The sequence below is a fragment of the Panthera onca genome, chromosome A1, assembly GCF_046562875.1.
Source record: "Panthera onca isolate mPanOnc1 chromosome A1, mPanOnc1 haplotype 2, whole genome shotgun sequence".
Classification (NCBI taxonomy): Eukaryota; Metazoa; Chordata; class Mammalia; order Carnivora; family Felidae; genus Panthera; species Panthera onca.
The window spans coordinates 188,271,300-188,415,478 of record NC_138339.1 but is presented as its reverse complement, the minus strand read 5'-3'; the positions used below and the strand labels follow the sequence as shown (position 1 = coordinate 188,415,478).

The 144,179-nt window shown below is 40.1% G+C and overlaps 1 protein-coding gene and 2 long non-coding RNA genes across 7 annotated transcripts; 2 read left to right on the top strand and 1 right to left on the bottom strand.

Moving 5' to 3' along the window:
• The first annotated feature begins 51,867 nt into the window (after positions 1 to 51,867).
• LOC132680277 (uncharacterized) lies at positions 51,868 to 57,343 on the top strand. The gene is made up of 3 exons (XR_009610604.1): positions 51,868 to 52,017; positions 54,991 to 55,056; positions 57,231 to 57,343. It is a non-coding gene; the product is annotated as an uncharacterized LOC132680277 (long non-coding RNA).
• A 21,214-nt stretch (positions 57,344 to 78,557) lies between these two features.
• LOC144615744 (uncharacterized) lies at positions 78,558 to 128,826 on the bottom strand. 5 transcript variants are annotated; one of them, XR_013554319.2, is made up of 9 exons: positions 128,435 to 128,826; positions 121,457 to 121,542; positions 116,102 to 116,353; positions 100,423 to 100,580; positions 99,630 to 99,751; positions 98,486 to 98,628; positions 97,840 to 97,935; positions 79,823 to 79,871; positions 78,558 to 79,420 (listed from the first exon to the last, which is right to left on the bottom strand). XR_013554319.2 is itself a non-coding variant. In XM_078443419.2 (9 exons), the coding sequence occupies exons 5-9, from the start codon at positions 99,670 to 99,672 to the stop codon at positions 79,123 to 79,125; spliced, it is 534 nt and encodes a 177-aa protein (XP_078299545.1). In that variant the 5' UTR covers positions 99,673 to 99,751; positions 100,423 to 100,580; positions 116,102 to 116,353; positions 121,457 to 121,542; positions 128,435 to 128,821; the 3' UTR covers positions 78,558 to 79,122. The 5 variants fall into 5 exon arrangements, 4 of the variants coding, with proteins under 4 accessions (XP_078299545.1, XP_078299550.1, XP_078299551.1 ...); XM_078443419.2 differs by having other exon boundaries at positions 98,581 to 98,628; positions 128,435 to 128,821; XM_078443424.2 differs by having other exon boundaries at positions 98,581 to 98,628; positions 99,630 to 99,748; positions 128,435 to 128,821.
• On the top strand, positions 120,211 to 122,588 carry LOC132681955 (uncharacterized). Its single transcript, XR_009611352.2, has 2 exons — positions 120,211 to 120,325; positions 122,402 to 122,588. It is a non-coding gene; the product is annotated as an uncharacterized LOC132681955 (long non-coding RNA).
• Positions 128,827 to 144,179: the final 15,353 nt, after the last annotated feature.

The following is a 144,179-nucleotide window of genomic DNA, read 5'->3' as shown; positions in this document are numbered from 1 at the left end:
TTGAATTTTCTCACTTCATCCTTTCTCTTTTCTCTCCTAATTCCCCTTTCTCTCCACATGTTTGTAGAAAATCTAGGAAAGAGACCTACTATGTCATGATTGATTAGCAAATACTGCTGCTATTCAGTGATAAAGTCTACACAATGTTTCGGCACAACGCTGATATCACATCTTCCACAAAAGAGATTGATCACCAGGTACTAATTGTTGGTGAACTTACTTCCGCTCATCCTTCAAACCCCAGTTGAACACCACCTGCTGAAGCAGCTCTCCCAGGGAGAATTATTCAGTCCTCTCTCTATGCTCATAACAGCTTGACATCTCTACTCGTGCACTTAACATAATGATTAAAGGGGCGCCTGGGTGGCTCAGTCGGTTGAGCATCCAACTCTTGATTTCAGCTCAGGTCATGATCGCAGGGTTGTGGGATCGAGCTCTGCTTGGGATTCTCTCTCCTCCTCTCTCTCTCTGTCTTTCTCCCCCTGGCACACGAGTGCTCACCCACTCTCTCAAAATAAATAAGTAAACTTAAAAAAAAACATAATGATTAAGAATCATTGGTGTGTGTACACCATGGATGCCTTTTTTAGGATAAAGACTTTGACATTTTCACATTTGTATCCCTGGAAACCCCGGGGTGCCTGACACCCCAGACGATGTCAAACAGATGTAGAAGATTCTCTAGTTCACTCAAGAGAATTAAAAAACTGCAAAGATTCAAGAGCTACTTTATATTTATCATGAACATTAGCAGTATCATTCTCTATATTTCACTCTGATAATACAAGTCAGTGCTTGTACATACCGGGTGCTATCCTAAGCACTTCACCTACATCAGCTCTTTTAATCCTCATCGCAACTAAGTACTTTTACGACCCATATTTTAAAGGCAAGGAATTGAAATGCAGAGAGACTAAGTGCCTTGCCCAAAGTCACACAGCTGATACCTGATGGGCTTAGCAGTCCGGGTCCACCGTTCCTGCTCTGAACTCTTAACACTACACAAGAGTTCCCCACTTCTCTGCAGCTTTGCTTTCTGTGGTTTCAATTACCCAGAGTCAACCCCTGTCTGAAAGTAGATGAGTCTCCTTCTGACATATGTCGGAAGGTCAACAGTAGCCCAACGCTTCATCACAGGGCCTACATCATTCCCCTCGCTTCATCTCATCACGTAGGCACTTCATCATCTCGCGTCATCAGGAGAAGAAGAAAGGTGAATACATACAGTGAGATATTTTGAAAGAGAGACAGTGACCACATTCACATAACTTGTCTGACAGTATGCTGTTAAATTTTTCTATTTTCTAATTACTCATAGTTGTTAACCTCTTGCTGTGCTTACTTTAGAAATTAAACTTGATCATAAGTATGCATGCATGTATAGGATAAAACAGCGTATAGAGGGTTCAGCACTACTACCTGTGGTATCCACTGGGGGTCTTGAAACGTATCCCCCACAAATAAGGGAAGACTGTTGTACTGCCTCATCAGTAGCTGTCCTCTTTCTGAATTCATGTGATTTTCACCTCACTTGATCAGTTACTCTTTCTTGAGCAATTCTACAAGTTCATGAAAGACAGAGGCCTATTTCCCAATCTGTCCATGTGGGGTATAGAATTTATATGGGGTCCTCTTCATTCACATATCGTTTTGCCAAGTGAATGCACCACTATCTTTTGATAATTACAATTAGAAGGACCAATTCCCATGTCTGCAGAGAGAACTCAAGCTTTCTTCCATATTTCCAGTACAGACTTGAGGAAATCATTTCCAACAGAACTATCAGCTCTTATTAACATACTTTAATCCTTCTAAGAAGTCAGAGATGTTACTGTGTTCTGTAGATGTATTCCTGGAATTCACCAAAATATAAATTTATTGTCCTATAAAGCATTAGCTAGCCAGAGAATAACAGTGGCCATAATTATCCTGGATTAGATTTAGTGCTAATGACCCAGAGATGAAAGGCACTGTATCATATTACAGATCCCCTCGGATAACAATTCCCTGAGTCTCCAAGGGTCAAAGCTAAAAAGAAATCAACGGTTTGTCTCTATGTTCTCTCCACATAATGTATAGCTTATGGCTGCTTATATCAAAATTAAAAAAAAACAAAACAAAACATGCGGTTAACAGGCTAGGTCTATATTTTAGCATATTTCAGTATAGCATATAGCCATGTGAACTACAACCTGGCTTATGCCAAAATGTCATAAATCCTAAAAGGACCAGATTTGGGTAGGGCAGCAGAAATGAATGAAAGCTTGCTGTCACAATGCCTTGCAGGTTCCAGACCCATAACAAATGACACTATCCTAGATTTAGCATTCATTTTTGTGCATGAAGGGGCTCAACTTATTTTTGCAAGAGAAATATATGTAAGAATTTAGCTAGTGACTGACAAAAGACTGTAAAGATCAATGATTAAGAGTTGCTGCTATCTGACCTCAGATAGACCTGGCTTCAAAACTCGGTTCTTCCTCTTAATAAGTGGGTGAGTGACCTTTGGCATGTTGCCTCCCTAAACCCCAATTTCTTCATCTGTCTAAAGTGCATGACAGCAGTACCCATCCCAAAGAACTAATGGGAAGAAAACACACGTAGAGCATTTGGCATAGTAGTACCAGCTATAGATGAAGGTTATCCAGAGCCATACTGGATACAATCAGAAGGGCTTCAGGGTCAAGCTGAGCTTTCAAGAAGAGGTCCTTCCCTGGACTATTGCTGAAGGCTTGGGCAACTAAGTTTTCCTGTCTGGGCCACAGGATACCTAAGGATTGAGAATTACCGGCTTCAGTAGATCTCCTGTATACATTACTCTCCCAAGCCTCCATGCAAATCCACCCTGGATTTGTACATGAATCATTGTACTCTTCATCCTTATGTCAGAAAGAAAAGGCAAATGAGGGTCAAAGTGTTCAAAGTCAATACTATAATTTCTCTCATTTATTCACTTTGAAAAGTAAGATCAAGTCTTCAGATACTTTTAATATTTTACTGGGATCTTTAAAAGTGTGTTTAATCAAAAAGCTCCACTCTTTAAAATACTACCTGAAGTAGAAAAATGTCTCTGTGAGATAGCCACCACATTACAGAATTTATTTAACTGGTTACATGTTCACTGATTTCCAACTGTAAGTTCCTCAGAGCAGAGGACACAAAATAATGAGTCACAGATGTTGCTTTAAAGAAATAGTTCAGTTAAGGACAAGGAATTTCCCCTCATGAAGCATCTAGAAAGCAACACAGTGTGGCCAAGTAATGAGGTGTAACTGGGATTATTAAGAGTATTAATGAGTGAATCACTAAAATGGTACACCTGAAGCTAATATTACACTGTATGTTAACTAACCGGAATTTAAATGAAAACTTAAGAAAAAGAGAATTAATGAGGGTGGCAGGAGTGAGCAGTGCAGACTCAGAAAAGGGAGGGGCTGCCATGAAAACCACCACCAAGAGAGGACCCTTGGAACAAGTGAGAGGGAGGTGAATTTGAAGGATGGGCAAGACATAAAGAGCTGTGTAAAGGGAAGTCTTTCTGATCCAAGAGAAAAACTTCTGACTCTTAATGGTCTCCAATCAGTGTAGTTGGCTAATTCAAAGCAGAAAGTGCCAGAACACATGTAGCTGTCCATTTTTGCCTATTAATTCTTTTCAATGATTCATGTACAAATCCAGGGCGTATTTGCATGGAGGCATGGGAAAGAGTAACGTATACAGGAGATCTACTGAAGCCGGTAATTCTCAATCCTTAGCTATCCTATGGCCCAGACAGGAAAATTTAGTTGCTCAAGCCTTCAGCAATAGTCTAGGAAAGGACCTCTTCTTGACAGCTCAGCTTGACCCTGAAGCCCTTATGATTGCGTAGAATTTGGGGCAAATGCTTCTTTCCTTTCAAATGGTCCTTGACTCGTAGGCATTTAGTGAACTGACAGAATAATACAGTTCTCTTATTTTTGCAAAATAAACTTTTTTTGGAAGTACATAATAATTTAGCATCCAGAATCTTATATTCTCTTGGGTATCTTCAAACACGTTTTTTTTTAAGTTTATTTATTTATTTATTTTGAGAGACAGAGAAGTGAGCAACAGGGGTAGGGGCAGAGAGAGAGGAGAGAGAAAATCCTAAGCAGGGTCCATGGACACAGGGCTCAACCTCATGAACATTGAGATCATGTCTTGAGCTAATATCAAGAGTCAAACACTTAACTGACTGAACAACCCCGGTGCCCCTCTGCAAAGATATTTGTATTAATTGATATGGCTCATCCCACTCTCAAACAGCCCCATGCCCAGACCTTAGTAGAGTATGGTTTTCTAGGTGAAGACACGGAAATTGACTAGCTGATTAGTGAGTGAAAAGAATTAGAAATTAAGGGACTCTGATTTTTCTAAGTAGCTAACTGGCCTGCTCACATGTCTGCCTCTAAAGAAACATTCTTTTGTTGGCTCAGTTTGTAGGAAAGCTATTGAAAGAAGTACTATGGTCCTTCAATGTGACATTGAAAAATTTTCACATTTGGGCTCTTGGCTACTCATAAGAAGGCTTCCTTTCCATCCTATGCCTCAACTCTAAAACCACAAACATGCCACTGCCCTTGATTCCTCTTCCATGACTGATTTCTCTTTTGCTGTCTCTATCATTGTCTCCTTACAGCTGTAGCTCATTTCTGACAGGCAGCCTCAGGTCACTAGTCTACTTTGTCCAGGACTGGAGACCAAACACTGGAAAGTGCCATTCCTGGTGACCATCTTCCTCAATATAGTGGTAGAAGGTAGAATAAAATCCCAGGGAAGGTTTGTGGCTGGAAGGATCCTGGGATCTTAACTTGCAGTTGAGGATATAAATCCAGTTTAGACAGATATCTGATTCAGATAGACTTAGACCAAAAGACGTTAAGAAACCCCGGTCCTGAAAGAATAACATGCATAAAAGTGACCAAGTTATGACTTAAAAAAAAGAAGAATATACATTCAAGAGTTTAAGAAAGGAGAGAATGATTGGTACAGTGAGGAGGAAGAGGGATGGAACTGACCAGGAGGGAAAAAATATGGATCTAAATTACTTGGATCATTTTCAACGTTTCTTCTTTACAGCCTCACCATGGAAGGAAGAGGAGGGAGTATCCCAGGCCCTTCCCAACCGCTCTTGGTATCCTGCCGACCTCACAATCCCCTTTTGCCTAGACTAAGCCTCAATTCTGCTGTGCTCTCCACACCGTTCTTCACATCACTCCTGTTTTAGTCACTTCTTGGGCATCAACTGACTAACTGACTATTTCTTCCCATGTTATCATTTGGAGATACGTGGAGACTTTAGGGAAGAGCTGGTGATATAGAAGTCTCCTCAAAAAATAAATAAATGAATAAGTAAATAAATAACTTCTCCACAATGTTGGCAGAAGCCAAGTAGACAACAGCTCTCCTTGGAGAGACACAATCTTTCTTCACATATGTATATTTCATTTGTTCCCATTCCAAGGGCCAAAGGGGCACCGAGTTTCTATCTATGTCTCAGTCTTTCCCGTGTCTCCAAAATAGTCACTGTTATTGTTCATAGTACTTGTGAGAGGACAAGGTGCAGAGAAATTGCAATGCAAGAAGACAGAGGAGGATCTGAGCCAAGGCTTACATGGGTTAAAAGCTTTACTGAGGAGGTGGGAGAGAAATGTGGAACCTGAGCAAAATAGGATAGCAAGGTGTGAATCCAGGAAAATGAAGATTTGGGGTGAAAAGTTGGGGGAACACAGAAGGCAAATGCATAAAGGGGGAATTCTAGCTAAATAAAATTCACTTAGACCATATAATCCTCAAAGTATTATGCATGATGCAGAGTTCAGTAAAATACCACTCCTGTCTCCCAAGATTTACCTTCTATAGGGCAGAAATAGACATGTACAGAAGAAACTGTAATCTAGGGCCGAATGAAGAAGTACCATAAAAGCAATATCCATAAAGAGGATTCAGAAAACAGGAGTGAGACAAATTCTAACATCTAGGAAAGTCTCAGTGGGAACAGTAGTTTGACCTGGATCATGAACAGATAAGCTATAATAGATGAAAATGAAACCGGAAATGATAGGGACAGACTTTCCAGGTGGAGAGGGCAGTATAAGCAATGCAAGGCAGATATTCAGGATATACATGGTCAGGTAACTGGCCTCTTATTTACCCATTCATTCCGTGAACGTGCATAGAATACCTCCCTTGTGTCAGAGCCTCCACTAGGCACAGGAGGAATCAAGTGAATCCAGCTTGGTTTCTGCACCAAGTCTTTTCAACATTGCTAAAATTGAGGTGTATGGAAGGGATGAGATCCAGATTCCAAAGGGCCATAAATGTCAAGCAAGAAACTTGAGTTCTCTTCTATGTTTTCTGTAACTATGTCCCATTCCCTGACGTGAGAAATGGCATTATCAGATGTGTGTTTTGAGAAGGTAATTCTGGCAAGAACACCAAGGGAAAGTGTTTTCCAAAACTTTGGTATGGTAATTTAGGGGCCAGGAGAAAACTTAGCCCTATTAAATGTATAAAATCCAAATAGCCAGTAACTAGCATGGACAACTTAACCTTTACTGAATGCCGGGCTATTTCAGCCTGAGTCTTTCTCCTATCAGGTGACTTGTCCCTTCCCACCTCATGTGCACATACTTTGTGACTTCAGTGCCCAGTGGTAACCACCTAGGGAGACAAGAAGCAATTTCTGAGTTCGTACCCTATCAAATCTGTGATAAGTCTGGGCTTCATGGTGGCTTAAGCTTGATCAGTGAGCTAGAGAAACTAATGAGGCAATGATTCTGCTGGGTCTGGGCCATAAGAAGGATGAATTGAGGGGCTTTCAGGGGATCCCAAGGCAGTGAGACCGCAACACCATGTCAGCTCCCATGTAATCTTGTAATCTTCCTTGGGATACATTCTCCTCCTCCTAGAGCTCTAGCCAGAATTACTGATTTAAATATCTACAGCCTTTGACTCGAGCTGTTTCTTTCTAATTCTGTACCTAGCAAAGATGAGACCATCTTACTTTTTCCTTATGATCTATCATACTGTTATAATAATCACAGATCGTCCTTTTATACCATCATCAAGTATTCGCCTCAGTCTTCACTTCTCCAAAGACAATAATTCCAGAATTTATTGCCCTTCTTCATCAACACTATTTAAAAATCTTAGCACCAGGGGCTCCTGGGTGGCTCGGTCGGTTAAGAGTCCGACTCTTAGTTTCGGCTCAGGTCATGATCTCACGGTGTGTGAGTTCAAGCCCCGCATTGGGCTCCGTGCTGACGCTGCAGAGCCTGCTTGGGATTCTCTCTCTCCCTTTCTCTCTGCCCCTCCCGCACTCACTCTCTCTGTCTCTCTCACAAAAACAAATAAAAATTTTTTAAAAATCTTAACACCAGCTTCTTTATTTTCTTCCAAAACTCTTGACTTTTGCACCATATTTATCCTCTCTTTGAAATGTATATGCTACCCTTGGGTGGTCCACTTGATTAGAGTCAGGAAATCATGACTTTAATCTTGAGTCTGCCACAAATTGGTGGAGGGAGAAGGAAAGTTATTTAAATACACTGTGTTGTCATTTTTCTAGCAGTAAGAAAGAGAAAAACTCCGGACTCACACGAAGATTACATATAATGTATATAAAAGTATTTCTAAAAGTAGAATATGCTTAGGAAATGCAGAGTATTTAAAGAAACAATAATAGCAGCAATAATAATAATAGCACCCTAATGGTGAAGGAATAGATTTCAAGCATTCTTCCGCTCTTCCTTCCAGGGACAATCACTCCAACTTTCTCTCCACCAGCCAGATTCTGTTGAGTATAAAAAGGAAGCTCTTTATCCTTTTATGCCTTCAACAAAATATTTGATTAGCACCTATTATGTGCCAAGCCTTGTTCTAGATCCAGAGATACTGCAACTCTTACAGTTATTGTAAATGTTGGATAATGATAGGCTGTACATTAGAATCATGATAGCTGTTTTGTTATAAAATCAATTATTTTATGTCACAGAGTAAAAATATAAACTTTGATTGTGTTCAAATATATTCTATTTGAAAACTATTGCAAAGAAAATTTTCATTTTGCCCATACCAATTTCAGAAGAAATCATTTTTATTTTATCTATAAATTATAACACATACATCCTGATGAAAGACATCTTTTCTGTACTCCATGCGGGAATTGAAAGGAAATGGATGGAGGAGGGTAGGGGAGAACAGAAGGCAAATGTGCATTGAGTGCCAAAATTGTTCTAACTGCTTTCAAACCCAGAATCTCATACATGCACTCCACATTTTATCTTAGAATGTGCTGAGTCCCCCAACTATTTCCTCTGCCATGAAGGTCTACAGTGGATCAATGGCAGCATGTGGTCCTTTCTTGTTCTGGAACATAAAAAACACCTTGACATGATTTTCTCATTGAATCCAGTGGAGGAATGATTCTGTCACATAAAACTGACACCAGACATGTATTCCCCGGGAGACTCAGGTTACCCAGAGAGGCCAGGTCATAAGTAATGTACAAGAATTGACATTTTACCTCTTTTGCCACTGAGATGTTTTCCTAGGCTATGTCTCTTGTTCTCTCTAACTTCTTTTCACCACTGGGTCCAGCACAGGTCTTCCACTCCATGCTACCAGATCTTCATTCTTTTGCTGTTAATTCTAGAATAGAATGGATTCCAAATTTTGACTACCTTGAATGATACCCAAGAGGATTTTATTTCTGAAATGCCCAAAGGCATTAATGAGAAGCTATATTCGCTTCTAATGCAATCTCAAGACATGGTAGGCCCCAAATTACATTTTTTTCTTGACTATAATTGTCATTTGTTGAACAGTCTGCAAGTTATCATTTCAACATTCAGTGGCTTCTAACTTGGGGGAAATTTAGAAAGTGGATTTCAGATATTGTTTTTCCCTTTGTTCTAGAAGTGAACACCACCACTACATTCTTTCTGCTGTCTGCACAAAATCATGAGGATGTTCTCCATTCTTTCATACCTTCAGAAATTATTTGCCCTGTATGGACTATGTTTTAGACACTGTTTTAGCAACTGGGGATAATGCAATTCATAAGTTAGACTGTGAGTTTCCTGCCTTAGTTGTGGATCATGCTTACTAATAGAGGAAGACAAAAAAGAAACAAGAAAATCAATAAATAGTTTCAGATACTGATAAATGTTGTGATATCTATATCAAGGAGAAATGGAGGGGGGTGACTAGAAAAGACTGATTTCAGTAAAACCTGTCTGTGGAAGTAATATCTGAGGAGGAACCAGCGGAGCAAAGAACCTGGGAAAGATATTTCCAGGCAGAAAGAACCAGAAATCCTAAAGCCTTGAGGCAAGAACAAGCTTGTTCCAGGCACAAAGACAAAAAATGAACAACATACAAATAAGATCCGAGAGTTGAGCAAGAAACAGATCAAAAGATCCTTTGCAGGTTTTAATAAAGTGTGTGAATTTTATTTAAGTGTGACGGTAAACAAGTGGAGAGTTTTTAAGTAAAAAAGCTACCATGTGAGAAATGGTCTGCAGGGTAACAAGATAGGGTGCATATACAAAAGTTAGTGATGGTCCAGGCAACTTGGCCTACATTGGCGGCTGTAGAGATGGAATGTAATAGGCTAATTTGGGATGTTTTAGGGGTAGAAATGATAAAACTGATAGGTTGGATGCTTGAAGTGAGAGAAAGAAAGAAATTGAGGATGGATGGCTGTAGCCCCAATAAGGATACAACAGGAAGTTACTATGGAGCTAAAAATATAACTTAGACAAGACATCCCTAAAGCCTCTCTCCTCTGGGCTTAAACAGCAGACAGTAGTTCATTTTTCCAAGATGGCTCCTAGCCCATGGTACAGTGGTAACACCTGTCTCTCCCACTTGACTGAGAGTTCCCAGGGAATAGAACCACATCCAATTCATCATATAATAATTGAGTTAATGAATCAGTGAGTATGTGAGTTAATGAGGAAGATTTACTCCTGTCTCCCAGAGATGTGTATCTTTCTTCTCTTTAGGCAATTGTGCAGCAAATGATACATAAGCCAAGATTTTCTCCCCTATGGGATACAGCATGGTGTATACATCTTGCTCACCTGGGAAGTCTCAAATACAGAAAGAGAAAGAAAACTATTCTTTCTCACCACCCATTTCCTCACAATTCTCCACACAAGAACTCTCAGCTCAGCTTGCGTTTTCAATAGTGTCTGTGCTTTTGTTTGGAAATGAAGGCAACAGAGAACCAATGGCAGTCATTATTACACAGAAATAGTGTGTGGAAAGCATTTACCACAGACTTGGCACGTAGTAGGTGTGTAACAATTGGGAGTGGTTATTATTCAAAAAAATTGGTAGTGATCATTACTACCTCCAACTGATGCTCAAGACTGCTTCCTGATTTTCATATTTTAAGATGTTGGCCCTATTTCCTAGAATATTCTATTGAGAAGAACTTGTTATTGTTTGAGTTTAATAGGATTGAAGAGGTAGGCCAGGTAATGTGGTCAGGGAATATGGCATCAAAGGATCGGTCACAATACTAGGACACGGTACATTGTTCTGCCCTTCACTAAGCGCTCACCATGTGTCAGACACACTGCTCTGTGCCAGAGATAGAAAATGAGTGTGACACACTTCTTGCCCTTGAGAGTCTCCTAGTCTAGGAAGAGACATACAAACGTAAGCAAATAAGTACAATCCAAAATGACACTAATTGCAGGTGGCAGAATACAACCCCAATAAAGACTGTGATCAGTTACATCTTATGGTGGGTGGTGGAAGGTGAAAGGATCAGGAAAGCCTGCACAAAGAAGGTGAAACTTGAGAAGGGTTTTGAAATATGACCAAGAGAACAAGTGTGGTAGGGCAGTCTGGCCCGAGAAAAACAACATATGTCATCAATTTATTCAAGAGACACTTAGGCCAGTGTTCTCATGGACTAATAGTAACATCGGTACTTTATAACCAAAATTGAACTTTAAAAAAATCTGTCACTTATTATTATTACTTTCTTTTTTTAGTTGAGAGATATTTGACATATAACATGGTATTCATTTTAGGTGAACACCATAATGGTTTGATATTATGTATATACTGCGGACCGTTACAACAATAAGTCTAGTTCACATCCACCACCTCGCATAGTTACAATTTTTTTCTTACAATGTGAACTTCCCAAGTCTACACTCTTAGCAACTTTCATATATATAATACAGTGTTGTTAACTATAGTCACCATGCTGTTCGTTACATCCTCAGGACTTATTTTATCTCTCTAAGTTTGTGCCTTCTGACGGTCTTAGAATATGATTTCCATTTAACGATGCAGATTGGAGTACCAATGCTAATAGATGAGTTTTTCCTGAAATATTTTTAACAGAATACTTATTGTACTGGATTTTCAGAGATTTCACAGGCAGATAAATTCTCTGGTCAAGACCATTTGGTAAACAGTAGATTTAACAAAATTAAACAGTTCTCTTAGTTTAATTTAATATGAATAGCTAATAGGAAGAAACAACATGCAGTGTTTCCAGACATATTTGATCATGGAGTTCTTTTTTCCACTGATCTTCCATGAAGAATATTCTAGAGATAGACTTTTAAAAGACAATAGAACTAAACAAGTTGCTCACTTATGATTGAAAGTAATTTAAGTGTCTAACAATTTGTGCTTCAATGTTGTTATCTGAAAAATGCTAGTACTCCCTTCCTTCAACTTTCCTCTCATGGTTGCCATGACTATCATTTGCTCTGTGACTGACAAATACATCAAGGAATGAAGCCGTGTGGCATTTCCTCCCAGATGGGCAGCCCAACCCCGGGTATTAGTTTTCTAGGACAGTCATAACAAAGTACTATGCATTGGGTGACTTAAACAAAAGAACTTCCCTTTTTTCACACTTGGAGAGTCTAAATGTCAAAGATCAACATGTTGGCATGGTGGTTTCTTCTTGGCCTGAAGATGGCTGCCTTCTTCCTGTGTCTCCACATGGCCTTCCTGCTGTGCATGTCTGTGTCCTAATCTCCTCTTCTTAAAGGATGCCAGTTATATTGGATTAGAGCCCATCCCAATAATCTCATTTTAACTCAATTACCTTTTTAATGACCTTATCTCCAAATACAGTCACATTCTGAGGTCCTGGGGGTTAGGATTTCAACATACGAATTTGGGAAAGGATACAATTTAGCCCTTAACAGCCTCAACCACAGTAGTCCAAACTCAAGATCTCCAATTACTCAAAGCTGATCAATGTTAACCAAACATGAAAGAGAAGAGTCATAAGGTAAAAGGAAAACTACATAAAGCTTATTGTCTAGGGTGACAGCTGTCAATTTCTCATGGAAAATGTTCATCAAAAGTCGAATAGTTAAGTGAAATTAGAGCAAAGTTGTTAGTAGTTGGTGAATTCTGAAGGGCTATTACATCATGTCCACTTAGGAATGTCAATTAACTAAACCTCACACCCTCTCCACTGAGGATTCCAAAGACAGAAATACATGTTAGCATTTATCTTTCTGGGTTCATACCCATACCTGACTCTTAGTTAAGAATTCTTGGTTCTTGGGATGCCTGGGTGGCTTAGTTGGTTAGGCGTCTGACTTCGGCTCAGGTCATGATCTTGCGGTCCATGACTTGGAGCCCCATGTCGTGCTCTGTGCTGACAGCTCAGAGCCTGGAGCCTGCTTCAGAGTCTGTGTCTCCCTCTCTGTCTGCCCCTTCCCCATTCGCACTCTGTCTCTCGCTCTCAAAAACAAATAAACATTAAAAAAAAAAAAAAAAAAAAAAAAAGAATTCTTGGTTCTTCAGCAAGCCTATGTTTCAGACCTGAATATACTTTCTAATCATCTCAATAGAGTTTGTATATTTCCCAAATCTCACATGTTAATATGAATTTTTTAGGGCAAGATACTTATACAAATATTCATCAACACTTTTTGCTGGTTTTTTATTACTTTAATTCTTAGAAGGTGTTCATTTTCTATAATCCCAAGTTATAGATGTGTTTTATTACAACAACCTACATACTATCTGTAATATTTAATTTCTAATAATATTTTTATAATTATAATTTAAATATACTAACATAATTCATGTGTTAGATTGGGTATTAGGAACTAAGTGATAAGGGTCAAATTTGGCTAGTGCTATTAAACTAACCATCCTAAGATCAATGGGAGTTTTGTTTTTCTTTTTTTGCTTGTTGGGACCAGAAATCACCTAGCATTTAGCTCTTAGGACAACAAAGAAAGAACTAACCCAAATGGTTCTTTAAGCAATGACAAACATACTTTGGTCGCACCCTAGCCCTCATACTAACAAAGCTCACGTCTGTTTGGAATCCTCCATATGCTTTGTAACTCTACTGTGTCTCCAGTACTCACCCCATAAAGTAGGATGATCAATCACCTGGTTTTCCTGAGATTGAGGAGTTCCATGGGAATCAGGACTTTTCATTGCTATAACCCTAAAAGTCCTGGGCAAACTAGAAGGTGTTGGTCACCCTACAAAGTCGTAGGTAAACACACTGAATACAAGTCTCAAGAACTTTCAAGGAATTCTGCCCCAAATGCCTTCCAGCCCCCACACCCTCTTCTTTTCCTCTTCCTCTTTTAGACATAACTCAACTGTAATTTCCCCTGTAAGCATTTCCTATCTGCCTTCCCTCCCAATCACAGACTTAATTGCCCTTTTAAGGCCTCACAGCACTCCTTCATGCCTCCAGTGATTAATTCTAATTGCCTTCTTCTTTGGTTCCCCTTCGCTGGGCAGGATACTTAATGGCACTGACCATACCTTACTCATAACGCCAGCCTCAGTACCTGCCCAGGTTTTGACACTTAACGTTTTCCTGAATGGGCGAATAAGAGCATTTTCCTAAGCCTCTAAGTATATTAAAGTCTCCAAAACTGAGGATTTAAAAGAATCCTATAGATAAGCTGGCTTCCTGTTGTGATTTGGAGTCAGTAGGCCTGGCGTTCTGAAACTTCCCCTTATTATCTGTAGCCCTGTGAGCAGGTAACTTAGCTAATTTGAGTCCATTTGCTCATCTGTGAAACACAGGTCATAATAATTTCCTCTCAAGCTGTTGGGTGGACCAAACAAGATGACATTCGTAAGGAGAAGTTTGTAATTATTATCACTGTTACATTATTCGGTGAAGAAGGAAAATATGCCACTGGAAAGCCTGTACAGAATCACCGAGTGACCACGCATCTTCGGCTAGAACTTGATCTCTCCGAATGAGGCAGGTCACCCATTCCCTCACCTGCTTCGCATTAAACATAATTTCATATCTTATTACCTTCCCTTTCACTCTTCTCTAAATAGTAGCTAGTTTGCTCGGGTCTCTCAGGCTCAGAATTGGGCATAACAGTCCAGATGTGGTCTGAGCAGTAATAAATATCCTCTCCTAGATTCTAGACTCTTACACATCTATTAACTGATCCGAGGCACCCTTTAGCTGTTTTGGGTGCAGTCTAATCATACTGCTGGCCTACACTGAGCCACAATTGAAAAAATAACATCATTCTTTCTATTTTTCTTCTTTTTTTTTTTTTTCTTTTTGTTTCTTTGACACTCTCTAGCTTCCAAAGGAAGATGCCCTTGAGCTGCCTTTTCCCTTCTTGAGCGATTATGGAACTAATGAATGGAAAAGTGTGCAGAAAATAAAACAACAGTTTCTGCCTTCTCCCAGGCCAAGAGTAGAGACTGAATAAATATGTGTTCTTTGCATTTTCCACTTGTGATTGGCAACACTAAGATTCACTTTCTTGCGTGCTTGTTTTGAATGTACAAGTTTATCTGGCTTTAGGTTTGGAACACTCACTAATGCTTTGATGCACTAAGACACAGTTTTCACTGGAAGGGCTTTTATTAAGTGGACAGCTAGGGTGTCACAGGCAAGATATTTGCACAGTACATTAATTTAGAGAGGAAAAGGTTTCTGTGTAACTTAACCAGGCTGAACAGCTATTTCCACTTTACCTGAATAGAGTATTTTCATGTTTTATCACACTAGTTTGCAACTGCAAAAGCTTCACCCAGTTTTTAAGAGTAGCTATGAACTGTCAGGATACATTATGTGGAATGAAGGCTGACAGCTCAAGGCTTGAAAGTAAAATACATTTTATTGTTTAAAAGCATCTCTCACCACCTCACCTACATCCCGCTCCCAAACCCCACCTATCCCATAGCCCCTCACAGACACCCCTCTCCTGGTCTGCAATGAGATACACTACAAACATTCTGAAATGGTTTAATCCTCATTAAACAACACTACATGAGGGAGAATCCTGAAGGCAGGAGGTTCTTTTCTTATTTGAAGATAAATAATGAGAATGAGGACAGAGTAGTCTTGTGTGTGTACGAGGAAAAGATTTCACGGCAGTGTAGACACTGAAAGGAAAAAAAGAATGTTTGCTCAGTTATTATCCTGAGAAGGGTTATTATCCACACAATTGCATGCACCCTTGGTATCTAGAAGTTTCCTGAAGTTGCTAACCTATGGTCCATCAGAAGAAAGGCAGCAATGTAAAATCACTCTTTACAACATCTGCTCATGGAACCCTCCAGTCCTTGAAACAAGGTCCTCCAGGCCCCAGTTCTGGTGTTTCTGGTCCTTGGTAGAATTTGTCTGCCAGAGAGGAGTTTTTCCAGGCTCTCTCAAATCACCCTAAAGGTCATACACACCAATCAGTTATCCCTCCTATATTCTGAAGACCGATATTCTAGAAAACACCAGAAGAGGAGTCTTGTCTTGGCCAATGGGCGCTCTCCTCCACTGCTACCTACCTCTTACCACAGCGTCACCATGATTGAAGAGGCAGGCTTCTATTCAGAGCATACACTGCCGGAAAGAATGGACCGGGAAAAAATTAACGCACAAACGAAAACCTTTTGTTGTTAATGATATTCTACAATAGAAGCCTAATCTCCTACGTATATTATCATCTGGCAAACTAGTTACACATTTAATAAGATTTTGCTGTATAAATTATAAATGAAATAAACAATTCTGTCACCATGGTGTGCAATGAATACACCACATGTTATATGTAAATATATTAGTCATTTGCCTTTTGTTTATGTGTCACCGAAATCCATTTTCTTTATGGTGTATTTTCTATTCCCTATGGGCTCCAACCAAAGTCGTTTCAACCATACACATACCGGCCTTTAAAGTGGAATTATGTTGTTATTGTCCTTTTCCTGCCCAGTTTTAATAACACCTGCTTTTGTGCCAGTTTCATTTACTGCTGCAAATTGTAATTCAACAGAGAACAACAACAAAAACAGCAAAAATCCCAACCACCCTAACAGCAAATGTGACTCCAGAAAGGAGCTGTGTGATATATTGACACAATACAGAAAACATATTGAAACAATTTTTATTCTCATTATTTTTCCCCCAAATTAAATACACCCCATAAAGCAAGTTTACATATTCTGCATGCCTCCTCCCCCACTCCCAACGAAACCCAAACCTTTGGCTTTTAATGAGATAATTTTTTAAAAAACAGAATCAACTGTTCAGCCTTTCTTTCAAGTGGTGGCATTTTTATTTTAAGCCGAGAAGCATAAATGCATGAAGGATGCAAATGTGGGCTCTTTCAATGGCTCACCACAGCGTGACAGCTGTGGACGGGATCAAGACAAAAGCCGTGACTGCTCCAAGAAAATGATGGCTTAGGCATCTCCGGCCCAATCAATAATCTGGCATGTTGAGGTCAATCACTGCACGGCCATATTCAGTTCAAGCCAGTCAAAGATTATTAGTTTGATGCCCAGCGGCTATTTCTTTCTGCTGGGGATGGCAGACAGAGAGCCTGTATGTGTGTCTTCAGAACCAAATGGAGAAAGCCTAACTATTTATAACAACAGAAGCACTGGCACAGGATTTTCAGAGAAATTCCACCTTTGTGAGGAATGATACCCTATGATATTCTCCGAGCTGAGAAATCCTTCTTCCTAAACTGTCACTCAGCTAATTTTGTGTTTCATCCGTTCGAAAGAAGAGAATGCTGTTAAACCCTTGCTATGTTCTGGGCCCTGATCCAGGACTCGGGGAAGCAAGTAGAATAAAATTCTCTTCTTATCCCCATAAAGGGGTGAATCTGGAAGATTCTCCCAAGGTGCTAATGGCTCTAAATATGCCCCCAACCTTTGCATTCCCGTCCTTCTAATTTCCCCCCTCCCCCAATGACCCCCATGCCTTGGCAGATAGGTCCTGGGACAGAGAAGAGTGGTAGCAGGATCGGCATTGTTCGAGATCATTTATCGCTAAGAGGATGCAGCTCCGGCCAAAAAGAATGGTTACAAGTGGGTTGCGGAGAGCATCTTAACCATCATGAACTACTAAGAAAGAGGGCTGCAGAATTAACCACAGAGAAGCAGTTTTGAACTGACCTCAGTTCAGTGGTTCCTCCCCTGCAGTCCACCGCCTGTCTATGGGGCTCACATGTGTTTGCTAACGGGAACCAGACTGTGGTGAGGAGGCCTCCATGGGAGGATCTCGAATAGGGCTCTTGCTGTCTGATATTTCACTGGCCATGTTTTACTGTTTCTCCTGGATGGCATGCTATAGAGTGTAATAAATCTCAGTTTGTTTATATTCTGTGTCTGTATTTGCACTTTGGTGATTATATTTGAATTCATGCAAGATTCCTTTTTTTTTTTTTTAAGAACTCAAGCATAATCTTCTCATTAATCCTGTCCTGTTTGTCTGTTATTAATAGGCCACTGTACAATGTATTCTGCTGCAAAACTCCACCAGGCATGACTAATTCAGATAATTAATTTGCTAGAACATTAACACCATCAAATGAGCCTGCTAAACCGGTAAATTTAAAGTAAATTAAACTTAATTTGCAGGTTATTGCAATTAAGTCTGCCTTGTCTTTCTGAGGGATTTCAACATCCTCAGTATTTAAGAGGCAATCATAATGCATGCAAGTGGGCGGGCTTTTTGGCTAATTAACACAAGAGTCTAATCTGCTTTTCAATTAGGGTGGATGTTTATAATGTGCTGGTGACAGTGTTGCGATTCAGTGCAGCATAACAGGAGTGCATGGCATAATTATAGCTGAAAAGAAAAGCTCATGCCGGGCCTTTTTAGGGGTTAATGAGACATTGGCAGCTTCCAGCTGAGGAGATCGAGCCAGTTTAGTGTGGCTTCAAGAGGAAACCACCCATAGGGGTTTCCTTTGAAGTGTCAAAAGGTCCCCTTGTTCTGGGTGGCTTATGTTTCATTTGTCTGAGTGGCATATCAAAAATTGATGAGCTGCCAGCAGCAGTCCCTATGACATTAATTCACCAATTGTGTTTCTAATAGTTTCATCCTTAAATAAATTTGGATGATGAGAACGGTAAGGAGAGCCAAGGTTCTGAAAACAATGAGGGCCAGGCCGTCGCGAGGAGTTTTTACAGCACAGACAAATGTAGCAGCAGCAAATGTTAAAGACACGCCTGACCTACTCCACCCTGGGTTATTAGCTGGAGGAAGACAATAACCGGGCCGTCTGCTCAACCACAGTCCCTAGAAACGGTGATAAAGATGTGACATTCTCCGGCGCTTGCTTGAAACTCTAACTGTACTGGAGAGGAATCTTAGACTGGACCTTCCGAAGAAAAAACTCCTCGAAAGCTGAGACCGTCGGTACCTCAGAAACGCCCTCAGTCAAGCCACCTGTATAGCGAGGCAGAGTGGGCCAGGAAAGAGCCCACCAGTGACATCACCAGATAGTGCCTACATTTGGGGGAAGAAAATAAATATCATCTCCCCATGTCTACCAGTGAACAGGAGACCAAGGTAGTTTGAGACTCAGCTCGAAACTGAGCCTTTTGTAGACTTACTTGTGGAGAAGCTCTCTTCCGGTACCTTCATGGGTCCCGAAAGCCACATGAGCAAACCATACTTTGTGGTGTTAGGTGTTCTGTGGTTATACAGTGAGGAAAAGAGAATTTGGAAATAGGTGGCTGTTTCTGGGATGAAGACCATACATGATGTACCCAAAAGTTATGTGGGTGGGAATGACCAGGGTCGCCAAGGTAGTTTGGTTACAGCTGGGTAAGTTACAGCTGGGTGAAACAGCACCACCTCATAGATGAAAATTATTCTAGTTATTCGAGGAAAAATTAATCTGATTATCCGAGTGAGTTGGGAAATCTCCTAAACCAGTTGTTATGTAAACAGAGCCAAAGGAAGCCATGATATGTTACAATAGATGTTGCTGAATAAATTCATTCATTCACTCATTCATTCAGTTACTCTTTGAGCCCATATTATATGTCAGGAACTATGCTCTGAGGCTAAGGTAAAGAACAAAGCAGGCAATGTCCTTATATTCATGGAGACTTCACATAAATAATAGGTAGTCATCAGTTATTGGTAAATGTAATGACAATAAAACAGAAAAATGTGACAGAGAGACTCAAGTGCTACTTTTAACTGTGTATTAGGGAAAGACTTTGCAAGGAGGTGACATTTAAGCTGAGACCAAAATATACGGAAAATTTTTAAGTACAAGATGACTTAATTTGCATTTTCAAAAGATCACTTTGGCTGCTGTCTGGAAAATAGAAGTGGAAGGATGTGACACTCGAAGAATGGAAGCAGCGAGACCATTTAGAAGATTGTTAATGTCCCCTAGAAGCAACCGCCCAGTCCAAACTTCTAGATTGGCAATATGATTTAGAGGTAGATTCAACAAGTCTTGCTGTATGGGGCATTGAGATTTTGAATGAATTATTAGACATATAAGTGGCAATGTCAAGTTGGAAGTTGGACATATGAGTCTGGAAATTAAAGGAGACACCGGAGCTAAAGATATAATACAGAGAGGCATGAGCCTGCAATTGGTATTCAAAAACATGGGCTGGCTGATTACCCCTGGGAGAGGGTATGCTTGGTGCAGAGAAGGAGTCCCAGCATCAAGTTACTCTGGGAGGGAGAAGCAGCAAAGGAGACAGAAGCTGAATGGCCACTAAGACAGGAAATAAACAAACAAACATAATTATGAAGAAGGGTAACACTGGAAACAAGAGAAAATGTCTCAATACAGTCAGCTGTATTGAATTCTGATGAGAAGTTGAATAAGATGAAAAGAGACAAATGTCCATTGGATTTAGCATCATCATGGAGGTCAATTGTGACCTCGACTGGAGCCATTTCAGCGATATGTAGGGACTGCAGGAAACCTGGGTAGGATGAGTGGAAGACAGAATGGGAGATGAAGAGGTATAGATGGTGTCTGCAGATAATTACCAGAAGGTATGGCCATGAAGGTAAAAAAAAAAAAAAAAAAATGGAATTGTGCACAAGAGGGAAGGTGAGATCCAAAAAGATAGTTTTAAATATGGGAGAGGGTGTGTGCACATGTTGATAGCAATGATCCGGGAAACAGAGAAATATCAATTAGAGAAGAGAAGTATAAAGGGGATGAGATTCCACGCACATAAGGATGGCTTGGCCTTCAGTGAAAACAGCTTATCAGCCTTATAACCAAACGAGAACCTGCAACTGGTATATTTCACTTAGCACGACATCTTCAAGATTCATCCATGTTTTCACATATTACAGAATCCCCTTCTTTTTTAAGGATGAATAATATTCCATTGTATGTGCATACCACATTTCTTTTATCCATTCATCTGCTGATGGACAGGTTGTTTCAACATCTTTGCTATTGTGAATAGTGTTGCAATGAACCTAAAAGTCCTAATACATCTTTGGGATCCTGATTTCAATTATTTTGGGTAAATACCTAGAAGTAGGATTGCCACAACATTTGACGATTCTATTTTTCATTTCTTGAGGAACCTCCATGCTGTTTTCCATACACTTAAAAGTTAGTTAAGAGGGTAGATCTGATGTATTTAAATGACAAAAGCAAAGCAAAGCAAAACAAAGGAAAAGAAAAGAAAAGAGAAAAGAAAAAGAAAAAAAGAAAAGGAAAGGAACAGAAAAGGATAGAAAAGAAAAGAGAAAAGAAAAAGAAAAGAAAAAAGAAAAGGAAAGGAACAGAAAAGGATAGAAAAGGAAAGGAAAGAAAAGAGAAGAGAAGAGAAAAGAAAGGGAAAGAAAAGAAAAAAGAAAAGGAAAAAGAAAAGAAAGGAGATAAAAGAGAAAAGGAAAGGAGAGAAAAGAGAAAAGAAAAGAAAAGAAAAGAAAACTGAAGGAGAACCTGTATGGCAAGAGAACTCGTGTGAAATAGTCATTTGAGGGTCAGAAACAATTCAATAATAGATTAGGTCCAATTCACTCTTTAATTCAAAATGTGTTTACTATGCGTAATATACATTTATTAAAGAAAAAATTGGGAAATACAGAAAAGCTGGTGAAAACAATTGCCCATCAACTACAGAATAATACAGTGGTCTAATAGTGAAGGGAACATAAAACAGAAGTGTGGGTAATATTTCTCCAAGGAAATCCCATGATGAGACTTTAAAAGAAGCGTGTATCTGGCCTGTTAGGGACCTATATCCAGAAAGCATCTGGAGAAAGTTCATCTGTACTGGATCTTTGATCAAACCTTACCTCTGGGCTTGTGAGTTGTGCTAGTCTCTGTCATTCTCAGCATTTCTTAGCGAGCCCTACTTGGTGGTCTGTCATAGAATGTGCCACGTTCTTAATTTCCTTAAGTTCCAAACCCTCTCACAATCGTACTGAATATTGTGTGAAACATAGAGACGTTTTCATCCTTTTTCAAGAAAGAAATTGTCCTATATATAATAGGATGTCTTAGGGGATTTTTCGTGGTTTTCATGGTTTTGGCTGCAGTGAGGGCTAACATGGCAGGAACAAGGGTAGGCATGATGGGTGCCCAGGGAGCAACACTCAAGGTGGTGCTCACTCTAAGGGTGTGAGGGTGACAGTGAGTGCTTCCTTCAATGTTGCTCCCCGGGCATGCGGCCATCTTGCCTTAGCCTGGCCCTGCCCTGGCCAACAGCCTTGTTCATCCGTAAGTTATCTCTTGGAGCTATTCTCGAGATATGATGGGCTGGAAACACCAGGAAGGGTGCTAGCACATTCCTTTTTAATGCCGTTTTAAAGATGTAGTAACTGTGGATATGTAGATTTATGGGGAAAGTCAAAAATAAAACACACGCACAATTAGCATCAGCTCTTCTTTACTTTCCTAAGTTAAAGGTCTATTCTACTCTCATATAAAGGTAGTGACTGTGTGTCATTAGAGGTCATTGAAAGCCAGCAAAGTGTGTAGCACAGGCTTGGCCCATAGCTGGTGCTCAATAAACGGGAGCCATGATTTAAAAACAACAAAAACTCTCAACCATAAGAGATTTTAACAACTGAGAACAAACTGAGGGTTGATGGGGGGGTGGGAGGGAGGGGAAAGTGGGTGATGGGCATTGAGGAGGGCACCTGTTGGGATGGGCACTGGGTGTTGTATGGAAACCAATCTGACAATAAATTTCATATTAAAAATAAATAAATAAATAAACAATAACAACAAAAAACGATTATCACTAGCTCTGATCTTTGCTCAATACTGCATTGTTCTGACTTTAATACTTTTTAAAACATACGCCTTAATTTTGAAAATACACAATATGCTTTTCAGTAGATAATTGCTTAGATATTTGCTACTCTTTTGCCCTCTGTTCTGTTCTTACACTAGTGATAACGACATCTCATATAGCAAATTAAAATGTGTAAACTGCTTTCATCCATAGTAACTCATTGGTTCTTGACAACCGTATAAGCTACGTAGTATCATTCACCCAAACGGTAGCTTAATAAATTGAGTTCAGACAAGTTTAGTGACTTTTCCTAGTTCACAGCCTTAGAAACGCAGAGTTAAAGGTTGTAACTTTAACTGGAGATCCCAGATCTTCCTACTCTCTGCCATCAGCAATTAAATGAAAAGTCTTTTAGACTGGATGTGTGAGAAACCAGTAATATTTCAAGCCACTATTTGTATAAATCTGACTCACTAGGTGCTCATTCCCAGCAATGGAGAGGAGAGAGAAGGAAATAAGAAAGAGTGTAAACTTAAGAGCCCGAATTGCTTTCTCATTCAACCAACCACCTAGAGAGAGTTGTCCTTATGTGTCTGAGTCAGGGTAGCCTAGAATAGAGACTGCACTGTAGTTACTAACAACACCAAAGTCTCAGTGGCTTAAAACAACCAAATTTAATTCTTATGTGACAGGGCATATAATCAGTGTAACCACACCACAGAAGCTGGAGAAAGTGGCCCTGGTGAACCATGACCTCTCTCCTCACCCCATTGGTCATGTCTCCGAGGACATGTGTCTGTCAATGCAATGGCACCATCTCATTTCCAGGCATCACAGCTCCAAATCTAGGCTTCCTTTTTTTTTAATGTTTATTTATTTGAGAGAGAGAGAGAGAGAGAGAGAGAGAGAGCGTGCACTTGCATGTGTGTGTGCACACAGGGGAGGGGCAAAGAGAGGGAGAGAGAGAGAATCCCAAGCAGGCTCCACACTGTCAGCACAGAGTACCACATGGGGCTCGAGATCACAAACCATGAGATCATGACCTGAACCAAAATCAAGAGGGAGACGCTTAATCGACCGAGCCCCCCAAGCACCCCTGGGGCTCCTTTTCAACTCCATCATTCCTTCATCCTCTCTAGCACCTTGCTAACCAGTTGCCAAATCCTGTAGATTTTTCTTGTCTTATATCTCTGATTTCAATGCCTTCATTTGAAGAATGATCTCTGAAGGTCAATGTATATAACACATGAGCGCTTCTACAAACACCATTTGAGAAAACAGTTCTTGACTTCATATATGTTTTTCTTCAGAAGGAGCACAAACTTTGGCATTAGAAGGCTTTATGTTTTTGTACCATGGTGTTTCCTGTAATATTTGTCAGGTTACTTAATTTCCATAAGCATGACTTTCTATATCTGTAAAATGGGGATAAGAGAATTCTTATGCCAGCACACTGTAGTGAGGATTAAATGTTGTCATAGGTATTTAAGTACTTTGTAAGTTATAAAATCCTATACACATGGTAGGAATTACCATTATTAATATTAATGTGAGCCAGGCAGTAATAACCTTAAAGCAATTAGCAGCTGTTAATACACTGAACTGGATTTACTTGTCCTAATGAACTATAGAATGGCTTTATTTAAAGGGCAAAGGCAATCGTTAATTTATTCAAGCACCCATTAACCACATATTATATGGTGGTTGCTATACTAGGTGCAAGAGACTATGCAAGCCAAAAAAGATAGTCTCTATCCTCATAGATATTAGCAGTAATAATCTAAGACAAGACCGTGTCAATATGGCAGAACCAGAGAAAATCAAAGTACTATGAGATATTGTAACAAGAAAAGGCTACAAGCAACAGGGGCCAGCAGGAAAGATTTGATTGAGGTGTGAAATTGGAGTTGGACAAAGAAGGGCTAAGGTTTCAGCAAGTAAAAGGTGTAACCGTATGTGGAAACACGACCAAATCTGAGAAAAGAAGACTTCACCTCTTATTAGTTTTGTGACCCTGCACATGGACTTAACTTCCCTGAACTTACAGGGCTGTGGTGAGGAATTAGGAACAAAATGTGAAAGCAGCTTCTCAGACTGTAATGCATGTAATACGTGCATGTACATAAAAGAGCTTGTCACATGCAGATTCTGATGCTGAGGGTCTGGGGTGGGGCCCCAGAGATTCAGCCTTTCTAATGATGCTGATGCACTCGGTCCATGGACCACACTTGAGAAGCAGGGTGCAAATTCCTTTGTACGGTGCCTATTCCTATCCTACTGCCTATTCCATCCATGTTCCTATTCATGTAAGCATTTCCAAATCACTGAATGGCAAAGGTAAAATTCGAGATATAAAAGTTTGGGGTCCGTTCACCAAAATTTGCCTGAAATTCCTACATATTTCTCATGTCAAATATATCTCCTAAACATGAACAAACCATATTTTTTTTTCTCCTTGGCTATTTTTATTTCATTTATTTTTTTCATTTTCATTCAAGTTAGTTATCATATAGTGCAACAAAGTTTTAATAACTGACAAAGGTAAAGGAAATCAGTCTTTCATAAGGAGTGCATATTTTTTTTATATAGCAATCAACATTCTTGCTTAAAATATCTACTTAAACAAATGCTTTGATCTTTAATTAATAGCCATAATAATCATTTGAAACTCTGGTTCATCAGGGTTTTTAAACAATTTGAGAACAAAAGTGTCAACAACAGCAAAACACATTACTTTGTCAGCCTCTAATTAATACCAGTTTTAATTAGGCCATAAAAATATTTTCATTCTCATATATAACATCTCTCATTATGACAACTCTCATGTAACAAATATACTCAAACATTGAGATGATCTCTCTGAGCTATTTCTGAGCTTTCTAAGTATGCCCATTGCTGTTGTTGTATGACATTGATCTACACATAGCACTTTAGGTAGCTGGCACATAGGAAGAGTCACCTAACTGATGAGATGTCACCATCCTATCCAGGTGGCATCCCAGATAAACTTGAACAATTAGGCTGTCTTTATTTGCACACTCCGAGCTGAGATGTAATCACTTGCTTAAAAAGATCGAGGTATGTTTGGTATGTTTCATATTTTAAGAAAGAGAAAGCGATTTAGAAGAATAGAAGTTGTGTAAGAAATGAAATTCTATGTGGACAGTTTGAACAGCAGAACGACTCCCCAAATCCTTGACACAGTACCATTTGGTCAGATCAGTCAGCATGGCAGAGCCATCTACCACGATCCAGAAATAGCAGCCATGGCCATGGCAATGCTTGCACACAGACTTTGCTGGTCCGCTTGATCCAATGCAACAGCCAGAGTAGAGCCATGTTGTGCAAACTCAGGCCGACATCACACACAATTCACTAGGCTGAACAACTCATTACCTTTCTCAAGTCTTACCTTCCAAACACACACAGCACCTTTCCTGAGGCAGGCCCTAAATTAATTTTTTAAACACTGAAAATTACTTACAGAGGACCTACTGTGTGCAAATGATAATGATGATATAGATGATGATGATGATGATGATGATAAGAATAATTTGCCATGTGCCCGGAAGATAGAAAGGTCTATCAGTTTTCCCTTCCAGGAGTTTACAAACTTGATGACCAAGAAAGTCCACCCATATATATACCCTGCACGAATGCTTATGACATTCATGATAGCACTAATGACAAAGAATCTGTTTGGGGTTTGAGAATATTTATATTGCAGTGTCTATATCTTTCCTTGTTTTAGGAAGTAAGCCTTCTAGAAATAAGGGCAATTCTAAAAGATAAAGATCCCTGCTCTTTGGTGCATGCTTTAGTAGTTTTCTTTATTTTCTTTCTGAAAAGCACAGTACAAGGATTCTTCTGGAATACAAATCACCATAAATTCTGGCCTACAAGTGCATGACTAATCTAATTGCAGGCAGAGAGGATCATTTGCTAATGCTCTCACTAGAGCTCTGTACTAAATGATTTGCTCAGAGAGCAATTGATGCCCCTAGAAAACTTTGAAAAATGTTCTAGTTAGAAACAACTTTGTCCGTGTCATATATTTTCTGTTTTTATCTCCATCATTTTTATTCTTTAGGACATTTGGATGAAAATTTCATCTCTTTTGCTTGAGGGTTCATGTGCTCCTGCTTTTCCTCACCTGAAATCATGAGCTCACTGTGACAGTATAAGATGCCAAATTGGGTGTCACAGAAATCACTGTGCAGAACCCCAACCCCCAGCCACTACTTATACAAGAAAAAAGAAAGAAAGAAAAGAAAGGCCAGTAATTTGTCTTCAGAACATGAAACCCATTACTTATAAATTACTGTTAATTATATATTGAGATAAATATAGAATCATCATTTCTACATGCCTTGGAAATAGACAAGCTCTTAAAAATTTATTGGTGTCCTTAAGATTCTGATGATATAAAACAATAAATCATTGTGCATGTATGCAGCCTTTTGAGGTCCTCAAAAAAAATTACTGTAGATACTGAACTGCTAGCCATGGATATAGCAGCAGCTCTATTCTACTCTCTCTTATATAGTCCGATGGCGGGGGCGGAAGGGGAACATTACTGCTAATGATATGGAAGAGCCAATCATTTGTCACAGTGCATTCCCCAAAGTGTATTGCTTTGCTTCACCCACCACTCACCAGAGAACTCAGCCTGCCCAGAAACTCCAAAGTTCAGTCCCTAACACTAGTAGATCTCAGAACATTATTACCCAACTCCAGTCTAGAAGGGCCAAAAATAACAAGTAGGGTTGAGATGGAGGAGAAATTTCTATAAAGGGTGAACCAGAGGGAATCTACAGATCAGAAAGGCAACACAATGTGAGTTGATTTAATGAGTATATTTGGAATGCCTTATCATGAATGCCATGAAGATTATCATTGCCTGCTATATAAACATCTTAAAATACTTCCCAAAGGACTAAATAATAGTGGTTTAATACATTTTGCCTCTTCATTACATAGTTTTATTTCACGTTGACTGGATTTTCTTGGGATCTCAATATATTATGAGATTTAAGCTACTTCAATTGTCAGTCAACATCAGTTTCTAGGCCTTTTATTTTAAATGGGAAATAGCAAAATACCTATAGCCTGGGTAAATATAATTGAGGCAAAACAGGATATTCGAAGGCTAAAGAGAATCTTTGTTGCAATTTAGCTTTAAAGACTTCCATCAAACATTCTATAAGTGCATGTCAAAGGCTCTCTATCTGAAGAGCAATACACATGTATACACACACAAAGCACAGGGCAGTCCTGCCCACAGAAGTTGACAATCTGCTTGGATAGATGGCAGCAGGGCACTTTAAACAGTTGGAAAATAATTCACGATGATGTGAAACACCATAAGAATTATACTTAGGGCTGATGGATGGATGAGAATTGCTCTTACAAATAAATATCTAATATATGCAAAGTATATTGGAAAAACCAGGAGCCTTGGAGACTGACAGGACTAAACTGGAATACCAACTCAATTACTTACTGGCTGTGTGATGTTGGATACTTTACCAAAACTCTCTGAGCCTTGGTTTCCTCATCTCGAAAATGGAGTTAATACATAATTCATAGGGTTGTGAGAATTAAACCAGCCAACATATATGAAGAATCTGTCATAGAGCCTGGCACAGAGCATTTACACCATAAATACTATCTTCCTTCCCCTTTACAGTGGGGGATTCCAGAATATCAAAACTATAGGTTCTAAAGTCAATCTTACAGTCTAATTAGGAAGATGAGGCATTGCTTCTAGAGATGAAAATTATATAAGATGATAATGAAAAGTGGCAACTAAGTATGCAGTGGGGTTCAAGGGGCTAAGAAGGAGAAAGGATGTTTAACAGATATGATCAAAGGGGATTTTCCAAGAAGGAGATAGAATTGAGTGGTTATGGATGAGTAGGACAGAGAGTAAGCAAGAGGGCAGGGAAGCCCACAGTGAGTTTGGCATTTGGTGACTAGATGGGTTGACAGGAGCAGTCATGAGTGACAGAGTCGAGGACAATGAGGTGGGGGGCAACAAAACTAGATCCAGGGGTTCAGAGCTACAGGCAGTGGGAGACATTGGAATTTCATGAACAGGAGAGTGACATATCAAAGAAGCGATTTAGAAAATAATCCAACAATACAGAGTTCATGCAGGTTTGCTTCCTTCCAAGTCAACTGTAAGTTCAAATCAAAGGAACTATGCCTTTCTCCATCTGGGCTAGCACAAGTGATAACCTATTAAGCTGCAGCAATAGTTTATTATTATTATTATTATTATTATTATTATTATTATTATTCCTGTTTCACTGAATGGCAGAACGTGTTGCACTTATTTGTCTTTGGTTATTACAAAGTGTTTTTCATTAATCACATAAACATTGATGTAGTTCAGTCAATATTTGGATATGAAAGACCTGGCCTGCCAATGAATGTTGTCAGAAGCTGTATCCTATGCATGAGTTTCAGTGATCTTCAACTCTTGCTGGATATCCTACTATTTCTTATCTTTGAAATTCTACTCTGAATTGTGGGAGCAAGAAGTTTTCTAGTATATTCAAAACACCCCAGAACAATGCACTTGACTTTTCTGAATGCTCTTAAAATGCATGATCACTGTTCAAAGGTTTACTATGCACCTAGTACTCTCCACAGATATCAGAGGAACTTTATAAATATCTAGGGAAAACAAAAACTTTGTCTTAAAATAATTTTGCATGGAAGTTTCCAGGTTTCATATTATCCTATATATATTCATAAGACATGTAGCTTGGGAGTCAAGAAAGACCTTAGGAAATTCTCAAATAGTCTGTTACCTATGGAGCAAAATCAATCGTACCTTCCTCAGTAGCTCCTGCAGGAAGCTACTTTTCTCACAGCTATTCTTTGTTCATAACCATGCACCAACTTAAGCTAATAAAGTATTAATGCAATACTCTAAAATGGAACAATGTTATCAACTTTGAAAAGTCACTGCACGAATCAAACAAGATGAAGCACATAAAATTTAGCACAGTGCCTAGCACATAACAATCACTCATTAAATGTAAATAATCGTCATTAGTATCAAAACAGGTCAGTGTTTATGATCATAGCTCTTGCAAGATGGGAAAGAGCTACCCACTCTTGTTGAGTCAGTGCCACAGCGGAAAATAAGGCCGGATTTTTTGTTGATAGTGAATTATATGATAGTTAAAAATGTATTCAACAAAGCTTTTTTGAGAACTTTCTTTGTTGCCATGCACCAAAATAGGCACAGCGTGCCCAGAGATAAAGTAGACTGGTTTCATCCTTTGGAGTCTCAGATCAGTTGGGAGGCACATACATACAGAGATGTAATTGAAATCCAAAGGAATAAACACTATAAGCGAATTATCTTCAAAGTGCCATGAGAGTACAAAGGAGAAAGTAATTCACTCAGTATGGGAGATTGGAAAAAAGTGAAAAGAATTATTTAACTGGGCCTTGTTAAGGGAATGAAATTGTGTTGAATAGGAAATGGAAGAAAAGAGTATTATAGGCTGGGTAAATATATGCTGAGAACCAAAAGTGTGAAACATGTATTCTGTTATGGGGAAAGTATACATCTGGGGTGTTTTGCTTGTTGTTTGCTGCTTTTGGTCTTGTTCTATTTGTTGTATTTATTTTTGCTTTGTCTGTTTCTAGTTTTTACAGCCTCGGTTGACATTAGAAATGTAGGTGAAAGACGGTTGGGGAATGGATGGCTGATGACATGCTTTAAATGCTAAAGAAAGTGGTATTAATCTTGAATTTTAAAATCTTGGGTGCAAGAGCTATAGGACCAAATCTATGTTTTTGAATGAAAAGCGGTGGCCAGCATGGAGGATAGATTAAAGGTAGGCAGGGGCCATTCGGGATGCTATTCTAATAGACCCAACGAGAAAGGCTAACAATGTGAATTAAAACAGTGAGAATAGGAACAAAAAGCAGGGCATGTTGACTGATAAGAAACAAGAAATGAGGGACAATATTTGGAGGGAACTCACACCATTCTAACTAACATAGATCAGGGATGCCACAGGAGACAGGATTTAAGGGAAAGCGTGTATCAGGTTTAGCCAACAGCTGTAACAAACAACCTTGAAATTTCAATAGCTTAACAAATAGAACTATGTCTTACTCATATAAGCCCCATTAGAAGAGATAGTACGTCTCTGCTACACACAGTCACTGAGGGATTTAGGCTCCTTCCATCCATGATCTAGTCATGCCCTAGGGCCACACAGATCTCTTCTGGATCCTCAACATCCAGCAGGCAGACAGGGAGGTGGAGAATAGCAAACGTCATGATTCAGGCCCAGAAACGTGCCCATAACTTTCATCCACACTCTATGAACCAACTTTATCACGTGGCTACACCTAATTGCAAAAGAGTCTGAGAAATGTGATCTGGAGATATAACCATGAGAAAGAAGAAAATGAAATGATTTGGCGAAAAAGTAACCAGTCTGTACCCCAGGACATCCAAATGAAAATGTCCAGAAAGCAGGTAGATCTCTGGAATTCAAGAGAAGTCCCAATGGGAGATACAGATTCAGAAATCATAGCTTTGCAGAGGAAGAGATAGTGTGGTCAGGGGACAATATGTAATAGAAAAGAAGGGGAAATTAGGTACACTTATTATATGGCATTTCTCTATCCTTGCTCTTTTGGAGAGGAGAGCAGTATGACCACATAAGAACATAGGTGTGTGAATGTGTGTGTCACTGATTCATCATCCCTCTCTCTCTCTCTCTCTCTCTCTTTCATCTATCATCTATCTCTACACTTGCTTATCGAACACTTGCTGAGGACAGGACACTGTACTAGAGACTTGGGATCTGGCTGTGAAGCAGAAGCCCTTGTGGAACTCACATTCTTTCAAGGAAGCCGGCATTAAAAACAAATTATCCTATTATTTATATAATTTTAATTGTGTTAAAAGGACCAAATCAGAAGCACAGGACAGGATGAGAATACAGAGGAACCCTGGTCTAGAAAGTGTAAGACCCTCCTACAGACAAGGGTACAACAAACCAGAAAGCTAACAGCGCCCCTAAGAAAGATACACATGAAGTGCTTCTGAGTGTCTAGGAGGCAGAGATGCCTCTTCAGGGGAAGAAAGATGCTCAAGTGGAAAACACTGGTCTTTGCAATGTGCCTCCAACAACACAATGTGGAGATGTGGTGGGGCCAACCTTCCAGCGGGCGATAGGGCTGGGGTGATTACAACTGTGGGAGGTGTGATGACATGGAAAATATTCGGGAAATAATTTCACTGGAACCTACAGAGAGCGAGCGAGATAGGCACCCTTCTGAAAAGATCATTTGGGAACAGATACTGGATTGGACTGGGGAGACTAAAGACTGAGAAAAGGCAATCAGGAGCCTATTTTAATCACCCTCAAAGAGGTAATGCATGAATTGGGTTATTGGCAGTGGCCATGAAGGAAAGGAGTGGGATGGATTTGAGTACACAAAGTTGGAAGCTTTTCAACAAATATTTATTGAGCACCTACTATGAACCAAATATCATTAGAACCTGGGGCCAGAGCTTTTTTTCATTTCCTCATTGATACTTCAGGCCACAAAAAGATGTCCAGTTAGACAGACACCATGCAGTTCTTTCCTCCCCCCATAGCCTTCTGGAGAGTCATTATTATTGTCACTTTATCCCTTTGACCCCACATGTCTTATAGCTCTTGTCCTTTTACCAATCTGTCTGCAAATAGCAGGCTGCTCTAGTGAGAAGTGAAATAATGTCAAGCACTAGATACACTGTGGTCCACATGTACACAGCCAGGCACTGCCATGTCACCCTATATACATGTTATTTTGGCCTAACAGACTTTATATTTGCACAAACTGTGAACTGGCAGTTGGTATTTATAGACAGCCTGTCCCCCAGGGATGACCCATGGGCATGCAAGTCTTCCCGAGCTGGCAGCCCTCTATGAATGCTGATTGTGTAATGTGTTTTTATAGTAACATATCCTAATGTGTGTTTCAAACTTGGAGCTATCTGTCTATGTGCGCCTTCATTTACAATAAAACACAACAATGTTTAGCTGTGCAAATAGGAAAGGTGCTTCCAAATAGGTTTCAATTTGGGCTACTCTCCATAAATCTCTTCTGATATCTTTTCTTTCTGTGTTCAAAAGGGAAAAAAAGCCATTGGCGTGCTAGCATATTAGAGTTTTTGTTGGTTATTCACAGTGTGAAATGAGCATCACTAAATAAAGCAACTGCCAAATAAATACATTCTGGTTACAAAGAGAAACCACCGTATGACTAAAATCTTAAATCTAATTAAGGAATTTCCAAATGCCATATCTTTGAAACCTTCCAACAACAACAAAAAATACATTTCAGCTGGGACCTGTGAATTGCTAGCTTTGTACATAAAAGAAACAGCTTGTTCTAAAGCTGAACTTCAGTAAATTACCGAGGCGGTGCCTTTCATATCCCCATTATGAAGGAGCATTTCTCTGCTAAAACCTTTGGGTAGTAGTGTCTGGGAGCACTTCTCACTGCCAATGGGTTCTTCGGTAAGGGGTTAAATAAATATCACGCACGTTCTGAAGTCATTGTGTTGCTTTCGGTAATCAACATCAGGAATTAAAATGGTTGCTGAAAGTGGTTTGTACGTGCATAACAGGAGAATATAGGTTCAAAGAGTGTATTTTAACAATAGGTACTCTCCTATGGCCATGCAAATAGCTTCTTGCTGGGTGTACACAGTCTCCAAATTTAAGATGGAAATCGAGCTGAAGCCAGAACAACAAAGAGAGCTTCTCTGTGCTATTGTAGAAAAGAAGAATCTTATGTTTCTGCGTACCCAAAGAACAGTTGTATCTTTTCTGATTCTTCTCTTTATTTATTTAAAAAGATATTTTTAAAAATATTTAAACATTTAAAATGAGAAAAGTGTGGAACATTTCCGAATAGTACAAAACATTCACGACTTTTCAAAAAATGAAGAAAATAAATCCATTTCCTGCCACACTCCTGAGGCTAATGTATCTCTAAATGCCTGGATGACAAACACTGAAATAACTACGTGCAAAAAAACATTCATCCAATTACTCGATATTTGATCTACAAAATGATATGACTATTTGACGTTCAAGAAGCAAACTATGCAAATACCACTATTTCTCTTTTCAAGTGTATATGTTACCACAAAAGTGTAATGTTTTTTAAATATAATAACCTAGGACTCGCTGCCCTAAGATCAAGTTTTGCAACAACACTTTCCATGTTTTGTGGGGAAAATAGGTTTAGGTGGGCTTCTGTGAGGCAGATGGTAACTGAGGTCTGCATTTTATTTTGTGTAGCTGTGCATAAAATAAGGCTCAATGCTATTCAAGTTCATGACGAACTGTGCTCTGGAGGCTTAACATATTTTAGAATGATGTTTCTTGTCATATACATAACTTACAACTTATTTAAAGAAACATCACAACAAATTAGTTTATATTCACACATATTGTTACTAATACAGTGATTGTTATATTTTGCATATAGAGAAACATTTGTATGTGTACATTTTATACGTGTTTAGGTGCATGTGCTCATACACACATGTATGGGCGTAATCTATATGCCCATACACACCCCTACAAATACACATAGGCTTACAGATAAACTCACATTCATATGGGTGCTTGGTTGAGTTCCTGTGATCAGCAACCAATATGTTGCTTGGCCTTTTTTCTCTTTTTAAACAAAGAGCCAGATTTGCCTCCGGCCACACTGTGCATTCTGTAGAACATACACCCAACTTCAAAAGGACCGTGTAAGCGATGAGCTTTTGAAGCCAGGCAGAAGGCATATGTCTCCATGCCTTCAGGCACAAGAAGGTCAACCAATGCCCTTATGGTCACACAGAAGGTGTATCTCTACGATCAAACTAGCCTGGAAGAGTCTCAAACTACTCAGTCCTGTGTTACTTCTAGCCATACTCACGAAGGCTAATTTTTCTAAAAAGCATCATGATAGCCCTATAAGTCATTACCTCCTTCAGGATCAGTTCATGGACCAAACAAATGGCTAATGGGGTTCATCCCTAATAATAGTTCATAGTCTTTATCCCTTAGCGGGTATTTACAATATGCCAGGCCACTCATATATTGTATATCTATTTAACCCTTACAATCCTATCGTTATGGGATGTCGTTATGGGCATTCTTATGCCCACTTATCGATTTTATATCTACTTAACCCTTGTCATATCTCTGCGAGACATGGACTAATATTATTCTCATGTTATAGATTCTGAAACCAATGCTTAGAGAAGTAACTTGCCCCACTCTCACAACCGGTGAGTGGCAGGGCTGCGGTTGGAGCAGAGGTTTCTCTCTCCAGAACATATGCCTTCAATTTTAAAAATATTAAGTAGCTATCATTTATTGAACACTGAAAACACACCAGGCATAATCTCTCTGATACTCCTAACACATTTTGAAGTGGAGATTTTTATTGTCCTCATCTCACAGATGAAGAAACCGACCCATGGAGAGCTTTTAAATCCCACGGAGTCTGCCTCTCCCGTGGAATTTGCATACGTCTCTGTCACCCTAGACAAGCAGAAAGCACATTACAGGGCAGAACCGGAACCCAATCCATAAATTCCTGTTGAATCGCTTTTCCTCCTGGTCACTTTATTTTCCATGAGAGCCATTGGCAATCCACACCTAAATGATCTTAAACGAGAGACAAGCCCCTCAACAAGAATTGATGGTGGGATCCCAGCTGCAGGCCGTCTTTCATAATCAGCACAGGAGTGCACTCTGCAGTATAAATCTGTGTGGGTCACAGCACTGCTCACGTCAAGCCCACGCTTCGTGCCGGGTGTGAAAACCGAGGCTAGCCTTAGCTACGGCTGCTGCAACTAGAGCCTGGTAGACTGGTAGGCCCTCCCCCCCATGCTGGCCCTTAGAGCCTCTACTCTGGTGGGAAGGTGTACTTAGCCCAGCGCATTGGACAACGCTTTGCGTCTTTCTATTGTCTTCAAACACAGAGCTTCCGCCCTGATTATAAGCCCTCCTGTAAGAGAAAATACTGAGTGCTGTGGTGCTAACGAAGGAGGCAGTTTCCATGTCTGTGTGATTATGCTGTCAGCCCTCCAAACCCCACTCACCAGAGGTCCCCCCCATGCCAAGGCTGCTCAGCCCATCCTTCATGCAGCGTGTGGTGCCCACGGCTCACGTGACAACGGCTGCTCAGTGGTGTTCCAGTCACCTGCCGGCTTTGCAGCAGACAGAGGAGAGGCACGGCCAGGTTGTTGGAAGCTGGCGCCCATATGGCAGCAGGCTGAGTTCACACCCTTGGCCGTGGCTGAGGCCGGAGGCTGTCCCAGAGCTGAGTCCCACAGTCAAGTGCCACCGGCACGTCTCCCCGGGGCTCTGTAGCTGCAGCTGGAGCCTAGCGCGGCACATCGCATGGCTCCAGAACGAGGAAGCCTTACTCTTAGCAAGAGGGGTGTCCCTGCCAGTACAGTCTGGCTCGGCTTCACCCATTCATCCACGAAATCAGGGTATATCAATTAGCCACATGATGTATCAAAGATAAAGTCCAGAAAAATGGCCACGTTCAGTGACTTCATTTATGCAGACGAATCAACTTGTTCTGATGCTTAAATTATGCATTGTCTTGTTGACTAGCATCCCAGATCTGGTCAGTTACTGCCTCCGAAGTACATGCCCCCCACCCCTACCTCTTGTTTCACACAGACATTCCCACCACACGAAATACAACTGATAATATGTGACTTTTCCCTCGATACGATGGTGACATGTTGACTATTCCTGAGATCGTTTGTCTCACCTCAAAAAAGTGAGAAGGGAGCTGTCCGTGCACATGCATACACGTGTGCAGGCATGCATGTGCGCGTGTATATCTTGCTTTCCCTGCGTATCCATATATACACAGCCTCAGTGTCTAGAGTGACGTGCTACAGTAGACGCCTGTATCCCCCAGCCCAGCTTCACCTCTCTGAGATTGCCAGAAGATGATACAGAAGGGGAGGATTTTCTCCCGTTGCATCTACTTCCAAAAAATCCTAAAAGATGAAGTCTCCACACAGCCCATTCTTTTCCTTGTTATGTATTTATATGTTTAACACAAAACAAGGCAAGCCCTAAAGCCCCATTCTGACACACACATCAGGTTGTTTTAGGAGCTCGCAGTCTGTGAAAACTAACATGCATCCTTCTCATTCTGTGATTCAACAGAGAGCAACAATAGTCCAAAATACACATTATGAGTATCTGCTTCCTCTTTCTCTAAAAACTCCCAAACAAACAAACAGAAAAAAGCCACCATAGAATAAGCATCAAAAGCTCGGCATCTCGTGTATTCTTACCAATGACCTCTTGGTTGCCACTCTTCTGAGTAACTAACTCCATCTCTTGAATAAACACGTATTGGGAACCAGTTCTGTCCCTGACTTGCTAGACTCATGGGGACCAAGAACAAAGGCATACCATACATGGTCCCTGTGTTTAAGGAACTCAAAATCTATGAAGGAGATAGGCAACATAGAAAAATAATGGCCCCCATTTACTGACTGCTCACAGTGTAACAGATATTGAAACTAACATAGATTATCTGGTTTAACTTTCACAAATATCTACAAAACAGATATTTTTGAAATACCCTCATTGAGACATAAATAAGGAAACCGAGGTTCAGAAAACTTATAGAACTCTTGCCCAAAAGTTGCAGTACTTAGGTTCATCCCCAGGTCTGTCCATCTTCAAGCTTGCACCTGTTCTGCTGTACCGGAAGGGCAATGATGGAGGTGAATGCGTATTTTGTGGGGGATAGAGCCTGGTGGTTAAGATGGTCTCTTCTTAGAACTGTTCTGCTCACCTCACGTCTTATGACTCCAGAGACCCTGAGTGGACCAAGTCTTCCCTCCAGCCCTTCCGGAGGGAAAATTCAAGTGAAAGTCCTTTGATGAATAGACTCAAGTGAATGATCGACAGCTCCACCAGCTTCTTATCTCAGCAAAAGAAAAACAGATTAAGCAAGCTGACCACAAAGAAGTTAAGAGAGTGTCCATTTAGCACCGTCTACCTGGCACGTAGGAAGTAAATAAACATTTGTTGTTACTGAAAAACAACATGATGGGGTGGGGTGGGGCATGGTGGGGAGGGCATGGTGAAGGCATATGGAGAATTAGAAGTGCCCTTTCATTTCTGTGATCAAATAGCTCTGGACCCCAGAGCATCACCCCAGTAGTTGCATTTCAAAGATAAAGAATGGAAAAAGATCAACAGGTGACGACACAGATGTCCTAACATCCTAGCTCATGCACACATACAAGGCCAACCTGGCTATTCCAGAGAGTCAGCTCTCTTATCTGGGCTCTGCCAACTGTCAGGAAACTGTGGTTCCTTCTTCTGTTCTGTATATTCATAGAAAATATCTAGATTCTTTCAGCCTGACTGGCTACCCTTACTTTCTATGTAAATCTTTCCTATTTTTAGGACCCACAAATTAAGTTAATAAAGCGCAGAAGTCAACAATTTTGTTTTGTCCTTAAAAAGGCAAGTTTGTGATCCTAATCATCATCAGGACAACCAGAATATTTCCTTTGTATAGGGCCAAACCATGTTTATTTACTTATGAACTAGCATCCAAGGATTGATAGTTTTAGCCCCTCTTTTTAACACCTGAATGACAAGGGGGTACAGGATCTCTGTCAACTTGGTCTGTTTTTCTATCTGTGAAAAGCAAAAAAGTGATTTCAGAAAAATACTAATATGGTCATATTCTTTTAAATGTACCTAGATAGCTACTTAAAAAGCAAAGGTAACAGATGGACCATGGCATCCCACAATTGCGTTTAATTTAAATAAAATGAAGAATAATACGAAAGGAGGCTGGGTTTAATTTGTGGCCTGGAAGAAAAAAATGGACCGTGATCAAATTATCAATAGGCACCATTCTGTCTTCCTGTTCAGGTCATTTGAAATGGTCTTAAGTCATGAAATAAACTACTGTTGTTTTTTTTTTTAAAGATGGAGCTTTTTTCTGGCTTAGAAAAGTATTGAGGAATCCAATGCAATTTCTATTTCATATGCCGTCTTTTCAGGAATGATCATTTGGGAAGCAGAGTAACTCCAGTGAAAAAGCTTTTGTATCATCATTTAATCTAATTAAATAATTACCAATAGATGATAGTAAAACACATTGTAGACCCCAACAACTGCACAAAATCTTAATAAAATGAAATTCCAGTGCTCCACAAAATGCCTTCCTGAAAACTAGCATGTTCTGTCCCCTACAGAAATGAAGCACGTGGAAAAAGCAGACAATGAAAGGGAATGTTCTACTTAGTTTTATTCAAGTCTGAATGCCACTTTCCCTAAAATATAAAGTCCAAATATGAGTCTCACCCAGTATTGGGCAAACTAAGCCAAGACATTTCTCTGTCTCTTAGTCACAGATGATATTTATAATGCACGCCAGTGAAACATCATGATTTTGTGTGCAGATGAACTAAAAACATTGAAGGTTTGAACTCAGGTTCCTTTGGGGGGGAGGAGGGAAAAGTGTTATCTAGGGGCTACGCCTACTGAGGTTAATATGGACCTACAGGAACCGGAGGTCATTACTTGTAAAGAGACAACATTCTATTTTTATCAAGAATTCGTACCTAAGTTACTTCCATCTACTGTTAAAAAGAAGAGGCAGGGTGTTGTCTTTTCTTGGTTTGTATTTTGGCCAGCCAGGGCTAAAATCAAATGCAAGAGCAATGCAGTTAAGACTGTTCAGCTTCACTCTGGTGAGTACCAACTCGAGGGCATGTGGTTTTTACCATGAATAGGTGTGATTTGTACGGATTTATTTTTCAACAGCGCAGAAGAATAATGAAGGCTTCCTAGTGTCACACGGACTTCTCTGTTTCTATTTGTTTTACGTAGGCCTCAAATGTTCCACTATGTCTGGCAACATGTGTCGATGAGTTGATTTATCCACCTTGTTTTCCAATTTGTAATGACAGCTTGAAATTAAGAGACAGTTTTAAAAGGTGTAAATAAATGGGTCAGGAGGCCCCAGCCGACAGAAATGATGTGACTCAAGTTCCTCACGTGAAGAAGCCCTCCCTGAGCTCTGCAAAACCAATACGGATAAACTTTAAAGTACCCCCACATCCTATTTCACCTGGGCTGAATCTTACTTTACCCCATAAATGGGATGATCTGAATATCCCCATCTGGCATCCATGAAAAGTGGAAATCTCCATAGAGGTTCAACTAAAATGTCATTAGGTAATTAGATTGAATACTCAGTGGCTGCAACTCTACTCACTTACTAGAAGAAATTTAGTTCTGCCTAATTTTTTCCCCTATATTTTATTTTATAATGAAATCTTAGGAATTCATTTTTAGGGAAATACAAAAAAAAAATAGTAAAAAATCTTAATTAGTGGATAAAGCAAAAAGTACTTCTACAGAATCTAGGCAGAAACCCCTAGCTACATTTTTGCGTCGTTTGGCGGGGCCCTGGTTTAGGCGTTCAACGGGGATAAAGGCACTGCGATGCTTCGCTTATCCTTGCTTCTTTGCATCCCCCACTCACCTCCGTATTTCTAAAGCCTCTTTTGTGGCTGACGCAGATGGGTTTTTAACATTTGAACATTTTGGTTTAACAAATCTTTTTAACATTTTGGTTCAGCAGTCCAGCACCTTTCCCCTTTCTCTGTATATACTGTCTTTGTAATACAGACCTGCTCAGTTGTTCATGTTTTGCATTAGGGGTTACCCCAATTTAGCAATATCTGCGGGATGCTCCCTGCCCCCACCCTTTTTCTGTTTTTGTTTTTGCCGTGTCTATTTCTTGGAGAGCTTTCTTTCCTACCCCAGAGCATAATCTACCACTTGTACTTCTTCTGACATATGAGGATTTTAAATCTTTCCTTATTATTTGTCTTCTTTTTACTTGTAGTTGGTCCCCATAGCCCTAGACCCATCTCTTGTGTTTTCAGTTATGCAGATGTCTGTAATGAAAGGGAACACTTGGGAGCATCACAGAGAAAACACAGCTATTCTACCATAACCAGAGGTACAGTGTTAAATGATTTTGAGGAAAAAAATAATAATAAAAATGCTAGAAAGCAAATTGAAAGAAGTCAAAGCCTGGTGTAGTAATTCAAAAGAATTAAGCCGATGAGACATTCACAAAGCCATATGTACACAAGCATAAATACCGCAGGTCGTACCCAGAGCACTGTCTGGAGAGATTTGTACGTTGTTGCTCTTCGTGAATATACGTCAGCATATAATCTCTTAATACAAAGGGAATGAGGGCTCTAACAACCTTTTTATCTTGACATATTGGTGAGTGGGGCATTAACCAAGAAAAGTGTCCGTTTTTAGAGGAATGGATGAGGATACTACTATGGTGAAAAGTTATACAGAATCTCTGCAGTATTCCAGAGCCCAGCTGAGAGGGACTGATTCAGGGAATTGTTTTCACAAATGCTTTCAAACTCATTGACTTCTCTTCTTTTGTAGATCAGACAAAAATGGCATTGATGTACAGACTCATTTTTAAGACAGCGATCTGGTGCTTTCACTGTGCAATGGCTCCAGTAAACTGGCCACCATCATCCTATATCTAAAAATTTCTCATCTTGGGCACCTGGGTGTCTCAGGTGGTTAAGCGTCTGGCTCTTGGTTTTGGCTCAGGTCACGATCTAATGGTTTCATGAGTTCGAGCCCTGAGTCAGGCTCTGCACTGACAATGCAGGGCCTGTTTGGGATTCTCTCTCTCCCTCTCTCTCTCTCTGCCCCTCTGCTGCTCTTCTCATGCTGTCTCTGTCTCTCTCAAAATAAATAAATAAACTTAAAAAAATAAAAAAAACTTCTCATCTAATATATTATTTCCTTTTTCATAGAGATCTTCAAATGTTGTGAAATATATACAATTCTGTTATTTCAAGTCTAGACATTTGGACAATTTAGGTAAAGTTACTCTTGTATATACATACCTCTGAAAGTATTCATTAAGGGGATCTTTGCTCACAAGAATTAGTTTTCTTAAAATTTCAGAGTTACAAACATTTTCACTGTTTCCTTTTGAGCTCCCTTTGTTCATTATCATGATAGCAATGCAAATTCTTTGAGAATCAAACAAGCAGTTAGCTAGAATGAATGTGGGCAGGTTAAACCAGTCACCGCCACTCAGTAGATGTACTGATCTTTCAAGTAACAATCATCACATCACATTAAGTGATGACAATGCTTAGAACTTTAATAAGGAGTGAACTGTTTACAGATATTTTGAAACCCACAAATAACCATGTAAAACGAAAGCTGGGGCAAATTGGAATTTAAAAGCCACGCTTAAAGATCTAAAAGTACAAAATGAAAAACAGCACTTGAAAATATACACTCTGCAATGACAATTGGAGTTATTTTAACTAATTAGTATCAATCATTTTATGCTCAGAAAAATTTGGGGAGGCGGTATTATTCTAAGTGGTGATTTTGCTAATAATACTTTAACATTATTGTTATGCATGTTTATCAAAAATCAAAAAAACCAACACCCATGTTGAATTTGAGGGATAAGAATATACTTCTAGGCATACTAATATAGCCTCAGGAAAAACTTTCCTATTCAATTAAAAATTAGTTAAGGTCCTAAACCATGAAGCAAGTGTATAAATCTTGCCTACAGAAGGAAGAGCCTTTGCCAGGCTGACAAGCAAAGAAATCAGTTTCCTGTTTGAGCTACATGGATGTGAGCCATTGACAATGATGCAATGAAATAAATGACTTTCTCCATTAGTAGTGGTTTATTTTGTGAGGAGGCAAAAATAACTGGTTAGTTAAAAGGATACCTAAGTGAAATGTGTGGACCTGATATCATGCTCAAGGAGCCTGGTTTAAGTTTAAGGAACTTTGTGAGTAAATGCACGTTTCCATTCGCCAGTGGTGATTCTTCCAAGATTAAGAAAAAGTGATTTTCTCTTACCGACAGATTAGAAACAAGCGAAACATACAGAAAATATTTGTCTCCACTGGAAAAACAACTTTCTATCTAGGTTGTTTTTTTTTTTATCTCATCCAAATGAATAGAACTTCACTTTGGTAAAGAGAATTATTCTTTCCTCCCTGCCCCCATCTTTATGAGGTATTATTGACCAAGTTGTATATATTTAAGGTATATAACTTGATGTTTTGATGTGCTTATACATTATGAGATAATTGCCATGCAAGTTACTCAACACATCCATCACTTCACATGGTTACCTTGTGTGTGTGTGTGTGTGTGTGTGTGTGTGTGTGTGTTTGTGTGTATGTATGATGAGCAAACCCTAGCAAATTTCAAGTATACAATCCAGTATTGTTAACTAGAGTCACCATGCTGTACGTTAGGTCCCTAGAACTTACGCATCTTGCATAACTGAAACTTTGTATTCTCTGAATCGCATCTCCCCACTTCTCTGTCCACCAGTCCCTGGCAATTACCATTCTATGCTCTGCTTCCATGAATTTGACTATCGGAAAGAACTCCCAACTCTACACATCCCAATTTTGTAAGAGATATATAAGGTATTTTTATGTGTTTGATACATAGTAGCTGCTGAATTAATGCTGCTAAATTGGATAAAGGAATTACATGGTCAACCTGGTCATATGGAGTAGAATTTGGTTCATGTTCTTGAATGATAAATGAAAGAAAGTAAAAAATGGATAATATAGCAAGCTTTCTAGGTTAAGGAAATTCATTTGATCTTGAGCAATGAATAGAAACTTGTAAAATATGGATAAAAATGTGTGCAGCAGGTACACATTTAAGAAATTACAAAATGTGAACGCTTAGATTTGCAAAGCCATTTATTTATATTATGAAACAAGTCATGTGATTGAATCTGTTCCACTTCAAGTTATGCATATTTTTCCAGAAGCCAGCAGGATCTATGAGAAAGAGCACATTACCTGAGGTTTGTAATTGTGGCAATAATTATGGCAGCAGTTCTGCCAACCTCTCAGGCTAGTGTCTGGCATCCAGCCGACTTGTAAATCAGACCCTTTGTTTGCTGGCTGTTGGATGCAGGACAAGTCAATTAACAAAGCTCCCTACTCTGTAGGTGCAGCGGTAGAGACTTGACCTACATTAGCTCCGTTTTCATAACTCTGAGAATTTCACAAATTAAAAACCTGAGCCTCAGAGAGGTCCGACAGCCATATATAAAGTGCATAGCTCAATCCTTGGCATACGGAAAGCTCTTTTTAAAACACTGTCACCCCGTGATCAAATGCTAACAGGGAGGCACTGCAGACTAATGGTCAAGGGGGCCTGCTCTGGTCTGAAACTCATTGGGCTGGGGTCATATCCCAGCTCTGCCACTTATTTGTGAACTTGAGCAAGATACAGCGTCTCCATGCCTTGGTTTCCTCATTCATAAGGGCTTATAACTTGATCTCTTTCATTAAGCCGTGTGAAGAGTCAATGAAATGACACATGGAAAGCACTTCTCATATTACCAAAATAAGATTTTGTGAAAGCAATCATTTTGTAATGACGTATAATTCAATATAATAATAGCTCTTTTTCAAAAAGAATAACGCCACAGCACAAAATAAGGAAACTACAGAAGTGAGATGACACTATTTTGTAGTGAGTACAGGAAGGGCTTGCATTTTAATTCAAAAGTGTCTTAGCATTTTTCTTTTTTTCCATATTAAAAAAAATGTTTCGGAGACCATGTAGGAAAGTTAATTTTTATATGTGTGTTCCAGTAAATAACCAGACAAGCTAAAAATTTTATGATTGATTGAAATAATTGATTGCAGCCTGCCAACTTTTCCTTTCTTAATTATAAAATACAATTTCCGTTTTGTGCTTTCCAACCCAAGGTTTACAAAAGCCGAGAGAACTCTTCTGCTCAGCCTCTGATTATATCAGCAGTGCCACTTTTTCAGGTCCTATCAGATTGGGCTTGGATGATAATTACTTGGGAAGTGTTTGATCTCAATGATGAATACATGATTAGTTTTTCATGAAATCAGTCAACCACACCACACAGCACTACTCATGTGAAACCTTGTTGATTTAGCTGTTAGAAAGCACACATCTCCCTCAGTTCAGATATGGGACATCAGTCTTTGGGGAAAAGAGGGTGGAAAAAGGGCAAGTTTATGGGTAATGATATTGCAGAGGCAGATATTTAAGGTTTGCTAATTTTCTTCTCAATTATACTCCTCTCTTGCCTACCGCATGACCACAGATTCCATCTCAGCTGTGGAATATATTTTTCTTTAAAAAAAAAAACAAGGTTTCATGACACCTTTGCTATCTCTCAACCCCTTAGAGGGTTTTACCCTGATGAATAATATTTTATATGTGAAATGTTTATGTGATTTTTCACGGAGTGATAACCTCGCTACCGCTTAACTTTGATGCATTGCGAGCACTGGTGTTCTTCACTAAAGTGCTTTTACACACCCCTCCCATAAATATATGGCTACTTTTCCTAAAAGGCCTGGGTTGAGGGTATTTTGTTTCTTTGTTGATTTGTATCTCTGTGTGTGTGCGCTTTTCTATGATATAGGCTGTTTTTCTAAGAGTCAACGTTACTTGCATTTTCTTAAATTTCAAGTGATCTACTACTCAGAGATCAGATAAAAGGATTCAATTGTCAGTCTTTACACAGCATGCATTTGTTTAAAGAAGTAGAAGCATTACACTTTGAAAGAAAAAGGAAATAGATTTTGTTTATTTTCTGTCTTTGCCTGACCTATTGACTTCAAAAAAAAAAGCCCTAAAATAAAGAATTCTCTAGATTATTTTTAAGGAAACGATGCTTTATAAAAATAAGGTTTCAAATCTTTAGCTTCATTCTCATAATTAAAAACTCAGTTACAGGAAGAACATACAACATTTCTATTTCATTTGTGTCATCCTCTTTAAAACAAAATCTTCAACATGTCAATAATATTTCAGCAAGGTACCTGATTGGAAAAAGTATGTCTAGTTCTTTTTAGGTAAATGAATGTGGAGATTTAGTAAGGTTGGCTAAATATTTCAAAATCCAAACCCTAGCTTTAAAACAATAACTGAGACACTGGAGTATTTTAGACCAGGGTTTCTCAGCTTCAGCACTGTTGACATTTTGGACCAGATCACAATAATTCTTTGTTGTGGAGGCCATCCTGTGCATTGTGGGATTCTTGACCACTTTCCTGGGGTCTACCCACTAGATGCCAGTAATCACCCCCCGCCCCCGACCCCAGACTTGACAGTCACTAATGTCTCCAGACATTGCCAAATGACCTATGGGAACAAAATTGCCCCCAACTGAGAACTACTACTTTAGACAAGAAAATTTGAGGATGGGCATACGTTATCCGAATAATTGTCTTTACTTCCTCTTACAGATAAGTTTATTTTTCTTATGGAAGATGAAAAATGCTACAGACCTGTATCATTTCTTTAACAGAAAAGAAATCAAACATTAATGCATGCTAATGAGACATATTTTTCCAGTAGATAAAGAATAGACTGAATAATATGCAAATGCCAATGACTAGTTACTAGCCTCTCTTCATATTTATAATAAGGTAGTTCTACAGCTGAAACTTAGTGTTTGGGATTTGAAAAAAAAAGTAGAAAGAATCCATTCAAAAAGTATAAAAGAGCAGACAGTTCATTGTGGTGATAGGTTTTGAATAAATTTGGTAAATTCTAACATCACGGTTAGGTCATTTTATTGATATAAAGTGTCTAAACGTATCCCTATTATGCTAGGAAAAGGTATGCTGTCTTCACAACATTGTGAATATGACCAAATTGCAAATGAGCGAAAACCGTGGTGTGGTTACCGAAAGACCACCCCAGTGCTGTAAAATCTTCATGGACTCCTCACATAGCTATGATCTCATTATTCTGTTCCAAAGGAAGAACAGGCAGGCTGACAATAAAAAATTTTTTTTAAAAATTTAAAGATTAAACTGTAGTATAATGCAATTTCTGTCATTTGGAGCTAATGAATGCATTTCAGTGTTGAGTAGCAACCACGGTAGTAATGACCCAAACACCACTGATTTGGAGTAATAAATTTTAGGACATGGCAGACTCATATTAGTATAATAAGCTCAAACATTCATTTCACATTAAGAAAACATATAGCCACCACTAGACCATCAAGATACCTATTTTTTTCTTCCAGCAGAGCCACTTGGCTTTAAAAAGGAATCCATAGCACTCATTGTATTTAAGTCTAAACTAACCCTGAAACGCAACTATGGCAAACTAGTTGTCGTCACCATGGCCAAAGGTGCGGCTTGATTATCAAAGCAATTATTTATTACTATTGAATATGACGTCATTATCATCGGTTTAATTTTTTTCCCTGTAATTTACTCAAACAATTGATCAAGATCTCCAAATCCGTGTGTTGGCTGCTTCAAAGAATGCTCGCTTTGGCAGCACATGGGCTAAAATTGGAACAATCTGTAGAGGATTAGCATGGCCCCGAGCAAAGTCATGAAGCATCTCATATTTTTTTAAATGCCTTCATAACAGCTAAAATAGCTAACATTCACTGAAGTTTTAAAATGAGAGTTTACAACGTGCCAAGAGGTATGATAAACTCTTTACATATGTCGGTTCATGTACTTTAAAAAAAAAAAACCCTATGAGGCGGGTGCCATCATTACCCTTACCTGCAGATGAGGAACCTCTGAGGGAATGCAGCTGGGATTTGAACAAAACAGACTGTCTCTGGAATTTGCTATCTTAACCATTAACCTATATATCTCTTAATGTGTTTTATTTTAATTTTTTGAATGTTTATTCATTTTGAGAGAGAGAGAGAGAGAGAGAGAGACTGAACACGAGTGGGGGAGGGTTAGAGAGAGAGGGAGACACAATCAGAAGCAGGCTCCAGGCTCTGAGCTGTCAGCACAGAGCCTGACGTGGGACTTGAACTCACGAACTGCCAGACCCTGACCGAGCCAAAGCTGGACATTTAACCAACTGAGCCGCCCAGGCGCCCCTCCTAATGTGTTATATAACAGTAAACATGCATCACCTTATGTTTTTGTTCAATAAGTCTGTAAAATAAAGGGTTACAATGGTTACTTAAGTCATGCCTTTGGTGAACTGAGGCCCAGAAGGATTGAGGAATCAGCTTAAAATCACATAACTAGAACAAATCCAGTCATTTTGCATACAACTCACATTCCTTAATTCAGAGCCAGCGTGCCCTTCCCCACCATTTGCACAAGCATACGTGAGTATCATTCTTCCGAATAGCTGTGATGATTTTGCCCCGATCCACACCTGGCCACTCTTTCTCCCTGGATCCTGTCTGTGACTGAGAGCACACATTTGTGAGCTACACGCATAAACTGGACCCTTGGCCTCGTCAGCCCCCTGAACCAACGGTCTGCAGAGAAAGTGTTCCAAAACAGGAGACTAAAAAGAATCATGTAGAAGCATAGTATGCCTTCTTTTCCTGATATTTCTATCTTGGCCGCTAATCACAAATTATAATACAACTCTAATTTCAACTAGATTCCTAGGAAACGACTCCAAGCCTTAATACATTGCCATTATTCCACTGCTATCACAGACAGACAAAAAGCCCACCAAGTCTTACAACATCGGTAGTGGTCCAGGAATGAATACTAGCAAAGCTGGCCGTATGGGCTCTGCCCACCCCTGTGTGACAAGGAGTCACCACTAAGCTAACGCTTCTTTGCATCACACGTGTTGAAAAAACTTATAGGCAAAATTGTATCTCTTTACTTCGGCTCACGTTTACCATCAGGCACACTGATGGATGGATTCATCGCTGAGGGTAAGGAGGCAGCAGCTTGGAGCACCATGACTGGAGGGCTGGGGCTACAGCTACTTTTGCCACAAGACGCTTCTCCTTGGGCGTTGTAGATCATTTCCGCACGAGGAGCTGCCTTGGGTGGTAGGCTGATAGGACTAACACCAGGGTGGCCGTGACCGTGTGCATGTAAGTAAGTGCCTAGAGATGGATTTATTAATAGAAACAATAAGGAGGGCCAATTCAGCCACAAAAGGCCAGTTAGAAGAAGAAAAATTATGTTCACAATAATTTGGGGTCTCCAGATAGGCCCGGGTAAAGGAAGCCTTGTCCTTCGAATGAATGAAAACCAAGCTTTCTGTATCTAGGAGGCCATCCAGAGTAAAGTCACCTTTCTACAGAAATTTAAAATGTTTGTAGCCCTAGGGAATGAACACAGGCCTCTGAATCGAGGAGAGGCATGAGATTGGAAGAATTGCTCAAATAGGTGAAAAAATGATAAGGAATGTACATCAAGCCTCCTTCTGAGCAGGGGATGATTGCACTAAACGCTATTTCTGGCTGTTAAGAAAATAGAGCCTAAAATTACAGTCTATAAATAATAAATTTTCACAAGATAAAGAAAGGATAGGGAGGACTCTGTACAAGTTGTCTGAGGATGCTACAGTTGGAATCAGCTGATCAAAGGGAAATGAGAATCAGAGAATCAGCTATTCTAGAACTATGAAGGGTAGTCAGTGACTAAGATCAATGTTTCTCATTTAAAGTAAAATCTCCCTAATTTGAAACCCAAGGGACCAAAACAACAGCTTTTGAATTAACTAAGTTTCAGTTTATCCTTTTCGCTTTGAATTAAAGAACAGCAGAGAAATAGCCTTGAATTACATCTCGTTTTAAATAAGCCAATATTGAAGTAATGAAGTCTTTACATCTTATTTTAACAAGTAATTCAGATTCTCCAAAAGAATGTATGCGACTCCATTTATTCATCCATTTCTTACCTGCTGCCTAGTATGTGCCCAGGTCTTTGGTTGAGGTCACCTCACATGGTTAGAGGTTTTCATGGGACTAATTCACTTTCTGATAGAATGGGTGGACGTTTAAAGGATGGTGACTCAGTATAGCACTTGAAGCTGAAAAACATTTCTTTCTTTTTTGGACCTGAACAGCCATTGACCACAGCCATGGGAAAAGAGTTTATTCACAGGAATTAGGAACAGATTTGTGAAAAGAGTTCTGTGTTTCAGAAAGAAACGAGGTCCATTTCAGGGAACCGGTTATTTTCATTTCCTCACCACAGACTCAGTGTGGTCTGCTAACTGATAGAAGAGTCTTACCCAAAGTCCGGCTCTTAGACAGAGACCTGAACAGTGATTTTGGCAGATAAACTAAGGTAACTAGAGCTTCCTAAGAGAACCACCACTAAAAATTGCCAAGGCTGGTTCAGACTGCTTACACAAGGTTTAAAGACAGGATCATACTGCCTACAGAATGTCATATGCAACATATGTGCATACTTTAATTTTTTTATTGTTTTTTTATTATTATTTATTTTTGAGACAGAGAGAGACAGAGCATGAGCAGGGGAGGGGCAGAGAGAGAGAGAGAGGGAGACACAGAATCTGAAGCAGGCTCCAGGCTCTGAGCTGTCAGCACAGAGCCCAACACGGGGTTCGAACTCAGACTGTGAGATCATGACCTGAGCTGAAATCAGACGCTTAACCGACTGAGCCACCCAGGTGCCCCATATGTGCATACTTTAATCATCATTCTGGCTTAGGAGTAAAGCATTTGGAGAGTCCTAAGTGGGTTAATTAGAAGATAAACAATAAAAACCTAGGTATCTCCAAGCCCTTTGCAGTCCAATGTGATAGCCATTAGCCCCATGTGGCATTGATCACTTGAAATGTGGCTACTCTAAAATGATAAAATACACATCAATTTCAAAGACTTAGCATAAAAAAAGAATCTATAATATCTCAATAATTTTTATATTGTTTACAGATTGAAGTGATAACATTTTGGATATGTTGGGTTAAATAAACTATTTTATTAAAATTAATTTTACTGGGTACCTTTTACATATTGCTAATGTGGCTACTAAAAAATGTTAAATTACATGTGGTTCACATACACAGCATTCTATTGGACATGTTACCCTGGAAAATCCATGAAATATATATAGGGCACTGTTTTTTTTCTACTCGAAAGGATTCATTTTCTTGTTGCATCCACATTACAACCCAAGGACTTGGCCATTATCATTCTTCTTTTTATAGATGCGAAAACTTAAGGGTTATGAAGTATGCCCTAAGTCATACAAGCAGTCGTTGGTGGAATCAGTTCTGCCTCACACCCGAATCCATGCTTTGTGTCAACGCTGTTCAAGCGTCTGTCTTTAATATTCTTCTGGAGTGATCTTTTAATGAGACACGTGTGAGATGTGCCTAGGACCACTGAATAGGACTGAAACACACAATTTGTTAAACATACTTGAAACAAGTACAAACAGCACACTGGGTAGCCAGAGTGGTATGCCAGTGTTTTCTGCAAATTGTTCCTCATAGGTATTAAGGATGGACAAGAGTGGATGGAAACGTGGCAAAGTAAGACAGAAAGTAAAACAACTCTGTGTCCAGGCATTCCAGGCATTCCCCCTGGTTACTTCATTTATTCCTCAAAGCAACTCTTAGAGATAAGATAGCCTCAGAGTGGTTAAGGGATTTGCTTAGTATCTCAAGGCTAGCTGGTCAGTAACAAAGCCAAGACAGAACTCATTTCTGATTTCTTTCCCTAGACCACAATGCTTTGGGTCCTCCTTTTGATCCATGCCCAACTTTTGGGCGGCTTGTCTACACACTGTGTTACCAGCTACCCTGTTTCCATAACACATTGTAGTCCGTGACCCAAATTGACCGAGGGTAGGGTCTGCCTGAGAGAGAGAGAGAGGACACAGCCACAGCTTTCCTTGGGATGGGGCCAGATACAAGCATTAACTTACCCTTGCCAACACCTGTGGTGTTTAGAGTTGGAAGAAAATAATAAATCTTGATGGAACACAAAGATGCGAAACAAGGTAAATAGCTCACAATGGAATTTAAGTTTCAGAGACTAGCTTGAAAATAAGAGCTAAGATGTAAGGTCAAAATAGAAGAAATCAGAGGAGACAATGATATCTAGAAGTGGAGGCCTGAGGAATTCTTCAGGCAGTGGGCAGAAACCTGGTACCATATTTAATGAGGTTCCCCAGCTGACCTGAATGGACATTCAGGATACACCTAATGAAAGGTGGGTCTAAAATGAAATGGACATTGGTTCATGCTGATCCATACCATCCGTGATGGGCTGATCAGTTCTTGTAGCTGAAGTAAAACACCAGAAAGAAAGGATTTTCTATCTATGTATATAATTGTGTAACTCTGTGTTGACTATTCAGTTTTGCTATTTCATAGAGTTCCTTAACTCTAGTCACTCCAGTTCCCATTAGCAGCTTCACAGATTTCAGAAGTTCTAGAAAGTTCATTGTGCCCTCATTGCTGCCCACGTTCCAAGTGCCAGTGGCTAGGCCCCACAGTTCATGTGACTTGGAGAGTCTTCCTTCCAGCCTTCTGAATCTCTGCTTGACTTCCAAGGCCACACTGTTGATCACCCTGCTGTCACATGGGGTTTGTATATAGGAGAAGGAAGTAAAGCTTTGAAGATCAGTTGAGATCAAGGTGAAGAACAATGTATTTTCCAAGATAAGGAGTTTGCCATTTATCCTCAAGGCAATGGGGGGACATCAAAATTGTGTGGACAGTGAAGTGGCATCTCACAGTGTGTTTTACAATGATTCATTTCTGTTTTAATGGATTTAGAGTTAAATGTGCCAAAACTGGAGTGCTATTAACTATAGTGTGTTCCTTTATTAAAATTTAATCCACACTGCAGTTATCATTCATGTATTACCAAACACATGGTAATTTCATTGAAAGAACAATTTTTACTCCTCTTTTAGAGGAATTTCTAAACACATGAAAGCTTTAAAGTTGTTATTGCAGGATATTAAACTAAAACTATCATGTGTCCTGTATTTTATTTAAAAAAAAAAAGACTCTATTTTAGAGTTGTTTTGGGGTCACATGAAAATTGAGAGGAAAGTACCGAGTGTTCCCATGCTTCTCCTACCCCCACACATGCACAGCCCTCTCCTTGATCAACATCTCCCACCACAATGGTACATTTGTTACAATTCCTGAACCTACATTGATATGTCCTATATTTTCTATCAGTTGATCAAAGCACATGCTATTTGCTTCCCAAGTCAAAAAGATAATTGAAATAAGCCAATTCTAGTTTTTAAAACTTTAGCATATTCTATTTATGTAACTTTGTCTTAGACTGTGTTACTCTATACCATGTTCAAACAGTAATAAATAGGGTAGTAAGTGAAATAGAAAGTTCTAAGATTTTATGGCAGACTTTTCCCTATAAAATTTTAAAGAAATGTCAAGCACATTAAACCAGATAACCACTGAAATGTGTACATGCAAGTCTTCCAGACTTCAAAAATATAATGCTTTTAGACAGGCTTTGTTGTGTGGTTGTTCTGAATCTTCTTGGCATTTATAACAAATACCAGGCTCAAAAAAATGTCAGTTTCATTATAATAAGAGCCAACATTGACTGAGACTCTATTATGATCTAGGCATTGTTTATTCACTCACTCATTCATTCATTCATTCATTCATTTCACAAATATTTGCTGAGGACCTAATAGATGTTAGACCACTCTTAGCAATATTCTAAATGCCGGTTAGGTAGCATTGAATAAGACAGACAAATATCTTGACATAATGAAACTTTCACCTAGCAGAGATGGTATATTTGTGTTTGGGACTTTTTAACATATGAGGTAGTATTATATATTTTCTGCTGATGAGAATGATAGAACTAACAATAAGGAAGGAGAGAGGATAATTGTAGATGTGGGCACAATGAGTCAGTGAGAAGGGAAGGAAATAGAGCACATATACATTTTTCTGGCCTTAAAATTTATGCTCTTTCCATTCCACCATATTGTTTGCAAAAAATTATAGATGTATTTAGATATATATGTGTAACATGTATATGTAATATATATAATATATATATGTAATACACACACACACACACACAAACACACACACACGTCTGTGTGTCTTCATCCTCCTTGGCATTTTACACGTATATTCATATACATGTTCTCATATATGTATATGAGTAAAGTGCTGTGCAGGATAAAAACGGAATTGTTTAGCATCTTTTTCAAGAGAGATGCTTAGTAAATTAAGCATATATGTTTTAAATGCAAGTATAATAATTTTAAGCGGAGTTGTAGAATGGATAAATATATACTACGCATTACAGACATTTATACACAACACATACATTGTATATAACATATACACATTTGAGTTTATACATAACTATATGAATATATTTGCTCTTTGAAAGTTATCAAAATTTTATAGTTGTTTATGTTACCTAGAGTTGAAGATTTAGGAAAATTTCTCATTTTCTGAGTAATAAATGGCAGTACTGATCTGGATCCCTTGATACCCAGAAAGCTTTTTTGCAAGACTAAATGGGATTACCATCAATAGGCCCACAGGGTGTCCGGTTTTGAATCAAAATATAGAAACCTTATTTCCAAAATTTACATGACTGCCTTAACCTTAATCTAATTTTGCTGATATCATGGCCTCTAACAGACAGAAGTACTATAGAATGGCACATGCCTTGTACCCTATCTTTGTCATCCCAATCAGAAATCCCTGATCCCTCCGGAGGGAAAATTGACGCATGAATTCTAAACTGCTCATCACATTCACATTTTTTCAAATGTATCACAAATCAATATATTATTCATGAAAACATTAAACATTACATTATTACCAAAACATTTTGTAGAACCTTGAAATTTATTCTCAAGCGGGGAGTTTCTTCTTGCTCTTTGCCTAAATACTGCTCTGCAACTGATGTATTTCCCGAGACCAGTGAGAGCAGCTTCATTCTCGAACAGAAACAATTTACCTGGACCGTCTGCAGACAAGGCCTGAACCCCAAGGAACTGCATTAATTGGGAACAGGCTTTGTGAGCAGAGGGGCCTTGGTTTTTCACCTTCTCCCACAGGGAATTACTTTCACTGTCATTTACAGGAGCCTGGACAGAAAGGGTGGGGCTTCAAAGTGAAATACAGAGATAAATGATTTTGATCCATTCTCAATATTCCATTCTTAAATAGTCCCTGAAAACTCTTCACTCATATATAAATGATCAAACAAATGAAACAACTGAAGCCAGAGAGGAAGGCCATGTTACTGAGTCCAACTTGCTTACCCACATGTGTTTAAGTACTGCAAGAGCAGTATGTTGACGGTTATGGCCTCAAAGCGAAGGACAATGTATTCAGTTTGCAATCAAATCACATTGCTATAGATTCTGATTCAGAAAATGTTCTCATAAAGAATATTCGTTCAGTTTCACAAATTTACCCACCTGAAATTCGCTCTAGTAGTACACTAACTTAGCTTTTAGATCCAGGAAAAAATACGATGGAAGACAGTATCCTCGGCTTATTTATTCTCTAGGAAAGAGGATAGTTTTATATACTTTACTCTCAATTTATGGAAGACAGACAATTCAACATGTTTATTTTTTTTTCAAGTATAAAACACTGGAGGTGTATTTTACTTAGTGTGTGCACTAAGAAAGAAGCGACTCTTCCTAAAACGTGAGTACCACATGACCAGATCCTTGGAGGTAATATATCATGCCTGGATCTGAGTGAAAATTTGGAAGATAATTATTAAGGTTAAAAGATCTAAAAATTGAGGGGCGCCTGGGTGGCTCAGTCGGTTAAGCATCCGACTTCGGCTCAGGTCACGATCTCGCGGTCTGTGAGTTCGAGCCCCGCGTCGGGCTCTGGGCTGGTGGCTCAGAGCCTGGAGCCTGCTTCCGATTCTGTGTCTCCCGCTCTCTCTGACCCTCCCCCGTTCATGCTCTGTCTCTCTCTGTCTCAAAAATAAATAAACTTAAAAAAAAAAAAAACATTAAAAAGATCTAAAAATTGAGAGGTGAAGGATTCTGCCAACTTCAGGGCTGTCACAAATAGACTTTCCCTGTAGCTGACACAGAGAGAGAGTATTAGGTTACAGGAAAATTTGCTCTGAAAAGCTGTTAAGGCAACTTCAGCTTATTGTGGCATTACAGTATAATGCTGTGCAAAAGAAATACAATGCAAATCATAAATGTGAGTCACACATATAATTTTAAATGTTCAAGAAACCATTTCTAAAAAAAAGATACAATTAATTTTTAGTAAGATCTTTTAACCTGGGCCCCTGGGTGGCTCAATCGGTTAAGCAGCCAACTTCAGCTCAGGTCCTGGCCACACGTTTCATGAGTTTAAGCCCTGCGTCAGGCTCTGTGCTGATCCACTTTGGATCCTCTGTCCCCCCTCTCTGTGTGCCCCACCCCATCTCTCTCTCTCTCTGTCTCTCAAAAATTAATAAACATTTATATAAATAAATAAATAAAATCTTTTAACCCAATATATCTAAAATATATTTTTTATTGTTTATTTTTGTGAAAGAGACAGAGCACAAGCAGGGGAGGGGCAGCGAGAGATGGAGACACAGAATCCGAAGCAGGCTCCAGGCTCGGAGCTGTCGGCACAGAGCCCTCCGAGGGGCTCAAACTCATAAGCCATGAGATCATGACCTGAGCTGAAGTTGGACGCTTAACCTACTGAGCCCCTAATATATCTAAAATATTATCATTTGAACATATAATCAATAAGACATTATTGAAATATTTGCATACATTTTTTCATATTAAGTCTTCAAAATACATTAGGTACTTACACTAACGTCTCAATTGGACTAACAACCTTTCAAGGGCTTAGTAGCCACACGTGGCCAGTGGCTATCAGTACAGACAGCGACTTGAGAGCAGGAACACACACGAAGACTTTCTTATTTTGTTCTTAGCTCTCTTTCTTCTTTCCTTCTTTTCTTTCCTTCCTTTCCTTTTTCTCTTGCCCCCTGTTTCTCTTCCTTTCTCTCTGTCTCCTTCCGAGTCTGTGCATGCTATGTACTGAGAATGCAATAGAGCAATATAGGCCCGAGCCTTAAATTCTGAAAACATTGCCTCCTTTCAAAAAAAAAAAATTAAAAGCACTATTTAAAGATACATAAAATAGGGGCGCCTGGATGGCTCAATGGGTTGAGTGTCCCACTTCGGCTCAGGTCATGATCTCACGGTTTGTGAGTTCAAGCCCCGCATCAGACTCTGTGCTGACAGCTCAGAGCTCAGAACCTGGATCCTGCTTCAGATTCTGTGTCTTCCTCCCCTCCCCCCACTCGTGCTCTGTCTCTTTCTCTCTCAAAAATAAACATTAAAAAACATTAAAAAATAAAGATACATAAAATAGTATATACTAGTTTAAATTCAGCCACAAATATGGCTACAAGTTTTCTGGCAGCTGAAAGTGACAAGCATTACCAGTTACACAATTCACAGTGTATATGATCCAGAGTCACTAAGATAAACTCAAACCAGTTTCTGCAGAGGAGAATTACTCTCCTCTGACTTTATAAATCTAAAGTCTTATAAATAAGCAAAACTATGAACACAACATGGTAGACTGTTCTATAAAGGGTGCATGCAGTGCTTTTCCAGAATCACTTGAAGATCTCCAGCTCTATAACATGCAAGAAAACAGAAGTCTATCATTCAGTACTCCCTGATGACCTCATACAATACCCGGGAAAACACCTGACCTTTGTAAACTGACTTGGATCCTGGAAAAAAATTGTTTAATGAAACTGTTAGTATTGTCTTATTATTACATACATTTTATTCAATTCAAATTCCTGAACAGTTGGCTGGCCTTCTTTTTTATAGATACAAAAGCAATGAGACTCTAACCTAGAAAGACAACAGCAATATCACAGAGCTGAAACCAAGACTTGTGAACAGAAGATCATGCAAATCCATTAAAAACTTAATACAAAAGATACATGCTGTATTTTTTTATCATAAATAAATACATATAGAGAACAAATTTCACTTACATATCACTATGCCCATAAAGTATGAAGAGCTCACAAAAAGAGAAGTGCCTTGGATTGAGGTTAAGAACTGAAATTCATTTATTTTTTTACGTGACACAAAGGGGGAGATTCATGTGGACTTACCTGTAAAAAGCACTGAAAATATTTTTTTGCCACATCATTTATTTAGGCTAAAGGAGTAGCATTTTAAATAGAATATTTAAATTTCCAAACAAATTGTGTTAGCATTTACACCTCTAATCAGCTAGCTGGGGCTAATATGCAGCTGCCTCAAGATGCAGAGCTACCTGGGATCAGGACTGTGTTTCCCTTTGATATGGAAGGGTCTCAAATAGGTAATCCCCTCATTCTCTCAAGAGACACAACTTTAATATTTCAATAAATCCTAAGGTCCACGAAATGGGGCCAGTCACATCAAGCTCCCCTGCCATCCTTTCTTCCTTCAAACACACACACTAGATAATGGTTTACTGTACATTGACTCTAGTTCCATCGGAAAGCGAGAGGACCAAGAGCAAAGAATTCGGTGCATTTATATGGTTTTTTAAGAAGGATATTGATATCATGCTACCATTATGTTCACCAGAGGACGCAACTAAAATATCAAGGGTCCCTCAAGGCTAAATGAAATGGTTAAAGATGTATTTATTGATTTCTAAAGAAATATTACCAAGGCACTGGATAATAACTCACCACTCTCATGACTGAAAGGGTCTTGGTTCTCTCTAAAGAGGAGACAGAACTCCAGAATACACAATAATGTTAAAACTATTGCATGTTGTGTTGTGAAACATACCCGAATTGGGGAGGGCAGAGAAAAATCATTCGTGCAGACATTTAACTTGAACCAATTCTATTCTTTATCTTTTCTTTTATTGTTGTTCTCTTATTTATTTCTTGTAAAGCAAAAATTGTAATTAATTACTTTGAACTCCAGTGTGGGGCTGTAATCACAACCCATCAACTTATGTTGACATACAATGCATTTACGCACTGAAAGCTTTCTAAAAATACATGCAGGATGGGGATATAGAAACTTGTATACATAGGAAAACCACCACGCCCCCGTTGGGGAATTTGAATTTTTTTCTCAAATAAGAGAAACATGTGCAATGACACATGTTTTTTTCTTTTTAGTTGACAATTGTCTCCCTTTTCTGTAGATCCTAATGGTGAAATAATGGATCCTGCCAACCATTATGAGCTTCAACCCATCTGGGGACCCATAACTTTTATTGTGGTCCATTATCTGGCCATTAGAGGCCACAAGTGTCCTCAGCACAACTGTATAACATTTTGCTGAGGAAAAGGTGTGGAAACTGTGGAGGCAGCAGGTTTTTCTAGTATCTAAACCATGGAAACTCCAAAACCTCCTATATTGAGACCATTCATTTTCCTTATGCTGAAATTTTTATAGTGTATGCCTCTTGGATAAAGTTTCCTTATCTAGCCCTGCCAGGAAACCAAATATTCCACCGAGTACTGGTGTGAAACATCCTTGCTTTCTTTTCCTAGGAGCGAGAAGTCCTGATTCTAAGACGGTGTGTTATAGCTATTTAGCTTAGAAAACCAATATGTTCTGACCGTAGAGAATATTTACTCCACCTATCATACTATAGGTGAAGAAGTGACAAAGGGGATGCCTGGGGATTCTCAAGAGCGGCACCAACTTCACATGGTCTGCGTAAAATAGTCTGCCTACCGCAATGATAAGAGAAACACAAGCCACACGAAGTGAAGCCTCCTGTCTGTGTGAGTTTCCTTACCGAAAGAAAACAAGTACATCATTTTTGCTACTGCTCCCTTTGTTAGCTACTGGCCAGCTCTTTGGTACACCCACTGATCACCAACGTCATCATTACTATTTGTGTCACCCTTTTGATCACAGACCGCACACTCCGATAAACTTACAAACAAGCGTAGTTCAAGATGTTGCGTGCGTTTGTTGCCAAGTGTGGCCCATCTTTCATCCAGAGGGCAGGGAGGCCAGACGTTGTCTTTCCTGGGCCTAATATAGAGTGTGTGGAGCTCAGGATGGGGCCAGGGCTTCATAAGGAATATAATAAATGCTTCCCACTTGCCTCAGCGGTCACCTCTCGACCCGCTCATAATTTTGAAAAGCTTTATGGCTGGGTATCTCCACCTCCATTCTTACATCAGACTCCACATCTTGCATTAGCAGAAGCATAGGTGGGAAATCTTTAGGTTAGGCCCATCCCCACAGCATCCCGACCTGAGGGCAAAGAGACCATTACTGAGACTACTCTAATGGTTTTCTCCTGATGTCTGTGAGTCTAAAAGTCAGGAACCTTAATTAGGAAAGGCCAACGGATCACTTCACAGTATTCCCCAAAGTGGGTAATTTGTGTGTTTATTGCCAAACACCGTCTAGACAGCAATGGCTGCTCAACAATATTTAATCAACAGTGTTTATTAGGCACTTATTATGTGCAGTACACTGTGTTAAATAAGACATTTGAAAACTCCTACTCTCAACGTGTCTTCTCCTCGTGAAGAAAAGCAGAAAAAAGTACAAATAATCAGACAAGAAAATATCAAACAATCGCTGTGAAGAGACTAGAAATATTGCAGTCATGGACGGCCAACATATATTAGGTGGTTAGGAGATGCTAACATTTATCCTAAGAAGCAAGTTGTCATGAAAGATCTGGGAGTGAACATTTCCTGGAAGGAAGTTGGAGCGAAGAATACAGGACTGCACAAGTTTAGTGCCTCACGGGATGGAGAGAAAAGCAGTGTGAGCAGAAAGGAAGGACCAGCCACGGAGACTCAGGAGGAGCGAGTAGTGAAGTGGAAAGACAAGCAGGTGGGGTGGTGTCAGAAGAGGTCAGCCAGGAGGGGGGGGCCAAAATGGTTTGTGTTTTTATTACAACTGAGTATAACCCAAAGCATTAAAAGTTTTCAAGCAAGGTTGAGATTTTTTTGTAATTATTTGATAAAAAGAGTAGTCGAGCCATCTCATGGGGGATGACTTATGTGTCGGGGTGTGGAGGTAAGAGGGGCATGAGAAGGATGAAGAAGATGTGGTGTACATATATACAATGGAATATTACTTGGCCATAAAAGAATGGAATCTTGCCATTTGCAATAACTTGGATGGACCTAGAGAGTATTGTGCTAAGTGAGATAAGTTAGTCAGAGAAAGACATATTCCATATAATTTCACTCATATGTGAAATTTAAGAAACAGAACAACAAACAAAGGAAAAAAGAAACAAAAAAAAATCGGACTCTTAAATACAGAGAACAGACTGGTGGTTAGCAGAGGGGAGGTAGGTGGGGGGATGGGGGAAATAAGAGAAGGGGGTTAAGAGTTCACGTATTGTGATGAGCATCGAGTAATGTACAGAACTGTTGAATCACTATATTGTAAACATGAACCTAATATAACACCCTATGTTCATTATACTTGAATTAAAAATAATGATCTACAAAAAAACTAAAATGAGTGGCATAAGAAGCCAGTTAGGGGAACATTGCAATATTCCAGACACTACTAAACTCATACTGGTTTGAACTGGGGCAGAAATGATAAAGATGCAAAGAAATGTAGGGATTCAGGACATACTTTAGCTGCAGAACTGAAAGGACTTGCCAAAGTTTTAGAAGTGGATGTGGCAAAAGAAACAATAAATTAAGTATGATGCGTCTCTAACGACTTGGTAAGCAGTTCACTGAATGAGGGGAAGCTTTGGGGTGTAAATCACGTGCTCTTTAGGGCCATGTGAAGTCTGAGTTGCCTCTTAGACATTCTTGTGAATATGTCAAGTAATAATATGGATATATTATATGGATATATATATATATATATATGGAGGGAGAATAGGACTTAAAAAAGATTTGGGTTTTAAAAATATATATACAGAGAGAGAGAGAGAGAGAGAGAGAGAGAGAGAGAGATTCCAGGGACAAATCCTTGCTCTTTCCAACTTTTAGAGTAGAAGGGACCAGAAAAGGAAGCTTAGAAGGAGGAACAGATGGAGTAGGAAGAGAACTAGGCATGCGTGATATCATGGTAGATGAGAAACAGGAGGTCTCCACCTGGGTTTCAAGCACATTTTTCTTTAATTTTTAAAAAAATTTTTTAATGTTTATTTATTTTTGAGAGAGATAGAGAGCAAGCAGGGGAGGGACAGAGAGGGAGACAGAATCTAAAACAGGCTCCAGGCTCTGAGCCATCATCACAGAGCCCAACGTGGGGCTCGAACCCCCAAAGTGTGAGATCATGACCTGAGCCAAAGTTGGACGCTTAACCAACTAAGCCACCCAGGCGCCCCTAAAGCACATTTGCCTGCAAATAAGACAGATCATTTATGTGCCCTGCTGACCTACGCACAGAATTCTATGATTTTGTATATTATTCCTAGATGCTTTGGTAAACACATTGACAAATCCATTCATTTTTAAAAATTATTTATATTCAGGATAGTTAGCATATAATGTAGTCTGGGCTTCAGGAGTAGAACCCAGTGATTCATCTCTTAATGTATGACAGTATGACATCCAGTGCTCATCCCTGAAAGTGCCCTCCTTAATGTCCGTCACCTATTTCGCACATCCACCCACCCACCCACCACACTTCCAGCAACTCCCAGTTTGTTCTCTGCATTTAAGGTCTCTTGGGGCACCTGGGTGGTTCAGTCAGTTAAGCATCTGGCTTTGGCTCAGGTCATGATCTTGCAGTCTGTGAGTTCAAGGACCACATCGGGCTCTGTGCTGAAAGCTCAGAGCCTGGAGCCTGCTTTGGATTCTGTGTCTCCCTCTCTCTCTGTCCCTCCCCTGCTCATGCTCTGTCTCTCTCCCTCTCGAAAATAAATAAACATTAAAAAAACATTTTTCAGAGTCTCTTATGGTTTGCCTCCCTCTCTGTTTTTATTTTTCCTTCCCTTCCCCTATGTTCATCTTTTGAGTTTCTCAAATTCCACATATGAGTGAAATCATATGATATCTTTCATTTTCTGATTGACTCATTTCTCTTAGCATAATACCCTCCAGTTCCATCCATGTTGTTGCGAATGGCAAGACTTCTTTCTTTTTCCTCACCAAGTAGTATTCCATTGTGTATGTAAACCACATCTTCTTTATCCATTCATCAGTTGATGGACATTTGGGCTCTTCCCATAATTTGGCTATTGTTGAAAGTACTGCTATAAACATTGGGGTGCATGTGCTCCTTTGAATCAGCATTTTTGTAACCTTTGGATAAATTCATAGTAGTGCAATTGCTGGGTCATAAGATAGTTCTATTTTTAATTTTTGTAAAGGAACCTCCATACAAACTCATTCATTTTAAGTAGCACACACCTGGGCCGGCTACCTTTTCTTCTTCAGTAAATGTTGAATTAAAAAGCCTTTTGAATAACAGCCTTCCAAAACGGCATGTTTCCTTTATCACAAGTCATTGAAGTCTGGGGGTAGAGGCACATGTGTTGTAGCTATGAGCCATTTCTTCACTTTGGACTCAGTTGTCCTAACACCACTCACAAGCCATGTGTACAAATCTGTTACATAAATTCATGTGCCACCTAGTAGAATTCCAACACCATTACAGCAATTATGTTTGGTGAGAGCATTATTAAGAAAAGGAATGCCTTGATGCCTTGGGTTCTATGTAACTACACATACATAAAGTTTTACTCCCATATTTGGTGATCCCTTTCTACGGTTCTGTGCAATTCTTGCCTGTGCTGTTTATTATTACCACTTAATGCTAAACAGTAATTATTACCACTTAATGCTAAACGGTACGCTGGAACATCAAGTCCTCTCATATTTTAATGTCATATATATTAAACTGGATTACTCACAACCACCAGAGTGACTTTTCTAAAGCATAAACTCCATTATGATTGTGTTCTCATAATTTAAAGCTCCTCACTGTCTTTTCACAGCCTATGGGACCAAGCCCAACCCTCCTATGTGTTTTATAAAGTCCTTCCCTACTTGGCCTTTGGCTAGTTTTCTAGTCTTTTCTAGGACCAGACAACCTAATATCCTATGACCTAGTTCTGAATATCCTATGTTGCTACTTGTGACTACTTAACGATGCAGGTGCTTCACTTTGTTTCGTACCACAACCCCTTTGCTCCACTCCACCCCATCCGCTTGGAATGTCTTGCACTTTCCTTCAGCATCCCCCACCCCAGACAATCCCCAATTTTGTACTTTTTACTCTGTGAGCTATTACTTCTACCTTATTTCTCTCTGTCTTCTCAGAATCGTGAATAGTTCTGGCCCTTGATACACATTTCAATATATCCATGACATTAAACGAACTGAAAGGGCACCTGGCTGGCTCAGTTGGTAGAGCACACAACTTTTGATCTCAGGGTTGTGAGGTTCGAGCCTCACATTGGGTGGAGAGATTATTTAAAAATAAAATGTTTCATGAGTGCCTGGGATGCTCAGCTGGTTAAGTGTCTTACTTCGGCTCAGGTCATGATCTCACCATTGGTGAGTCTGAGCCCTGCATCAGGCTCTCTGCACCGATGGTACAGACCCTGCTTGGGATTCTCTCTCTCCCCCCCTCTCTCTGCCTCTTCTGTTCTCTCTCTCTCTCACTCAAAATAAATAAACTTGAAATTTTTTTAATTAAAAAAATCTTTCAAAAAAATTTTTTTAATTTATAAAAGAAAATAAAATGAACTGAATCTCAGTGTCACGTCCTCCATGAAGCTTTGGCTAAACCTCTTTTCTACTGAAATGAAATCAACCGGTCCATCTCTGTGTCTTTACCATACCCCATTCATTAGCCAGCAGGCTATCTCTAATACTTAATCACACTGCTGTCTTCTCTATCAGTCTATAAATTCTTTTAAGGATTCTGTTTTATGCTGTATCTCCTGTGTCTAGGTTAGTGCCTGGAATAAAGTATCATGACACAAGGTTAGACTCTGGCAGCGGCATTGGTATCAGATACAAGGATTGTAAAAGAGAACTTTCAACTGCCCATAACCATATGACTTAAAATATGCCATCAAGGACCACCTTTATATTATCTTTTCTACTTGGCGTAACAGCATAAAATAAAAAAAAGAGGCGATAGCAATAATGTATTCACTCAGCCAAGTTTATTGATCACTTTTTCTGTATAAGATCTGACCTCTGAATCCAAAGAGATTACAGTTCAAAGAGTAGGACGTGTACACAAACCATCACTATACAAGGAATCCTATAAATACTCTATAAGGGCTAGAAAAGTTCAGAAGAAGTAAATAAAAAGGGTTTCGCCCTGGTTGGACCACAGAAAGCTCAGAACAAAGGTGGCTTCTGAGCGTGATTTAGAAAGGACAGTGAAAGTTTTAAAGACGATAACAAAATGTGGAAAGCATTTCAGAAGGAAAAACACAATCACTAGCAATGACGTGGGGGAGGAAATTGGAACTTGAAAAGAAGAAAACAGTCACCAATAGCACTGGCATAGTTTTGAACCAGGGATCAAACATAAATCACTTACGTTTAAAAATAAACCCCAACTCCATGCGTGCAGGTTTTAGGTCAATAAGTCTCGATAGAGCTAATAATACATCTCTTGAAAAGGTTCCCCTGGTGATTCTGAGGCCAATCACTGGCAAAGGGCGTGAAAATCCAGTAGGCCTACAATTTTGGAGAGGGAGTGGCCAGTGGGGATAGGAGTCAACTCTTAAAGATTTAGAATTTTAAACTGGGAACCATCATTCCTCCAGAAAGTTAAAATCTAAGTAGATTTAGAGAGATTGGACACTCAAGACAAACACTGGGTTAGGTACCAATGAGACACTTTGGGTTAAGTACCAATGAGAGATACAGACTAGGAATGTTAAAGAATTCAGACACGAACTGATTTCGTTGGGGAAGACCTGACGAGCAGGTCATGACTGAGCCTTGAAACATTAAATCTGGGATGGCACATGTCCGAGCATGACTGACAGCTCCTTCTCAGCCTATACTGGACATATTTAGGCAGGACAGTCTTTCCCACTGAACGCAGACTGAACCTCAGAATCCTTCTCAACACAGCACTAACCCACTCCTTTTGATCGGAGTGGACCTGCAAGCTGAAATTCTTTGCCATTCCTGATATTAGTCAGCCGGAAAAAAAGTCAACTGCATTTCAGGCCGCGGTAAAAAACCGTGAGACAGAGTAGAGGCAATCAAGTTCACAGCATGTTTTTAGGCTCGAAAATAGCAATCACTTAGGAGAGAAATAAGAGAAAAAATTAGAATGGTAGACACAGGCCAGATTCTTAAGGGCTCAAATATTTTTATGCTGATTTCTGATTACTAGAGTGCCATTATCCAATTGCATATTAGTATAATGTTCTATTTGCACACTCATGTCTATTCTTTATTTACTAGACTATACTTGAAGTTGTATGTGAAAAAGAAATGTACTGTCTTCTTTAGCCTTCAGCCTCTTATTTCTGTGTTCTGTCTCTTCCTACAATGCTGCCACTCACCCGTGCAATGTCTCTAGATATGTTTTCCCTTCCCTGAAGCCCTATTCCCACACAGTTGAAAACTTCTCTGGCCAAAGGTAAGAGCAAACTCTCACTAAAATGTAAATGACTGATACGATTGAAAGCATGAGCATTCTCCCTGTTTCAAGGGCACTGGACTTTTTCGGCAGAGAACCAGAGACTTTAAGCAGAGTTTCTCAACCATGGTGCTATTACATTTTGAACCAGGTCAGTCTTTGTATTGGAAGGTTGTCCCACACATTGGAGGACATTTATCAGCATCCTTGGCCCCCTCTGCCCATCAGATTTCAGTAGCAACCCTCAGTCATGACAATCAAAAATGGCTCCAGGCATTATCAGATATCCCCGGGGGGACAAAATTATTGCTAGTTGAGAGTCTCTGAGCTAAATAAATAAATCACATGATATGAAATTTCTTCCAGATGAATACTCCTGAAAGCTCTTTACTAGGCGACTAATAAAGGTGACCCTGACTAGATACACCAACAAGTCTTACTGGCTGTCAAACTAGCAACGGCCACGGAAGCTTTAAAAACCCAACGGTTTCTTTTTGAAAGGGTTTCTTGGTATCAATTCAAATAGAAACAAACGTATATCGACATTTATACTGACATCCCATGCATTATCATTGGGTTAACGTCTGGGAAGACAAGTTTTGCAAAACATTTTGGTAAAAGACACTTTGTATAAATAAAGACAAATAGAGGGTTTCAGGCAAAACATGAGGATCTTGTCAGTATCTCCCGTGAGCCATAAGTGGTCTGACATTCTGATTTGACAAAGATGAGGCTAATACCAAATATATTTCAACATGTGTTGGGAAGTATTTCCCAGGCTTTTGAACATCAGACAATCAATATATTGGCTGCCTTTCAAGAAGTGCAAATATATATACTAAAAATTGTTTTTTTCTAATTCTTACTATTCTCTTTTTATATTTTTAACATCATAATGCACATTCCCAATGGTTAATTAGTAGAGTGAGACATATGTCAGAGAAAATCACAATTTCTCTGGTGGCACTAGGATTGCATGTTGGTGAATGTCAAAACTGCTTTACATCAGAAATCTCTGAAAAGTAACTACCTCAACCAGCCTAAAGTAGTTTTCGCCTCTTAGCTACACTTACTTAGCAGTTATCTTAATTCTACCTCATGCTATAATAGAACTATTCAACAGCCTTTGATGAACATATACAAGTCATTTTTTATAAGTTAGTCTATATAATAATGAGTGGTCCATAACATCTCTTGACTAGTGGATATAATGTACCTTGAACTCACAGTTTTCTAATCACACCAAACTAATAAGAATTATAACAGATTTCAACTCTTAAGCTAAGGATTTGGATTTTAAAGTGACAGCCATTGTTCCTCCAGAAGCTTAAAATCTAGTTAAAGATGTCAGACTGTCAGAAAAACATTGGCACACTTTAGGGTAAGTACCAAATGAAATACATATAGACTATGTATGCTAAAGAAATTTTAATTATGCCTTAGAAAGGACTAAGTATTATGGATTAAGTATTCTTTAGTAAGGGCTAAGATTATAGATTAAAGAAAAACTTGACTACTATGCAAACTTCATCAACAAACGGCATTCCATAGTGGTTAAAAGTCTTAACTCTACGGCTGTAGAGCCTGGGTTCAAACCCTACATCCACCCTTACTAGCTGTGTGATTTGAGGCATATTGCTTAAACTCTCTGGGCCTCCATTTTCTTTTCGGCACAATAAGTATAAAAAGATTTTTTTTAGAAGACTTATGGAGAGGATACAAGGGTTAAATAAATCAGTCCATGCAATGGGCTTAGAACAATGGCTGGCACATAGTAAGTACTACGTAAGTGTTTGCTGCTTTCATTAAAAAGAAAACAGTGCAAGGTGCCTGAGAGGCAGACTAGTAGAATGGTTAGGAATGCTCACCTTGGATGTGATCTGAGTCAGAACACTTGCCCGCTGTGTGACTTTGGACAAGTCATATGACCTACCTGAGCCTCAGTTTCCTCATCTCCATAATGGGGATAATGATTGTTCCTCCTTCTTCCGGTTATTTGAGAAATAAACATCCTAGTGCACATTAAGTGCGTGGCCTTCTGCCTGTCACAGTACTGAATAAATGTTACAAATGAGTGTTTGCATGTGTATGAGAAATAGAAGGGGAAGAAAGAGTACAAACATTTGTCACTTGGACAAACAGTTACGTAGTGGTAGTGCCTCCTTTGTGCTAGGCAGTTGCAGATACAAAGGTGAACGAGACATTGTCACTGGCCTCAGGGGGCCTAGGCTCTGATGGGAGCTCCCAAAATTCTAATCAAGGTGTCCAAAATTTGAGACAGACCATAATTTTCACAAGTGTATTCTGTTAATTTATAAAGAGCTCTATAATATCTAATCTCACGATACTATGTAATCTGTCTAGGGTTGTCCTTTGACTTCTGGAGCTTCTTTTCACTCATCTGTTCATTTATTCCTGCGAGTGATATTTATCGAATATCTGCTCTGGGCCAGTGATGGTGCTGGACTGGGACATACAACAGTGACTAGAACAAGCATAGCCTTGAAACAGGGAAATTAAGATCCTGGGGAGTCGTGATAGAATGAATGCATACAGGCATACTAAGAGAGTATTGGAAGGAAAGGAGAACATTCGCAGTAGGAATGAGTTTGATTCGCATCCATTCACAGTAATATATTAAAGAAGGGAGAATGCGGAAAACACTGTACATCCTTGATAACTTTAGAAACAACACAGTCATTGTTGGGATGGTTTGTTAAAGTATGGCAATTCTAGAATGAAGCTACGTAAAGAGCATTCAGTCATGACTGCAAATGTATCATGTGGGAATCTGAATGGTTGAATTCTTGTCCTCTGATAAGAAAACCAGACCAGGAGTCATGATACCTGACTTCTGATCCCGACTCTACCATTAATTATCTGTGTGACCTTGGACAGGCTCACAGCCTCTGTATATATCTTTGTTTCTGCATTCTTCACATGGGGACAATGACACTGGTACATACTGTTTCACAGGGTGTAATAAAGGCTCCAGGTAGGGGATATATAGAACTGTCTTTAAAACATAGCACAAATGAAAGGCACCAAGACATTTTAATTAAAAAAAAAAATCCTAATAAGGGATCCGCTAAGAGAAGGCAGAGATATTATTACTTTAAAGACAAATAATTTTTCTAAATTCCGCTAAAAGCCACGTGTTGGTTCTTCATGGTCTAAATAATACTTTACTTGGTGATTGTTCTGTGCACTGTGGGGAGGTCAGCACTGACGAGTACCTTGCAGGCCAGGTAGGGCTTGCGTTCTCTTTAATGCAGAGAGCAGCCGTGGAGGTGCGAGGCCGGCTTTCATGGCGCCCGGCAATACGAGCCATCTCCTTTTTCCTCTCTTCTCTGAATGTTGAATGATCTGCGATGAAAAACTAACAAGCGCCTGTCAAATCTGAAGCCTCAGCTTTTCTGACAGAAGGTCCACTGGACTTTCTTATCAAGAGAGCCTTTATAAGGAAACTGGAACTCTCTCTCTCAGAAAGGAAACAGAGCTCATCAGAATCTCTGGACCCTTGACTTAGAGGGCATGCTGTCTCCGATGAAGGTCTTTTGATCATGGGGCTTTTTTATTCAGATTTGACTTCACATTATGGCTAATCAATACCTCGCAACTGTCCAAGCCCCCAGTCAGACGCACGTCTCTCCATCAGGCGGGGAGGCCTCCTAATTGAGGAAAAGTCAGAGACCTAGGTACCAAGCCCTCGGGCCATAGTCCGGAGCCCGCTCTCTCCTTTCATAGCATTCTAGGGATGGTGGAAATAAAACTTAGAGACATGACAGGCACAGCTAAGAAGGATCAATTCCTGTCACTTGCCACCAGTGTTTACTGCTTCCCCAGGTCTTCAGAGGGTGTTTTCCTTTCATAGCTTAGGGGAACTTAACCTTTTAAAAATGGGAAGGTGGTTTCTTCATGAATTTTAAATTATTTTTTCTCATATGTCTACCATTGTTGATTAGATTAAAATGATGATTTGCTTTCTTCCCCCCAAATATCGAATTTTGTTGAGTCATAGTTGGGGGAAATATAAATTGGAGTGCCAGTATTCGCAGTGACGCATTGAAGGGGCCATATTAGTGACAGCTTGGGTAATAACACATCTAAGACAATTAGCACGTTCTCATGACCCCAGTGTTGAACAGGAAGTGGAGATAAATTTCTATTCTCACATTTGTCACTGATATTAGGCAAGCTCCTTACTTACCTAAAATTTATTAACGGAGGTAAAATATCTTGGTGCAAATGTAAAATATATGGCCATTATCTCCACTTATTTCTTCCTATCTAAATACTATATACATAAATATCTACAGAAGTAAAGATTTTTTTTCATTTCTCAATTGCTCGAGTATCCTTCAAACGTGACTAATTTCTCTGTAATTAAACCATAAGACAATACACTTTTGAGAACATTATAAGACATTTACATAAAAATTCCTAGATCATCAATAAAAAGTCTATGATTTTATTGCATTTGTTCATGACCAATAAACATGTTTTTTAATACTAAACTTCTTGGTTTATGACAGCCTTAGACATACCTAAAGGTGTCTTCCCTTCAACCCCAAAACTACCACTGCCAAAGAGTGAAACATTTAGTCATTCAGCCAACCAGTATGTGGTAAAGTTTCAACTGACCCGGGTTAGCTATTTCCCATTCCCTCTGCCATAAGCTTGCATCCATATGAAATTGACTAAATTGGGAGGGGGGAGTATTGGGTAGATACAGGTCCCATTCCTTAATATTATCCTGAAAAGAAATTTTTACTCAAACTAACAACTTGCCTTTTAAAAGACAGAAGTTGAGGCTGAATGAAATTAACTAGAATGTTTAAGGAATTAAATATGTATACTTGGGGGTTCAGTGATTAAATAAAGTTATGCTTCCTCCTCAAGATTTTTACCTATGAGATCTCTCTAAACTATGCCACATATTCTTGCCTTACTTAGGACAGTTTGCTGAATGGACTCTATTTTTCTTTGATGAATGATGAAAGACTTCAAAGTCCTTTGGGCTTGGGAATCATTATTTTTAACCTCAGCTCTTCCTGAACAAAAATGTGCGCATAAAGTTCTGGAAAATCTAGTAGTATGGATATCAATCCCCAGGATATATTCTGGAAGTTGTTTTGTTGTTTTATTAAACCTCTGTTATCCATTTAATTTCTTTCCACTTGCCTCTTTTCTCCTAGGCTGAATGCAGAAAAAAAAAAAAAAAAAGGTGAGTTGAGTGAAGTCTCTGGTTAACTAGGTACTCATCAATCTAGATTTTTCTTATGCTGTGTCGACATTTTAAACAACATTGGTATGAGCTGAGCAATTTTTATAAGTTAAAAAAATATATAGAACCAAACTAACTTCAAAGAAACCTGACTGTATGTTGAGCAAAACACCTTCTGGGGAATGAAAAGCTCAGCAGCATAAGAGAGCTGACCTGTGTGCCCCGGTCCAATGATTCATAGAATATACCCATACTTAATAAAAACCCTTCTTCAAGTCCTGGAATAGGTCATTGCCTTCTCTGAGCTTACAAAAAAATCTGTATATTTTAACTCAGGTACCCATCATTACTCTGTTACAGAACCATCTACGTGTTCCTTCTGAAATTGTTGTATTGCTGAAAAGAGTTCCAGGCTTTTGGTAATGAAGTATTATCTCAATATGGTAATGTGATTTTGATATCTAGTCTATAGTGTGATTTTGATATTTAGTCTCCCACTTAGCTCTAGAATTTGGAAGACAATGCATTGTATTTGGGGGCTCTAATTATACCTGTCTATCTTTTCAATAAGATTCCATTAATTACATTCCATTCTTTCCACTTTGATATCTCATTAAAATCTTATAAATGATCATGCAGTGACCTTGAAGGCTATGCATAATACATGAAAGTAAACCTGCAGTAAAATGTATTCTTTCACTCCTGACTGCCTACATCCCATGCTTCTTTTCTTCTCCCAAGCGACTCCAGTTGGGAGAGTTTTGCTAACTGAGCCAAGGTATGCAGGGATGCGCACATCTCCCAGCTCCAGTATCTTTCTTAGTCATGACAGCTGCAATATGTTAATGGCTTCTGTTTGGATGTGATGGCCCGGTTACTACTTAGGGCACTATGCTAATTAACATAGGATGGCAACAACAGGTGCAAATGTCATTTTACATCAACATCATGCACATGCAAAGCTAGCTAGCAGCCCAGAAGCAAGCCAAGCAAATGTTAACTTGAGTCAGCAGCCTTGCAATCTCTGAACAGATCTTCTTTAATGCCCGTGATTAAAGGATTCACTGTTGCTTTTTTTTCCCTGCAAGAATGGTATTTCTGAATCTATGAGGATGTCTTTACAAGCTTTTAGAAGTTATGATTCAACAAAATGCACTTCTACAGCAGATCAAGTAAAATGCATAAGGTCTGTATTTATGGCTTCCTTACTGAATAAAAGTTCTACTGAGCCATGTTTATTGCACTAAGCTCCTTACGAAAGGGACACTGTTTTGCACAGAGTAAAATCCTATCATTTGGCATGGGGTGATTTTCCCAGTGGGATGAATGCATTTTATTTTATTTATTTGTATATTTATTTGGAGACTGGTTCTTTTAGATCATATTTTTCTTACATTTTAATGTAATGAAATTGAAGAAAAGTAGAAACAGAAATTTCTCTTAGTTAAGGCACTGTAATTTAACGGTGTGAGATCTTTTGTTACCCCACAAAAGGGGAAACTCATAGACACTGACATCTTAAATAAGTAACAAACAATCATTCATTCTCTAAGACATAATTTATCATAATTTATACCAAATGATTAATTTAATTTTAATAAGGATATTTAAGGATCATTAAGTGACTGTACAAATTATCCCCAAAAAGGAGTTTTGCTAGTTTAGTTTTCTTTAACAATTTGAGTTCTGTGACATTTATATTTATGAAACAATCCAAGAACATTGGAGATAAAAAAAAGAAAAAAGAAAAAAAGGATGAAGAAATCCTGATGAAAACACACACACACCTTATGGATTGAATTCGCTACTTTGGTCCACTACTCACTAGCTGCTTGGCCACGTCGCTTTCTCTCTGAGCCTCAGTTTCCTTATCTGTAAACTGGGGATGTTAAAGACATTTCAGGTGCTTAGGGGATGGCAATTCGGATTCTGAGCTGAATTCAATTCAGAAAAATGTGCATTTTGTTTGCATCCCTGCCATAGTGTTACTGAGTATCCTGTAATTATCTTTACATGTCAATGGCACATACGCTTTGGAGCTCTCCAAGGCTGTACTTATGTCAGATTTACCTTTTTATTTCCAATATCTCGCACAGTGCTGGACCATAATAGGTTTCAAAAAATACACGGTGCATGGATTTGTAAATAATCTACCAGTAGTTCTCAAGTCTTTTTATCCCAGAACCCAAAGGGCTTTTGTTTATATTGATATTTATAGTATTGGAAATTAAAACTGAGGATTTTTTCAAACGTTACTTTATTAAGCCATTTAAAACAATAATAACCCCATTATACGGTAACATAAGTGAATATTTTTATTTTTAAAGACTGTATTTTCTAAAGCAAAAGAAAAATTATGTGAGAGGGTAGCATTTAAAAATTTTTTCAAATCTTCCTAACATCTGTCTTAATGGAAGAAAGCTAGATTCTCATGTCTGCTTCCTCAGACATATTGCCTTGGTTACATCACAAATATTTGGGGAAATTTATAAAGCAGAACCCAGAAAACTTAGCCTTGTACTGGGAATTTATATAAATGTGTTCTTGAGTATCTCAGATGCATTTTGAGGAGCCCAAAAGGACAAACAAAAGCATGTGATATAAATCATGAGCTATATCATAGAGCAGAGAGCATTAAATCCCAGAGCCTTCATGACTCCAGAAATTTCTTATAAAAAATTATCAATTAAAATCTCCAGAAGCACTATTACATAGTACTTGAGAATATGGAGCTTGTCTTTGAATGCAACGGGGTTCAAATCCTTTATTTGTCACTGTGTGACTCAGATAACATCTCTCAGCTTTGCTTCTGTCTTTGGGATAACAGAGAGGGTAATTTCTGCCTCAAAGCATTACCATGATAATTAAATAAGATCACACAAGTGAAGTATTTAGCACAGCGCCTGGGACAGAGTGGACCTCATGAATGTTAGTGATTGGCAGCTGGAGGAGGAGAAGGTGGGACCAAAGAGGATATCCGTTCATTGATAAACCTTCAGAACACATTATAACCCTGTGAAGCCCCGATCGCTCCTCTGAAAAAGTTCAGTCCAAACACACAAAGAATATCTAAACACACGTGGAGTCCCATTGTTGACTTGTGTCTTTCAAAAGCCATTGAAGACAATTCCCTTCAAAATCACCCAACTAAACTCACAACTCTTATTTTTCCTAGCCAGGTTTTTGCCCTTCAAACCTTTGTAAACCTGTAATATCTCAACTACCACTTTAACACAACGCCGCCACCCACCCAGCCTCGGACTCCCTCACCACTGTTTCTGATCCACTAACTTTTCTCTTCCTCTAGGTTCTTTCCCTCAACCTCCAACCTCTCATATCTGCTCCTTTCCTGCCCATAGTCTGCTTTGGCTTCCAACCTCCAGAAGCCGCTCTGGCCAAGACAGAGCTCTGTGGAAGGGGGCGTGAGGAGAGGGCCAAGAGGGGGAGACAAACAGGGAGTGGGATTGGAATGAATGGAGAAGAGACAATGGATCTGTGAACGCTCCTGTGTTCATCATTTTACAGTGTCCCAACTTCACTCCACAAATATCTAATGCGTGGCCCCTATATGTCCATTGCTCTGTTCAATGCTGGAACAAAATGGACACAGTCCCGTTACTCAAGGAACTGAGTGTAGTGGGAGATAAACTGGAAATGTGAGAACCCAGTGAGCCCTCTCTGTATGTATGTAAATGCTGTTCTGAGCTCTTTGTTTGTTTGCTTTATTTCAAGTTCCTGGATTAAAGAAAAGCTTATGGACACTAATATTTTCAATTATCCCTTTTTTAAAGTGTATTTATTTATTCTGACAGAGACAGCGTGAATGGGGGAGGGGCACAGAGAGAAAGAGAGAGAGAGAGAGAGGCAGAGAGAGAATCCCAGGCAGGCTCTGTGTCATCAGCGCAGAGCCAGATGTGGAGCTCAAACCCATGAACCGTGAGATCATGATCTGAGCTGCAATCAGGAGTTGGATGTTTAACTGACTGGACCACCCAGGCACCCAATTATCCCTTTATTTGACACCCTGAAGATATTTATACCTTAAGGCACCGCCCTACCTAAGATTTGGGTTGATAGAGAAGTATGTCTTCCTTTCGTTAAGTGGGAGAAGGTTGATGGTGAACAGAGAAGTGAATGAGAACTGGTGTGACCTTGGAGCACAGAGCTAATTCTAATGGGAATAGGTGAGGCGAAGAATGTGGAATCAGGTGAGTTTTGTTTTTATAACAAATGTGGGACTAGCAGACGAGACTGATGAACGGTAAGCAGACTGGAGAATACCAAATAGAGCACACTTAGTGAAGAGCTTATGAATGAATATTTGGCCCAGAACTCAGACTAAATTATCCCTTCACATTGCTACTTTAAACAACACAGGAGAGGGGTGCCCAGGTGGCTCGGTTGGTTACTCGTGGGACTCTTGGTTTCAGCTCAGGTCATGATCTCACAGTTCCATGTGTTCAGCCCAGCATGGGAGCCTGCTTAGGGTTCTCTCTCTTTCTCTCTTTGCCCTCCCACACCCACACTGTCTCTGTCTTCTCAAAATAAATAAATAAACTTAAAAAATAAAATAAAATAAAAGGGGTGCCTGGGTGGCTCAGTCAGTTAAGTGTCTGACTTCAGCTCAGGTCATGATCTCCTGGTTTGTGGGTTCAAGCCCCACATAGGGCTCTGTGCTGACAGCTCAGAGCCTGGAGCCTGCTTCGGATTCTGTGTCTCCCTCTCTCTCTACCCCTCCCCTGCTCACACTCTGTCTCTCTCAAAAGTAAATAAACATTAAGAAAAAAATTTTTAATGAAGTGAAAACAATAAGGCAAGATAACATATTTGAAATACTTTCTGATATTTTTTTCATAGTCTGTCAATCGTGTCTCCTTGTGAGTTCCCACTCACAAGGGTGGCCTTTGTGAAGTGGCCTCTCCCACTTTAGAGGAAACCATCAGTCTAAAATAAAGGAGTGGTCCCTCACTGTCAAGTTTCCAACTAGATTTTTTTTCCCTAAGGCTATAGCTATAGCCTTAAAAGTCAGATTTTGTTGCGGGGGGGGGGGGGGGGGGACATGGGTTTTCTAAATTCCAACAGCTTTAGCCATACAAATGTAAAACAAAGCTGGGGAGCTGGAGGCTGGAGCATGGGGCCAAGGTACAGCTTTAGACCCATGTCCGGACTCCCTGTTGGCGGGGACCTCAGCCGGCCCTGTGGGGAGAAGCACCTGCACGTGGCCTCTCCGTGTGGCCCGTGTTCCTTTCCCACAACGACAGAGGGAAATCGAAGTTTGACCACACTGGAAGGAAGGGAAAGGAGAAGAGGAGAATAAAACGCTCTTAGATGCTGCCTGCGTCCTCAAGAAGAAACCCAGTCCTAGCGTCACACAGCACCCCTCCGTCCTCCCCCACTTGCCTCGGTTCCCCGAAGACCGCCCCGTCGCTTCGTGGAGAGGTCAAGAGAGGCTCGGCCACTCCGAGGCTGTTTCCTCACCTGTGAAGTGCACGAAAAAAACTGTCACCTAAGTCATGGGGTCATTGTGAGGACTACGTTAGATGGGCGAAGGGCTTAAAACAGGGCCCAGCCCGTGGCAAACGCTCCACACACGTCAGCTACCGCTGTCATCGGTTCTTTTTTTAATATATGCAAGGCATTTTTTTTTTTAATTTTTTTTTTTAACGTTTATTTATTTTTGAGACAGAGACAGAGCATGAACGGGGGAGGGTCAGAGAGAGGGAGACACAGAATCTGAAACAGGCTCCAGGCTCTGAGCTGTCAGCACAGAGCCCGACGCGGGGCTTGAACCCACGGACCGTGAGATCATGACCTGAGCTGAAGTCGGCCGCTCAACCGACTGAGCCACCCAGGTGCCCCTGTCATCGGTTCTTGTACCGGCGTGCAGCTGTGGTGTGCCATCAGCCTCCGTTAGAAGGGAGAGAGACTGCATGTGGAGTTGGGACCGACGCTAGCACGTTAGAGGATACCTTCAATTTCTTCCTTCAAGTGCATATTAATTGAGCATCTAGGAGGGCGAGGCCCTGACCAGGTGTATCTTTGGTGACCGCAGAGATCCCGCTGGATCTGCCTCTGGCAGGAGGACTCCCCTGTGGCCCCGGGGAGCAGGGTGGACGGCTTGCAGCGCCCCGTACCTGTGGGTATGATCCACCCGGAGTGCTCCAAGCCCCGCCTCCCTCCCCAGCCCCTCCCACGCGGGACTCTGGGCGGCTCAGACTAGAAAGGAAACTCCTTTCTATGAACATTTTGTTGCTGTGGAGGTGTATTCAGAGAAAATCATGAGTGGGGGGCACCTGGTGGCTCAGTGGGTTAAACGCCCAACTTCGGCTCAGATCATGATCTCCTGGTTTGTGAGTTCAAGCTCCCGGTCAGGCTCTGTGCTGACAGCTCAGAGCCTGGAGCCTGCTTCGGATTCTGAGGCTCCCTCTCTCTCTTCCCCTCCCCTGCTTGTTCTCTCTCTCTCTCTCTTAAAAATAAATAAACATGAAAGAAAATAGCGAGTCAAGTAGGCACTGAGGATATTGAAGGAAGAAGATAAAGTTTAAGCCTTTAAAAAAAAAGGACTTTACATTACAAGCGGAAATCATCCAAGATTGGTTCTAAAAATTACCATTTGGAAGCAGAAGCTTTAACATACAGAGCTGGATCGGTGCCTTGATACACCTTCTACTGATTCCCCCCTTGTATGATTCTTAAGTCCATGTGCTTGAAAAGTTGCAGTAACTCTTACTACTGTTGCAGTTTTACTGGTTCACATAATTTTACCTAATCCATTTCTCACTTGAGCATCATATAAATAATATGCATAAGGTCTCAGAACCCTGCAGTCAACCCTGTGCTCATTCCTCCTACCCTTTCAGGACCAAGTATGGTGCCAGCCACCCACCAGGGATACCCCCATAAATAAGAGACTCTACCCCACTCCTGCTGTCGTTTCTGATCTTAAAATTGGGGGGGGGGTGGGAGGTTTGGGTCCAAAGCTGTACTCTGGAGCAGGGGCCAATGAAGGACTGGGTCAGGAAGACTTACAAGAAGTGACATTTTAAGCAGAGACCCTAAAATGGAAAAGACATCATTAAGTTTTACCTCTCCCCATTTTAAAAAGGGAGAAGTTAGGGTTGTGTCTTACCCAAGATCTTTTGGCTAGTGTATCTGGCTAGAATCTTTATGCACAATTTATTCTGCATTTGACTTTAATTTTTTTTATGGGAGTGTGTATCCTGCCAAGTGACAGAAACATAATCTGAATTCATTCCGATCCTGCCCCTTGTGCTCTCCACCACTGTCCCTCTGCCTCCCACCCCTACCTCCCACCCACACATGGCTCATCCCCCCTTGCTTTCCCCAGAACTGTGTAAGTTCTAAGAAGCTTCAGTAATGTCATAATGCTGAGAAGTATGGTGGGGGGACAGGGGAGGAGAGGTTTTGTCCTTGTCATCAACTGGTTGTGCTTCTGTCCTGACATGCTTGTCTAGACGTGCAGACAGATCTCCCTTCTGCTTTTACATTGTGCTGTGCGTGAAGGATTCTGGGGCCGTGAAATCTCTTTGTTCTCCAGACATAGGAGCTAAAGTCTCATCTGATCTCAGATTCTCCAAACCTATTCTGGGATTTCCAACACCTCCTGTTTCCCTTAGTGAACTTGCCAGGGACATAGCATGGATAGGAAATGACCCTAGCCTCTGAGCTTTCTGAAGTTCCCCTCTAACTAGCTTACCTGCTGGAATCCCAAGGGAGTTTTCCTGTTCTCCTCAAACCAAAAACTTATCACTTAACGCATATTTCTTGCCTTTTTGTTTTCTGTTCTCCTACCCTTTGACTGTAGGATGCCTACTTGTCTAAATGGGACTAAGCATAGGACTAATTTTCAGGAGGAAAAGTTTATGAATATTTCAAACTACAATAGCCCCTCTACTGATTATCAAATTGAAAGATATATTTCAGGATTTTCTTTCTCTATCATGAAGGTGCAATGTTAATCACAGGAGCAGTGCCAGAGCTCAGAGGAGTTAAGTTTGTGCCCTCCTTCCACCGCAGATATTGCCTCTTAAACAAGAAGAACTGTAGAAACTTAGGACCAGATATCCGGTGACCCATACAGGAGGATGTGTCATTAAATTCGCCAAGTCGGGGATGCTTCTGTAAACAGCGGTGTGGCAATCGTGACAGAAGTGATGCTTTCGATGCAGAATGCAAGATGTGCTTGTAGCAAACAGTCACCTGTGCTCTTGTCTCTGCCGTGTGATCTCTCCTACACCTGCCCAATTTAAAAACAAAAGGGGGGGTTGATTGGAACTAACACAGGAGGCAATAATTCTCTGCTCATATAATAGAAATATATCATGGGCATTTATTTTTAGTAGTTATAAAAGTAACTATAGAAATGGTTGTGCAAATTTATTTTTTTTGACTATCATTTAGATTGTGAACAATCAAGAAAGGGACCCATTTCAGACCATGTTATATAGTAACCAAGAATCCACCTGTTCCCAGTACCATTGTCTACAGTGTCCACTCACTTCTACAGCCTTCCCCCCAGAGGTGAAATTCAATGTGTAATATGAAAATTCGTATGGTGCTGAGACAGCACAGAATCTACCTGAGATCCGCTACAAACGTTTCAGTACAAAAGGACGGGCCACATGAGGCCAGAACCTACCATAACTGTCCCGCGTTCGGCCTCCAGGTGAAACAAGCCTCGTGTCTACCTATAAACACATTGGAATTAGCAGGAACGGAGGGGCTAATGTTGAGAAATGTTTTCTAAATGCACTTTCTTTCTTTACCTTACACTTTAGTTTTGCACTCCAAACTATTCCTCTTAGAATTTATTTTTTTCCCACTAAACATACGTACAATATCCTGGACAGTTATTACTACATTTTTCTGTTGAGTTTCTCTAGCCGTGGATCATCATTGGGAGCTGTCACTTCCAAAATAATTTGTGAAGAGATCCTTTTGGCTCTTTGTCACTATGGCTTGTGGGGAGAAATAGAAAGTTGGTGTTTGTTGCACGTAAAAGTAACTTTTCCCATCATCAGGCATGTGCATGATGAGGGGCAAAACGTAAACCACTTTGACTTCACACGATCATGGACCACGTGACTTCGCATAAGCACACCAGCCCGCCTTGTAAGGGGCTGCGGGCTAGGATGAGAGAAAAGAAGGGGAAGAGAAAGGCAGAGAATGAAAACAGAATGGGGGTGGCACCACCCATGCCCACGTGGCCTGACAAAACGTCTTCTGGCCGACTTGGCTCTCTGTGCAACTTATCCCCCGGTGTGATCGATTTACTAATGCTATCATTTCAAAACACACTTTTGCGTATACTTTTTCTAGCTACAGCTAATTTGTAAACTGAGAATATTGTCCTTGAAATAACTAACCAGTGACTTTATCTCTGAAAAAGTATTCAGTATCACTGGGTTTTAGAACTAGATAGCCCAACGTCTCATCCCAAGTGGACCTTGCAATATCTCAAGTACCTTGTTAATTCTTCTGGGTGCTATTTCTGTTGAATTAACCCTAAGTTCAGGAGCTTAACGCAAGTACTTTATTATGCTAACGGATTCTCTGGATTAGTAATTTAGACAAGGCACCATGGGAATGGCTTCTCTCTGCTCTTTGAAGACTTGGTTCCCAGCTAGAAGGTTCAAAGGCTGGGGCTGAATGCATAGTGAGGACTGATGTCATATGGAGGTATGTTTATTTGCATGACCGGTGATTGATGCTGGCTGTCAGCTTTGGCCCCATCAGGGGCTGTTGGTGGCAGCACCAACACCTGACTTCTCCCGGTGGCCTAGGCTTCTTCATAGTGTGGAGCTTCAGGGTGTTGGCTGTTACCTGATGGATCAGCAGTCCAAAAGTGAGTGTCCCAGCCAGCAAGGCAGAGTTGTGCTGTCTTTGATTACTGAGCCTCAGAAATCGCAGTGTCGCTTGAACCACATTCTACAGGTTATAAGCAAATCACAAGCTTGCCCAGAGCCAAGAAAGGGAGAATTTGATTCCGTGTTTTGGGGAGGTAAGAGAAAGGTTCTAGAAGAGCATGCAGGACAGGAGGTCATGTTGCAGCTGTGCAGCGGCACACCCCTGCCAAGCCCCAGACACCTGCCTCAACCGCAGCACCCTCAGCTATAGGGAAATTGTGTAGCCACGGGCGTGCGTGCAGATAGCTGGGGCCCCTGCAGCTGCCTGTGGGTCCGGAACTTTGGGAAATGCAGTTTGCCCCATAGATTCAAACAACAACTGACCATGAGGGGGAACTTCATTTGAATTATTATTCATCATGATATATAACAATTCCAGCTGATCAATTTAGTTTTTCACTTCTCAGTTGGTTATTTGGCCTCCCAAAGATCCAGGAAAACATCCCTTTTCCCCTTGGTGCGATGTGAATATTCTTTTTCTTTAAAAAGAATTCACAAGCTGAACAGTGACGAGAGACCATGTAATAAGTAGAAATTCTTAAATGATGCTCCAGAATAGCTTGACTAAGAAAATTATGTTGTGGAAATAAAAACTGAAAAAAGTATTTTAGGATTTTGTGTCTGTGTCATGAAAAAGAGAGCGGGACTTGAGAGTCTGTAAACAGGGCAGCTTTAAGAGATTCTAGAATAGTGAGGAGCATCCAAAGTCATCTCCTAAGCCACAGCTGGAAGATTTCAGACTGAAAGAAACCATTAGATTTCTCAAGGTATAGATACAGGTCAGCACAGCTATGAGACATACACATCAGTATACTGCATTAGTAAAATGGTAAATCGATTCCTTAAAATATTAGGATATACAGGGCCTCTGAGAGGAAGCCTGGTTGTGTGTGATTACCAACCTTGCTCATTTTTGTAATCTTTTGCTTTTCAGACATTATTTGGCAATATAGCCCTGAGTGTGTAAGCTCCCCCTCTTGTTTCCCATAATAATACAACCTTTTAAGCAACCGCTTAAAAGAAAATTGAAAGATTTATCCTACAGTTCAAACCCTAATCTATCAGTGAATATGTTCACAGCCAAGGGTTAGCTTCTATCAGATCCTAGTAAAATGTCCTTGGAAGGGTTTTACAACTCCAGACCCTAACTATATGGTTTTGCACGAAGACATATTTAGCTAATGGAATTATAGCCTCAGCTTACGTATTGTGCTTGCTAAGTGAGCTTTCTCAGAAATTCACGCAGCATGTACAGGGCTCTTAACTCCAAAAAGTCAAACCCTGGCTGGCTGGGCCCACTAATACTGAGCGCATATTATTTTCATGCACTTCCATTTGCGTGTGCAAATACCCATATTTGCTCATGGAAATTGCACAGGCAAGCAGATGATAATTTAGAAAAAGGACAACCCTATTCAGCATGCACCAATGCACGAAGGAACACATGCTTTCAGTGTCTGAAGATTGCCCAATCCTTGGGCAGTTCATGAAGAAAAAAAATTAATATTCTTGTATGCATGGCAGGTGAACTGACAAATAATGAGGATGCACTTAAAGGAGACTGCTAGAAGTTAGCATTATTTCACAGTAATTTTATTCTCGCTTTGTTTATATAATCCACTATCATTTTTCAGCCTTGGGAAAAAACAAAAAATGAGGCTGAGTACAAGAAGTAACTGGTCTATTTCCTCCTCTATAATTCCCGGTGTCAGTTTTCACAGTTATCTTTGCTGTTTCTGCCTCCTGTAAATACATGTATGTGAATAGCTCTCTTTTTGCTCAATTAAAATATATTTTGTAGTGTGAAAATCAGCTTATCTCACTTTGGCTACCTTAATTACCTTTGTTAATTCTCCTGGCTTCCTCCCCCCCCCCACCCTGATATTTCACAATCACCTTCCTTATCAAAATGGCGACCCATTTTCTCATCGTAGCACTCATTATCCTAACTTCTTACAGAGTAGAATGAATGGAAATGGGCTTCAAGACTAAACTATTGAGTCATGGCAATATTATCGCATGCTGCCTTTGAGAGCGTGTGTTTCTTCAGGAGCCACACTTGTAGCACGTAGAGCCCAATTTGGACACATAACCCAAGTATCACTGCTTTCTTCCTCCAGTGGCTCAGACCGCTGCAAAGTCCTCCTCCTCCTCGTATTTCAGGGGGCCAATAGTTGGTTCACACAAGTGTAATTACCCACCATGCGGTACCTGCCGGCTTGGCCATCATGCCACTGCCTCTACGGTGCGCCGCTCTCCACTTGCCCAGCATCATGCCTCCCGCACACCACCCCTCTCTGGACACGGCTGACCCCACACACCCCACAGCCTCCTACCACTGCTAACGCACCTGATCCTGTGAGGACCCAATGTTGTTGGCAGTTAGCTTTTGAAGTGGATGAGAATGTGTCTCTCTCTTTGTGTATCACCGTATGTCAGATGGCCGCAGCCAAAACAGTATGCTTGTGCCCCAGGAGTCTTCACATGGCCGAACGGCTCTTTCAGTTTGCACTTACAGACACTGCTCACAGGTCACTGGAAGCCTCAGACATGAGTCCAACTGGGGGAGGGGGTAGAATGTGCTGGGCTGATAGACACCGCCACCCGAGAAATCCCCAGAATCTCCCTTCCCCTCATAAGTCTGAGGTGTTGTTATTGAAGGAAGTGTCTCATGCCTGGCTCCCTCTCTGCCTTGGATGGGTTGTCCAGTAATGCCTCCCACAAAACAACTTTCAGTGGGCCTCCCCATCAATCCACCTGACAGGCTCACACATCTTTGGATCTCACAATCAACACAACTTGGGCTAAGACCCCTGCCACATTTCACATTCATTTCTATCTGTTCTTCTGTCTGAATTGATTACTTAGCCCCTTGGTTCTCAGAAAGGTGAGGTCAATATGGGCATGAAAATTCCTGGTGCGAGGGGGTTGTCATTTAGTGAGTCATTAAAGATCACTTTTTAGTCAAAAGGAAAAGAGTGAGGAAGAAAGAAAGGGGGAGCAACAGAGAGAGAGAAAGAAACTGGGGGCCAGAATAAGTGACTGTAACAACCGACTGCTAGAGCCAGTGTTACCTGTCATCCCCCTTGGAGGGGAGTTACTGCATCAGATCCATGAGTTACTTCAGAGGAAGGAGCAAAGAGATAACCCGTCTGAACATCAACTGAGCTTGGAAAGGGCTTCAGATTACCCTGTTGTCAAAATATAATTTCGTAATCTGAGTCACTGTTTTTAATCTGATTAGATAAGGCTAAGGGGACATCACTTATTTAAAAGGAAATGGATACGAGAAGGAGGAACATACTTAAAAAGTTGGAGAAAGAAAGGGAAGGAAAGAGAAAGAGCATGATTCCCCCAAGTAAGTTTGTAGATCAAAGAATAGTAGTAAAAAGTGTCATAGTTTTGATTTGTTACCAAGGCACAAAAATTGTACCGTCAATCGGGCAACCATTAGACTGGGCAAATTATCATAGATCGTAAGAGAGAATGGAAATAAAAGATGGAGTCCATGAGGTATTTCTGAAACCAACCTAAGTTGCATCATGCAAATTTTTAGTTTCTTCATGGAGGTAACTCACTTATGTGAAAAATAAATCATAATTTTTACTATGAGAACAACTATAAATCCTAACTTACTAATATGTTAATGAATCCTTTCTTAATTTTTCCTCACATTTATTTTTTGAGAAAGAGAGAGAGAGAGAGAGAGCATGAATAGGGGAGGGGCAGAGAGAGAGGGGGACACAGAATCTGAAGCAGGCTCCAGGCTCCGAGCTTTCAGCACAGAGCTTGACGCGGGGCTTGAACTCATGGACCCTGAGATCATGACCTGAGCCGAAGTTGGATGCTTAACCGACTGAGCCACCCAGGCACCCCAATTAATGAGCCACTTTGAAGTGATGTCCAGGTTCTTTCTATTTTTCCAAAATGAAGGTTTATGAAAACAAGAGAGAAACCGAACATTACGTCTTTAAAATATGTTTAACTAGTATATGGATACCTCTCTGGGTATCAGCCATTTCAAATTTCTACTAATTGAATCCATGGTCATTTTCATGGCTGAGAGTAATTTGTTCTAACTTTGGTGAATTTGTGTGTGTGTGTGTGTGTGTGTGTGTGTGTGTGTGTGTGGTTTAATAAAGTCTGTATCTTATTTCTAATATTAAGACTTGAGCTAAAACAAGAAATACATGACTAATGAATATCCATGCACAACTGGAAAGCTTATTTCATATATGAGAATGTTTTCTAACTAGACTTTCTTTTCTTTTAAAACTTGTTAATGGGGGGGGAGCACTGTATCATTTCCTAATCCTACATCCATCAAATTCATGATAACATAGCATTTTAAATACTTATTATAAATTTTACATCTTAACATACATTACACCTGGGCAATCATAAATGTGGGTGTTCCACTTCTGATAAGAAAATTTTAAAAACTGAAACATTTTTAACCATGCTGGATCATGTTAATACATTGAAGGATAGTGAATAACTGTTTTCAAATTTCTCACTCTTCACAACTTCGTGTGGCTCCTCACCTTTCAGATTTATCTTGCTCATTCTTTTTTAATTAAAAATGTTAAAAATCAATCTCTCGTCAAAGCTGTTCTGTAGTTAATAGGCTACCGTATAGCAGCTTAATGTCCAATTACTCTGTGTGAGTAACCCCGGCCTCTGTCAACTAGTAAACATTTACAAATTTAACAGGGTAATTTGTTCATATTGCAATATAATCTTTATTTCAATTCACCTGAAGCATGTTCGGCATGGGCCAGAGGTTGACAGTCTAGATGAGCATCAGTGACGAGACTAACTTTGGCCAAGCTGTGGAATCTGAGGTTAGGACTGTGTCCCTGTTGCAGTTTATTTTCCCTACCTGCGTAGTGGGGTCGCAGAGAATCACAATCTTGATTCATTATAAAACTGAGTACGATAAGGACCTGTCCCACTTTTAGCTCGCCTTCTAAAAAGCCACAAAATACTAAACTGTACTTGAAGCGGGCCACTTCCCATGCGTTGGTCAGAGCAGCCAATAGCCTGTGTTCCTTAACACAGCACTAATATATAACAGCTGCTAACTTAGGGGTGCTTGGGTGGCTCAGTGAGTCAAGCGGCGGACTCTTCATTCCGCCTCAGGTCATGATCTCACGCTTCTGGGTTCGTGAGGTCAGGCTGTATGCGGACAGCGCAGAGCCTGCTTGAGATTCTCTCTCTCTCTCTCTCTCTCTCTCTCTCTCTCTCTCTCTCTCTTCCTCTCTGCCCCTCCTCCATGAGTTCTCTCTCTCTCTCTCTCTCTTTCTCTCGCAAAAAAAAATAAACATTTAAAAATAAATAAATAAAATAAGAGATAGCAGCTGCTAACCTGATAGTGAATGCGAAAAGGAATGAAAGTGTTCTGTGCCAAGGCCAAACCACTTATTCATGAAATCTAGTCCAGATTCATCTAATCAAACCCCCCCCCCCCCATCTCCTTCTTTTTCCTAAATGACTTGTTCGCTTTGTTTTTCTGGTGTTTCGTTTTTTGTTTTTTGTAGGGTTTTTTTTGGTTTTTTGTTTTGGAAGGGATCTGGGCACATGCTAATATTGACTCTGAAAATAACATGTTATTACTTTATTACCTTTATTATTTTTCCAGACAGCTTTCTAAAGCAATTTCTTCTCCTCATTATGTTTTGTCCAACAGCCCCCTTTCCAGGTCCCTTGGCTAAGCTGTCAATTCTCTCAGTACTACCTTTAACCAGAAGACCAAACACTGTGCTGTTTCCTCCCACATGCTAACAAAATCCCTCTTCAAAAGGAACATGCTCTGCCTTTCCATGTATCCCCCGAGTTTCATGTGTGTAACAGTCTCATGTTCAAAATACCGGTTGCTTAAATTCTCTTTGAACAGGGAAATATTTAAAAATATTAAATCATTTTAGTAATCCACTTAACACTCTCTGAACCTTTTCTTGTAATATGAGAAAAATCACATGAAAAACATTTTAAAATTATAAAACATTACATTTAATCTTCTTTACTGATCTATAAGTGTCATCAATCAGAATATTTCATTTTTAATTATTTTTGAATATTTTGTCATGTAAGTTAGATTATCTCTCTTTCAAAGTGAATGTGAAAATAACACACCTTTTTTTTTCTCCCCAAGAATTCTCCAGCAATCATTACAAATCCAGAAGAAAAAGCATGGTTCTGACTAGAAAGGGTTCTTTGCTCCCCATAATATTGTTTGCCCTACAATTACCCAACGCTGCTTAATCAGCTTAGTATCTATTTTAAAGTCAAGAACATCACACCTAGTTCACCAGTCACATTAAAAGAATGATTCTTAACATATTTGCTTTAGCATAATTTATGCTAAATTATTTTTGAGAGTAAAAAAAAAATAAAAAGATGAAGCAAATGAGTTTCCATAAGCACGAGGAAACTTCTCCTTTTCTCCACCCACTCCCCAAAAGACACACTCTCACATGTACCCCAGACTTGGCCTATAAGCTTATCACACACCCTCTGAAGCTCATCCCTAACCATAGATTTAAAATTCTTGCTTTAATTCAGAGGGTGATAACACACAAAACAATAGTACGAAACTTGTGACAAGTGAGCTATGATATGGGGATTTCTAGAAACTTCTGTTGCTTGACTGAATTGACACATGCTTTCAATAAAAACTGACTAAGCCACTCCAATAGACCAGGAATACGTAATACTGAACAGTGAATAGAGCAGGAAATGTAATACTGAACAAAATAATCCACTACTTTCAAGGAGTTTACACTCTAAGTAAAAAAAGATAAGGAATAAGATACCTGAGACAGAGATACTTAAGTAATTAAAAAAAAAATGCTAAGAAGCACTGGTGACACGGTTGGCAAAGAAATAGACTGAGAAATTTGATTGGGCAGAGTCGTGGTGCCCTTCCTGGTGAAGGAGCTGAAGTTGAAATGTCTCTGTGGATACTCACTAACAATCCAGCATGTTAGGAAATGGCTTCTTTGAGGGAGGAACAGAAGGATATTAAAGAGATGCTGCCTTTACCCAGTTTCCTTCTTTACCCAGTTGGGGCTGAAAACCCCAACTTTACAGCTGGTCCTTAGAACTTAGGGACACCTGGGTGGCTCTGTCAGTTAAGCAATTGACTCTTGATTTCAGCTCAGGTCATGATCTCACAATTCATGGGATAGAGCCCCATGCCGGGCTCTGCACTGACAGTGTGAGCCTGCTTGGGATTCTCTCTCCTTTTCTCTCTGCCCCTCCCTCCCCCTCAATAAACAAATAAACATTTAAAAAAAGGAACTTAAATATTGTCCCTAAAGCTTTTTTGTAAAAAAAAAATAAAGTGGGGGGAAGGGGGTGAAGGGAGGGCTATGTCCTTTTTCTCCTCATAATAATGTAAATGTATTCTTCAATAAAGGACAGTTTGGGGATATGCATCAAAAGCCTTGGGGCGCCTGGGTGGCGCAGTCGGTTAAGCGTCCGACTTCAGCCAGGTCACGATCTCGCGGTCCGTGAGTTCGAGCCCCGCGTCAGGCTCTGGGCTGATGGCTCGGAGCCTGGAGCCTGTTTCCGATTCTGTGTCTCCCTCTCTCTCTGCCCCTCCCCCGTTCATGCTCTGTCTCTCTCTGTCCCAAAAATAAATAAAAAACGTTGAAAAAAAAAATTAAAAAAAAAAAAAAAAAAAAAAGCCTTAAAACTGTACTTGCAAGAATATGTCAAGGTTCATATATGTACAAAAACCCAGATGTATGAGAGTGTTGTTGCTGTATTTGTCTTAACAAAGGAGAGAAAACAGCCTAATTCCATGAACAGAACAACGATCGTATCCAATTTGATACATTCATACCATCATTATTATGTGGCCAGCACAAATCATGAGTTGGATCCATGTGTTCTAAACTGGAAGAAGCTCCAAATACATTTTCTTTTGATTATACAAAATAAAAGTACAGAATAAAGCATGTACATCCATTTGTAAAAAGAAAAATATATACTACATGTATATGCTTACACAGACTATTTCCAGAAGGTACCAGAAGAAATGTTTAACAGTAGTTGCCTATGGGAGAACCAAGAGTCTCTGGTGGAAGAAGAAGTTACTTTTCATTATATATGATCGAGATTTTACAATGGGCATACATTCCTTTTTTTAAATAATAAAGATAAGCTAGCTGAGAAAGTGACCAGGTGTTTCTTATGCACCCATTTGACCTGGAGATTCTAGGTCGAAGATGTTTTCTAAGAACATTATTATTCAGAAATATAGATGATTTAGCAGGATTCACAATTTAGTTAATAGAGGAAAAATGCACAGTAGTTGCCTATCCAAGAGCAAGTGACTATTAAATAAATAGTCATTTATTTTAAAAATAAAATATTTTACAGCCACAGAGAATGATGTCCTGGAAACATATTTACTGACTTGGAAATGCTTTTAGTTAAATATTGTTTAAATGAAAAAGGCAAAAAGTTATATACATGTGTATATGCATGTGCACAAATATGCATATGTTAACAGTAGTTACTGGGTGAAAAGATCCTGAATCTTTTCATTCTCTTAAGCATGATTACTGTGTTCTCTCATTTTTTTACAACAAAACATTTTAATGTCATTTGATTAATGAAAGTAAAAAGAGGGCATCATGGTACAATAACATCTCCCATTAGCAGAATTGCATCAATAAACACATTTGCACAATTTGGTTCTGGAATCAACAAGTAACCTTTAGATGACAGAGGTCAGGATCCCGAGGACCAGGATCCCTTGGTCAGGACCAAAGATAGACAAGGTGTGAGCATTCCTGAAGCCCAAGGTGAGGCCCCATATCGAGTGGCCTTGGACCACAGAGCCATTGTGAGGTGACTGGCAGTCCTGGTGTGAAGAAGAGAGAATTGGGAACCGAGGCCATCAGAGGAAGGACAGCTCTAGAAGGAGTTTTTGTGGCGGTGGCGGTTGTGGTTTGGTTTGATTTGTGTTTTTTCATTGAGTGACGTTTGTGTAACATTACACAACATTGTGGAGGTTTAAGATGCCCAACATATTGAGTTAATATATTTGTATTGCAATAGGATTGCAACGGTATTGTTAGCTAATACCTCTATCACTTTACATAATTATCATTTCTTCCAGTGCTGGGAAACACTTAAAATCTGGCCTCTTAAAGCAAGTTTAACATTTACAGTACAGGTCTGTTGAAGGGTTTTTCAAGTATTCAATGAGGCTTGCCTTAGCGAGCCTCAAATATCACCCTGTCTGAGCAACATGAAAGGAATCCAGGCTTAGTTTTCTAACCCTCACGTGGAGCTTCATCTGACCCGTGAATTGCCTTACCTGAGATTAGATTTCTCATTCAAGGTATTCTACAATCACTAAATAAATGGCCTGTTTTCTTCTCTTTTTCATCTGATATTTTCCAAGAGCAAAAGCTAAGCTACAAACTTGATTTTTGACCTGAGAAAATGCAAAGAACTCCGTTCTTTAGAAAGTTAGCTTGCTTGGCAGACACATATACCTAAGCTCTGGCAAACCTACTTAAACCTGCTATTTGGAGATTCATAAAACTTGAATAAGTCAAATTTGTTCTGTGGGTGTTTTATCCCTCAATCAACTTTCAAGATTGTTTTATTTCTTCTCCTCTTTTAATCTGTTCCAGGGGTTGGGAAGAAATAAGATCCCCTAAGTATACTATTTAGGTCTTTCCCTTCTCTTTTCTAAGAAGCTCATAAATCAAAATAGAAACAAACATTTTCTGGATTTTTCCACACTCATCTCGTCTCGGCAAAACTTATAGAGTACATAACAGCATACGTAGCTCACTCTCCCAGATACAATAAGAAAAGTAGTAGAATTATCCCCTTCCACAATACACCCAAAGAGAGAAACAAAAACACGTGTTTCAGGGCTCCTGGGTGGCTCAGTCAGTTAAGCGTCCAACTTTGGCTCAGGTCATGATCTACAGTTCGTGAGTTCGAGCTCTGCATCAGGCTCCGTGCTAACAGTTGAGAGCCTGGAGCCTGTTTCAGATTGTGTCTCCCTCTCTCTCTGCCCCTCCCCTGCTTGCACTCTGTCTCTCTGTCTCTCTCAAAAATAAATAAACGTTTAAAAAAAATTTTTTAATGGAAAAAAAAAAAACCACGTGTTCCACAGCTGTATGCCACAGAAGCCTCTAAAACACTATCAAATGAATTGTACCCTGTGTATGGGTCATATATTCTCAGTCTAAGACTGTGGAGATTCCTTAACAGAGGACAAGGAGGAGCCCAGGACAAAATCAAGCTTTTGAATGGCATAGGTAATCTGAAAAGGTTTCTGCAAAGATTCTCCTACAAAAAATAAGCAGAGAATGAAAAATAAAAGTCAACATAACAACAAAAAAACCCCCAGAATATACCTGGTGCCAAGCACAGATTGTATCATATGAAAAGTAATGTGACAGGAATGGCATGAGTGTTATCATGTCACTTGGGCTGGGAGGTTTAGCTCTTGCTTCATTGAGCTCTAGCTCAATGTATGGTGAAATGCATGGCTCTAACAAGCATATAGCTCAATAGAATTTTCCATGTGTATACACGCATGCAACCAACACCCAGATCAAGATCTAGAACATTCCAGCACTCCAGAAGTCTCCCTCTTATTTCTTCCCAGTCAACGTGCACCTCCACTCCCAAAGTTGGTCACTCTTCCGTCTTCTGTCAGGCAAGGGAGTTTGGTGAAGAAAATACCCTCTAGTGTGTCAAGAAAGAGGGAGAAAGCTTAATTCCAAAAAGGTTTGAAGAGATTGTAACAAGATGCCAGCTCCAGGGTAGTATTAGTGAAAATCTTTGCACATTCTCTTCCCGCTGCCTGCTCCTTCCATATCAATGCTGGCTATTTCCCTCTCCTTCCAGAGCCAGCTGGGAGGGCCTCTCTAGAAGCCTTTCTATACCTTCCGGGGCATGTAACTGAACCTACTATGTGCTCCATAGCTCCCTGTGTTGAGCTTTATCAGAACCATGATCACGCCATTTGTTTGTAATTGTTTGGCTAGCTGGCTTCAAATCTGTTTCTTAAGACCTGCAATCCTACTTTACATTTGTACCCCCAACTCTTAGCAGTCACGTGTAAACTAACACATTTGTTCAAAATATTTGCTTTCAGAACTGAAGTCATTGAAGGGCCATCAAGCTAGTGATTAAAAGACTTGGTCCTTGTTCTTCTTCCACTGCTACTGGAAGACTTCAGAAAGAAAGTACACATGCCTTTTCTGTTTCTGTGTTTTACTACTCCAGTTTTCTACAAATTAAATTTTACAATAATGCTCACTGATGTACTTCCAGGGCTCAGACTACTTCTGGCACTTAATAAGCCCTTAATAGATATTTGCTGAATGAATGAATGATGAATGAATGAATGAATGAATGAATAGAGCAAAAGAATGAATAGATGGAAACCTCTCTTTTCATAGGTACTATGAGATCATGCCTCTTTGGTCTCTCAGCTCTGGTTTACTTAAGCTGCAGTGGGATATAAATATCCAGATAGTTACACAATATATCAAACATAAAATCAAATGGAACAGGAAGTCTATGTGTTACTTATTTTGAAAAGAAGACATGAGTGTTTTCTTATATCACTCATTGTATCCCTCCATTTTCTAGACTCCCAGATATTATGAGGCAGCAACACTGGATAATTCTCACAGGGCCAAGTCAGGCATCCATAACTGCTTTCAGTTTGGGGAAGAATTTGGACTAACAGAAATATTCACTTATTGTTTAACTCCCTGATTTAGTTCTCTCTCTCTCTCTCTCTCTCCACACCCCTCCCCCAATTCCCTGTCATATCTTTCCATTCTTCGAAAGGTTTATTACCATTTTCCAACTCGTTTCTGTAAATTTTCTAAGCACAAAGCTAGTTTCTCCCCCATGATAGTGGCCAGTTCAGTGTGTATCTTAGTCTGACCCTGTATCTCCTCCCATCCTGTCCCCATCTTGCCACACCATACTTAGGCTCTGATCCAAGCATCTCAGGAATGTTGACTCCTAAATCCTTAACTGTAAGATCCATCAACATCTTCGGTTTCATTGATATCTGCCCTCCTGATTCTCAGTGCAGCTTTTCCTCACACACCCATAGTCCCCAGAATTCTGAGTCGGGAAACAGATTCAGAGGTCTCTAGTTACATCTGCTGATTTATAAAATTGTTCTTCCCTTCTCCACCTCCATGGCACTGGCCCTGTTCTCAAGATTCATACAGTGGCTCTGTCTCCATTCTTGCTTGCCTCCAGTTTGTCCTCCACCTTGCTGCTAGAGTGACCCCAAATCTGACTTCTGGTCAAGAGGAAACAATATTCACACTCTGATGCATCAGTTCTACTCTGAATACAGAGCAATAACATATGTAAAATGTATTTTATATCCTAAAAGAATATAAAAAAGATTGGGTAAAAGAGAGGGGATGCCTAGGGCACCTGGGTGGCTCAGACAATTAAGCATCTGACTCTTGATTTCGGCTCATGTCATGATCTCATGGTTCATGAGTTTGAGCCCTGCCTCAGGCTCTGCACTGACAGTGTGGAGCCTGCCTGGGATTCTCTCTCTCCCTCTCTCTCTACCCCTCTCCTGCTCAATCTCTCTCTCTCTCTCTCTCTCTCCGCACCCTCTCTCTCAAAATAAATAAACTTTAAAAAATGTATATTAAAAACAAAGAGAGGGGGATGTCCCTGTGGTAGGGGCTGTGGAAGAACACAGGGACCCAATGCAGTAGCTGACAAGAAACTATAGAAGTTGCTAGAGCAATGAAAAAGAATTTCATAAGAACGTAACAGACAGAGGTATGAAGGCTGAGATCCATGTATGTCAAGCTCATGTCTCCTGACAGTCATACATTTATTAGGAAAAAAGAATGTACCCCAACATCAGAACAATAAGAGCCATGTTGGGTGACCCAGTTCAGTTGTAGAAAATGAAGCCATCAAAGTTGGTTTTAGAATGTTCCCTTCACATGTGTTATTAAATGTATTTATTTCACCTACAAGGTTTGCCAGACTAACAGCTCCATTGAGAATGCCAAATTCCCAATTGCACCTGAAAATTACGCTGAAACTGCAAATGGCCATGAACTTCCTAGGTTGTTAAATAAAATACAACCTAATAAACTGTTAATTTTTTTAGCATTCAATTCTCACAGTTAAAAATTTCTTTACATTTGCTATTGCCTGTTACGGATAAGAACTATAAAGTGTGTTGAAAAGCAGGTTACTGTCAGAGTTGAAATTCATTCTCTGCATAAGCCAATTAAAGGCATTTTCACAAACTCTAGAACACATAAGTATGTCAGTTTGTAGGTGGTTATACCTTATCTTTTCAATGAGACTTTCAAATTACTTTAGTAACCATAAAGTAAATGCCAAGAGTTTTAAAAATTTTTTTTAATGTTTATATATTTTTGAGAGAGAGAGAGAGAGAGAGACAGAGCATGAGCAGGGGAGAGGGAGACACAGAATCGGAAGCAGGCTCCAGGCTCTGGGCTGTCAGCACAGAGCCCAAAGCGGGGCTCAAACTCACGAACTGTGAGATCATGATCTGAGCCAAGGTCAGACACTCAACCGACTGAGCCACCCAGGTGCCCCTGTAAATGCCAAGAATTAAGTTTAAATATGTAAGTACATGTAAACACAGGAACTACATATTGATGTGCTTTTGGTATTTTTTTAAAACAGTTGTGAATCTGTTATAGTTATGACTAGCACTTCTCAAGTTATGCAAATAGTTAAGAATAAACATGTCTTAACTTAGTCAAAACACTGATCCCTGTGACACTCAGATACCCGAGAATCTCCTTCCTAAGCTCCATTTGATGAAAATAAAAAGGCCCGGTCAGGTTCACAAACATGGTAAGAAAGCTATTTTTTCTTTTCAAAATTTTTCTCAATATCTTAAGGAGCAGGGAAAGTAAGTAGATAAATAATATTGGGAAAGAAGAAATAAAATTGTCATTATTTACCAATAGTATGATTATGTATATAGAAAATTCAAAATAATATGTAGAAAATTATTATAATTAAATACAAGGTTAGGAGATTGAAAGGCTAATCACAATTGTTGAAGCTGAGTAATGGACACATGGAGGTTTTTGACACGATTCTATTTTTTTGTATGTTTAAAAATTTCCATAATAAATTTTTGAAAAAAAAAGAAGTGAATTTCCTGGATAAAGGTTAATTACAATAATCATTTGAATCGACATACACTAGAGACACAAAAATAAAATTTTTTAAAATATCATTTATAATAATACCAAAATATATCAAATACCTAAAAATAAATATAAGAGGGGGTGCCTGGGTCGCTCAGTCCATTAAGTGTCCCATTCTTGGTTTCGGCTCAGGTCATGATCTCATGGTTCTTAAGATCAAGTCCGCGTCAGGCTCTGCACTGACAGCACAAAGCCTGCTTGGGATTCTCTCTCTCCCTCTCTCTCTCTGCCCTTCCCCACTTGTGGTCTTTCTCTCTCTCTGTCTCTGTCTCTCTCTCTCTCTCAAAATAAATAAATAAATTTTAAAAAAAGAAATAAATATAAGAGACTAAAAAATCTCTAAGCAGAAAACTATAAAATAATATTGAAAAGAATTTTAAAGATCTAAATGCCCATAGGATAATTCTTGATCAACTCAATAGTCAATATCATAAAGATATCAAGTCTCCCTAAAATTATCTATAGACCCAATGTAATTTCAATCTCCGAACAGTTTTGTGGATGTGCGTGTAACTTGACAAGCTGATTTTAAAAGTATTATTAAATTTTGGGGTGCCTGGGTGGCTCAGTCGGTTAAGCGTCCAGCTTCAGCTGGGGTCATGATCTCGCAGTTTGTGGGTTCAAGCCCTATGTTGGGGCTCTGTGCTGACAGCTCAGAGCCTGGAGCCTGCCTCAGATTCTGTGTCTTTTTCTCTATCTGCCCCTCTCCTGCTTGTGTTCTGTTTCTCTCTCTCTCTCAAAAATAAATAAACATAAAAAAATTAAAGAGAAAAAGTATTATTAAATTTCTATTTGAAAATGCAAAAGGCCAAGAATAACTGAGATAAAGAGGAAATATCATTGGATATCAATGATTATTATAAAGCTATAAAATTAAGATGATATACTGGTAGTACAAAGGGTGGACAAATAGAACAACTGAAGAAAATAGAGAGCTCAGAAACAGATTGCTGCATGTATAAACACTGATCTATAATAAAGGTGCCACAGCAGAGCAGTGGAAAAAGAAGTCTTTTAATGAATGTTACTGGCATAACTGAATATCCACAGAGAGAAAAATTATGTCTACATGATGTTGTAGACAAAATCTATTCCAAATGGTTTGTAGATATTTATGTGAATGGCTGACAACAAGAACAACAACAACAACAATAATAATAATAGGCATAGGATATTTTGTGATGTTAGGGAAGGAAAAGATTTCTTAAGCAGGTCAATAAAGAAAAGGATGATGAATTAAACTATATTAAAATTAAGAAGTTCTGTTGATTGAAGAGGGAAAAAGCACTGTCAAGAGTGTTTAAAGGTAAGCCACAGTGTAGAAGAAAATATTTTCAACAATTTAATCAAATAAAAGTTTATATCCGAAATATATATAAACTCATAAAAATCAATTAGGGAAACATACAAACAATCCAATGAAAAAGACGTAGGACATTTGAACAGGTATTCTTAAAAAAGAATATCCAAAGAATCAATAGATTTATATAAAGGTGCCAACCTCACAATGAGGTACCACTTTGGTACAGTTATCAAAATGCTTAAAGCTAAAAACAACTAATACCAAGTGTTAGCAAGGATATGGAGCAATAAGAATTTTCATACACCGAAATAATATCTAGACAAGTCACAATTCATTGAAAGATGATATTGTGGAAATTACTTTTAATGCATCATGGACAAGAAACAGAAACAAAAACCTTCAGGGGTGCCTGGGTGGTTCAGTCGGTTAAGCATCCGACTTCAGCTCAGGTCATGATCTCGCAGTTTGTGAGTTCGAGCCCTGCATTGGGCTCTGTGCTGACAGCTCAGAACCTGTGCCTGCTTCGGATTCTGTGTCTCCCCCTCTCTCTGCCCCCCCACACTCATGCTCCGTCTCTCTCTGTCTTTCAATAATAAATAAATGTTTTAAAAAATTTTAAAAGAAAAAAGAAACAAAAACCTTCAAAAAGTCATAGGATAGAATGAGAGTCTTAAACATATATCTAACTTCAGAAAAATATGTTAGAAACACAATACTTAAAGGGATACGGTCAAGAATTTTCCAAAATTGAAGGAATACCTGGGTCCCAACATAAATAAAATAACTCCATGCCTCATCACACGAGAGAAAGCTGAAGAATATCAAGGATAAGGATAAAATCGTAAAAGTTACCAGAGGAAAAAACCAACCTACCAACCAAAGAACAACAATTAGACAATATATTTCCCCCTCAGCAAAAACATATGCCAGAATACAATGGCTTTGTTAAATTTTAAGGAGGAAATCAGTAAGCCTGCAGTTTTATACCCACCTAAACTGTCATAACCAGATCTCTTCAGACATCAGAGACTAAAAGAGTTTAACACTCACAGATTCTCACAAAAAGATAATTATTGAAGTATATACACATCTTCTATGAAAATCAGTCTCCTTTGGAACTTCATTCCCCATTTCCTTTTCCATTATTCCTGAAACACCTTGTTTATCAAGGAAATAATTCTGTCTCCAAAACCCTTGATATATTTACCTTGTTTTTCTTTTCCTGAATTCCTCTGGATAATAATCGGTCTTGTATGGATACATATTGCTTGTGTCTCTGCTCCTGTGTCCAGAGTACTGGATACTGTCAAAAAAAATAGTAATAATAATGAAAAAAATGAAATATGCTAATTAATCCATGTACATTACACACAACTGGGGTTTTCAGTCTCCTTAACATTTCATACATGTACACCAAGCATCTCCACTGTACATTCCTTATATTACTTATTCCAAACTTCTTGTTCTCTCCTCAAGTCCTTCATTTTTATTCTCTTTGCTGTGAGCAAAATTGCTTCTCAGGGTAGAACAAAAAACAAATAAAGAAAAAAGACATTAAACACCTCAACTTATCTATTTCTATGAGGCCTAAATCAAAAGGAATACAATTGAAGGTGCATCTTTCTGTTATTGAAGCTACTAACACTGTTTAATTCCCTAGTAGAGAAGTGTTTATGATTTCATGTGTGCTCTATGGCACTATCATCACATATATAAATAACTCTAGTGATAATACTGTACTTTTATCTAGAAACAAAGAACTCCCACAAATATTCTCACTCTTGGTAGTTTAGGTTTATAATCTCTAATCATCATACAAGGAGTGATTTGCCTAAAATCACATAGTTATTTACATGCAGAACTGAGAGTGGAATCTGTGACTTCCATTTCCAAATCCAGTCCTTTGTTCGGTGCTGCCGCTATATGCCAAAATATGCTAGTATCTTACCCAAATCTTTAAGGACAAAATAACCCTGCAGGTAGTGTATGTAGTTTCCTATTAAAAAAAAAAAAAAGGTCGTATTAGGGAAAATGTTACATTACTATACTAACCATTTCCCTTAGTAAAAATACCGGTTTGATGCGACGATACCAGTGAAGAGGTATTTATCAGCTGAACTGCATGTTTGTCTATGTACCCCTTTCACCCCAGTAAAACCCTTCCTCCTATTCGATATTTCTTGTCATCTTTGATGCCTACAGCTATGCTTGCTCATTTACAAGACAGCATCAATAGGTCTACTAGTGAAATGAAGAAACTCCTTGCTCCCAAGTTGTTGGTCTGCGTCTATTGTGATAAACAACTGGAAAATTAGAGTAACAAAATACTGAGTTATGAGAATCAGGACTGCACCAAAAGAAAAGAATGTGGCTTTGCCACCATGAAGACCTGGTTACAGATCCTAGATAGGAAATTACTTGCTACGTGTCCTTATGCCATAATCATAAGTATATAACCATTTCACAATTATATTCAACATGACAGGCATGGGCTAAACACTTCACCAAAATCTATCAGGAAGTCAAAATACAGCTGGAATCAACATGCTGATTGTTGCAGTATGTCTGACACTGGCATTTAAGTGTCCCGGACTTCTTAGGTATAAATCAGTACTATTGTTAGCATCATTTGGTGGAAACTGAGGCTTAGGGAGGTTATGTTGCCAATCAGAATGTCCAGAATCCAGATTCACAGGTGAGAAGTTTGCCCCAACCCCCGTGGTCTTCACCAAGAGTCTGAAGACATGTGGTGCAGGTGCCAGACCTGATCCACAGCACGTTTCATTATGCCCGAACAATGCTTTTAAAATGAAAACATCTCACTGCAAATCTGGATTTCTGGTTTCTGAACAACTGGAAACGCGTGCAACAGTGAGGTGATATTTGAGCCCCCAGTTAGCTGGGGCTGAGTGTCAGCTGCCACTTTGGCCAAACACGTGCTCACGGGTCCCCACCACTCCACAGTGTACACCCACCCACTTCGTATACCGACGTCACCTGTCAGACTCCTGCAGGCATCAGTGGTCAGAGCCCCGTACATTCCCTCCAAGCAAGGAGTGGTGTCTGAGTCTTATTTCACAATCTGATCAAGTGGGAACGTCGAGGACTACTGCACACTGCTAGGAGAGATAAGTTCAACAATGTACATTGATGCATCAGATAATGCTAGCCATTTAATAAGTAGTAACAATTACTGTCTTTTTTATTAATAAAAGCATGAAAATAAGTCAATTTTTCAACCAAAGAATCAACAGTAGCATCTTGCAGAGACTATTGTTTATACCAACAGCAGCCAATTAATTTAAGTTGAAAATATGCCGATCTTTGAAGCGTTTTCTAAGCTAGCTTGTTTTGAAATAAACAAAACAAACCAAAAATGAGCCAACAAAAAATCCACACATTTATTGGGTATGTTCTATGTGCAAAGCACCCTGTGACATGGCCAGTATCCTCAAAGTTTTTGATCTAGGAAGTAGAAATAGATCAGCAGCTCATCCTAGACAACAGACTATGGACGTGCAAAAAGTACCTCGTATTTATGTACATACTTACATATTTATTTAGACCTCATCTTTTGCCACCAAGTATGTCCATAAAGACTATCAGGTGAAAATTAACAGGTAATCAGAGCCAAGAAGATTTAAGAGAGGTCAAGCTGAAAGTGAGTAGAGATCGATACGACCTACAGAGAAGGTGGGCAATTTTGGTTCAGGAAGTGCTCATAGCCAAAACTGAAGGAAAGACACTGTCCATGCCAGGACTCAGAGAGCCCAGAAGATTACAGACTCACCAGTGGCTCAAGAGCAAGCCCAACTTTCTTGATACTAAGATCTGAGAGAAAAATATTCTTGCAATCAGGCTTTTGGTAAGGACTTGCTGTTGGAGAGTTTGCCTTGATGGTTTCTGGAAGAACTCTGCATCGCCGTGTCAGGGATCGGCACACTTTTTCTGCAAAGGACGAAGCAGTGAGTAGTTTAGTCTCTGTGGGTTATCCAACCTCTCTGCAACCACTCAACTCTGTGTTTATAATGTGAAAGCAGTCACGGGCAATATGTAAGCACATGGCCTGGCTGTGTTCCAATAAACCTTTACGTGTGAAAAGAAACAACAGAACGGGCTCACTCATAGGCTATAGTTTACCAGCCTGTGCTCTGTGTTTTCAACTAAAAGCAGAGTTATCAACAGCAAAAAAATGTTTTTTCACAGTCATCTCAGTGAAAAATAAAAGCTATTTTTCCGACTGTTGATTATTTCACGGAGCTGATCACCTAAGCCTCACGGCTTGGAGCAGGATGTAATTAGCATGTCAAAAATCCTATACACATTAAACAGTGGTACTTGTTGCATTCTGCAGATATGCTGGCTGTTACTTACAACCTTACAAGAAGGAGTGACTGAGATTGGGTTGCTCATGGCTCAGGTGGCCATGCAGAGTGGGACAGGGCAGGGCCTATGCCTGCTGCCACTCAGGGAGTCTGGAGGCCCCCAGAGCTCACGGCAAGTGTGATAACATAATGCACCTTCCAAAGAGACCTACAGAGATCATTAATATGTGTCCTCGTGTGGCAGAGGGTCACTGGAAGCGGGGTTCACGATTTTCCCCAAAACTTCTGGGGAAGTCAGAGACCTCGAACAATGAAGATTTTGTTGTGTTGTTTTTTCATCAAACTAAAAGTGACTAAAAATGCCCCTCATATGTATACCCATTCCTCCTTCTGAAGAGTCAAGAGTAATTTCAGAAAGCCATACTAGTGCGTCTCAATCCAAAAGGCTCATGTTCTCTGGTCTCTTCACCAAAAAGAAATTCAAAAAGTGCTGTATGTGAAAGTGATCATTCCAGTGCCAGGCACTTAGTAGTCACTCAGAAAATCTACTGAATGTGAATCTGTATCTTCACAGAGAGGCAAAATTAATTTCTGCTAAACAAAATTACTGACACACGCAGAGAATGAAGTAATTAATCGAGTTTGGAGATGTCACGGAAGGCTTCGCGGAGGTTTCACTTGAATGCCGTCTTCCTGGAATTAAACACGCACCAAATGGGCAGACAGCAAGGGAGTTAGCAAGGGGCACAGGACGCTACTGGTGGAAGAAACAGCGTGGGCAAAGGCATGTGGCATAGGGAAAATGGAAGCTTCTAGAACGGAAAGCACTTTTGTTTTGGTGTGAAGAAGCCACGAGAGACGAACTAGAGAGGCAAGCGGGACACCATTCAGTTAAAAGGAATGTTGAGGCAGAAGACCAACAGTGGGGGCCTCCATCCAAGAGCTAAGATTCTGCGGTAGACTCATCTGAGGAAATGACTCAGTGATCGAGGTGCCTGCTCTTGCTTGGGGCCCCGACCAGAGAAATAGAACGGATGGGCAGCAGGAGTACCCACAAGACCGGTGGCGTAGCTCTGAGAAGAATACATTTTCTAAATCACATGAAAGGAGGCCCTGCAAAGCAAAGAGGGAGACGAGTCGGTGTTCTTCTGGCACCAAAGATCTGAACACAGCATCTTTCAAGAAGCCATTCAGGTGAAGGTCCTCAGGCTCCCTGTCCTCTTGAACCTTCACCAGGTGTGGGAATGAATCGCAGTAAACTGTAATTTTCTTTCCTGGAATAAAAAAGTGGTGGGTGGGGGTGGGGGAAATGAAGGGAAAAAAAAAGTCTCCCTTTGTTTTCTTCACTTCCCCACTGGGCCCTCCATTCATTAGGCATCGGTTCCACTTGCTGGTGCTTCCCTGAAGCGGCTACCGTGGCTTTTGCCGCTGGCCTCTGCTACAACACAAGCAGCCTGCAGCCCCACTCTGTACTGGCTTTTATAGAAAGGCCTTCTCGCCTTCAGAAAACACACCGTTGCCTGATCCAAATGAGAAGAAGCTGCCTTTTAAATAACGCTAAGACTTCCAGACAATAATCACTCTAGCACTTGGAAGCAATGCTTGTGTTTCGTTGTGATCTCTTCCTAGGTTCCTAGACCTCAAACTCCACAGGGAATGTCACAAATTCACATGTTATCTCTGAAAAATAGATTCAGCACTTGCAGCTCTGAATTACCTAAAAAGGGGTGTAGGGAGAAAAAAAAAAAAAAAAAGAAAAACAACATATTCATGTAGCCAGACAGCTCCCTGTCAGTGACACGTACAGGGAAGCTTAAATTGTAAGTTCCTCTAGAAAAAGGGTGAACGTTTTATATTAACAACTTGCCTTCCAGATCTTTTTTTTTGTTTGTTTTTTTGTTTTCCCTTTTGGCAGAGAGCTGTAGGCTAATCTTTACCTATTCCTTTTTCTACCATAGAACTTGTCAACTGGCAAAGTAGCACATAAAGAAGAAACATACATGTACAGTAAGGTGTCCTAGACAGTGTGGCACAATGAGACGAGTCAAGAGACGGAGATGGGTTGGAAGACTGCCACTCACTGGCAGGGTGACCTGAATGTGTACTTCAAAATCCCCGAGGCTCAATTTCTTATAGTCATCAATAGCTCCTAAGTTTGGGGAGACTGAATTAGACAACGTGTCGATACAGGTCCTCCGAGAAGCAGGCGTCAGGGAAGTTCATCAGGGGACACATCTGTGAGGTAAAGTGAGGCAAGAACAGGTGGAGGCTGGGAGAAGCGTCAGACCCAACGGCAGTTGGGCCCCTGTCAAGGAGAGGGTGGAAAGGACAGGTGAGTGGAAGAGTTTTGATGGTAGTTCTAAGAAAGTGTAGCAAAGCCGATGGGGAGAACTCTCTATCTCCCAGCAACAGAGCTGCCTTGGCCGCCCTTCCGTGCCTAGTTGTTGGCTAGGGGCAGCCCTTGAGAAGTGTGGCCTTGTGATACTGTAATTTATAAAAAGAAATATATATTTGCTCTTTGTCCCTGTTTCTGGCACAAAACTCCTAAAACCCTTGGAATTTCCTAAGGGATTCCGTAAAGGTGTCTTTTGTTACGTTAATGGAGAGGCTTTTGGAATGTCCCTGGGTCACCTAAGGTTGGGGGCAGGGTCCCAACCAACCCCTTGATTAGAAGTTTGGAACTTTCAGTCCCACACCCCCCAGGGAAGAGAAGGTGACTGGAGATTGAGATCAATCATCAATGGCCAATGATCTCATCAATTATGCCTATGAAATGAAACTCCATTAAAACTCCAAAAGGACAGGGTTCAGACAGCTCCTGGGTTGATAAACACTTGGAGACTTGGGGAGAGTGTCCTTCACCGGAGTGTCCTTCAACCATACGTGGCCCTTGCATTTCTTCCATCTGTCTGCTCCTGAGTTGTTTCCGTTTATAATAAACCAATGACCTAGTAAGTAAAATGTTTCTCTGAGTTCTGTGAGCCCCTCTAACAAACTAATCAAACCCAAAGAGGCAGTCATTGGAACCTCTGATTATAGCCCGTTGGTCAGAAGCGCAGGTAACAACCTGGGCTTATGACTAGTGTCTATAGTGGGAGCTGTGGGGACACTCTTGCCGGACAGAGTCCTTAACCTGTGGGATCTGACACCATCTCCACGTCAGAATTTAGTTGAATTGTAGGATGCCCAGCTGGTGTCTAAGAATTGCTTGGTGATGTGGAGAAACCCTCCCCCACGCATACATTGGAATTAGTGACCAGACCCTCTCGGCCTCTATACAAAACTAGTGACAGATTTCAGACCACAGCAGCTGGGGCCAGACAGTTACACTCCCTGGGAAAGGCGATCAGAGAGATGAACCCTCAACGGCCACCACCAACTGCATACAAAAGCACTTTGCACAGTAACTGGCATACAGAAGACAATCAACAAATACATTTTTCCCCTTAGATGTCAGACATTGTGTTCATAAGCTGAATGAAGGGTATAGTTTTCCCCAGTTCCAATCAAATTTGAGACGTAAGTTGACCTTCACTCGCCAGAATGCAATACACAAACTGGTAACCTCTCGTTCAAATTTGGAAAAGGGATGCTTCCATCAGAGACACGGAGGAGAGAGGAGCGTGATGGCTCGCTTAGCACTCTTCCAGTTCTCATCCCCACTTGCCATTAAGAGCAGAGTTCTTGGGATAACAATGCCAGGCCCAGGTTCATAGGTCAGGGGACAAAATGCTTACAGCCAGTTTACACAAGCTTGCAACACGACCAGCAAGCTCTTAAGCGATAAATTCCTGCTCTTGTAGTTTCCACATGTTGCTAAAACATTTCATGCCCTGACACCAGTAAAATCATCTGCTGCTTCGGGTCCTCAACCTCTCAGCTACTATAGCTTCCAACACAGGAGACCTCAAACTTCGGCCTCTCCTTCTTACTGATGAAAGTTTTCTTGTGAAAATAGGAGGCTACACTTTGTGCCCATATAGCGTTCTACTAATAAAACGCCTTCGTATAGGAAGGTACAGGTAATGTGTATCTGCACACAGACTTGGTTTCAGGTATCCAGGAGTCCCATGCTAGGCTCTGTCTAGCTTTTGACCTTGGGGACATAATTAACCTCTGTGAGTCTCAATTTCTTCATATACAAACTTGAAATAATACTTTCTTATCTTGAAAATCTGTCACAAAGTTCAGAGACAATACACGCAAACCACATAGTCCAGTGTCAAAAACATAATAGGTGCTCAATAAATTATAAGTAATAATATCTTTCCTAGCCTCTAAATCATAGGAAAATATACAGGAAAAGTGTTCGTATATGCACTATACAATGCCATGTAAGTTATTTAAAAATGCAACAGTAAACTTCTTTAATAATTAACACCATTCTAGTTGCTTAGTAAGTATATGATTATGGGTTGATAGCTTAAAAGAGTGAACATAAAATTTTAAATAATGATAAATAAACCTCATAACACTGGAAGTAGGGTTTTTCTCTCTTTTGACTCACCCCCATGGCACACACTTACTGAATTCCACATGTAAAATTAGAAGGTAAATGCTACCAAGTATTTGCTACCATTTGCTTCATAGCATCTTCCAGATCAAAGTACTGCTAATCCTTACACACCAGGAGCAGAGCATCAGCGTTAGATATTTTTCCTACATCTTCTTTAGTATTTTCTTAGTTTATTTCATACTTTGATTTCGCATGCCTCAGTCCAAGTATGCACTCCTTTTCAACCAAATTGACTCATTCCTTCCCCTAGGAAACAGGGCCTTCTCTGAAATGTATGGATCCTCTCCTGCCAAGAAGTGAAAAGTCTTCCTATCTTAATCAGGTCAAGGCCCCTCCTTGCTAGGCCCAGAGGTTACTCAGCAGTAGCTGGTACAGAGAATGATTCCCACTCTGCAACTGTCTGTTACCATGGAGACATGCTAATTAGTGAATGATGAGAAAGCAGAGGAGTTCACGGTCTATAAAACCATGAGAAAGAAAGGGAAATGAATGGAAAAATATGGATGAAGAGAAATTAGGGTATTTTATGGGGCAACCTGTAAGTAAAGGAGTCCTGGAATGATAGGATCAGAATAAAGAAGAAGAGGGTTATGAGGAGAGAATATCAATGACAGAGATTCATAGGTTGTAAGTTTGAAGAAATGAGGGGTAGAGACTGTAGCTTAAGAAAAGAAATAGAAAACTGCCACCGTGCCAGGTACAAGTCATAAGATCATAGCATGTTAAAAGACCTGAAGTTTACAGGTGTTGAATGACAGGATCATTTTTTTCTGAAGGGAAGGAAATGTGACATTCAGGGCCATCAAAATAGATTGCAAATCTCTGCAGACATTTCTCTGCTATAACTCGAATTCACATTTGCCGATTCAACATACTTTCAACAGGGTGGTGCGTCAATGTGCCAGTGCATGGGATTTCTGTCCAATTCTCTGAGCCAAATGTGCCCTTGGACTTCTATATCCAGACCTCCAAGGAACAACAGCATAGAAAAAGAATTTAGCTGAGGGTTTCAGAAACTGTTTTTTAAAAAGATAATACAGAGATAAAACGACAATACTGAAGGGCATATGAGTACTCATACATCTTGGGCATTTTGAAAACTTGACTATGTGATAATATCTATCTTCTACGGAGATAATTTCAGATTATATTAACATAAATATTTTCTATTTTGTTCATTTTACTATACATTATTTAATACACATTATTGCCATACTACATTTGATCTGTTAATACATTTTAAAAGAGATATATTATGCAAATGCAAAGATATTGTTGAAATTCCAATAAACAGAATAAACAATCTACCCATGAAGGCCAAGGTGTTATGACCAGAATTAGCCCAAATATGAAGGAAGTGAATGAACCCATTGTGTTAACTAGAGAAAAGTCATGTAGTTCGTTAGGTGTGTCTCATGTGCAAAGTTAATCTCATATGCCCTTGTACATGAACAAATTCACAACATTTCAGACCTTGGAAATTTCCCCCTTGATATTGGAATTTATAGTAAGAAATATATATTTGGTCTTCGTTGCCTTTTCTGGCACAGAGCTCCTAACACCCAGAATTTCCAAGTGAAGAAAACAACAAAAGTGTCCTTTGTTATGTTAAAGATGTAACTTTTGGACCTCACCTAAAACTGGGGGTTGCCAAAAGAACCAAGCATTTGATAAGAGGGTTGGAGCTTTCCATCGCCCTCCCCTGGCCCCCGGGGAGGAGAATGGGACTAGAGATTGAGATCGATCACCAATGGCCAATGCAGGTGCTGGGAGAGTTGTGAAATGGAAGAGGGCTTGGAAGCTCCACGTTCTTTCCCCACACCTTGCCCTTGCATTCCTTCCTTCCTTCCTTCCTCCCTTCCTTCCTTCCTTCCTTCTGTTATGGAAACCATAACAGAAATTATGGTTTCATAATAAACCAGGAATCTGGTGAGTAAATGGGCTTCCTGAGTTCTGTGAACCACTGCAGCAAATGTATCATAGCCCAGGAGGGGGTTGTGGGAACCTCCAATCTGTAGCTGGTTGGTAGGTCAAAAGCACAAGTGACAACCTGAACTTGATACCTGCATCTGAAGTGGTGGTGGGGAGGAGGGGGCAGTCCTGTAGGACTGAACTCTTCACCTGTGGGATCTGATGCTATCTCTAGATAGGTAGGGTTAGGAGTGAATTGAATTGTAGGATACCTAGCTGGTGTCCAAGAACTGCTTATTGGTGTGGGGAAACCTCCCATCACCACCCACACACAAGCACACACATACTCATCAGAATTAGTAACAAGAACCTATTACCCTCTACCTTGGATTTCTTCACCCTAAGTTTTCTACAAGTACGGTCTATCCACATTGTCTTCCATTTTACAGATTTCTCTCATCCTTCAAATCCAAATCAAATACCATCTTCTCAGGAGAGGCCTGCCGAGACCTTCACAGGTAGTTAGCACTAAGTACCATTCTTATGGACCTGAAGTGCTTTGTACCTGCCTCTCTTATGGAGTTTCATTCTTGACATTATGTAATTCCTGACATTTTGGCTATTTGTTTCAATAACTCTATCTCAAGCTATAAATTCCTCAAGGATAGAGACTATATTTTATGCACCTTATATTCTCCAGTATTCCCAGCACCAAGCACGGGGCTTAGAATATAGCAGATACTTGCTCAATATTTATTGAATAAGTATTTATAGTAAATTACAACCAATAACTAATTTTTATAGTGATTTAAATTCTACAAAAGGCTTTTGTGACACTAGTGTGTGAGCTCCTTAAATGTCCATGTGTCTTTGGCTCAGCTCTATCTTTAGGACATTAACTAAACAGGTCCTCAATTAAAATGTGTTAAATAGGGGTGCTTGGGTGGCTCAGTTGGTTAAGCGTCTGACTTTGGCTCAGGTCATGATCTCACGGCTGGTGGATTTGAGCCCCACATTGGGCTCTGTGCTGACAGCTCAGAGCCTGGAGCCTGCTTCAGATTCTGTATCTCTCTCTCTCTCTCTCTCTCTCTCTCTGCCCCTTTCCCACTCACACTCTGTCTCTCCATCTCTTAAAAATAAACATTAATTTTAAAAAAACATGTTAAATAAGTCTCCAGATCCAGAATTATCCAAAGACCCTGACTTCCTTTCAAAATAAATAATTCCTCAGCAACATGATGCCTAAAAATGTCTCTCTTCTGTCAATAGAGATCAAATTCGGCCAATACATGTGTATTAAAAGTTAACTTTTCCTAGGCAATAAATTTTCCCCTAGAGCTGACAAATGCCAGAAGTGAATGTTCTAGCAGCTACAAGAGGCTTCCCCCAAACAACTCAGACTCAGACTCGTAATCCGTTGGATGGACACAGTCCGGAGTCAATCTCAGGTCCTAACGCCAGGTGGAGCCAGCATCAAGGTGAGGCCAGGTGGGGTGAAACTCACAAAGTAAGAACATTTGCCCTCTGAAGCCTGGTTACTTCCTTCTTTATTACTTTGCTTTCTCTAAAGTCTTTTAACTACACTGTTAAAAATCACCATGTCAGTGATACTGCATTTAAAATGTTTTTGAAAAGCACCACTTGAGGAGGGAGCATCATGAGCTCCAGGAAATCTACTGTCCTTCCTGCTTTACTCCTAGCCATTCTTCTGAGTTAGCCAGATTAAGGAAGTATTTGGGTTTATAGGCATGACATACACAAATCCAAATCACTCTCTAGTCCCCAAATATCTCCCCCCCCAATCCTGCAAGATAATCTAAACTCCTGTAATAGTAATCACTGTAAGTAAAGAATTTGATGGCTCACATTTTTTTTTTGAATCACATTCATTCTCCCCATCAGTACTGAAATCATTCTCCCCAACAATACTGAAAATGAAACACATAGGGCAGATGCATTGGGATGGGGCAAAGGAAAAGAGTGGCACACAGGGTTCTGGGAAGAAGGAAGGCCAAGTGGTAATGCCTCAGTAGAAGATTCTAAGCAACCAATAAACAGCTTGAGAATACTAAGCACTGAGGACCACAAGTTTCAGCCGATGAAGGGAAGGGAGTCAGAAAAGAAAGATGGAAAAAGCTCAGTACAAATTCATTCATCACACAGTTTTGACAACCATGGTGAAAATCAAAACTAGGTCATCTTGCTCTGGGCCATCACACACAAAAGCATGGCATGGCCTTTTCAACATTTGCTACTATGCCATACATCAGACCACTTGCTGTTACCAAAATATATGACATTTATAGATTTGTAAATGTGGTGTGTGTGTGTGTGTGTGTGTGTGTGTGTGTGTGTGTGTGTATACTTTTTTTTAATGTGCCCAATCAGGTGATAAACCCAGGGATCCTCATAAATGAGATGTAAAAAGTCTTCTAATAGAATTTTAAGTGCAAAAGACCCTATATACTTCTAAATTTCATTCCCATGCGTTAGGTTTTTTGGGTATAAATACACTCTCCCAAATAAGAGAACATAAGTAGATCAGGATAAATCCATTACCTGAAAGCCTAAACTCTATATTATCTTTATCCCCACAGTATCATCTCCACATATATCAGGCAACACACTCAGTCTTTGGTTATGAAGGGACCAGTTTATGAAAATACCTCAGTGTTACATAACTATTACTTACAACCTCACACAAAATATTTTTTGCAAATTTTCAAAAAATCCTACTTCTCAGATTAACAGAGCATTTATATTTAGGAGGTAGCATGTAGTTTTTCCAGATAAATTAAAGAAATATCATAAATATCATTTAGTCTCAATATTGCAAGTGGACTTTCTTGGTGAATATATTCTACACAGTCCTACATCTGGGCCTTCAGTTAGAACTGAATTCGTAATCACAGAAATTATACATTTAGAAAGTTTCTGACAATATAAGGGGCAAGGGAACCAGTGAACCCCCCAGTTAGTTAATCTGCCTTAAGTCTGTCTACCATAAGCATTCAGAAACCCAACTTCTTCCATCACCAAGAGAACCTCCACTTTTGCTCACGCTTGCAGACTCCCTGCGGACAGGCTGGCCTTCATTGCTGCTGCAATGGTACGGCTTCCTCCTCACCACCTTCAACGTCTTCAGTGGTTTCTGGCACTCTTCCAGCCCTTTTAATTCCTATATTGCGTTTGTGAATAACAGAAAGATTACACAGCAAAATTATGAAAATTCTGCCAACCCATCAATTCCTTCTGTCTTAGTCCATTGGATTGGTATAACAAAATACCGCAGATTGGGTTGCTTAGAAACAACAAAAATTTACTTCTTACAGCTCTGGAGGCTGGAGATCCAAAGTCAAAGTGTCAGTATCGTCGAGTGAGAGCTTTCTTCTGAGTTGCACACTTTTTGCTGCGTCCTCATCTGACAGAAGGGGCTAGAAAGCCCTGTGAGGGCGTCTCTTTTATAAGGTCACTTATCCTCTTCGTGAGGGCCCTCCACAACCTAATTACCCCCAAAACGGCCCACCTCCTAACACCATCACATTGGGCATTAGGAGTCCAACATGTGAACTTGGGGGAGACACAAACATTCAGATCATAGCACTTTCCAACACACCAAAGGCTATGATCCCCCCTCCGAGTGACCCTGTTGAGTGAAGAAGCGGAGAGAAACTAATACAGAGTTTCAGAATGCAAAAAAATACAAGCTGGAAAGTAAATGACTAAATATGAGCAGGGATCAAATGATCAGAAGCTCACAGTGAGTAATAAACTAGCAGTGAGTTAGTAACGGGAGGCCCTAATGTTTACAAAACAATTCAAATATTAGAATGTACAAAGGCAATCACTTTCTCCATATGAATCAGTGCTAGTCAAGACCTTATCAAGACGCACTGCCCTCCATCAGGGCCCGAAATGGAGAATTTTGAGAAGATTCCGCCAAATATCACCACCGAGAGGGTGCAAGTGCTGGAGAAAGCTCTGGGGAGGTTTAATTATTGTCTTTGGGTGTGTGAGGCTCCCACACAGAGTACAGAGTCACGGAAGAATGGAATCGAAGCCATGTGTAAGGCCAAAAGCACTGGATTCATAAGGCAACAGCAGAAGGCATTGGATTCAGACATTTTCTGGCTTTGAGTGTTATTGAATAATTGATTCAAACAACAAGCTGGATTGAGGACTCATTCTCAAAGATCTTCCAGAGACAGTTTTTCATCTCTCTGCACCTAAGAAAGGAATGGGTAAGATGGAATCTCTGGTTCTCTAGTTCAGTCAATTCTTGATTATCTGTGATTCTGTACTGATTTATCAATTATTCAAACAATTTAGAGAAAAGCTATTTTTCTCCTGTAAAGCTGATATTTAAGTATCAGATACTCAATACCCTATCCTAGCTTTGGGAGCTTTCAATTGAAAGACACCACAATATTGAACTTTTATTATCAACAATTATAAAATGAATTTTTAATTTATGACGCTCAGTAACAAGTCAAATTTGTCCTGAACTAGGGAAATATACATATGTTTAAAGAAAGTCAGACTTTCTATGTTCTGATTCTAATGACTTGTTTTTCTCTCCCAGCTCTGCCGAGTCAATTTAAACCAGTGAAATGGAGTAATTTCATAATGGCACAAACAGGGCACAGCTAAAAAGAAAAAAAAAAAAAAAATCTTTTTCTACTGTCAAAGACAAAGACCTCAAGGAGATAAACTCTTGTTACCTTGTTATTCCCTCCCCAACATCTGACAGGCATTTCTACTATGGGATTTTTTTTTTTTTTTGCCTCAAAAGAAGCAAAAACACAATGCATATAGTTCATCAGGATATCTGTAAAAGAGACTATTTTTTTTTCTTTTCAATATGACAAGAAATTAATATTTGAGCTTTCCGAATTTCTTAAAACTTATACTTGTTAACAAAATTATGATGTGAAAATAGTTTTAAAAGAAAAAAAAAAGACAAAGAAAATCTAATTCTATAAAAATAAACTCTTGTTCCTGGAGGATGGAAATCAGATTACCTTTAGGATCTCTGAGAAAAACATCCAAGGAAAGACCAAACAAATGCGAGAGAACTTAGAAATAGTACAAAAAGAAAAAAAAAAAGAGAGACTTTTCAACGTTGTTGCAAATAGTGGGCTTGATCATTTTTCCCATTTGATCCCCATTTGATCAGTAATGAGGAAGTACATGAAATATTTTACAAGAAAATCTGAGGCTATTGAGCGTAAACCTTGAAAGTTTTGTAGTAATTCCTAATAAATAGCACTCTTAAAAGTGTTTTATTTTTAATCTGGCTGTTAAGCATTCTCTGGAGTTAACTGTCTTATATTCTTCTAATGTTTTAGACGTTTTCCACCAATGTCAAATAGAAGTTTACTTTTCTCAGTGCTAATATACTAAACATACCAAGTAACTCATAACGTTTCTCTCTTTACAAACCTCAAGTGTATAAAGGTTACAAGTGGTAGAATTCAAATAAATGTATAATATTTTATCAAAGGGAAACTTCACTTTCATGGTGATACACATGCCCTGGGACATTTTTCCCAGGTAAAAACATCTATCTACAGCTGTGTGTATAAAGACAAAATAACATAGTGTGGAATGGCATTTAACTATATTATATAAGCTACTGAATTACTCTTGCAATTGTTATTTTTTTTTCTTGAGTATTTACATGTTTTTATGGGTTTAGCCTAGACACTTCTACGTGGTTAGTGTTCAGTAAATATCAGTGATTTATTTGGGAAGAGGGAGGTGTCTTAATCTGCACAATCTCTCCAGTCTGCTTGCTTACTAAATTCAGACAGGATCAAAAAGTTAGAAACTTTTGCTCTTCGAAAGACACTATTTACAAAATGATGATACAAACCCCAAACTGGGAAAAAGTATTTGCAAAATATATATTGGATGAAGAACCTGCATTCAAAACAAGTTTAAAAACGCCCATGGCTTGACAAGAAAAAGACATACAGCTAAATTATTTTCAATGAAAAAACATTTGAACAAACTTCCCAAAACTTCACAGATGGTAACTAAAGACATGAAACAATATCATGTTGTTCATCATGTTCATGTTGAAACTCAATATCATTAAGTCATTAGAGAAATACAAATTAAACTGAGTTAGATATCACTACAAACCAAGCAGAGTGGCAAAAGTGTTTAAACCAACAGTGCCAAGTGTTGGTGAGGATACGGAACAACTGGAATTCTCATCTGTTGTTCCTGGAATGTAAAATGTTCCAACCGCTTTGGAAAATAGTTTGGCAGTCTTATGATGCATTTTCCATTTGGTCTACCAATCCTATTTCTAGGTATTTGCCCACGAGAAATGGAAAGGCATGTCCACACCAAGACCTGTGAGGTTAATTTTTATAGTAGCCTTATTCATCATTGTTAATAACTGGAAACAACCCAAATGTCCACAAATTAATGAGTGCACATATGAATTGTAACACAAGCATACGATGGAATATTACTCAGAAAATGAAAAAGAACAGACTAATGCTACCTGCAACAGCGTGGATGAATCTTAAAAACAATATGCTAAGTGAAAGGAGTCAGGCACGAGAAAACTCCATGACTCGATTTGTATGATATTCTAAAAAAGGCAAAATTATAAGGACAGACCAGATCTGGTGGGTGCTGCGGGCTGGGAGTGAGAAAGGAGAATGATTACCCAGGCACATGGAAGAGGCTTTGGGGGTGATGGAAAGATTCTGTTTCTAAATTGTGATGGAGGTTACCTATTTACTTTTTCCAAAACTTAGGAGGTAAGATATTTTAAAAGGGTAATTTTTACTTTATGAAAATTATACCTTCAACAGACCTTTCCCTAAAAGGAGATGTGTGTGAGTGGGTTTACACACCCATAGGTAAAGTGATGGCCAAGCAGCCTGCCCGCCGATAATGAGGACTGATCAGAGGGATTAGGTCATGCACCACGATTCCATTTAATTTCACTAGTTGACTCTATGCTCATAGGGCGTTTTATAAAGAACCGCCATCACCCCCAAACGCCATGAACCAGCACTGCCCCAACTCCCCCCAGTCAAATAAACCAAGCTTTTCACATTTTATTTGGTTTGGGTTTTGCGCTCTTTCCCTTTAAGTGTTAAATTGTCAAGTTGGTGGCCCGACCACCCCCATCTATCCTAAGATGTTTCGTTTGCCCCTTTTATAGGATCTTAAACTTAACCCGAGTCATTTTCTAAAGAGCGATAATGGAAGTGTTACGGGCAGATTGCGATGCACAAGTGCAGAGTAAAGCTTTTACTTAAATGGAACCTACCCACAAAAGGAAGAACCCCAACGTCACCGCAGCAGGGCCATGGCGGTGACGGCGGTGAAAACACTATTATCAGGAGGATTCATTTCCACCTTACTTTAGACCTTTTGCTGTAATTCCTCATATAAAAATCTCTTTCTTTCCTTGACCATTAATACTGATAATTATATCTGTATTTCTTAAGAATATTATGAGTTGCCATTTCTGCATAGTAGCAGATTGAATTTATTCACCTTACGGATATATTATTATCACAGATAATAACTGCAGCATGATAATTATCATTAATTATTCATTTGGATTAAAAGGCAAATAGGCTTGTATTCAAGGGTCTTCCAGAGCACCGTTCATTGTTCCTGAGCCCTGTGTGCCAGTGTGACTAATTCATACTCTTTTCTGAGCCACTGTTGACATCTGACGGGTCCCATATGTATTTATTTGAAAATATAATAAAAGGAATAAGTACACCGTTTCGGGATGGAGTCACTAAAATAGACATATGGTTTCTTCTTTGCCCTTTAAGTGAGGGTGTGCAATTGTCTGTTAAAACCAGGCCGCCGTGAGCATTGCTTCGGTAGATGTGTATGTATTTCCTTTCTTTGCATCCTTGCCTCGGACTATTTAAGCTCATATAAGCCTGTATATTTACATAATAGCTTTTTGCAAAAATAATAATGTGGTGAGTCATATAGTTTATCCTTCATTGAACAAAATGTTTTTAGCAGGGTTGTTTGTGCTTGTGTTTGAAGCTGACTTCAGTTTAATATGCAAAAAGAGCCTCTGCAAAGTTTGGAAAATCCGTAGAGAAATCAGAAAGAGAGAGGAGACAGAGAAAGAGGGGATGATACGTCTTACAAATGTGACTGCTTTTTGGTGGTTTGTTAGTAACATACCCCAAAATTGAGACATGTATATATTCGCAGAGTCTCTTTTATTTCTTCTCTTGGTCTTAGTCCTGATTTTTTTTTTGTAACCTGCCATTCATATTTATACGTTTAAAGTAGATATCAAATGATGGTTTGAAGACTATGCCAGGAGAGCTAATATTAACATAGTCTTGAGTGTCCTTGACGTAGTTGGAACTACCTTTTGAAATGACAGTGGAGTTTTTTTCTTTGTCTCCATTGGTGATGCAAGAAAGGAGCTGATATACTGCACTGGATGTTGCTTTTGAAAGAGACTTGTGCTTGTATTTGTCAAGATACTTTCACGCCGCCCTTCATTTTCTCCTCGTGACATTCCTCTGGGATACTGTAGGGCACTAGCATTATTCCCATCTATAGATCGGGAAATTGGGGGACCAGAAGAGTAAGTGGTGTTCAATTAGGGGTACACGGTGGTGGGACTAAATCAGGAACCCACGTCTCCAGACTCATCACCCCTCTTTCTGTGCCCCTCGGAGCACTGCTGTGAATCCTCTTACCCGGAAGATGAAGAAACAGGGAAGAACTTTGAAAACTCTGCCAGATGGAACTGCTGCAGATTTCAGAGCAGGAAGGGACCCCAGGAGCGGCGGCTGTGAGGCTTTGCAGTTCCTATCAGTGCTGACAGTGGGGCCCCTCCTATTTTTCAGCCGGTCCATTTAGGTGCAGTCACTCACATCTGACAAAGGGGCGATGGTCAGAGACAGCTCTGTGAGAAATAGACGCACGCTGTTGTAACGCAGGCTGTATTCCTGAATAGAAATCTCATTTTTAATCTATCATACTTAGAATAATAATAATAAGTACTCAAAACACCATATGCCAATAAATGCATTAAGTGAATTTCAGGCACTTTGCAAAGAAAATGGGTGCCCAGGCAGCTTTCCATCACTAAAGAGTTGTTTAGGAAGAAGTCCCAATCTATGAGACATTTCTCTCTTTGACAATTAACAAAGTAGAAGAGGGGCACCTGGGTGGCTCAGGCAGTTAAGCCTCTGACTCAAGTTCAGCTCAGGTCATGATCTGACTACTCGTGAGTTCGAGACCCACGTCAGGGTCTGTGCTGACAGAGCAGAGACTGCTTGGGATTCGTTCTCTCCTCTCTATCTCTCTGCCCCTCTCCTGCTCACGTTCTCTCTCTCTCTCTCTCTCTCTCTCTCTGTCTCTCTCTCTCTCTCTCTCAAATAAATAAACTTAAAAAACAAGAAAGAAATAGAGCTTGTAAACATTTCTTCTTGGGGATTTGGACTTTAACTTTACCATCCATCTACTCATCTTACAAGGATTTATTGACTACCTATGATATCAAGCTCTATTCTAGGTACCGGGGATATAACTCTGAATAACACAAAGCCCCTGTGTCTTAGTTCATCCAGGCCCCTGTAACAGTGTATCACAGACCAGTGGCTTATAAATAATGGAAATTTATTGTTCACGGTTCTGGAAGCTGGGCAAGTCCAAGATCAAGGTGCTGGCAGATTTGGTGTCTGGTGAGAACCCACCTCCTGGTTCATCAACAGCCATCTTCTTACCATGTCCTTACATGATAGAGGAGACGAGGGGGCCTTCTGGGGTCCCCTTTTATAAAGGCACTAATCCCATTCTTGGCAGTGTCACTGTCGTGACCAAATCACCTCCCAAAGCCCCGCCCCAAATGCCATCTTACTGGGGGTTTGATTTCAACATATGAATTTGGAAGGAACATAAGCATTCAGTCTATAATACCCTGCCCTTGGACAGGATGCATTTGAGTGGGGCAGAAAGACGATGCACAAATATTGCATATTTCATAGTAGTGACAAGTGATATGCAGAAGAAGAATGTAGAGAAAGGCAGTAAAATGGACAGGTGTTGATTGGGGGCAACACAAGATGGGGCAGAGAGAAGGCAAAACCAAGGGAGGTGAAATGAGAGATGAGCAAAGATGTTGTTGCGTGTAGACTCTGGGGTCATCCCAGGGGGAAGGCCCCAAATGCAAAGGGATTCACGTGAGTGCGGGTGTTCAAAAGAAGAATCAGAACCCACAAAGCATCATGCGCCAGATAAAAATGTTCTTGCCGGTGATATTTAATTTGTTGTCAGCCTCTTTAATTTCCCTCTGAACATTTTTCTCTCTTCCTCTGAATAGGATTCTCTTCTGGCTGAGTCTCTTTGATCTGATTGTTTATGTATTTCTTTTTGGCCATGTTATGTTGACATTTCTGTCAACTCCCTGAAATCCGGTTCTAAAAATGGAATATTCTTCTAATAGTCATGATCACTTGAATATAAAATAACCTGGCACATGAGAAAACAGAGCCATGAATTACAACTGCTTTACAATTGAATTATGTTAAGTTTTGATGGATTGGAGGAAGAGGCCAAATTACATGAATTGTCGCTCCTGATGCTTTCCCTTTTTCTGAAAGGAATGCTGACTTTAAATCCATCAGGCTTATTTAAAAAAGACTAGCTAAGAGCTAGCGTTTCCTGAAAGCTCACATTACATAAGAGGCTCCACTGAGCACTCGGCATGTTATTTCTAACCTGCACATAATCCGATGCAGTACACATCATTACCCCCATTTTCAGGTGAGAAAGCTGAGGTTCAAGTAGAATCACTAAGGCAAAGTTGTCTAGCCAAGTTTCCATTGTTCCAAAGTTGTGCACTTAACCATCATCTCTTCATTACAGTGGGGAAATAACAAGCCTTCTTCAGCACGGGGATGACATAGATTTCTGTTTCAAACAGAGAATTCCGGCAACAATGGAAAGGATGGATTGGGGAGGGATGACTGTGGGGTTAAGACAAGTGGGAGATAATTTCAGTTCAAGAGACAGACCTTAAACGAGCAGCATTGTCAATAGTGGTTCCGGTAACAATCAGCCAGCCTCTAGAGGACACGTATGATCTCTGCTACCCAAAATCAGGTGAATCTGGGTAAAAATGCCTATTCAAATGAGCTACGGAGTAATAACTTGACCATGTTTTATATAATCTTCCTGTAGCAGAAGAACACTGCCCTCTATTGCTTTTTGTCTCTTGGCTCTCAGTGGTCCAACCTGTACCAGGAAAAGAGGTGCCATCAGTCAGTGGGCAAATTGGTTGAAGAGTTTGAAATGTGCCCCTGGATGATCAGTAAAAGGTCCCCATCTAAACGGTCAGCTCACCACAGGTGCTCAGGAGTCTCACCCAGTTCTAGAACTCATACAGGCTTTAGCTCTCTGCCCCGACAAAAGTGATAAAGAGGCTCTGATATGTTTGTACAATTGCACAATTTTCAAACTTTACTGAAAATGTTAGTAACTGTAATTCAGTTCCCTAATCTAAATCGCCATACAGAATGTGTTGAATATACTTATTTTGCCTTGCTCTGGAAAAGATGGAATAATTATGAATATAAATGGTTGCTGCTTCTTTCATGTAAAAAAAAAGACATTATATACATATAAGTCAAATAGAGTATAAGAGAGAAATAGATGCAGTGTAATAATGATGAGAAACCATAATATCTGCTTGGAGGTAGATGCGAAATTGCCACTCATTACTTGAATGGCGAGAAAGTTAGTAGGCAATTAGCAACAGCAAATGCCAAGTGGAAGGATAATTTGTAAGACAACAATAAACACAGTCTATACCAATGAGTCAGAAAGAGGGAGGAAGCAGAAGAGCCAATAAAACAAGCAGAGCAGGCACAGGAAAGACTGCATTTGCACCGTGAGAAAATAAAACAAATCTTCTCCACTCCTCATCATGACTTCCAGCATTTTCAGTTTGCGGCTTGTTCGGGACTAGCAGTGGCAAGAGCCAAGCTTAGAAAATTATAGTAATAATAAGCCACACTGTGTGAAAAAGCGTGCTTTCCACCAACTAAACATCACCAGGACCTATTCACAGGGCAAGGCAAGCCCTTTTAGAGAAAGGGAAGCTATGAAAATAGAAAGCAATGATTCAGCCCTTGAAAATCAAGGAACAAATAATTATATAATCAGTGAAGAAGGACCTGAGGGGTGTAAATCAGTTGGCTCGGCTACATCCACACACACAGGAAGTAATTACAGTGAAGAATTTTCAAAATTAAGAAACGCAGCGATTGGAAGGATGATCTCTGCACATCTAACATGTCCACTGATTCCCGGCGCTCACCTGACCTAACACGTTCTGGACCTATCAAAACGTGTCTTAGTCTCAATGATCTTCATAATCTTCCCCCATAATCTATGCCTTATGCAGAGAAGCTTTTCATACATGTGTAGATAGGACTATGTGTGTGGATCATATGTACAGTGAATGAAGTCTGCAGGTAGTAATACATATAAACATTTCTTAAGCAATGTAAGTTGTCTAAGAAATGCTTAAGTGCGTACTTTGCTACTCACTTTGTATGTGCTATCTCATTTAATCCTTACAGTCCTATAAGCTGGGTGCTATTATTTCATACCTTATATATGAGGACACACCCTAAAATTTTAATTTCTTGCTCAAGGTGAAGCTGGATCTTAAAGTCAGATCTGTCAGATGACTAAATGTGAATGCATAACAATAGAGAAGGACAATATACATTATAGTTGAGAAGAGCATTCTAGAACCCGGTGTCAGACAGACTGAACTAGACCCCTGGCTCTGTTCATGCCCTGCTTCTATTTAAAATCATTCAGCAGCTTAATTCACTTAATCCTCACAGCTGCCCTGTAAGGGAAGAATGATGATGGTGATGACACAGATGAGGACGGTGATGATTAAGGTGACAATGACAAGGATGTGACAGAGACAGGGGGTGGTGGTGATGATGACGGTGATGATAATGATGATGGTAGGGAGGATGGTGATGATAATGATAATGTCCATTTTCCAGAACAGGCAAACTGAGAGGTTAACTAACCTGTTCAGAGGCAGCTGGCTAAATAAGAAGCTAAGTTAATGTTGACCAGAAAGCCTGTGATTTTACACATACTACTAAAATCCTGGAGCATTCCCCATCTAAGGGCCATCAGTCACGTCTCAGCTGTACTGGCTTCCTAATGCCGCATAACAAATTTAGCTGCCTCAACACACGTGCATCATCTCACACTTTCCATGAGTCAGGAGTTTGAGTGCAGCCCAGCGCTTAGGGTCCACAGCTCAGGATGTCACCTGGCTGCGGTCTGGGTGTCAGCTGAGCCACTTTCCTTTCCGGAGCACAAGGTCCTCTTCCAAGCTCATGTGGTTGTTGGCAGAATTTAATTCCTTGTGGTTGTAGGACTGAGGTTCCTGCTTTCTTGCTGGCTATCAGCCAGGCACCTCTCTCAGCTTCCCGAGACCCCCACAATTCTTCACCATTTGGCCCACTCCCAGACCCTCTAGAAACATGGCAGCTACTGATTCAAAGCCAAGAGGCAAATCTTCCTGACTTCTGGTCTTTTTTAAAGAGCTTGGCTGATAAGGTCAGCCCACCCAAAATAATCTCCCTCTGGGTTAACATGAAGTCAGTTGATTAGGAGCCTGATTTACCTATGCAAATTCCTTCCACCTTTGTCATACAATGTAGCAAAATCATGGGAGTAACATCCTATCAACTTTGCTATATTCTATGGATGGAAGTAATTGACAGGTCTCGCCCTCAAGGAGGGGCATTACACAGAGGGCCATTACCCTCAAGGGAGGGGCATTACTTAAAGACATGGTTCACTGGGGATCTTCTTGAAGTTATGCTGACCACAGCAACTTTGACATTACTTTCTTTAGGATTATCTGCTGTTCTCTGCAGTGGAGTTACTCTCTAATTCCCATGTGCCTTCCCGTACTTTCCAGTCATAGAATTTATCCGAGAGTAATGTCATGGCTTACTCCCCACTATGTGTCAAGCCCTTTCCGCCAGAGATTTTCTCTTGCTCACCGTGGTAGTCTCAGCATGGTTCTCAATGCATGTGATGAACAGGAACAATGATTATCCAAACAGCATTTCTTCAGACATATTAGTCCCTGCCAATGAATAAGGTTCAAAGGTCATGTTATCTTCTTGGATTTTTATCCAGTTCTCCTATTCAGCCAGTATTTTCACAGACATATCTAATAACTTAAAGGTCTACATTGCACTAACAAATAACAAGCGTAACAAACACATGATAGTTTTCACATCATCACTAACAGCGGATTTCTGAGTCATTTATTTTCTCGCTGTTTTCTAGGTGAAATATGCCCATGTTTGCAATATGAACAATACTTTCCAGTTTCACAATGCCTTATTAAAAAAGAAATCTTCAAAGTAAATCCTTCCGTGTTATATAAATGGATTAAAAACATAGATTTGCCTCATTAAAGGCCGGAAAAGTAGTCCTTGAATTCAGGGTTAAAATGAAAAAAGTGCAAGCCATGGAAAGATGATATTACCACAATGCTATAAAATACCTACAGGCAAGGAAGTCTGTGAGGAAAACACAATAGAATTTTTGGTAACAAAGTAGAGGGCAGAGTTGAGGTGATAGAAAACAGATCCGTAAGGGAAGAATGTTTTCAAGTCCCAAGCCATGATTCTACCATGTCTTGAGATAAGCAATTCAACAGTACAGGGAACCTGTGAACTGACATTTATCATTCACTTAAAAACCCACAGTGCTATGTGTTTGCATTCAGGGGTAACTTGAACCACATACTGTTGCCCTTAAAAATATATTGGAAATTGATCTTAGCTTTTTCACAAGTGGAGGCACGGAATCATTTGAATATTTTTTCAGGTTATAGCTAAAACTCCCTCAAGTTTGACTATTTTATTTTAGTCTTCAAGTGTGGAAGGAACCACCGTGTGGACACTATTAATAAGAGTCCTTTGCTCTATTTCTAGGTGAGTCTATCACTGGGATAATCACAAAAGCGCGCCAGCTCTATAATTATTTAAGACTAAAAAAGATACGTTCAGGATTTGGACGACATTCAAACTATTGCCTACAGCAACCTTTTTAAAAAGTTCTAAGGAGACTCCATAACCAGTTTATTGCTCCATTAAATAAAAGTATATCTTTTCCCTGACATGACTTCGGGATTCTCTCTTAGTGACCTAGCATCAAGATTCCCAAAGAGAAGGCTTGTAAATCATGCATGAAAATAAATGTAAGTCCAAATGCTCTGGGCTGCTCAGAGGGGGGACAGGAGCAAAGGATGGAGAAGAAGTCTGTTGGGTCCTTTAAAACGTCTGACAATAAATAAATGAAAATAAGAAATGGGCCCTATAATACCAGAGTTTATGTCTTACTTTGTGTCCTATCTTTGTTCGCAGGCAGAGCCAGAATATGCTCTGTACCCAGCCATTTGTGTTTAGTTGAGCAAGAGGGAAAGGAAGAAACTCAAGGGCCAACAAAGCTTTTGCGGGCAGAAGAGAAATTGGCCGTATAATGATATCTCAGATCTATATTTGTCAGCCTATTACAGTAAACTCTGCTCTCTACTGTCTATTAATAGTTGGCACTTCTGCAAAACTGTAGTTCAAAGATAGCCAATGTCCATAATGATGACCCGAGGGCTGCAGGAGCCCAGAGGGCTTCCTGCCCCATCCAAAGAGGTCACAGGCCTCTTGTGTCCTGAGCTCCAGCCATTCCAGACAGGTTTGCCCTCTCCGGCAACACATCCTGGGAGGGAGTTCTATGCCTTCCTTGCCATCCATTCTAGCAGCTGAGAATTCCTTCCCCTGTTAGCACAGCACTATGCCCAGAGTCAGGGGCTCCATCAAAACGTGCTGAATTAATGAATGGAAGTCAATGCTCTAGGAATTTTTATCCACTGACACTTATTTTAACTCCTCGGACTACAGTGGAAGGCACTTGCCTACCACCCGTGTCATTGGTGATTTTCTTCCGAATGCTTGAGAATTTCAGCCTTTCCTGCCTACAATGTACTAGCATGTTGCTGTACTCTGTCTAAAGGCCCGTCATAAGTTACCTCGTACATCCCGTCCTTTATACTCTCAGTGTCTACAGTTGTACCTGGCACGTGACAGGTGCTCAGTAAACAGATACTGGACAAATGGATCAAGAAGTGAATGAATGAATTGCCTCTACCACAATGTCTTTCCTGGATTGCTGCGAGAGATCCTTCAACAGACCCACTACTTACATACTTTACTCTAAATTGCATTAGTCATTATTTCCCAGACATACCTAGATTTTTCCCTATTTTTCCTCCTTCTTCAGGGTCCTCAAGTTTGACTCTATTCTTTTCATTCTCCAAGGCCTAGTTCAAACCTCCCTTCCTCCAGGAAGCCTTCACTGATAACCTTGGCTATAGTCTCCCCTACTCCAAACTCTGCTACTGCTGAGGCTGATCCTTTACTCCATTAATTCTCCTTACAAAGAAACCTGAAAATTAAATGTAATGAGTAAAATTTTATTTTAGGTATTCTAGTGTTTTATGTTTCAGATGAAAACAAATTTACATTTAATTACAGAAATTTGGGATGTTTGGGATAATGCTGCTTATTTTCTAATAAAAGCAGAAGAATGAGAAAATGAGTATATTAACTTTACCCCAAAGTCTGACATTCACTCTCAGCGTTACATAATCAATTTAATTTTATTTCTTCAAAGTATGAAAACAATTACTGATGTAAAAATTTTGGGGTGCCTGGGTGGCTCAGTCGGTTAAGCGTCCAACTTCGGCTCAGGTCATGATCTCACGGTCTGTGAGTTGGAGCCCCGCGTCAGGCTCTGGGCTGATGGCTCAGAGCCTGGTGCCTGTTTCAGATTCTGTGTCTCCCTCTCTCTCTGACCCTCCCCCATTCATGTTCTGTCTCTCTCAGCCTCAAAAATAAATAAACATTAAAAAAAAAATTAAAAAAAAATTTTAAGGCACTTTGTTAATCTGCTGAATTTTAATTTTTAAAATAGACAGCTTTCCCAAAAGCCTAATAGGCAAAAGTCTCACCTTTGGATTTTTGAACAAATATCACGGCATTTCATGTATTTAAACGTGTACAATTGATTCGATCAGTGAATGTTTCTTACAAGGTTTGTAAATGGCATGTGCAACAAAAGTTGTTTTTTTTTTTCCCCCAAGATAACCCAGTTAGGCTTGACAGCTTGTTTACAATAGTACCCTGAAGACACATTCTACGGTGCTCAACTATATAAATATACATTTGAGATATACACTCTGGCTCGTAACATTTGTTAAACATCTGAAACATGAAGTCAATCCGGTTAGTGTGTTCTTTGTACCTCTTTAAATAGTATGAAGGAAATGGATCTCTAGACCTCACAAGTGCATCTATATACTCCTACTTCAATTGACATATACCACTGTGAAAATCAGAAAATAATTCAAGGACCTCAATAAAGAGAAAAAAATGGGGGATCCAAAGACACATTCTGGAAATACATGGCAAGCAGAGATAGAACACCAGTTATGAGAAATATGAGGGAGGGGCAGGGGTGCCTGGGTGGCTCAGTCGGTTGGGTGCCTGACTTTGGCTCAGGTCATGATCTCACGTCGTGGGCTTGAGCCCTGCATCGAGTTCTGTGCTGACAGCTTGGAGCCCAGAGCCTGCTTCAGATTCTATGTCTCCCTCTCTCTCTGCACCCCTCCCCACTCGTGCTCTGCCTTTCTCTGTCTCCCAAAAGTGAATAAACATTAAAAATTTTCAAAAAATATATGAGGGAGGGGCATAGGGCAAAGGTCCTCTGTTAAATCATACTCCTAGACCATTAAAGCCAAATTTTCCACCATTAAGAATTCATTCCTTTGGATCAAAACATCCCATAGGAATGCTCTGTTAAAATGTGAACATTACACAGACTATTAATACATATTGGCTATTAGTATCATAGGCTCACCACACCAGTCAAGAATATCTCTGTAAGACCAAGAATGGGTTTCACTGAAGACTTGTAACAAGAGTGAAAAAAAATAGAACGTTCATGGCTCTGCTCCCATCGCTTTCTTAAGAACCCCAGCTCTCCCAAGATTCCTTCAGAGCAGACCTGGGAATTCTGAAAAGGGGCTTTCAACCACATTCCAGGAATCCCTCTTCCTGGTTATCATTTTGGTCATCTTGTAGCTGTAGACAACCAAAGAAACAAGTGTGCTGTGAAGGCACCAAGGCTCTGTGATGAAGGTCTCAGCCATCCAAAGATGATGGCTTTGCTGCCCGTCCTTTGAGGCTGTGGCTGCTGATGCCTGATGCTGAAGGAATTCACATCTTTCCTAGAAAGTCATCTTTCCTCTCAGCCGAAGCTCTAGCCAACCATTTCTTCTTCTATCTTGAATCTTAATATATCAGCATTTTACAATTTTGTTCACTATTTTATTATAACTCCTGTGTCCCCGTGCTCTCGGTTGAACTATTTGATTTTCATGGATGACTCAATGGTCAAAATACAGAAACTTCAATAAGCTTGCATATAATTCTATTGGGTGTGGGGAATTAAACTTATTTAAATTCCCCAAGCATTAACTCACTATCTCGTCTCATGTTTTGGTCTTCAACCACCTTTCAGCAATTTTTATGTTCTTTTTTTCCATTTGAAAACCATTCTCCTTGATGAAGAAAATAGAAACAAACTGGATTAAAGAGTAGGTTGGCTCTTTCTTTGATATGTGTTAACATCATAACATCTTTGAACAGCAGACACATCCACATTTTTCTTAGCCATTTTTAGCGATCTTGAACATTAATAAACTTTTATCTTGTACTGATCTACAACCATTGTGACTCAGATCTTAAAGGTTTGTGCCTATCTTCTATATTTTTTTCTTAGTCATGAGTTCCTTCTGTCTTATTTGGTATATTACAAAATCTGAACTCATGAAGGAGCTAATTTTATAACTATTTTAGGTGCTTTAACCTTCAATCTCCTTTCCTTCTCACTTAAGTTAGTCCCACTTGCAGAGTCAGAATTACATATTTATTTAAACTTCCCATTCCCTTTAAAATCATATTCTCTTAAAGAGTCCATGAGGTTTCTCTAGTTTGGGGAAGCTGTTTTCATGGGAGACAAAATGGTACGAGGAAAAGGACACAAACTCTGGAGTCTGAAAATCTATGGCCATCTTCTAGCCTGGCTAGTGCAGAAGAGATGATGCATAAATATCAAATAAGTGAATGAATGAATGAATGAATGGTGATCTCAAACAAGTTAATCCCATTGAGCCTCAGTTTTCATATCTGTAAAATGGTAACACAAGTATCTATTTTAGAGGCCCATTGTCATAAGTAAATGAGCCATATTATCTCTAGGAGCATTTCTAATGACAGCATTTTTCTTTTTAGCTTTGCAGAAGTTCCAAGCTCACCCTGGGATTCAGGTATGCTCATAGGGCTGGCTGTCTTGACATCCTTGTAGAGTTGGTTGGCTCTCTTAACATTTTTAATCTTTCATTTTTATTAAATTAATATATGCACATACTTTAAAGATTCACCCAGGTCTATAAATTTTGTTAATAAGCAGCTGTTGTTAGCATCTTCCCCCTAGCACCCTCAACTTCCCCTTCTTCAGAGGTAACCACTTTTAACATTTGTAGCTGATTGTGTTGGTATTTACCTGTATATTCTAAATGACACGCTTACGTTGCTTGTACTCGATATTTCCAGCTCTGGACGTTATCTATTGACTCCCCACATGGAAGGTTAGCACGTTACACTCTTCCCTTCCTAGTCTCCACCATACATAGATGCCCACCTCTCACACCCCAGCCTCTCAATATAGTTATTTTAAATGTTTGATTACATTAACATTCAGCATGGACATTATTTTGAGTCTGCACCATTCAAGGCTAAGCCGTGGGATCAATGGTAATTACCTTTACTTTCCTGCATATTTTAAATTGTTTCTGGCAATTAAAATTGTCTTATCTATTTTCCTAGCTTTCTGTGTTCTTGTCACAGATTCATTTCAAACTTAACACGTCCCAGATGAACACTCTGGACATCCACTCCCCTCCCCAAATGATTCTTCTCCCAGTCTTCCCATCTCTGTGAATGGCCCTCACTCTAATCGCTGAAATCACCCTTACTCTTCCTTTCCCTTCACCCCTTACATTTGACCTGTATGCAGGATGCATTCAGAATAGATCTTGAATCTATCTTCCCATCTCACTGCCACCCACCAGTGCAAGCCCTTTCTTGCTTCCCTTAGCCTTTGTCATAGAGTTCTATCATTGGTATTCCCCCTTCACTTTCCTCCATCCCCGGTGCGATCATCATACAGTAAAAGGCCCTTCAAAAACTGCAAACAACACCATTCTGCATCCACTAGATGAACTTCTCAGTGGCTTCCCGTTGTATTCCAAGTGAAACCCATACAAGGCCCACTCTGCTCCAGTCACACTGGCCCTCTGTGAGCTCCGCGGAGCACGCATATCCCATTCTAGCAGCTGGGCTGTAGCTGTTCCTTGGGCTTAGATGCTCTTGTTCCTTCTCACCCTGCAGTCACTCCCCAAGGCCCTGCCCGCTCTGTACTAAAGCAGGTTCTGCCCAGAACTATCTTATCAGTCTGCTTACTTCCTTCGTAACGCCAATCACAATTAACCTATTTAAATTAAGTCCATAACTGCAATCATTTTATTTGTTTATTTAGTTGCTCACCATGTTTAGTTGCTCCATGAAAACAGGGGCCTTGTCCCTTTTGATCCTCATTGTACTCATGGCGCCATATAATGCATATTTGAATTCTTAATGACTAGATGTTAGAATATAAGGAATGGCTACGTTTTGAGTGTTTTTATTTTAGAAGGACAAATAGCAAATTTGAAGTTTGGTGCTTGTGGTTTCCACGTAGATGTGACGGCTGTGGTGGTAGAATTCACCAGAGTCAGAGCTAGGGGCAAGAGGAGGCCAGTGCATTGATGAGTGTAAGGATGTATCCTGTTCAATACCTTCGACACTAACCTGTAGGAAGAGTAGACCACATGCTCTTCAGGTCTGCGTGCGGCATAGGACCGGGTGGTGTGGCTGGAGTTCTGGAAGACAAGAACTTGCGGTGATCTCAGGTGGCCAGGGTGGCGTCAGCAGCGGAGCTGGAAAGATGCTGTTTGGCCTGAAAAGGGGAGACAGAGACCTGCTGGAGTCCAGGGAGCCATGTGACTGCAAAGGGGAAGGGGAAATGCTTCCTTACCAGTGCTTTGTGAAGTGTGGCTGCTGTTGTTAAAAAGCACTCGGACAACCTTATTCATTTACTCTTCTGCCTGCTGTGACCGAGGCCAGTTCCTGTCCATAAGAAATTCACAGCCTTACTTTTAGCTGTTGCAGCTGGGATATAGGCTCCAGACATAGGCAGGTGACAGTAACACACTACCCTGTGATCCCGTGGACCCCATGCGGCTTAGGGTGTCCTAAGCCTTCTTCTGGTGTCATATCTTGGGAAATGTGTTGTTAGGCTATAGGATTTTCAGAGGGGAGACAACTCGGATGTCAAGAATTCTAAAAGTTAGAACATATGATAAAGAACGGCAAAGGGAAACGGAGCTGTTTAACCCAGGAAGAGATATGAGTTGAAAAGAACCAAGAGGCCCTTCACACGGCATGAAAGTGCTCTGTAACAAGGACGGTGGTCCCTTTGGGACCGTTCTGAGCACTGGGACCAGTGTGCACAAGGGGCAGTGCGGGAGCGAGATGCCGCCCCAAGGAGAGGTATGTTGTGACAAAGACGTGCCACTTCTCCACGGTCGAACAACGGCTCGAGCACCCTGGCAAAGGCGTGAGCCACTGTTACCGGGGTTTGCAAGCATCCCCAGCATGCCCTTCCGCCGTTCACAGGTGTGCCATGGGTGGCTGGTGTTCCTAGGGTGGCTGCTGGCTCTGAAGGCAGTGATGCTAAGCCAGGGGAAAGCCCACAGAGGCCCAGGCAGGATAAGCCTCTATTCAAAGACAGTTAGAGAGAGCATAAGTTAAACCGCTTTTCTGTTTGTTCGAAGATTTACTTCTGTACATTTATTCTCTATGGAAACAGGGGAGCTGGCACGTGCGACGTTCCTCATAAAGCTCTCCTATTATCATTGATCAAGCTACCTGGCTGGTGGTCATAAATGAATAAACAGATATAAATCCCCAAATAAGCAGACACTCCATTCTGTTTTTATATACCACTAAATGCTTTTTTTTTTTTTTTTTTTGGCCACATCCTGTAATAGCGGAGGAAGTCTTAGATGATTTGATAATACAAACAATTAAGTCGGGAACCTTTTCCTAATGAAAGGAAATTATAGATATGTGCTTTTCTGGCAGCCTTTAGTACTTCACACTACCAGCCGCCTCTCCCCTCCACCAAACACACACACACACACACACACACACACACACACACACCCCACATGGTTTCCCTTGTAGGAGTCAGTTGAATTTGGCTCAAGTGCATTCACTGATGTCTTCATCCCAGCACTCACACTCAACTTGCCCTGATAAAAATGTTTTTATTAATAACCTAAAAATTTAATGAGAGCCCTGTCTTTAAAAAAATATCCAGTGCTCCTTTTACACTAAATTTATAATGAGCCTTTGGGAAATTTCTGAAGTTCTTACACACGTATTAATTCCCATTAATTAACTTAAAGGCTGCAATGCAAATAAAAACAGTTCCCATCTTTCGAAAGGGCAGGGCTCTGAGTGGGAGAAGGATCCCTGACTCAGGATGTTTCCCGTGCTCCCGTGAGCTGCTGACTGCTCCTTGATTCTGGCCTCCCGCTAAGACCAACACTGAGCTCCAGTAAGACTGAGTGGAAATTTCCCAAGAAGCTGGCACTCTCTCTCCTCAGTAGCAGGCCAGGAGCTGCATGAGGTGACGGAAAGACCAGACACAGGCTAAGTTCAGATCCCAACTCTGTCTTATGTGGCCTTACACAAGTTATTTACTACAGTGAGAAAGTAAAGTCGTATGCCACAACAACAGTTCACGATGGTTGTGCAGGCATTTCCCGATTCTCCTGTTAACATTAGAAATATCTAAGGGATTCCCTCAGCTCCACTTAGGAACTGGCAAAAGTGACATTATCCCCATTTGCACCAGAAGAAAAACGCAGGTGAAAAGTTAAAGGATTTCTCCCCAAACGTGAAGCTCTGAGATGCATGGAACCATATTTCACAGGAAAGAAACAAAACAACCCAGCTCTTACTTCTATGAGGCAAAGATAATATCAATGGTTCCCTAGCCCTAGGGTAATCTGAAACAGAGCTGCACCAGGGCTCTTGCTTAGCAACACGCCCCTCCCCAAACGCACAGCCACGCCAGCTTTACTCAAACACCGCATGGGGACAAATGGCGGAGTCAGAATTTGAACCTGGCATTTGAGAGCTGATGCTTGGGCCGCTAAACCCTTCCTCCAGCACAATAGCCTCCTAGAAGGAGACCGCAGGCAGACATTCTTCATCAGCGGGCTGCTGAACACTGCGGCTCTCTGATTGTCCTCTAGGAAGCTCTGCCTCACGAGGGGAAGTAATTATGCACCCAAGGAAGGCAGAGGACGTACTCTGTACGCTTTCGGCATGGGGAGGGATTACAAGCACTAGCACTGTGTTAGAACAAGTCTCTGGCAATCCACTCTTCCACGATGGGAGGGCCCCGACACAGCCCGGCAGGTTGCAGCCATGAGGCAGAGGGCTTTCGCTGCTTTGCGTCAGGGCCCAGGGAAAAGCAGACAGGAGAGAGGGAAGAGGAAGATGAGGAGACTGAATATTGGTTTTCTTAAATGGAAAGTAGCTACAAGTTAAAAAGTTGCTTCAGAAACACCAGGGAAAAGAGAAACATATACAAGCTTAATTAATAGAATTCAGATGAAAGAAGGGTAAAGCAATGAAATATTCATTATAGATCTCATATAACTATGATGGAAAACAAACTCAATCGAAAGATGCATTAGAGAAACAAAACCCTTAAAAATTAAAAAAATTTGGAGGAGGGGTGCCTGGGTGGCTTCGTCGGTTAAGCGTCCAACTCTTGATCTAGGCTCGGGGTCATGATCTCATGGTGGTGAGATAGAGCCTCGCTTCAGGCTCCACACCAGTGTGGAGCCTGCTTGGTATTCCCTCTCTCCCTCTCTCTCTCTCTCTCTGTCCCTCGTCTGCTCACGCACACATGCTCTCTCACTGTCTTTCAAAATAAACAAACATTAAAAAATAATAATAAATTTTAAATGTGGACAAAACAAGAAAAAGCCAGCAAATGGTTCAAGCGTAGGTTCAAGGTTTCCTGGGGCTTCCTGGGCATTTGAATGATTTGCAAGTGGCAGAGCACACATTTGTGAAGCAGACAGTATGGGTCGTGGCAGATGTTGTAGATGAAAACTGGACAACAGGATGTCTCTGTGTCCAATTCAATTCACATGCTCCTTGATGAACTGAAGACAGAAAATTCTGGAATACAGAAGAAAATAAAACGGAGCTGGGGAATAAAAATAATGATGACAATAGCAATTATAAAAATAGCTAACGTTTTTGTAAAATGTTCTCAGGTGCCTGAGAGCATGCCAGGCATTTTAAATGCATTATCTTGCTTATTCCCCATAACAACACAACGTAAGAAACAGGTTCCACCATCATCCCAGTTTACAGGTGAGGATAAGAAGATTCAGACAGATAAACTTGTTCAAGGTCACAAAATAATTAAGTGGCAGACGCAATGTTTGAATCCCATTATCTGCCTGACTTTAGTGTTTGAGCTAATAAAATTTATATAAAATTTCAATCATTGTGTACCCTGTGCTTCTCCTCAAAAGCTCCTGAGTACATGTATATTTAAAATCGCAGTTTCCTTTTTTTTTCTTTCCAAAAGCCATCTTCTAAAAATAATAGGTAAATTGCAAACTGTAAACTTTATCATCATGCTTATGAGGGATGTGGAGGTGGGAGCACCTAAAAGATGGGCCGGGAAACTGAGTTATGAATTTATATATTAAAAGATTGAGAAAGTTTTCCTTTGATTTGCATTTTTATCTGAGCTAATTGATGCTTTGGAAAACTTGGAGTATTTCAAAGAGCCAGCCTTTTTTAAGTCCAGGCAAATCCTCTCGTGTTTCTTTCCAGATTGCTCAGCCCTATCTCTCCAGCTCTCTCAAGACATTAATATGTAATCTCTCCACCAAGCAAAGGATCAGGTCATATAGTGAGTCACAGCACCTAGTAACACAAGTACTTATCGGATGAAAAAGATTGATCATCCTCCTCCCACCTTCCCCATAGCTGCACTTTGGGATTTGCTATTTCAACAAATCAAAGAAAAGTATTTGCAAATCATGTGGTGTTCTCTGTGTGTATTCGATTCAGAGAAGAAACACTCTCCCCTCCCATGATAATCATCAATAATCTCAAACCACAAAGAAACAGAATCCAAAGCAGATGGACGCCCACAAGGAAAGGAAAAATGCTTCAGCCCTAGCAGTTTAGACCATTCTGGCAGAGAGACTTAGTGGGAACCTAGAGTGACCACTTCAGTGTGGCCCCGGATACGTTCTAGAAACCTCTCTTCCTTTGCAGTGGAGGGGATGGCAGGAGGGTGGGGAGAGGGCAGAGTTACCCCATCCTGTCCAGGAAAGACCTGAAAGCCTTAATACTGTCATCCAACCAGGGGGTGTTCACGAGATTGAAAATAAGTCAAGAGGGGAGCCTGGGTGGCTCAGTAGGTTGAGTGTCTGACTCTTGATTTTGGCTCAGGTCATGATCTCACAGGTTCATGGGTTCGATCCCTGCATTGGGCTGTGCTGAGAACGCAAGGCCTGCTTGGGATTCTCTGTCTCCCTCTCTCTCTTCCCCTGCCCCACTCATGCTCTCTCTCTCTCTCTCTTTCTCTTTCTCTCTCCCTCAAAAATAAATATATTTTTTAAAAATATTAAAAATGATTTAAGAGTGTGAAATCCGGTTTGTATATTCAAAAATTCAAACCGCATTTTAATCATCTCATGTTATAACCTTTGTGCTAATTATTACACACACTCCTCTCCCACCCTCTCAAAGAGGTCCTAAACTGCCATCAGCCCTTCCTGGATCCCATACCTTCATCCCAGCATTGGCCACTTCTGCAGAGAATCCTGCTTATTGAGCAAAATTGTCCCAGTGCAAGCATATTAACTACGCCCAGGAATTAGCCCTTCCACAGACTATAAGAATTAAGCTCATGATTGGATAGTGACAGCTCGTTCATCAACTTCAGTAGATCAAGGAAGGCCAGTCTTCTAGTCTGTGCATTTGGCCCTGGGAGCACAGGAGATGCTTTTTCCAGGAATCCATTCCATCCTACACCCCTCAGGAGCCCCCTGCCCACTGGAAATCCCCACCTCCCATCCCAGGCAGGGCCTTCAAGCGGTAGTTTTCCATACAGAGCCACAGAGAAAAGAACTGTACAATTTAACCATCGGTCACTCCCCAGAAGACTCCACTTTTACCTGTCTACACTTTCTCCAGGAGCCAAAAAGAAATGAGCACATTAACCTGGTTTATTAAATTAAACAATGAAATACATCCAAGCCTTCTTCCTTCTCATTCAGTGTATGTTTTTCCTCAAGCGTATGAACTGGCTTATCATTTACTTCAATATCGTCAGAAGCACCCATAAACAACAACAACAACAAAAATCCTACAAAATAAAGTCGTAGCTATAATAGGGGAAATTTTTTTTCCCTGAAATTTCTGAGATTCTAAGTCTAACCTCTTTGATGTTCTACCCACCGTGTTAAGTAGTTCATCACAACCCCTTTTTTTCTTATTATATATAGTTTTAATACCCCAAGAAATAAAAGTGCTGAACTCTATCTGATATTTTACTGAACTCCTGAACTATTCTGAGCTAAGTATGACAGATGCCCTAATGCTTGAGCTAGGGAAGTTGTTCTTTTAGTTCACGCATGGAACATTTCCATTAAAAACCAGAGACCTCGCTTCTAACCTTGGCAATGCCTTCTCCATATGATTAATTATTTTTATGTGCACTGTCGTCCATTAGGGAAGTGTCAGTGTGCCTCGGGACCCAGATGCCTTTACATGGATTATTTTGCCCACTTTGTTTTCCCCTCTGTCTTCATTCAGCAAAATAAAGAATTACATTTCTTATATACTTTTATTTTAGATATTCTGTGAAGTTATTATGAATTTTACACTTTAAACTGGGATACTATTTGGTAGTAGTCTCTTGAAGGATTCTGTGTTAGTGCCACTGAACTTCAAAAATAGAAAATTAAAATAGAAAAATTCAATCAGGAAAATCTGGTACAACCATTTAGAAACAATTTAGAAAGAAAACAAGTCACATATAGTCTTTTGTCATTTGAGGATCACTATGACTTTTCTATTTATATAAATAGCATTATCTGCCTTATATATACCCACAGGCCATTAAACTATACTCTTTAGAATTTTTGCCTATTCTGTTCCAAAGCTTTTATTCTCACTTCAGAAATACATTGTTCAGTTGAATCCCAGGAGAAGACAATCGGTGATCTCTTACTGTGAAAGTAAAATTTTTCTGTATGTTTAGTAGAATATTTACAAAGAGCTGAGTATTTTAAGTAGGGTAATATTAATAGTTTTATAATTGAGTTAATAAACAAACTCACTACAATTTCTAATCTAGTTCTTATTCTGAAAGACAAAAAACTGCATCTCTACCCAGCAAGCAAATATACAAAAATGCCTCTTTTTTTTTTTTTTAACTTTATCTTGTTCCTTGAAATTCCATTATGGTGATGACTCTCGCTCAATAATTTGATTTTCCAGCCACAACTGTATACAAGGTTTAAAATGCATGGACATTTGTATCATCTTCTCTCTATTTCGGTCAAGATCTCTGGTTTATTTTAAAGGTACTTAAAATGCTTGGTGGTTTTTTTTTTTTTTCTTGTATTAAAGATTTTGAAGTTGTTAGATTAATTGTGGCTTCTTACTTTCTCATGTTGTATTGAAGAAAGAGGAAAAGAAGAAAGAAAAAAGAGGGAGGGGAGCAACACATTATCATGATTATTGTTATTATTATTTATTAAGAAGTGATTACGTGTTAGGCATATGCTAGGCACTTACATAAATCATTGCTAATATCCTCATCCACACTGTCGCTTCTCTCATTTTGCATTTAAGGACATAGTGACTCAGGAAAGGCCATCGGCATATCAGAAGCCACGCAGCTACTAAGTGGCAGAACTGAAAAGGTCTCTCTCCACTTTCTGGTTCAAGCCCACAGGGCCCCCCTGAGGACCTCCGCGGCTCCCACACCAGCTGTCAGACGGTCACTCAGAGCGTCACAGGAGCCTCTCAATCCCACACTCAGAAAAGGCCTCAGCCACCCAACTCTCCAAGAAGTTAATATTGGAGCTTAATTCGTCTGGCTTAAGGCTTTGATAGGGATCAAATTTCAAATGTCCTGTGGACAGAACTAATAAGTGGGGGGGCAGGGGGGACTAACTTTTCCTGCAGGCCTATCATGCAGCAGGTGCAGGAAGAACAGGTGCCCCTTGAATCGCTGTCCCCTCTCACCTGCGAGCCTGTGGGCCTCCCACCACCGCAACACTCGTGGTGGGAAAGAACATCGGGACCCGTTTGGTGAAAGGAGGGTGGACAAGTTTAAGAATAATAATGAAAAGTAACAGTTGCACAACTCTTGTTAATAATTAGCATGGCTTGGGGCGCCTGGGTGGCTTGGTCGGTTAAGCGTCCGACTTCGGCTCAGGTCATGATCTCACGGTCCGTGGATTCGAGCCCCGCGTCGGGCTCTGTGCTGACCGCTCGGAGCCTGGAGCCTGTTTCAGATTCTGTGTCTCCCTCTCTCTCTGCTCCTCCCTTGTTCATGCTCTGTCTCTCTCTGTCTCAAAAATAAATAAACGTTAAAAAAAATTTAAAAAATAAATAATTAGCATGGCTCATTGGGAGGAAAAAGCAAAAGGCTTAAAACTAGACTGTCACGGGGCACCTGGGTGGCTCAGCTGGTTGTGTCCCACTCCCGATTTCAGCTCCAGGCATGATCTCTGGATTGGTGAGATGGAGTCCCGTCAGGCTCTAGGCTAATTTCAGATTCTCTGTCTCCTCTGTCTGCCCTGCCCCTCCCAGGTGTGGTTTCTCTCTCTCTCTCTTTCTCTCTCGAAACAAACAAACAAACAAACTGCCACAGGCCAAAGCCCCCCACCTTAGGGGGCCCTTTAAACTCTTCACTTTCTGTATTTCCTCTCCAATTCTGTGTCTGTGAGCATATGTATAAACATGTATTTATTGAATATGGAAAGAAATATAATTAAAATGTAAATGCCTCATGCCTTATCCCTAATCCAGTAACTCCTCCCCTCAACCCCAAATGAATATTTTTATTATGCTTCCATTCAGATTCAAACAATTTCTGTGTGTCCAAAGGCTAACTCTGCGTCACATTTCATGGAAAAAAACCAAGCACATAAGACACACAGGAAACGTAGTAAGGATGCAAGTAATAACCAGCTTATGTTGACCAAAAAGGTAACGAAGGATAAATAAAACAGAAAAACTTAGGCCAAGATTAAAACACACCCAACGTAAGGAAGGTCTAGCTTCCAGTTGTTTGACAGCAGTGCCTACGAACTCTTCTTCAACATAAGTCAGAAATCTCACGATTTCACCCATTTGATCCCCACCACATCCATCAAAAATTATACTGCCGCTTGCAAAAAATAAGATCAATCATTGTCTGGAGCTTAGAACAAATGAGAAAAATGAAAGGAGATATTTTAAGCAACTAATATGCTCGAATTCATTTATTCGGCACTTTCTACTTCAGGCTGACCCTGAAAACACACCCATGTCAGTGATTGTTATCCACATACCCACACGAGAACACTAAGATTAAGGAAACAGCAACTTGCCCAAAGTCGTAAGCAAGGGACAGAGGAAGGAAGACTTCCGATTCAGACCATCCGACTCAAAATCTCATATACATAACGCCCAGCCTTCATAAAGTGTTGTTTTTCTGTTTTAAGGGAATCAAAGGTAAAGGGAATTAATTTATGCCATTTTATATCTGAAAGTCCTCTAACCCTATCGCCTTACAATACTACTTATGCCATAGCCTGAAAATCCCAATCAAGTGTAAGCAATCAGAAATTATAAACTATAAACTTTTATTTCATGAGACCCGGAACTTCAACTATCTCTCACTGATGAATATAATCTTTCAAAATAAAATGTCTCTAGGTCCATTTGATTCTAACAGTTTGGGGAAGTTACTAGAGGATTTTAAGCAGGAATGTTTCGTAATTCCTGAAAGTGAAAGATCACATTAAGGACAAAAGGAGCAGTTCACAAAAGGACTGGGGTTCAGGGTGTGCACGCAGGACGATTCTGGAAAGATAAATTGATGGGGACACTGTGAAAAGCTTAATCTGCAGTCGTAAGGGGCTCCAACTTTGTCCTGGAGGCCATGGATGGAAAAAAGAAAAAAAGAAAGAAAAAGAAAACGCAAGGACTTTAAATTTTATTTTAAATGAGGGAGTGTGGCATGCTCAAGGTTTAACTTTTGAAAGGAAAACTCTGGTGGTATAGAGGAAGGATTGGTGAGGACGGTCATGGGCAGCAGAGAAAGCACTCAGCAAGCTAAGGATTAGTCCTTGTAAAACGATTCAAATGAGGGCCACTGGCTGCAGGGTGGAAAGGAGAGAACAGTTTGGGGAAATATCTAGGGGAAGAATGTTTTAAAATGGGTTATGGTTGGGAGCTGAGAGGGTAGAGGCCATAGAGAATAGTTCTTGTGTGACAGAGACGGGGGAGGGCCAGGTCTGAGGGGGAAGGCAACGCGTTCAGTCCGCGGCGCTTGAGTTGCTTTAGCAAAATGTACAGACATACAGGTGGGTGTCCCCGAGGCCTCTGAAAGTAAGAATCCAGAGCTCGCAGTGAATGTAGGTTCAATAACTGGCCGTGTACACTATGCTCTGAAGAAAACCCCGGATGTCCGCAGGCCTTTGAAAACAGGAGCTGATTCTTTCCCTTCCATCACTGTGTTCACATCACACACTGTCTTCCAGTTTCTCCCTCCATACGTTAGAGGAGCCCCCGTGCAACTACAACCTCTCCGTCCCTGCACACTCTGCAGGATGCAGTAGCGAGAACACTATGAATACCTTTGTGATTTAAAGACCTGGTCTGTGAGAGGAATACTTCAATCCTTTGAGTGTAAATAATCCCATTTATCTCAAAGATATGTTTGCGAGTGTTTACTATGGGCCAGGCACCGTGTTTGGTGCTAGGAACAGCAAGCAAAAACAAATACAAATCGGGCCCAGAGAACTTTCCAGTTAGTGGGAAGAAACAGACTCCAAGCAAATAACCCCACAGAGGACGTCAGGGACCCTAAGAAGAGACGACACTTGGCACTTCTGTGAGTGTGTGGAAGAGAACCGTCCTGGAGAAACTTCTCCCAAGAAAGTGATGTTTGCATCCGACTTGGAAGGCTGAGCAGGAGATGGCTGGAGAACAGCACAGAAGAAACCCCAGTGGTGAGGAGCTGAGTGAGGCCCGCGGCCATACACAGGGAGGCGGGGGCGGGGGGCATGCTGAGGAGGTGCTGGAAGTATGAGTGGGGCTTCAAGGCCTTGTAACAAGTTTAGTCTTCAAAGCAAGAACAATGGGAAGCCCCTGGGTGTTGAGCAGACGACATGACCTGATTTTTGTTTTGGGAAACCCATTTGGTGCACAACGTAAAGGACAGATTGGCTCCCTTCTTGCCATGGTTAAAATGCGACCCGACGCCTCTCTTTGCCCAAATTGATTTTCTCGTCTGTTCATCTTAGCAGAATGCTTGTAACCAGGCTCGGGCCAGGCTAGGGCAGACTTGGAAACAATTCACATTCGTCCATATAAGATACAAGCCGCCATCCCCCTGGTCCTGGGGACACCATAGCGAGAGTTGTTCAACGGCGATGATGGAAGAGCTTACTGCTCACAAATCCATGCCGAGGGGACAGGGTGCAACGAGAAAAATCAGTTCACTTGGATTCTAGTTCTCTGACTGCCATTTTCTCAGTATAAAACCATGGGACAGTCCTGTGAAATGTTCCCACTACAGACACCTCATCTTTCAAATGCAGAACAAATGGACAGGCTCCCTTCTGCCCTCCTGGCTCTACTTAACAAATAATGAAGAAAGGGCAATTCTTAAGTCAAACCACTACCTTGTTCCACAAGCAAAGAAAAATGTGTTGATAACAACGAAATTTTCATGTCTCTGGATTCTGCACTTGAACATGTGGATAGAGATTCTAAAATGTAATACACTGGCCCTTTTCGGGATCTGTCATTTAAAACTGCACTCTTTACATGTGGAAATAAGTGCACGCCCACAGTCGCTTCTTCTGTTTATTATCTACCAAAAATACCTTGAAATCGGTCTTTGGGCTCCTAAAAATCCTGAAATAGGTGCACTGTTTCCTTTCCAGGTAAACCAGGTTTGCAAATGATTAACAGCCGGAAGTGGGATTGGTACTTTCTTCCACAATCTCAAGTCCATAAGGAATATGTAGCTAATTTAAGCTTCATTGTATTAAATTGTAGAACACACCATAAAATACTGATACTACAACTTGCATCAAACAAGTAAACATTTGTTATGGGGACAGTAAAATTTACTTTTCACAAAAGGAGCCTACAGTAATAATGCATTCAATTCTATTTCCCAGAATGCTTCTTAAGTATGTTAATAAAGTCTTTATTGTGTCTGCTTATAAAAGTCGCCACCATTTCCCATTAGAAAGTCTCTGTTTATTCATCAAACATTTACTGACAGTGACTGCTGGGAGCAGCCTCAGATTTCCACTCCATTACACGTTTGTGGCATAAAGCACATTAATTATAGATATATTACAATATTCAACTCATTGAGGAAAAATTAGATGATCAAGGCTCATTTTCCTTGACAATAAGCAAGTTAATGAAAATACTAATTACCTGATGATGGAGTGGAGCCTCCAGGATTGAATGCTTAGCATCTGTAAGAGAGTTCTGTGAGTCTAGCACAGAATATTAAAGCCAGAAGCATTTGAAGTCTATGAGGTGGTCCTTGCAATTGTCCGGTGCTCTTTAATCAGAGGATAAAGGACAGTCAGAGATGAGGCAGAGTTTTTTAAGACATTTGGCAGAAGTCGTTGAAAAGCCACGCTCTTTACGGAAAAATGTTTAAACGGTATCAGCTGGAACACAAAGCGGCTTCATTTTAAATAATTTGCAGGGAGTTGGCTCATTGACAGCGAGGATATTGGCATCTCCCAGTTATCCATTTTGTTAAAATGTCAGAACTGGTTTCAGCCATTTTGAAATTTTAAAGAAGGAAACCTCCATTTGAAAACCCTCTTCTCTCAACTTCTAGACATTTAGACTGAACCATAATAAATTCCCAACACAAGAAAGCCGGTCCACATCCAGTCAGAAGCTTAGAGATCCTTAAGAAGAGGACTTTTCTTAATAAGCATGTGGAAAGGCACTCAACATGTGTTGTCACCAAGGAAATGCAACTTCAAATGACACGGAGATACCACCGCACACGTTTTGGGATGACTCACATCCAACCAACTGACATCAATTGCTGGCAAGAATACTGTACAACAGGAATTCTCATTCACTGCTGGTGGAAATACAGACACTTTGGAAGATACTGTGGCAGTTCCTTACAATGCTAAGCTTGGTCTTAACCTATGATCTAGCATACAAATACCCTTGGGTATTTACTGAATTGATTTAAAAAATTGTGTCCACATAAAAACCTGCACACAATGTTTATATTAGCTAGTGCCATATTCATCGAAAACTGGAAGCAACCAATATGACTTACAATAGATAAATAGGTAAATTAGACATCCACACAATGGAATACTCTTCGTCAGTAAGAAAGGTAATGAGCTGTCAAGCCCCACAAAGACATCAGTGAATGTTAACTACATATTATGAAGTGAACTAAGCAGTCTTTCAGGCTACATATTGTATGATTCTAGTTATAGGACATCCTGGAAAAAGGCAAAACATAGAAATACTGTAAAAAGATGAATGGTTACCAGGGATTTGGGGGTGGGAGAGTGTGAGGATTGAAGTGGTGAAGTTATCCAGCTATTAGGACAGTGAAACTATTCTGTATGATACTATAATGATGAATGCACGACACCATGCATTTTTAGAATTTAGAACACTAAGTTATATTATATATAATAGAGAGAGAGAGAGAGATAAAGAGAGAGCACTTAATTATACAACTTAAAAAATCACTTAGGAGGTCGGAAGATGTCAGGATGAGATGCAAATGTGAAAAAGGAATCTAAGTGTACACACCAATGCATGAAATAACTTCACTGAAGGTGGTTGGGGGAAAACTGCTAAACCCAGTAACTTTCAAAATGAGTAGAGTCTGTAAGACTAAATGCAAAGCCCTATATATAAGCATTGTACTGTAATTGATAAAGTTGTCTCCCACAAAGGTGTAAGTTAACAACTCTGGACTCACTGTGCATGTATACAGAAGCTGAATAGTTAGGTAAATGATGGATAGTGACAGCCAAATTCTCACTGTTGTAATAGAAAATTACAGATAAGCAGAGACTAGAATGATCCATGTGGGAACAAATTAGAGTTAGATAACCAGTATAAATGTACATTTAGTTTAAATACAGACACAGGCAGCATGTATTATATACATATATGAACATACACATACACACACATACATACACACAGGTTAGCATGCACATATGTATTTCCTCACTCTCTCAACTGAGAACTACTAGAATCAACTACACCCCACTAGCAATGAGCATACCTAGAACCCAGATCTCAGTTTCTAATATTATTTTCTAGTGAAAGAAAACAGAAATAACACAGGAAATACAGAAGATGAGACTGGTGCCTCCTGCAGTGCCAGGGAGTGAGGAAATGGTAAATATTTATTATATATATGTATTTAAAAACAAGTATATATATATACATATATATATATATATATATGTATATATATATAAATGTTATATATTTTAAGCCAAAATGTCTTATTTTATTTATAAAATAAGTAGCTATCAGTCCATACTGAATAAGTAAATAAATAAGGGAGAAAAGACAAATCTCCCATGCAGAAGAATTCCAAATAATTTATGTAGATACTCCACCTGCAAGGAGGCAGAGTATAATTTCCCATTCTTTAAATGGAGGCTACACTAAAAACCTCGTTCCTAAGAGTACAGTATGGAAAGGGGAAAAAAGAAGCACCTTACAGCAGAGAAATGTGATAAACATTCCCTCAGCTAGGTGATGAACAGGAGTAACTCATATTGATAGTATGCACGTGTGGTATGCTATGAGAATGGCACTTTGCCTCTGTGGTCTTCCTCCCCCAATCATATGTCTCCAGTCTAATCCCAGTTGAGGTACATTCTATAAAACACCTGACCAGTAGTCCTCAAAACTGTCAAGGTCATCGACAAGGAAAATCTGAGAATCTGTCTGTCACAGCCAAGAGGAGGCTAATGAGACATGATAACTAAATGTAATGTTGTATCCTGGATGGAACCCTGGGGGAAAAAAAAGGGGTATTATCTTAAAACTAAGGAGACCAAATAAAAAACATGGACTACAGTAAATAATAATGTGTCAACATCGGTCCAGTGATTGTAACAAATGTACCCTACTAAGGTAGGATGCTACTAAGAGGGGAGATAGGTGAGGGGTATAAGAGAACTCTCTGTAGTATCTTTGAAATTTTTCTGTTGATCTAACAGTATTCCAAAATCTAAGATTTATTTTAAAAAAAAAAGCTCTTTGTATATAAGCCTGAATTATTTCTTCCATTTCTCAAACTGGCAGTCTAAATCAGAACAAGCAAACTGCTGAGTCTATCTTCTGATTTCGTTCCAGCACCAGAATAATTTCCATGCTCTTTTGAATTCAGCTAATAGCTCTGCATAGCCTCTCCCTTTTCCTGTGCATTATCCATTGAACAAGTTCCAAATCACTCTGCTGTGGAGTGGCCAAGGATCCCATTTGATGGATGGTCATTTCACACACCTGTTTGGGGGTCTTTGATGGATGTGCTGGCATCTAATGTAACTTCTCCGAATAGGGGAGTGAGGAAAACATACATTTGTGCACGCTACAGTCCGGCGTGCTGCTCATCCAAAAGGCTTAATTTAGAAATAGTTACTCAATTATTCAACATGGACAATTCCTTGATTCCCATTGACTTTCAATTCAATCAGCAAAGCTGCCTCTTGGATTTTCCATTATTATGAAGACTGATGTATTTTATAAGAGCAAACAGCTGCTCTGGCAGATTAATGTTCCTTCTTGTCACCCTGCAGTGAAGCTTACTTGGAATTCTTCTCTTGTAAAAAGAAGTTTGGATCCAATGTATTTAACCAGCTGACCACCAACAGCTTTAGTGCACTCCTCTGCCCTTGGTTCTGTTCTTATAACCCTTCCTGCCAAAGTTCACCAAGATCTCAAATAGACGGCCTCTCCTGAAATCTAGTGATGAAATGCCCAAGCACTTGGAGGCCAGACATGGGCTCTCATTTCAGACTTCTCATTTGCTCTGGACAAGTTATTTAACCTCTTAATGCTTTATTCTGCCCACCACCCCACATTAAATGGAAACAATAATACTTGGCTGGCCTGTCTCATAGAGATATGGGAGAATCATGCATTCATTCAACAAATATTTCTTGAGGACCTA

Excerpts from the sequence above, each read along its gene's own strand:
- LOC144615744 (XM_078443419.2), bottom strand. The coding sequence starts at position 99,672 with ATGTACGGGGCTCTGACCACTGATGCCTGCAGGAGTCTGACAG. Across the intron at positions 98,629-99,629 it reads TGCCTGCAGGAGTCTGACAG|GAAACTACATACACTACCTG; the intron begins GTGACGTCGGTA and ends TTTTTTTAATAG. Across the intron at positions 79,421-79,822 it reads CCGAACGCGGGACAGTTATG|GTGTAGGAGAGATCACACGG; the intron begins GTAGGTTCTGGC and ends TAAATTGGGCAG.